Raw genomic sequence first — 109,172 nt, forward strand, 5'->3', positions numbered from 1 at the left:
ACCAATCCACTTCCCGTAATATTTTTGTAGGAGGAAACAGGAGAACCTGGAAGAAACCCGCACAAACACAAGGAGAACATGTGAAGGTTTACACCTGGGCGATGGTGTATTTTCTATCATATAACGATGTCTGTGGAAGTAGGAGGCATTTTGTGGGGGCTGTAGTTTGCTGATTAGTGATGAGTGAGGGGGAAAAAATAAACAGATAATATAATTAATTTAGTTTACATTGCATTTATTGATGATCTGAGAAAATAAATAGATTTGTATTAGAGATAAATACAAATAAAGTAAAATAAATTAAAACATGTCTAATATTAAAAATGTCTTCTAATATCTTGAACTTTTTGTTCGATATTTCTAATGTTCTGTAAAGCTGCTTTGAGACAATGTCCACTGGTAAAAGTGCTATACAAATAAAATTGAATTGAAATGAATTGAATTCACTGTGGTCTCAGTGTCAGTGATGCCAGCAGGAGTAATAAACTCACTCGCCAAAGCCACTGAACAAACTGCTCTCCACCGTGGACAATCCATCCCACTTCCTATCTATCTATCAAAGGTCTATTTACCTCATGTGGCTCATAATGTTCGTTAAATACAGTGAGTGTCTATTAAAGCTTATACGTAATCCCAGTGAAATGAGAAGTGAGGTTTTGTCGGTAAAGGTTAAAATACAACCAAAACACAAGGAGTCAGATCTTTTCTGTGGCTTAATCTATGCTTGGGGTTAAATGGTGGATTTTACAAGGATCTCAGGTAAGAAATGTACATGTCATCTGTGGTGAAATAAACATACATCCAAAACATTAAACATGTACCAGTACACTGCTGGTCCATTCCAATGGTGTAATAGAAATCAACTTATTGGACCTTTTCAATCAGTAAAAACAAATTAATTCTTTTAGTGCCACAAGTCATACATATAGTCAGTGATATAAAATGAGTCAGGTCTTGTGTTTTTCTCTCTGTTGGATAACCTTACACAGAATTTTAGTGTTTGAAGATAACGCCTTCAGCTTTTAGATCATCATGAACAAGTACTTGGGGCATCTCAGAGAGTGGAAATGGGTTTGATATCACCATTTACTTTGAAGATAGAAACATTTTGGTGAAAAAAATATATATATTTTAGGGGTTTTTGGAACTTGTCTATGAATATATTGCCCCTAATAGGCTAGGAAAAAACAGAAATACTTATAAAACACTACAAATTCAGCCTGTCAGTGCTCAGACCGTACGCCACACACTGCATCAAATTGGTCTGCATGGCTGTCGTCCCAGAAGGAAGCCTCTACTAAAGATGATGCACAAGAAAGCCCGCATACAGTTTGCTGAAGACAAGCAGACTAAGGACATGGATTACTGGAACCATGTCCTGTGGTCCAATGAGACCAAGATAAACTTACTTGGTTCAGATGGTGTCAAACGTGTGTGGCTGCAACCAGGTGAGGAGTACAAAGACAAGCGTGTCATGATGGTGGGTGTGTCATGGTCTGGGCCTGCATGAGTGCTGCCGGCACTGGGGAGCTACAGTTCATTGAGGGAACCATGAATGCCAACATGTACTGTGACATACTGAAGCAGAGCATGATCTCCTCCCTTCGGAGACTGGGCCGCAGGGCAGTATTCCAACATGATAACAACCCCAAACACACCTCCAAGACGACCACTGCCTTGCTAAAGAAGCTGAGGGTAAAGGTGATGGACTAGCCAAGCATGTCTCCAGACCTAAACCCCTGAGCATCTGTGGGGCATCCTCAAACGGAAGGTGGGGGAGCGCAAGGTCTCTAACATCCACCAGCTCTGTGATGTCATCATGGAGGTGTGGAAGAGGACTCCAGTGGCAACCTGTGAAGCTCTGGTGAGCTCCATGCCCAAGAGGGTTAAGGCAGTGCTGGAAAATAATGGTGGCCACACAAAATATTGACACTGTGGGCCCAATTTGGACATTTCCACTTAGGGGTGTATTCACTTTTGTTGCCAACTGTTTAGACATTAATGGCTGTGTGTTGAGTTATTTTGAGGGGACGGCAAATTTACACTGTTATACAGGCTGTACACTCACATTACATTGTAGCAGTGTCATTTCTTCAGTGTTGTCACATGAAAAGATATAATAAAATATTTACAAAAATTTGAGGGGGGTACTCACTTTTGTGAGATACTGTATGTATCAGAATAACTTTATTGCAAGTTGCTGTGGCTGAACTCAATAAAAAGAGAAGAAAAACTAGGTTTCAACAAAATATTTTCTATTCCTGGAAGTAATATACTTTGACATCTGTACTTTTAAAAAAGATACACAGATTTCACCAAAACGACGTGGAAATATTATTATTCAGGAATCCCAGCAGTTTGTGAAATATTCAAACCAGCCCTTCTGGCTCCAACAACTCAGTGAGATCCCATTTTTTTCATGATTTTGATGTTTTTATGTGAACATGAAGTCTGTATCTTGACCTGCATCTGCATGAGTTCATGCAGTTCTGCTTCCACATAACTGGATAATTGGAAAATTATATGAATGACCAGGTCTACAGGTATTCCTAATAAAGTTGGCGGTGAGTGTATTACAGTTTAGTAAAGTCTATAATTTTCACATCTATCTATCTATCTATCTATCTATCTATCTATCTATCTATCTATCTATCTATCTATCTATCTATCTATCTATCTATCTAAAAAAATTTTAAAAGGATTTTCCCATGCTGCCACATATTTGTCTACAAGCAGTTCACATTAATGGGATGATTTATAAATATCATCAGCGCTGCCTTCAAATCATTACAGATTAGATTATTACAAATACGCTCGCTGTGATGCTACATCAAACATATTCATTATTAGCTCTTTATTTTGTTAAGAGTTTCTGCTGGTCTCATATTTAACTGACTGTATTGCAGCCTTGCAGTCAAGTGGAGATCTTGAGCACATTACACCCCTTACTGAAGCACTCACTTTACTCTGAGTCAATAAACAAGGCGCACTGCTGACCCTCAAACAGCCAGTTTGGGGAAAGGGAGAGACGTCACAGGCGCACATGGCGCGATCTGCTATAAAGGCCTCAAAGGCACGGCACCACTGGCTCAGTCACACCAGCTGAAAACATGGGAGTCGTGTTTGTTTTCACTCGACAGGAGAGGAAGAGGGAGAGGTCAGCGCTCTAGTTCACTGCCACGCAACACACCAGATGTTTGCACTTCTAGCTCCAAGTTCTGGAACTGCATCGACGGGACCCTCCACTAATAGGTCGCTAATAGCCAAACTGTTTAGGGGAACACATCACAGCATATGCTGATAAAGCACAGTTAGATCATTCTGCACTTCCTGTTTGCACGTGCTCAGACAGAGAACACGCTCGGCTTGGCTCGTGATTACGACGAGCCCTTCTTTCATGTCTCTTTTTATTTCGCTGGCTTTTTGATCTGCAGATGAGGAATGACTGGCTTGTCTTCTTTCTTTCTCCCCATTTGCGTGCATGTAATTGCTTTAATTCATAGACCATCTGATCATCCTTTCGTGAGATGCACTCTCGAACGTGATAGGAGAAGAAAAAAAATAAGAGGGATTTTTTTCTTTTGCCTGAAGTTATTAGAAAACACATGGTGTGAACGGGACAGAAAAGTTTTCCGACAACAAGCCGTTCTCTCACTTTATTCACGTCACTGATGCAAATTATGCTCTTTTGTTCCCCAGCCGTTCTAACAAATAATCTATCAGTCAATCAAACCATCAATAAACTTCCCGTAAAAAATGTCTGGCTGTGTTTATTTAGCCACAATATGCTGTATTTCCTGCATCCCCAAGCACCAAAATAACATAATTATCTTGCAGACAGCAAGTTTTTAAATGAATGGATGCTTAATTCGCACACGCTGGTGCACAGCCAAGCCTGGAGTTTCATTGAGCACTCTGTAAACGTAAGAAAACCACCAGAAACAATCCATAACCATTCATGGTGGCTGGTCAACATCACACTGTTCAATTAGCCCGTCAGTACAAGTGGAAAACACGCTCGCTCTCGACAGCCAGAGCTCGGCAGACAGCTGCGGCTTCGAGCTGAAGGTTGAGAGCAATGAGGCCATCTTGCGTGTCTCCACCTCGAGTGTGAATACGGGCGGAGACGTGGCTCCTGTGTTTTGCGTGTGTTCCGCTAAGACGGATGTTCTAACCTCTGTTTCGCCTCAGTGTTAAGCAGCTCGCCTACTCGAGGAGCGTGTAATTGCTATAATTCCTTCCCTCACCGAGATGCAGGACCGATTTAGCCATAACGTGCAACGCTTGGGCTAGATGTTGCGCTCGGTTCCAAGCATCAGGAACAGATCGCAGTGTGACTTCGCAAAAAAAAGCGTCATCTTTGGAAAAAAAAAAAAAGCTTGCATGAGAACAGCTGGGAAGGGCAGGCCTACCTTCTCAGCGGCCGTGCACACGTAAACATTTACATATTTTTTCTGTACGAAAACACAGCTAGGAAAATAAACAGCACAATTGCACTTCACAGAGCATTGCGTCTGGGCTCCAGTGCAGATTCATCCCAGTTGCCCGGGTGGTAAAAACAGGGGAAAGGGAGGGCAGTCTGTCTGGGTCTGCTCCTGCAAGGCGTTCACCGCCCCGACCACCAAACAGCAGGTGTCTAAACACACAATTGTCTGTGTAATCAAACTTAACATGTTGTCCTGGCACTGAAACGACGTCTCAACCGAACTATCCAATAAAGCGTTGAATTTCAAATCTGAAAATTTCTAAAACAACATTCCTGAAAATTTAACAAAGCGGTTCTCAAGCTTTGTGGCTTCCAGCTTCAAAGTGTCACTTAAACATCGCGAAAGGAAACAAAGAACACAAGGTGCGTGAGAGAAACAGTAAACTATGCCGTCTGAAACAATTAGAGCCTCGTGCCTGTAATCAAACCACAAATGCAAATGATAACATTACTGGGTGTGTTTCTGAAGCAAATCATTTCTGCATTACAGGCACCAGCGTCATTTCTCTAATGCTTTTCTCAAACGCCGGCCTCCACCTTGCATGCTTTAATTCTTCCACTAGGCCGTGAGTGCTGCCTCCTACACCCAACATCTGTATAACACATGACAATGCAAAGTATTTCAGCACCTCCGATATCACCACGTCTTTTAGGAGGCAAGAGAAAACACGCTCTGAAAAATCTGTTCTGGAGGAAGAATGTCTGGACCTGAACTTTGTGCTGTTTTGCATCAGACTGCGTGCAGCATATTTAGCAAGACTGAAAAGGTTACCAAGTCTGCCGATGTCAAATTTTTTTCAACTCACACCAGGATATTTAGTGTGATATAAGTACACCATGCCAGGTGCTGGAAAAAAATAAATGTTTGGTCGGGTTTGTTTCATCTCAAAAAAAAAAAAAGATGAGCTTTGATTCTCATCTCGTCTCCATAAAGCAAAGAGAGAGTTCTCGTTCTCTGATCTAAACTTAGCCCAAGAATGCCTAGCATGAAGGTGAGAGATGTTTGGCCCTTGGTGTGATGTGTGGTTATGTGCCATGGAGAAGAGAAGCCTGGATGAAATGAGGCCATCTCTACTGCTGTTGTGTTACTGAAACCCAGGGTTTAGTTTATTGGAAAATTTTATAATAAAGGCTTTAATCCAGCTATGTTCAGTGGCATGTAAGGAATAAAAATATGCTGTTATAGAATAAAATGGTGATAGGTGGTTGTCACGTGGCTTTGTGATACTTTTACGACCTAAAATTGTCTATTTTCCTATCCCAGCACATCCTTATGTGTCCCTTCAGAGCACAGCAATTTGCCAACAATTATATTTTGTAATAATTGAATAAGGACATGGCGTACTGTTTATCCGTTTATTGGTGCATTTAATCTTCTTGAAAGTCTGCACAAAAAAGTGCATTGCCAAGAAGTCAGAAAAATTTACATTTTTCGCAAGTTTTGGGAACACAGTGTGCTAAATTGGAAAATATTCGAATCCGTGCCTGTAACAACAGGCCCCATTCAGTTAAATTGCTTCTACTGAGATTATTATGCAATTACTATGAACTTTCTTAACTTATGTAACACTTTATAATAACATGCACTAATACCTGAATTAATATTCTTAAATATGAACTAATAATGAGTGTATTAGACATGTACTAATCACAGACTAATGAAGGTGTGAATTCATGTATGAATAACGACCACCTTAAGTAGATAACAGTACATGTTTATTGGTTAATATATTCATTAACATATGCCGTAGGTGTAAGCTATATCAAACATGCTCAATCTAACACTAAAACAACAGAAAATTATCTTACAGAACGCAGGATTTAAATGTTAATAGATAGCATCTGCTAAATGAGTAAATGTTACTGGGTTCAATGTGAGTAAAGTCCCAGATCTCTGGGTCCTAGTGCCTATAAATTTATCCACAGGACGTACTAGTACTACCATAAGGACTTTGTTTTGCTTTTAAATAACCAGTACATTCACAGACAGAATGGATATGGGTTACATTACAAGGATGCCAGGAGTCAGCATATACAGTGACACTGGTACATTAAACATCAGGTATTTAAACAGATTCCAAAAAAAATCTCTACACAGACTCAGAGAGAAGGTTACTACAGTGGGATTGGAAGAGAAATGGATGGAGAATTGATCCAAAACTGGTGTTTGTTATAAGTGTCATCTTTCTACATTCAATAAAGAGGATCGGGGTAAATTATGGAAGTAAGTGATCCAGCGCCCTCCAAACAATGATGCTTTTATACACACCTGCACATGGCAAATATTATAAACAAGTTGCATTTAATTCAGATTCTTTCTCAAAGTGCATGTTTGATTTAGTTTAACCCTACATGTTAATTAGGACATTAACTAATAACCATGTACTAACATGGGGGTCGTTATTCATGCATGAATTCATAAGACTCGTATCGTGGTTAAGGTTCTCTTATTATCTCTCTTCATTACTTTGTGATTAGTACATGCCTAATTAACTCATCATTAATTGATATTTAACTCAGATATTAATGCAGAATTATTCATTGACATTCTGTTACTGTAATGTGTTAACCCCAAACTTAAATTTTAATTTATTCATTCGTTCATATTCAGTAATCACTTTCATTACCTTTTAATTCCACAGGCAGATTTTTCAAATAAAAAATAAGTCATTTATACTTTGTAATATGGCTTATTTTTAGTATGTGCAACTTAAAAGATGGTTAAATTCTTTTCTGGTACTTGTTCATTAGACACAAATATTCAAGCACATGATTATAGGATATATATATATATATACAAGTAACAGCAGATTAAATAAAATAACAAAAATGAAATAATAGAAACAATATATATATATATATATATATATATATATATATATATATATATATATATATATATATATATATATATATATATAATTTGGAATTATTTTTTGATATATGGTTTTCTTTGATGTTACTGCAACTAGAATTTCCCCTACAGCACATTAATAAAAGTAAATCTCATCTAATCTCATCTCATCTGAACCTGGATATCCCTTTCACCTGAACATTCTAACCTTATGATTACATTTAATGTGCTTTGGCTCCATCCTGCTTCATCCACAGCATTAGTAAATCCCTCAGTTATATACAATAATATTCCCCCAAAATACATAGCTTAATGAGAACCAGGTTGAATGTTGGGTTTTTTTGTTTTGTTTTGTTTTTTTGTTTTTTAATAAAATGAGCAAATTGTGTTGCTGAAGATGCACAAAGCTTGGACACAAAAATGAGTGGTAAGACGTTATCCTGTTACCCACTTAGTAACGTCAATTTCCTGTACATTAAGAGGAAATGAATGTGCACTAAAATAGTAAGGTTTGGTTTCGGGTTCTTTTAATCAAATGCAGAATCGAGTGAGTCCTTGTATATACACGCTAAGGAGGTATGGAAAAGAGGAAAGACGCTTATGTGCGAGAAGGAAGGAGCCGTGTGGGAGATGTTAAACCCGGAAGCAGAATCGTAGCGGTCTTCAGAAACAGGGTTTATGTTTAGATAGCTCTGCAGACATTAATCATGATGTTCAAGCCTGGAGGGACTTTGAAACACTTGGTGAAGAATAGCTGAAGTCATTTGTATGCACAGGGCCTGTGTGTTCTGTTAGCTCTCCAGCAGTTACTAAGGTCTTTTTTTTCCCTGGGTGAGAAGGAGACATTTATTGAACTGGATGTGAGAAGCAAACAAAGCATGTCTGGCTCAACTGTGATGGCCTGCTCTTTTCTGCCTTGCTGATGCGTTGCTTAGATTCGTTGAAGGAAAAAAAAAGAAAAGAGCTGGAGCTCTGCTCTGAGCAACAAACACACACTCAGTCACTCATTCTCTGTCTGCTTTGAATACTGGATTAGGCCAAACTTAACACCAATTTACCCAAAGTTGAGACGTTAATCTAGGAGATGACACATTGGGCCTTATGTAGGCCGCCTTAAGACCTGAACATTTTGAAGAATGTTTTTTTTCCTTTTCGACGTGCTGAAATTCTCAGCCTCACCATAACACAACTGTCCTGAAACAATATGCTCACTGCCAACTGCTGACAGTTACTTTGCGTGACCTAGTGTTGAATTTCAGGCTATAGAATACAGTGGAAGCAGCTCTTCTTCTTCTTTAGGGATATTAATCACTACTTTCTAATGAATCACAGCTGAGTTAACCCTTCACGCTCATGCTAGCATACAGGAAAGTAGCCCCTGTGTTAACTGTTAGTTATTACTAATAAAAACAATATTGTATTGAATTATAAACCTTTTAGTGAAAATAAATTAACACATTCTGACTGCTCAGAACTAAGAATTCAACAGCACCATGGCAGGAGTATTATGTTTTGGAGTTTCTTATTTTTGTTGTTGTTGTACATGAATAATCCTGTACTAATACCTGAATTAACACAAGCTTAAATTTGAACTAATAATGAGTTAATTAAGCCTTATACTAATCACAAAAGACCTAACCTTATTTACAACATGAGTCTTAGAATTCATGCATGAATAATGAACACCTTAAGTAGATGATATTACCGAGATGCTCCTAGATAATGTATTAATTAAGACGTAGGGATTAATTACATTAAACATGCTCTGACTAAGACTAAAACACCTGAAAATAATCTTATAGAACATGTTTAATGTTTGTATAACCCCTACAGGTTAATGAATACATTTAGTAAAAAACATTTACACATCAACTCATACATTTACACATCAACTCATAAGACTCATGGCATAGTCAAGGTTAGCTTTTCATTGGTTGGTGATTAGTACATGCTTTAATTAATTCATCATTAGATCAAATTTAAGTAAGGATTAATTCAGATATTAGTGCAGGGTTAATCTAGTGTTATTAAAAAAATATGATTGACCTTTAGGCTATGTAAATACAGGAATATTGCAGTATTGCTCTGTAGACATTATGAAAAGCTGAGAGAGGACATGCAACCTGAAGAAGAGTAGATGTCTGTGTAGAAGATGTATACAGTAGATGTCTGGGCTACCGTTTGGCTCAGAACTCAAAATATTGTCAAGCTTTGGACTAGGCTTTCGATACAAACATCACCGATAGTACAAATGTAAATACAGGCATTAAAAAACTTTAACCCATGTCATCTCTAAGCCCTTCACTGTAACAGACTTCTCAAGCTCCATGCTGCTTTTTATATACAGGAAATGTTTCCTGTCTTGGAGCTTCACACACTTGCATTTCAAGCCAAAGTCTAATTTCGGCTGCTTCACACTGTCAAGAGACCTCCGTGCTCTCGTTTGTCTTCTCAACCATGTGAGACTGCTTAACTTTTAACCACACAGACATATAGCTGCTTCTGGAAATCCTAGCATGTGACCGTCACAAGACGTAATGCCCAATTGATTTTACGTCTTACTGTAATTTACTTCTACATTTAGCCTCTAAATAGTAAATGAGTTAATCTTGAAATTCTTACGAATCCTGAAATTCTTTCTTTTAAAACCTTTATCATTTGCTTTGAGGTTATATAGGGACAGTCTAGAGCAGAATGCAGAAAAAAACAGAAATCTGAAGCTCTTATTTTATGTATTTTGAATATGACTGTTTTTTTATGCCAGCTTACTGCTGATGAACAGCTTGTGCTTTACATAGACTATACATGTACAGTGGTTTTCTATGGGCAGACTTTTTTCTTTTAAACTAAGCATTTGATTCATTTCTAGGGTCATAGATTATCCTCACCTTCTCTAATAACATGGTCATCATCGTTAAGGCTTAACTCCGCCTGCTCTGTACATTTTCTAGCTGTGTAATTCCCAACGCATTAACTCACAGCATGGAGTTAAATAAACTTTTTAAATGAGTGTTTTCAGGTTTTCCTCAAGCGATACAATAAATCTGAGTGCTTACTGCTGTTTGCCATTGGACCAGCCCAAGACAACTTTACAGCATTACATGGTTGCCAGGTTTGCTTAATAAATCCTCCCCCAATTGTCAATAAAAAGTCATATTCTGACCCTCATATCCATGCAGTTCTATTGCCAAGGTCCTTTATTCATAATAGATCGGTGAGAATGAGTGCACAACGAGCCAGAAGGTCTGTACAGTAAAAGGATGCAGTGGGGTTCAAATATCTGATAATCTGGGATTTTTTTTTAATGGAAATTTTAGATTTAGATTAAAAAGAAACACACACACACACGCACACAAATGTGCAAAATCTTGGTTATTCAATGTTAAACAATTTCTAGCTCAATATTTACACTTAAGCAAATTACAATATGTCAGTAGGAATTTCAAATTTTCCCTTCCATCAAAGCAATCATTTGACATGCTGATGGATGAGACATGACATTTAGACCTTAGTGACCTAATGACATAAGGCCTTGAACTAAGTCCTTATAGTTTTATTGTCATTTCAACCATATATAGCTCACACAGTACATAGTGAGATGAAACGACGTCTCTCTAGGACCCTGGTGCTACATAGAACAACACAGGGCTAAGGACTGAAAGTAAGTTGTCCTTACCAACATAAAGTGCATCGTGTGCAACCTAACGCAAACAGTGCAAGACAAAAACACAGTAGAAACAGACAATACAAAACAGTAAAGTACAGGACAGATACATTCTGTATATTATGTTATACGGTATAATACACAAAAATAAGAGAATAGTAAACAAAGAGCGTTCTTGTAAACATATACACTTCTGTAAACACTTATGAATCATCCTTTGTCAAAATATGAGCTTTCCACACTTAATGGAAGGCCGTACAGTACGCCGCCGCTGGTGTTGCTCTGTTCTGCTCTCTCGGCGTATGGCTAAGGTGTGAGTCGCACATGGAGCTTAGTGTTACAGAGGTCACTGGCTCCGAGAGCTGCTTTTCGCTCTGTGACTCGGCCACGTTGAACCACTCAGACTCTTTAATGCATGCCTATCGCAAATGTCTCGGCTAACTGCTGCATGCCTGTAATATCCCTCCTACACCAGGAACCGCATGGATTTTTTATAGTATTTCGTGGCTGTCTCCAAACACACCGCTTATTGAAGAGCCTATCTACAAAAGTGTGGGAACCATGCTGTGGAGGTCATCCAAATAAAATAGACAAATAGAAGAGAAGAGCGAGCTTTATACTGTAATTTGAAAAAAAAAATGAGGATTTTTTTATGTAATAGAAAAAAAGCAATACAGAATGTATGAGGATACTGTAACCATAGTAACGCTCTTCCAGTCTTATTATATGTACATTTGCATAGATGGTATTTGGCATTTGGTTATTTCATCATCCAGAGCGATTACTGGTTCAGTAGGTCATGGACTAAGAATACCATCGTTCTAAAAACTCTGTGGGGAGGAAATATAGCATGAAAAAAGTTTTTCTTTGCTAGTTCTTAGCATTTCAGGAAGAGGAAGGTCTTTAGACGTCGTTTAAAGTCGGTGCTGACATCTAATCTAGGAGAACTTCATTCATCCATCCAGGTGCCAGACCAAAGAACAGAGAAGAGTCTTATCTAGTATCGAATAACTAACTAGCCTTACTATAACTAGATTTTTATGAACAAGGAGCTGTTTGTCTTTTGCTGTGAATTTGCAGGAAGAAAATCTAATTAATTTGAGCTGTTTATGTGAATTGATTGTTTGCAGCACCAGTTGAAGTGGGACACATCCCGTATTGATAAAAAGTTAGCCGCAATGTTGTTGTTGTTGTTTTTTTCACCATGCATTATTACCAATGATTCAGCACATCATAAATCTCCTCATAGTTACTCTTTAACAATATCCATTTTCATGGCAGCATAGTCTCCCGTGTTTGTTCTCCTCGCTCGCCTCCCACTTTCCGATCTGATTAGTCAGGAAGTAAAAAATAAGTGTTTTTTTTTAATTTTTTTTATAACGTTAAAGGAAAAAAAGGTGGCAGGACATTTAAAAACATCCGCCTTCCACCCCACCTTGCAGCCGCCTCCCATAGAATCACATGTAAAACGTGCACCGGTGGTTGGGACAATAAACGGCAAGTGTGAAAGCAGCCTTATGAGGTGAAATATACAACCAAAAGTATTTATTACCCAGAAAAGGGGAACAAACATGGGCTGGCGGGTAAACATCTCTGTTTGTTATGTTCATTCTCCATGTGCTGTGGCACAGTATTAAAAAGCCAGCATTGCCAAGCTGAGCCTAACCACTACTATTCACATTAAATGGCAAGTGTCATAAATGCCATAAGCTATGCAGGTCCAGACTTTTGGTTTTGGTTCATTCAAAGCCTTTCTCTTACCCTGGAAAAGCCCTGCATATGCATTCTCATTCACTTCTCCAGAGGCGGTTTACAGCAGCCAATTCACCAAATAGCTCATTTCTTGGAGGTCGGAAGAAAGCGTAAAACCTGGAGGAAGTCTGTAAGGTCACAGTAATCTGAGCTCAGGAGGAACCGGGAGCTGTGACGCCACATCACTTCCTGCTAGTTTGGTAGTAATCAAATAATAATAGTAAGCAATAGCCAAATTGTTTTGATAGCTAGGCTAAAAGAGAAAATGCTAGCGAAGAAACTGCTAGAGCCAATTGTTTTGCGAGTCTCTGACTTACAAACTGACAGAATATATATTTTTTCAACAGCAGTTAAGTAACTTGTTATTTTAATAACCTACAGCAGGTTTCCTCGAATCTTGCCCTGGAGGGCCAATCCACTGCAGAGTTTAGCTCCAACCCTGATCACACTCCTCTACCTGTGATTTATGATCCTGAAGACACTGATTAGCGTGTTCAGGTGTGTTTGATTAAGGTTCGAGCTAAACTCTGCTGGAAGGTGGATCTCATGGGCTAGATTTGAGGATCCCTGACCTACAGGATAATAGTCAATATTAGGTACATTATTTATTTAATAGTCTAATAGTACTATTTCTAATCATGATACTTACTGTAAATGGCTATTTATACTGGACAAACTAATAAATGTTTATATTGATGCTAGAATATAAAAATGACCAGAAAGAAATATAAATAAACAAAGACAACAGAAAATATATATGTTGGTTTCTTTCTTTCCTTCTTGTTTTATATTACTTATTAATTGATTTATTTCTGTCTACTTCCTCTCCAGTCTTTAAAGTCACCAGTTAGTTTCATTTTCCATTTAAATGCATATACAAAATACATTTCCTTTATCTCGTTGCACGTGCTGTATGTCTGTGTCGATATTATTATCCTGCGGATGATCTTTTTGTGTTATAGTTACCTTTCCCAGGTGAAATACACCATTTTTAACAAAAAGACAATTCACATGCTTGAGAATGCGTCATGATTCATAGTTTGAAAGGACAATGAAAGATACACAAGCTGGTTAACAAGGAAAATGCTAGCAGAAAGAAAAAAAAATAAACAAAACAACGGTGTCAAAAGTAAATTAGCATCGAGTCTGCTGTTATTTGTAGAAAAAAGAAAAAAAAAAGTTTTTTCAAAACCTGAAAAAGCCAACATAATCACCATAACCATGTTAGTGCGCTATAAAAAAAATATGATGAAATTATCCAGTTAAATCATCCATGTGCTTCACGAATGAGATTATTTTGACTCAACCATCCAGAAGGTTTTTATTTCAACATGGATTGATACAAACCCCACAGTGCCATTTCACTGTTTTCATTCCCAGGATGCATGCAGCTTTAATAGCCTCATTAACAATGTTAATCTATTGTTGAACATTTGCAGCTCGGTATCAAGGCATTACTTTGAAGCAACCGGTAGGGCATTCTGGCTCGGTCGCAGGGGTTTCCAGTATCTGCAAATACAGGACAACTCTGAGCTATAAAATGCAGTTGATGTAATAAAATTGATTAATTACTGAGCTATTCACAATTTTACAAGAGAACATTGGGTACTTTTATTGGATTCTTACCTGTTTTATTTAAGGCCAAAAATACCACATTTGGAAAGTGAACAGTTTATATTTTCATGGCGAAAAAAAAACAACAACCCTTTTTGCATGTGGCTGAGAAACAAAGCTGGGTTATTCTTAGTTTGTTTTTTTAATGCAAATGATCACAGTGATTACAGGGAGAACGTTACCATTAAATACTTCCACAGATTTGAGCAAATTAGGAACTTTTTGGGTACTACAAGTTTAAAAGTTGTAGCAATATCCACACTGGGAAAGTTGCACGTCTTCAGAGTCTGGTTATGCAAGTGATTAAGACACAAATCACTAGCATGTGGTTCATCCTACAAGAGCTTTGATCCGAGACGATGTTTTTCATTCAGGGATAGAAAATGCTGACTGAAAGACTATAAAAAAAAAACATATTGTAAAGATTTGTAAAGATGTTCCCACAATTTAAAGGAAATGATGAGCAGGTTCGCGTTTGCTCCACTTACAGTTCACTTGAAATTAACTTAAACTCAATTAATACTTATCCTTAATACTTGATTAACACATAAATTGAAATGATCACCGTCTCCTCTGATGTCCTCCATATTAGGGAAAAAATCCACACTTTACCAGGGCAACACAATTAATTGACTAAAATTGTCATATTCGTGTTTTGATATTAACCTTTGCGTGGTGCTAGGATCAAATTGATCCGTTTTATAATTTTAATAAAAGTGTTTTTTTATTTGTTGTGAATCATTTTGAGAGCTGTATCTCACACAAATTCAATAATCTTTTGTTTCTTGTGTTTCTGCTGTAGTTCATCACCTGTAATTGAGAAATCAGTTCAAAATAATAAGCATTGAAACATTGTTCCAGTTCAATTTTTTCCTAGATTTATGCCACGAAGGTTTTTACGACAGTATATTTATTACACAATTGATAACTTTATCACAAAAACAAATGACACTTTGATTGTGAAAAGTGATCTAATGTGTAAGACATTAATCACAAATGTTATTTTGTTTGGGATAAGATGAAGACAAGGACTTTTGTGTATTGTATTTCTTTTATTATTTCTGTAGTAATCCACAATAATGTCCTCTGTCAATTTAACCCGAACAGTACCAAAGGGTCCAAAGAGTGAACATAACACAAGGGTTAATACGGGATTGAAATGGTTATTGAAATATGGTGGTTAGGCCAAACAGTAGAACTGCTCAAAAAAAGAGCACTAGAAAAAAATGTTTTTGTTACGCCTAAGGTCTGAATACTGATCTGCACAATTTCAACATTAAACATGATGTACTCTGTGCTCATGAGGTTGAAGAGACCTTTAAAGAAATTCAGAGAGCACCTTCATTGAGTCGATGCCATTCTCTACAAACAGAGCCACATTCCAGTGCAGCAGTGGTGAGATAGAGTCAGGATTTATTACCCACAAGCCCTTTTATTCCAACCCTCACTTGATATACTCAGTGTTACGAAGTTCAGTCAAGGGTGGAATCATTTTGGTTGCTTTGGCAAGTTTGCTTTAAGTTGCCGGGGATAAATTTTTCCATTTCATACCGAATTTGTGCTAGCATTATTATTTGATTGTACACTGGATAAAATGTGAACCACCTGCCACAGAAGCCCTTGGGGAGAAGAGAAAGCAGGTCTCAAAGCGAGTGCAGATTGATGCCCATCCTCTCCTCCTTTTCCTAAGCCTTCCTCTCTAGCACTGTTCCTGCTAATCATCTGGAATCCATACTAATAAATACCTTATGTTTTCCACTGCCTTTTCCAGGGCATGGAGTTCACTGTGTTTGTGGCCCAATACCATCACAATGATATCCCCAATCAGATAGAAAAAAAATCTGTAGGTATCAATTTGCAGAAGACACTTGCCTACATTTTCCGTTCAGAAATAAAATAGCTGATTTTCTTCACCTGTGTGGACTTTAAAGTATGACAGATGACCAGTGGAAAATACTGGCCTGTCCAGATGACCACTATGTCACATCCACATCCACCACTTGTTCTTGAAGCTTCAGGGTAAAGCTGAATCTGTGAATGACTAATATTGGCATTGGATGTGAAAATCTCTGGAAGCAATTTGTTTTAATTGTACATGAGCTTACACTATTGCCAATAGATTCCAGGCCGTCTTTTTTTCGCAGTATCAATGGTTTGTAGCTTCAGAATGAACTGTGATGGTTTTAGAATGTAAGAGACGTTACATTTATCATGTTTTGCATTTTGATTATTTCATTTTTAAACATTCAGTGATATTTTCCTGTAGCAAGTGGTAAGAATCTTTACATTGCCAAAAGAAAGGAGCAGCAAAAAAGGCAGATGTTTACTTTTAGTGTTCTCACTTTGTCGGTTTGAACATCTCTGAGATTAGATAAAGGTAAGACGTACTTTTTTAACTGATGCTGATTGATTTAATATTAAAAACAAGCTGATTATCAGCTGTTTTTTGTTTTAATGTCCTTTTCAGATCAGGTATGTCACTTTTTTCTATTAAAACATTATTAAACAAGTGTAAAAGTAAAACAGATCATTCTACAGGGAAATGCAGTGTCAATCAATATGTGACTTTAAGATAAGATTCGTAACACCTTTTATAATAAAGAAGTGTAATAAATACAGGAGTGAGTAGTGATCATCAGGGTCCAAGCACTACTACAGGTCTGTCTCTGCAATCCTTTCCCTCTTGGGTCAATTATCTTTGTTTTAATTCTTATATGATGTATTAAAGGAGTGTATTAGTTTTGTACCCGATTGCAAAAAAATTAAGCCTCACTCCATTTATATTAAGCTCAATACTTATCTTTGTACAAATACTATTATTTACATTATAGTATCAGTTCTTTTTTTAAAGCATTGTGCACTGTATTAGCCAAATAATTCTAAATTCCCAAATCCAAAACACTGATTACTATTGAAATGCATTCATTACACTAAACGAGTGACTTTTTAATTCAATTAATCTCTTTTTAATTTTTTTGTAATTTTGCGCCCCCAGTGGACAATCGCTGTAACTACTAGAGTATTCTTGAAATTCTTGCGCAACAGTTACTTTTTCTTGTTGTCCTTCGGCTGTTCAGGTTTGCCACAGCAGACCATCCAATCCGCATAATTGATTTTGGCACTGGGTTTTATGCCCTTCCTGATGCAACCCTCCCATTTTATCCGGGTTTGGGACCAGCAATGAGATTTAACCCCTCAGTGGCTGGATTAGTTCTCTGCCCAAGAGCGCTGGATCTTTAGGCGCTGGACCAACAGGGAACTCTACAACACTTTTTGTCTATGATATTCTTTAAGCAATGTAAACATAGTAGTCAAAATGTGTCATAGTGGGAGAATATACAGTACAAGAACAGTCTGATATCAGTATTATCTATCTGTCAGTCGGAGTCCAGTGTAAATGTAAATGATGGTCAATGATTATGTAGATTTGTGTTAATTTGTCAAATAATATTTACTAGTAAATGACAAGTCATGTATTTTATTTCTTGGTTTGTTTGTTTTTTTCGTAGAAAATTTGATTGATTCAATTACTATCTGTGGCTGGGGGTCAGGAGAGCAAAACTGGCCATGCTGTCTGGCTGGGAGGGAGGGATGGAATTCTCTCTCTCTCTTTCTCTCTCTCTGTCTCTCTTTCTCTCTTTGGACATCTGTAAAGAAACAGCAGATATCACTCATGCATATTCACAGTCACATTCATTTTGATCACTCACACCTGTTCATGATCATTGTGTACTCACAGTCGTTCCCTGTACACGAAGTACACACTCAGTTCTGTTCTAGTTTGGGACGTAACCAAGCCATTTATATGTTTATGCCAACCCTGATTCTATGGTCATCGTCTTTTGCTTTACTTTGTACCACTCGTTTTGCCAGTCAAGTTATGACTAAGTTTTGCCTAAGATTTTTGATCTGCCTGCTTTGTTAATAAACTACTTACCTGTATCATATCTGCATCCTCGCAGCCTGACTTCATCTGCCAGTAAATCTGTTGTCTGCTGAAGCATCAGCCTCAGGTCAATTTGGATGTCTCGGGGGAAGCACGTGTTTATCTTCACCCATCCTGATTGGTAGCTGTCGTATGATAAAGGAGAGCTTGCTGGAATTGGACCAAATTGGGAGAAAATGAGGGAACACACTAACTAGCACACACAAGTTTAACTCCATTAGACAAACAATTTCTGAAAAATGTTACTTAAATAAAGTGTGACATGCTCATCATGCTCAGAAAATGTGGCTCTGCATTAACAAAAATGGAGCTCTTTTATTGCTCAATATTGGTTCATCAGGATGGAATTAAATGTTGTCTTTATATCATTCTACAGATAACTGAGAAGAAAGAGAAGGTACGCAAACATATTTTACTCGAATGTCTGTGAGGTATCCATTAAGACTTGAATCAAGCATAATGAATCTTTTCAGTGAGTAGCGATAATAGGGGTCCAAGTACTAGTACGCATTTTGTTGTTGTCCTTTGGCTGCTCCCTGTACAGAGTCACCACAGCATCCGAATAATTGATTTGGCACAGGTTTTATACCAATGCCCTTACACCGGACGCCACCCTCCCATTTTTTCCGGGCTTGGGACCGGCACTGAGAGTTAACCCCTCAGTGGCTGGGTCGGATACCTGCCTGGGAATCTAACCCCCAGTGTGGTGGTGAGAGTGCAAGATCCTGCCACTGGGCCACCATGAGCACTAGTGTGTTACCAGCTTAGCTTAATTGTAAGTTGCTTTGGATCAAACTTTCTGCCAAATGAATAAATGTAAACTGCAAATAAGTTCAAAAAAGAAAGCTGGGATCTACTTTCACAAGACTGTGTCAGGATGTAAATAAATGGCATTCGTTGGCCTACAAGCCAAACATCAATGACTCTGTGACTCTATGACTCTTAGCTGTGTGTCCACTGTGTTTTAGCGCTGAACCAGATTAACAAGATGAATCCTGAAGACAGGCTTCCAGTCGTAAATGTAACAAAAACAAAACCTTCTGTTCTCATAGAAATAGAAGCATTTAATCAAGTCGGGATATGAATTCTTAAGCTGATTCCAAATCAGAGTAAACTCCATACATACATCTACTCCTCTTTAGTAATCATCTCTATTCCTGAGGCGAAGCTTTCCAAAAACAACTGCCAAGGTAAGCTATGGTGTTATTGCCAGCTATTGGGGAAAAGCAGAGATGCTTGGCGAGACTACACAGACCACGTCGTCAGTTTTTTTTCTGTAAAAGTAACTGGATATTGTGCTTCGCAAATTTACAAGAGATGAATAGACCATCCCTGAAACTTTTCCACAAGTCTCTAGCCTCCTGATCTGAACCATAACTGTGTTGCTTCTTGTGTGCTGATCATGGATTCTTCAGCATTGTTTCTTTCTGTTTTTGATGATATTCTTTTTTTTTTCTCCTGGCACAAACTCACACATTGCCTGACTGCTTTGTGTATCAACTCCAAGATCTTGAAGCGCTTTTGAAGATATGCAATAACTGACATTTCAGATTATGTGATTTATTGGTCTCAGATCTAGGTCAGGTCGCACACAATGTCACTTGAAACAGCTTTGGTCACAGCCACATGCACATGTGCTGGAGTGTGACATATCCAACGTAGATATGAATTCTGTACTTTTATTTCTCAGTAATCATTGAGATATTAATGTATTGCTGTGATTCGTTTCATTTTACATGGTGTTGATTCAGTCCTTGACTCCACTCTTCCTCGTCTACTTCTTCTGCACTTGTTTTACCAAAAATATCCAACCATCTATTATCTATCACTGAAAGTGGAACATAAAACATAAAGCAAGCTGCACTTTTATGGTCACAAATGATTAGCCAATCCTTGGACGCCCCAAAATAGAAATGACTTAATACTCTCCCTGAAAAGTTATCATTGAAGCAGACTCTTCAAGAATCTACTTTATTCGCTGTATGAAAAGCTTCCATTAATGTGTCAGGGTGATGAGTGTGTATAATGCAATTATGTCTTCTGAGAAACTTTGCCTCGTACCAAGATTTTAAAGTCCAAAGCTACACAGTGGAAGGTGAAAAACATTGAATGAAATGGTCTCGAAAAACATTTTAATATCTTTATCTTAACTTGAGTAACACAATCCATATGGCAAAACATTAATATACAAATTGGAAACTTCCCATCATCACAAATAGCCTAATATAATTCATCAACTTAGTGATCTTGATATTTAGCTCAGTGTAAAACAGCTAGCATGGAGAAATTTTACATTTACATTTCTGGCATTTGGCGATTGCCCTTATCCAGAGTGATTTACTTGTACTACAGCAGAACAGACTGGAGGATTTGAACCCACAACCTTCCACAAGCTACCACATCCAGTGAGCAATTCCTGTTAAAATAGAACTACAAATAGCTTTGCTCCTCTAAAACATTAGCTATGTTAGCAAGTCTAAATAACTAAGGTCCATTCGCTCGCTCCACAAATATGAGCTTGGATTTCTCATGGGTAGAAAAAAAGCATCAATCTCATTCTGCATTGTCATAAACATGAGTGTATGTAGCTTGCTACATTTAGCTGCAATGAGAAATTAGCCTTAGCTTAATTACCTAGCTGAAAGGGCAGTTAAATTCCTTTCAATTTTAAATATACAGCATGATTAACAATAGTTATTAATTAAACTTGTCAAATTACACAAAATAAAATATGACAGGAATGTGAGAGTATTGTTTTTGCTTTGAATTATAAGGTTTATTCTTTTCTCTTTGCCATTTAGCATGATTGGTATTTGAAGGAAACATGGTATGAATAAACATTAGGAACACTTACAAACCACATACATACAATATCTTTATATATACAATGTCTTTAAATTTGTCCTTATTATACCAATATATGAGACTGTGAATATTTTGAAAAAATTTTACATGAATTAATAATTAAAAAGTATCTTTAACAGGTATTTATTTCCCTTTCCCAGGTAAAGGCATGCATCAGTTCTGTCCCAAACATTAACAGATGTGCTTATTTCAATATTTTGTCTCCATTAGCTGTTTACTATGTTGTTGTAGACGTCACTAAGCAGTGCGTCAGTTTTCCAGACTGCTCAGCTGAAATGGAGCTGAAAGTATTCAAGTTGCTTATATGTATTCGCTAATGGAGTAAAACAAAAACAATCCACGTCAAGGCAGTGACAAATGTGTTAAACTGTCTGCTTCCATTACATGAGCGCAGCTACCTGGGTATGTCACGGCCACCGAGGACGCTCATGTGGAAGTGTCCAGAACGTTCACATGTGCTTGTGTGAGATCAGAGTGAGTTCCATGTGAATGCTCCTTTGTCAACATGACACACTGAACCATCTGTGCCAGTACAGGCCACCCTGGTTCACCAGAGAGGGCAAACTATGGGTTTATGCCCCCCAACCCACTCCCTGAGCTTTTCCTCCCCTTTTATCTATGCTCCACAGAAGCTTTAGTCCAAACTGCACAACGCTGGCTTTCTAGAGAACGGCCAAAACAGCGGCACAAAGCCACGAAGCCCGGAGTTGCTCTCATGCATGTTGAGGACCCAGAGGAGAGCTGGTGCATTTCTTCACTAGTCAAGGCCTGAGCTTAGCAACAGCTTTGTCCCTTGTAAAAAATTATACTTTTTTTTTAAATGAATTAAACATGCGGAACAGAAGGTGCTGGAAATGTCCTTGCATTTTATACGGATGTTGAATTATATAACACCGGACAAAAGAGCTCTCTAATGAAGTTGGCCAAACGGATGCTGTACAAACAGGGGGACAAACTCACAAGTCCCACTGTGGGGGATAAATGGATGGGTGGATGGATAGATGGGTGGTGATCACTTTAAATCACTTAAAGTGATTAGATTAAAATCACTTTAATCTAACAGGAAAACCAACATGGATTACAGTATAGCAAATAAAAACTCTTTGGGGTTTTTTGGGGATTCATGTGGAGGTTTAATTCATTAAAGAACATTATGTATTGTTGCCTTTAAATACTGAATAGAAGATATATTTGGACAGTTAATAATAACCAAAGTCTTAGATTATGCTAATTATGGATAGAATAAACAACAGCTACTTTTATTTATTTATTTATTTATTTATTTATTTATTGATTGATTGATTGATTGATTGCACTCATTGCAACAAAACCCATAAATTATTTAATAAAAAGAAATAAAAAGCACCCATTACTTATTTTATCATAAGGTCTGGACAAATATATACACTGTAGCCTTATTGTTTAGTTGGCCGTTAAAAAAGTAAGGAGCTTGACCATGAGTCACCAGAACAGCTTTGATAAACCATTGCATTAGGGATTCAAGTCTCTGGATCTGAATTAAACAAAGCATGTCCTTCTTTCCAAAGCCCCATGTCTCTGACTCTCAGTATAAACTCCAAGCAGGACGGACAACGATACTGTAATACAGTCTGGAGGCCACAGGCAGATGTTGACAGCTGCTTTGGTTGATAGCATATCAGCAGGTGCATGGGGTTCAGGGAATAAATAAAAAGTGCCTCTCTAAGCAGCTTCAAGCAAGATCTCAGTAGCAAATGATGAAACAAGCTTTCTGGTTTTTGTTACACAACATGATCAACACACATCCTCAGACTTCATTCTCAGAGACACACGGACGTCCAGTGTAGCACTATGCTGTGTATTTATTGTAGCATGGCTATACATGATGACAGAGAAGGTATGAATCTGCTTTTCTCCTCACACATGGAAAATCATACCGATGTCCTAGAATTCACACAGTTTGAGTCAGGTTGGATGTGTGGAAGTCACAAAGAGTTTGTGAGGATTTTTTGTAGTGGCTGAAAACTGCCATCAGCCACTACGATAAAAAAAATTGCTGAAGAAGGACATCTGCTGGAAGCTTCCCATTCATGTGATTAAATATCAAACGTTCAATAAGAACTTGGTATGTTAGTCATTTTTACCTGCATCAGGGTTTTTGGGGTTTTTTTGCAGCCATTCAGCTGCACAGCTGAACAATGGCCATGTCTGAGATGGACGCTGAGGCTGGGGTGAAAACCTCCAGGCTGGTTCTGAAGTAGTTCCTCTCTTCAAAACTTTTGCCTGGAAACTTACATCTGTATCACTACTTAAATGAAAACTTCATTTCATCATTCATTTCTGTGCTGAAATTTTCATGTGGTCTTTTTTATTACCACTTAATGACCACAAACTTCATATGCATCCTTAAACAAACAGCATGTCAATAAATCCATCATAAAAACTGACTCGCACACACACACACACACACACACACACACACACACACGTGACTGAGAAACACAAAAAGGGTGAACCAGTAAATCTTTACTGAAACACTTGATCTTTCAAAGCCCTTAATAGCCTTCAGCCTTACAACCAGCAAAAAAAGAAAAATTAAAGTAATAATAATAATAATAATAATAATTATTATTATTATTATTAAATTAAATCAGATTCAGAAATCTCATGCCAATTTATTTTGCAATCACTTCATTAAACCTGTTTTTTTTCTAGTTTTATGAGCATTTAAAAAGTAATTTTAACCATAACTCAGTAAAGTTAGTACAATATACAGTTTGGGATTTAGCCTCATGTAGTAATAATGTTTCAAATAATTCTACAAATTTCATTTTTGTGTGTGTAAAAATCACAGATTTGGTTTTGTCATATTTACCAAACCACTTTTCAGCGTATTTTTAGTAGATTTTCACTGTTGTCCGTTCTTACATTTCTGATTTGTGCACAAATCCAGCAACGTCTATTATGACTGACCTCAGATACGCAAAATCATGTCTTTTTTTTTTCTTTTCACAGATTTTGTTGTGAAATCAAAGCCTTGCCCTGACACAAACATTGGACGGCAAATCTGTTATTGAACTGACTTCAAGTGGATTTGCAGCAACAGCTTAGTTCAATTTAGTGGGATATTATATAATGTAATTAAAGCCACGTTGCTCTTATTTTGATATATAAATATGTTCATAATATTCTTGGTTAAAAACATGTTTTGACTGTTTTTCATCTCAGTTGTCCCTCCTCTTTTTCTCCTTTTCTTAAGATGAAGAAGAAATGAAGATGCAGCTTTGATCGAGCCCTGTGAAGGAAATAGGAGGTGACGATTATGAACATCTTTTGGATGAACATGCTGCAAACTCTAACAATTCCACAGATATATGCCCCTTTTTACCAGTATAGTAGTGTTCCAGTCTGCCGGCAGAATGGAAATCGATTTATCGGACATTTTCGATCAGTATAAACAAATGAATTTTGTCATCATAAGTCTGATCTAAAGTGAGTCAGGACTCTGTTGGCTTTCAGTGTGAGACGTGTGATTTTTCCTCTGGTGGACAACCTTACACAGAATGTTAGTAGTTGAACACCTTTAAATCTTAGATGATTACGAATATCTCAGAGACCAGAAATGGGTTTGATATCACCATTTAATTTGAAGATAGAAAGATTTGTGTGGGAAAAAAAATACCCTTTATTTTTCTATAAATTTACTGAAAACAGAAATTCTTAAACCTTGAGCGTCTACTTTCATATGAGCCATTAAACATCACTGTGGAGTGGGACATGAACAGTGAAATACCACGGTAGAACTTTTCAGTACAAAGTCTGATATTTCCATATCTGAAAAAGTGACAAAGTGACATATTATTTTTCATTTATTGGATTAAACCTGTTCAATTCAAGTGACCAGTTACACAGAACAACCTAACAACTGTAAGAATGTAATAACGAATACATTACATCTGATAATAGTGAGCTGTGAGTTCCAACACTGAAGCTACATAAGAAAAATGAGCTCTGGATGGGCCCTTGCTGTTTTCTACCACCTTCTTTATAATACTGTAACGTTCTCATACTATTTTTTGCAGTTGTTTTCTCTGTCTTCCCACACGAGCTATTCAAGATGAGGCAAAGTTGAGAGTTTAGCTCATGTGATTCAGACATGATGAAATGATGCATGATCGATTGTTGATTTATTGATTGATTGATTAATTGATCCACCTAATGAGTAAGCAGTGGTTCATCATTTGCTTAAGAAAGAAAGAAAGAAAGAAAGAAAGAAAGAAAGAAAGAAAGAAAGAAAGAAACAGACTCTAGGTAGCACCTGTACAGACCCCACTGTTTTCTAGAACCTTCTTCACAGCACTGTAATGTTCTCATACCATTTTTTTTGCACTTGTTTTCTCTGACCTCCCACACAAGCTCCTTAGCTACCATCAGCATTAATGTGTGTGTTTGTGTGTGTGTTTGTGTGTGCGTGTGTGTGTGTGTGTACGTCTGTGCAAGAGACAGCAAAGACCAGTGAGATACTCGATTCTGAGACTGTATTTAAGAAGAATTACAGTCATTACAATCTTAGAGGACTATCCAGATTGCCAAATAGACAACATCATGCTCTGCGAAAGTATACCTTTGTGGATAGGTAAACAAGAGACGAGCAAAACATCAATTTCCAGCGCAGGCCTGTATTCATCTCTCACTGTGAAACCTGAAATTTAGCTCATCTCCATGCAACCGTGTGTGGGCTTTTGCCACCGTTGAAAATTACAAGTCAAATAGATTTTGTGCTTTAACCTCGCCGCTACTGCGTAATTAACATTCCCTGGTTTGTTTACTGTCAATTATTGAACTCAGCAGTTTTCCTAGGGAGCTGGTTATTATACTGTAGCTTAGCTACTAATAAAGAAATCCCTCTAAGCCATTGGATAGACAGGTATTCTCTCTCTCTCTATCTCTCACACACACCTAGATGTTCACACACAATGCCTTCACTAACCATAGATGATACCGATAGACGATAAGCTGTGCACCAAGAGCAATACATGCTTAACTCATTATGATATGCAACAGGATTTGTAAAATTGTTGATACGATTTAGCATAATCTCTAGCATGTGATATGTAGGCATTAGAACAGGAAGTACTTCGACGTCAGTTTTCATGTGATTAAATTGAGAGGTATCACATGCATCCAAACAGCAATGACTAAAAAGCTTTCACTGCTCACAACTTACTTTTTTTTAAAAAATCCACTGTTCTTTCGCTGTAGCACAGGCCACTTGTAAACCAGTATAAATTCTCCCACAGTCTCGCCACATGAATACACAGACCCGCTCACCAGTGTTTACAGAGTTAAAGGCCGTTCTGCGTATGTGCTGGTTGTTATAAAACAAGCAAACCACTTTTCCTACCACACACAAGGTTAAACAGCTTTTCAGTGCCACTTTTGCTAGAAACATGCACTTACTCATAGTTTTTCAGATCGCTGCGCTTCCACACTTACGCATTTCTCTCCGTGCTCGAGAAACGTTCCAAACGTGGCTTAAATGTGGTCAGAGACACACGAGAATATATATGTGAGAATGTAGGAAAGATTAACACTCTACTGAGGGCATTATGGCTGCCATAAACAAGTGCATTGCAGCATGATGCTTTAACCTCGGAGACTTATCATTATTATCTTTTATATTCATGGAAAGACTTCGGAAAACTCACAAAAGGACATTTATCCAAAGAGAGAGAGAGAGAGAGATGTTTTTGTTAATGTTACATGTACAGTTTATGTATTAACAAGAAAATCTGTATATATTATGTAAATACATGCATTATATGTATGATGGTTGAAGCAGAAGCTAAGGGTTTGCTGATAAGCGTCTCTAAACCTTGAAACTGATAACATGCTATCATATTAGCAGGTGCCGTGCTGAAGGAGAGACAAGCTCGAGGACAAATTATGAAAAGCTCTCTGTCACTGTATCTTTCAGGAAACAAAGAGGCAACTGACGAAAACTACAGCAAGCAAAAACTGGGCCGATGTAAAATGAACAAAATGCCTATTGTTATTATTTTGAGGATATGGGCATGTGTAATTATGAAAATCCTCACACCAGAGGGACGAGTCTTAGGGTTTCAGAGAGGCATAAGCTTTAAACCAGCAAACCATAAACTGAAGACTTTTAGAGCAAGAAGTGGGATTTAGTATAAGATCAGAATAATCGAGAGCAGATGTTTATAGAAGAGCTCAATCCTGTCTTTTAGTCGCAATATTTTGTATTGTATTGTATTCATGCGCATTATATTGCCACAATACAAAGAGGTTTATATTTGTTGTGGGTTTTTTTTTTTTTTTTTACATATGCCTGCATCATTTATCTCACAAGAAGTATATTTATGTATAATATTGAGTGAAAGTCTTAGATGTTAGATTAAGATTAAACTCTTAATAATATACTTGAAGGGTTAAAGAGAACATTAATATATTTAAGGAATAACTGATAAATTATTAGAAAAATAATGCGCAGCTTTGACTGTATAACTGAAAAATAATGCACAGCTAAGGTTATAATGACAGTTTTTATAATAACTCAAGTGAATTATTCTGGTTGTTTCAGATGTCAGGTTTTTGTCTTATGTGTAGAACTAATTTTTTTATTCTAATCTCATTTAGAATCTCATCAATCTCAAGCCTCTGGTGCTAATTCCAGAAGGTATAAAATATATTAATATATAACTTTCAGTGATATGAGGAAGAAACCTTGAGAGGAACCAGGCTTAGAAGGGATCCTCAGCCTCATTTGGTTGACACTGAAGAGTAAATAATGTAACTGTTGATAATTCCCTTTCTAAAACAGCAACCAAGAGCATTTGAGGAACTAATAGGCCAGTGTAGTTTCTGAGCTCATTATAGACGTAGTGCTAATTCCTTCATGCCGAAAAACTGACTGATGCAACGACAGTTCAGAGACAGCGTGATAGTCTCCAAGCGGTTCTATCCACAGCAATGCCCTGGGTCACAGGCTGTCCATGCAGATCTATCCACAGCATCATCTATGAACACATGCTTATTAGACTAAAGGCTGCATTTGCTGTAGGTCAAATAGCATTTGCTCATTAGTACATGCAAACTCCATGCAGGAGGCAGGAATCGAACCTCCCAGAAAAACATGCCTCATTGAACATCAAAACAGTTCCACATCACATTCCCAGAGTCATGATAAAATTGAACTTGTCTTTCTTTTTGCTTGTTGATTTTTTCGTCATTATAGCCACGAGGCTGTGGAATAGCTTATCCTTTTACGAGATCAGATCTCGCCTTTCTATTGACACTTTTAAACCCTGCCCTCAGTCTCGTTTTATTCTACATTACGCCTGGAAGTGTATAAATACACGTCTTCTGCGGTGCATTGTCTTTTTTACTCGTTTATTTTATTCCAGTACAGTCTTTTATTGTGCTTCGGGTTGTGTTTTTGTGCTTTTATAGCGTCCCATCTTTTATTGTAAGTGGTGCTTTTGAAGTATTTCATTTGGGGTTCAGTGTCCTTTTCTGTCCTTTCAATTTTCAGTCGCTTAAATTAATTCAAACTCATTGTAGAACTGCCTGCTCTTTTTATAAAACACCATTATAAATAAACTTGACTAATTTTGTCACACGTGTAATTACGGTAATTAGCGTAATCTCATCATGTAGTTACTGGTTAAATAAATTACCAGGTTATACGGACGGAAATGATGTGGCGTCGTAGTATTACAAGAACGGCCTCGACTTTAGCTGTATATAAATAATTTGTTTTTCATAAACGGGTATTCATTGTAATGGTGTTGAGTGTGATATTTTAAGGCCCACTACAGAGGTTAAGCATGATCAGATATTACAGTGACTCTCACAACATCGTGTGTTGAATGAATATGACTAGAGAGGTTTTATTTAAGGAAAAGGGTTTCTTTTGATGCTGCTTTACAACACTCACCCCTCTCAGATGTATGGCTCTGGTGTGTAAAATTGTGTGGACAGTTTTATATCCTGATGCTCAACAGTGGCTGAGTTTCCTCCTCTAAAGCTGGAGGTCACCCAAGTGGATGTGAGCACCTAAAACAGGATTTTATTGGAGAAAGCAGAACACCCTTAGGGAGTTGGATGTCAGAAAAACGTTTTAAAAACGGCTTGCTATAGAGCATAAATCCACAATGTGGCAACAGTTTCAAGTGTTTGCTGCTACTTTACACTTTCCTACTGAACAGTCAAATCAAGTCAATATATTCCTGTCCCTCCAGGATGTTGAGATTTTGCGATCGAGGTAATTAACCCAAGGTCAAGTAAGCTCGGCGATATATGGAGGAGATCGAAATATTTTTGAAGGCTTTTCCCCAAGATTTTGTTAGACATCATCACAACGTGCATTAAGACTCTTTGATTCTTGTGCGTCGAACATGAGTACAGCTCTCATAGAAAGTCATTATATGTGTTCTTCAGTGGTAGGACTTTAAAAAAGGATCGATCCTGTGTGTGTAGTTTTCTGCAATTCAATTCATTTTCCAAGAAATGCAATTGCAAAAAAAAACTCTGAAAGTTTTCCACATTTTAAAAATCCCGAAGGAACTGTTTTTATATTTCACATACTAATATTTGAAATATATTAATTGCCGTGTAATTCCATGGTTCTAAACTAATCATAAGTTTTCCATCTTCTTCCTCTTGCTATCCATGTGAGCTGGAAGTGAGCTTGATATGTTAGAATCCGTGAAATTATGTGAAAGTCTGAGTCTCTTCTTCTCTGAGCACGCCAGGGCATGCAGCTCTGAGTGACTGGTGGATTAAAGGTATAATGGCAGCTATGAGGAGCAATTAAGGGGGCCAAGCACCATGTGACCACCGTAATGTTTGACATTTCAACCCAAGATAAAAAGAGTATGTAGAACGTCGTGTTATTCTGCAAATACTCATAAAGAGGAGTGGCTTTCATACACAGATAAAAAGAAAGAAAGAAAGAAAGAAAGAAAGAAAGAAAGAAAGAAAGAAAGAAAGAAAGAAAGAAAGAAAGAAAGAAAGAAAGAAAGAGTTTAGCTTATTATACAATCAGCTGACACACTGGAGGTGTGTTGCATATCGATTTATGCAAACTGCATAATACATACACTTCTAAACAGTTTCATGCAGAAACGTCTAAACCTTTTAAGTTTCAGAAGAAGTCTGGAAGCTTCATTACAGCAACCTGCACAAATACTTAATGCCATGCTCAGCGCACACGGCTCTGGGTTTGCGGTCTGCCAGAGACGTTTTCAGGGTTATAGCCTTTACTCATGTTGGCCGTTCCTGTGTATTTACAACCCTTGTGTTTATGGCTAAGTGCTGAATTTGCATCAAGACACAACGGGAGTCTTAAACCTGGCATCACCGAATGCCTGCTTCTGAATCCTCTCTTTGTACTGCATCTTTGAATGGAGCAGAGATGCATATTACTTCCCTATAACCGCAATGAGAACCACCTGGCAAAGGTAAAGCCTTGTAACTCTGTTCTCCACTTCTTCTAATGTGCGTGTGTTTGTGTGTGTGTCTTCATCCTTCCAAAAACGTTTATTTTTGCATGGAATTTTTATCGGCAGAAAGGCATGTGGCAAAAAAAAAAAACACCTTATTTTTCTTCTTCTTGCCCACATTTCTATTACACTGGAGTCATGTAACAGGGTTAAGCAGCATGTCCCTGTGGCCAAGTGACACCGCGAAATATTTTCTAAGCCATAAAACACAAGGAAAAAAAAAACAGATCCAAGAGCACATTAACATATATTCCCAGGTGGTGCTGAAAGCCTGGCTGCATTATTTCTTTATTTACTTTTATTATACTTGGCATGCTGGGATACAGGCCTTACTATGGACCGAAGCAAAGTACAAGCAGGCTGATTTGCCTCTTTGCTTAGTCGCTGAAGGGAAGAAATGTGTGAGAAATATGCAAGCTGCAGAGGGGAATTTTCAGAAGTATTGATCATAAACACGCCGCAGCATTTCGCTCATCTGAAAAACGACACGGTTCCATGTGAAAATTACACTGCGATGCTGGGATATGCTTTAACATGGCATCAGAGAACCAGAGCAGGTGTTAGGAGATACAGTATCTCGGGAATGAAAGCAGCATTTTGAAGCCTAGTGTCATCGGGAACAAAACACAGCTTCGGCGTCACATGGTGGGAGAGATCCCCTGTTGGATGGACTTGCTAATAACGTTAATACAAACCAGATGCTCACCTGTATCGCTGTCTATCTCAGTTCTGCTAACAAATTGCATTTTTGATAGAAACCGTAAAGCCTTAATAGGATAGATCCTATTAAAGAAGAACTCTCTATGCTCATTAGCAAACTGCAATAACTACCAACACTTAAACTAGCAAGCCAAGTTGTGCGCAAGCGCCGAGCACCTGAAAGCAATTTGGGACTCGTGTTTATATTATAACCATTATTTGTTGCATGTTTACAGGTTTACAGATTCGAATTTGATATAAAGCTCTTTGGCTGCAATATAAACAACTTTTTTTCTTTTTTTTTAACGAGGCCCAGTGTTGATTCAGTAACTTCCTGATTCAACATTTTGCCACATAGATTAACTAAGCCATGGTAACCGTTGCTGGGGAAAAAGTACAGTGTGAAAGCAATCCTAACATGGCTGCACTCTTAAAGCTGACTCAAACGTGTACCTAATCTCTTCTGGGTGACGCGGGATTATGAATCATTTGGTGGAAAGGACAAATGGTAGTAAGTGTATTGAAAGAATGTTGTGAACAGTCCAGGTATGTGCACCGGAGAGTCTTTATGATTATAGCAGCAGGTAAAAATCTAGTTTCCTAATCAGAATAAACACTAAAGCAAAGGAGAGACTTTGTTACATTTGAAATATTCAGAAGAAGCCTTTTCAGTAATTTTCTTTGCATATCCCAGTTTTGGAGGTTAGGGTCAGGGCACAGGGGTAGCTATGATGAAGTGCCCCAGGAGCAGAGATGGAAAAGGGCCTTGTTTAGAGGCCCAACCATGGCAGCTTGGCAGTGATGGGGCTTGAACTCAAACCTTCCAGTCAACAATCCAGAGCCTTAACCAGTTAAAAGACTGGGAGAGGGCTAACAATTGTATTTCTGGCCAAACCTTTCCTTTATATCTTGTAAGATCTTGAAGAAAATTGCCTTTGAACAGTATTTTCCTTTGTGTATAATCAATACAATTGATAACATCCCTCTATCTATCCACCATCCATCCATTTATTTTCTGTACTGCTGATCCTACATTGTGAATTGTGGACTTTAAGACAGAAAGCAGGAGATACCCTGACACACACACACACACACACACACACACCAGACAATTTAGAGATGCCAGTCAGCCTACAATGCATGTCCTTGGACTGCTGAGTAAACTAGAGTACCTGGAAGAAACCCCTGAACCATGGGGAGAACACTCCGCACACAGGGTGGAATCGAACCCCCAACCCTGGAGGTGTGAAACAAACCCACTAACCACTAAGCCCTCTACAGCTGACATAAGATTGACCATATTTTCATGAGCCTTCAATGAGTAAAGAGTAAAATATTTAGGATTCTGCAATTTTAGAAAAACAATCAATTACAATTATAAGCCTTTATTTGTCACATATATATAACAGCACAGTGAAATTCTTTCCTTCACACATCCCAGCCTGGTAAGAAGTTTTAGTCAAAGCACAGGATCAGCCATAATACAGCATCCCTGTAGCAGAGAGGTTTGAGGACCTTGCTCAAGGGCCCCACAGTGGAAGCTTGGCAGTTCTAGGGCTGGAATCCCTGACCTTCTGATCAATAAAGTTAGTTCCTGTTATCACTCAGAGCTATAAACACTTGTTCTCGTTTTTCGTTCTTTCTCCTGAAGTTAATAAGTCAAATAAACACAGCTTGTCATGTCAATAAAAACCAGAAGCTTTTGTCCAATCAGAATTAAGATTTTTTTAAAAATGAACTATTAAGCAAATCTGAGTAGCATTACTTCGTGTTCAACCCTAATAAACGAACAGCCACGAGTTTATTCATTTCTTATGTATTTATTTGAGCAAAAAGAAAAGAACGACCCCATTGCCCTGACCTTATCCTTATGCCTCAACATCCTCAGGATCCTCGTTCACATGGCAACTCGGTTTTCTCAGGCTCTAGGCTCTTTAACGTGAGCGTAAATGTGCACACACATCTTTTATGGTTTTTGGCTTGTGTGTTGTCTCTAGTTGTTTCCAAGTCTCACCGAGAAGAAGGAGAAGAAGTGGATTTATGCTTTCTGAGAAAAAAGAAGAAGAAGAAGAATTTCCTCAAACTAGAGGAAACAAACACATTTGAATATTTGTGTCTAAATGTGACAGGGTTATAGCTCCTTCTTTGGATTGAACAGTTTTTATTTATTTTATTTTTATTTTTTATTAATATAGAAATGTTCATACATTCAGATTCATTCAGGTCTCTTCATTTGAAATTAATAATAATAATAATAATAATAATAATAATAATAATAATAATAATAATAATAATAATAATAATAATAATACACAGTAATATATTTTAGTTTTTGTTTCCAGTCTTGGTATTTGAATTTTAGGATTAATCAAATAATGAGAGAGAACAACAACACTAAAATGAGTGTCCAAGTTCTGCATCCAATGGAAAATATTGATTCATTCCAGCCTTTTTTTTTTTTTTCACAGAAAGTGAGTATGCAGCTCTGAAACCAATACCTAAACACACTGGGGCTTTTCCAAGAAGTGGGCATTATTAAAGAATGTTACAATAAAAGCTTTATTGCTTCAAAGATACAAAGATCAGTCTACAGTGTGAGTTATTTTACACATATTAGTGAATTAGCGTAGTCCACATTCTGTTTGCGTGCATGGAAACATTTTTCTAACCACTGGACCATACTGAGTTGTTTGAGTTTTGGAGTTGTTTGAGTTTTTCATATTTCTTCAGTTCACTCAGTGATAAGCAGGTAAATATATTCTCTCTTTTTTTTTTCACTGGAAATGGATAGAGGAAGTAACAGGGAATTGTTTACAGAAGCACTGAGAGGAATCAGGGGTTTGAAGTGTTTGAAGCAGGAGTCAGCATTTCCGGTGCCAGATGGTCAGCATAGTTTAGTGAGTTTCCCTCACAAAGACTTCGACCCGAATCAGCTCACTAGTAAATGGGCAGGTTTGATTTATAATGTGAATAATATTAGTGAACACTTGAACCTGATGACCCCTGCTTTATAACCACTAAATGTTACCTCAAATAAACCCTTTTTTTATACCACAGGGCTGTTGAATTCTTCATTTTGTTTGGTCAGTCAGCAAGGCAGTGATTGAGTGAATGAGGCAGGGAGTAAAGGAGAGTGAGGACTGAGAGCATGAGAGTGAGTTAAACAGCATCAGTGATTCAGTGAGTGAGTGACTCTTTGAGTAAAGAAGAGTGAGTGAGTGAGTCAGTCAGTGAGTGAGTGCGTGAGTCTGTGAGTGAGTGAGTCAGTCAGTGAGTGAGTCAGTCAGTGAGTGAGTGAGTGAGTCTGTGAGTGAGTGAGTGAGTCTGTGAGTGAGTGAGTGAGTGAGTGAGTGAGTCAGTCAGTGTGTGAGTGAGTGACTCTTTGAGTAAAGAAGAGTGAGTGAGTGAGTGAGTGAGTCAGTCAGTGAGTGAGTGAGTGAGTGAGTGATTCTGTGAGTGAGTGAGTGAGTGAGTGAGTGAGTGACTCTGAGTAAAGAAGAGTGAGTGAGTGAGTGAGTCTGTGAGTGAGTGAGTGAGTGAGTGAGTGAGTGAGTCAGTCAGTGTGTGAGTGAGTGAGTCTGTGAGTGAGTGAGTGAGTGAGTGAGTGAGTGAGTGAGTCAGTCAGTGTGTGAGTGAGTGAGTCTGTGAGTGAGTGAATCAGCAAGTCAGTAATTCAGGGAGAGTCAGTGACTCGTTGATTAAACTCAAGTGATAGAGTGAATGGATGAGTGTTTCAGTGAGTGAGCCAGTGATGAATAAGTGAGTGAGTGAGTGAGTGAGTGAGTGAGTGAGTGAGTGAGTGAGTCAGTCAGTGAGTGAATCAACAACTCACTGATTCAGTGAGTGAGTGACTGACTAAATAAGAATGAATGAGTGAATGACAGTGAGTGAGTGAGTGACTGAGTAAGTAAGTGAGTCAGTGAATCAGCAAGTCAGTGATTCAGGGAGTGAGTCGTTGAGTAGACTCAAGTGATAGAGTGATAGAGTGAGTGAGTGAGTGAGTGAGTGAGTGAATGAGTGAGTGAATGGGTGAGCAAGTGAGAGAATTATTAAGTCATTGAGTCAGTGAGTAAGTAAAAGCATCAGTAGATGAGTGTATCAGCAAGTCATTGAGTAAGTGAGTGAGTGAGTGAGTCAGTCAGTGAATCAACAACTCACTGATTTGGTGAGTGACTCACTGACTCAATAAGAATGAATGAGTGAGTTAGTGGGTAAATGATAGTGAGTGAATGACAGTGAGTGAGTGAGTGAGACGGTAAAATTCAGAAAAATCAGTGAGTCAGTAAGAAACTGATTCACTTAGTCCGATAAAAAATGCTTTGCAGAATCACTTGCACTTTTCAGCAACAAAGGGCCTTTCAGTTAATTGTTAGAAAGTAAATCTTTTTCTCATCCACTGTCTTAGAGAATAGCTTTAAAAAGTCAAGTGAAGAAAAACACCTTTCTTTTTACCTGGAAATCCCCCTCTCCCATCCTAATTCACTACAATCTGCACATCCATAATCTCTCTCTGCCTGAGAATCTAAGAACATCCTAATTATAGCCATTTATAAAGGACTGGGTGACATCTTTTGATGTAATATTACCGTCTGTCCTGATTAGCTGTGCACTTGTCAACCTTGTTTTCCTCACACACATTTAAACGGTACAGACATGCATAGTGGCTAATGGCCTCACAGTGCTCTTCTTTAAGCTTTGTTAAATTGAGTTAAGCTTTATTAAATTAGGTAAATAGTGAGTTCTCTCTGGACATGCGGATACCACTTTCTCGGAAGGGGTTAGTCAGAACAAAATATCTTTCTGGGTTTTCTTTTCTTTCTTTCTTTCTGTCTTTTTTTAAGAGTGGACTCTTTTAGGACCAGGGTGACAAACTCCTGAGAGAGAGATTTGTGTGTTTCTTTCTCCTAACACAGCAAAGGCCGTTCAGGAAGGCCTTGATGACGAAGGTGGCTTTCACACTTTTTTTGGTCAGTAAAAGTGTTGTACAGTGTGCCTTTGTGCTCATGTGAAAAAACAGGTTCATGCAATACAGATGCTGTAACCATAACAGTCCTAGCTCATATTAATTAACTAGCCTTGTTATCCAAATTAGATGTATTATTATCAGTCATAATGATGAGAGAGAGAGAGAGAGAGAGAGAGACATAAAGACAGAAGAGGAAATGAGTTGACCTGACTGTATGTTTTCAATATTTCAGTTCTGTTATGAATATTTTCACTTGCACATTTCCCTCCATGTATTTTTTTTTATCTTGCTTGACCCCCAGCTGGGCAAACTGATTAGATGAGAGCAAACCTCAGGAAGCTTTTTTAATTTTTGTTTGAGTTCTTTTCAATTGCAGACACTTCCCATAAGGTTACATGGCAAAGATAAACTGGCTGTTTAAAATAAAGTGGTCAGTGCCATGGCAAGCAGCACTGCTACCTCCCAAAAACATACCGCTAGGTGAAATGCCTTCATGATTTTGTGCATGGTGTCCAGAAAAGGACTGGACTTGGTCTATTTTAACCATCTATTGCTCCACCAGGATAAAGCACTTCCTGGAGATGAATGAATGAGTGACTTAAAGTAAAATAAATGCTCTGCATTTAACCAATGGACTAGTTCAGAAATTCATTAAAAGTTATCTGTGTGGCATAAATATATAAAGGCAAAGGTACATGGCAACTCTGATGTATCCGCATGGCAATAAGTCTACAAACCTTAGAATTGACATGTTTTGCATTTAAAGTAAAGGTAAATCTTTGCTGTTTTCAAAGTAACAATTTAAGTGAATGTACTCAAATTAAAGGTACAGAAATAGCAGATAAGAAGTAGTTGTAAGACATGACCATTCAGATTCAAACAAGTTCATAAACTGATGAGAACTCAGAATGTTTATTATCCGATGCTGCCCTCTAGTGTTCATTTCATCTAATGACGTTTTCTCTAAGCTAGACGGCGCTGTTACAGGAATTTTTGTCTCTCCAAAATATGGGTGTAAATGCAGAATTTTTACTCCATTCACGTAGGGCCCACACCTGTGTCCACCTGTTTAGTCAGTTCAGTAGACTCAGGTGTAGCTTCTGCTCAGCTAAATGAAAACCTTCACTCATACAGATAAGACTGGACATCCTTAATGTAAAGTTATAAACATAGCCCTTCTCTCAGTTAAACATACCAGCAAGTCCAAACATCCGTGGATAAAATGTGACACAACTTGCAGCATGAATCAATTCATACATTCCTCTTCACTAACCACTGAAGCCTGGTCCGGGTCCTGAGCTCAGGATTAAACTAGAATCCATCAGTGTGAGATAGCAGAACTTCCTGGTGAGTTACTATCCTGCCTTCTGATGCTTTATAATACAGTTATATGGGTAATTTGCTGATTATTTTAAGTGCCACTGTGGCTTCACACCTTGGGGTTGGAGGTAAAATTTTTGCCTCTGAGCTGGAATTTGTGGGATTTGAGTTCTCCTCTGCTTCAGGGGTTTCATTCTGGTACTCTGGTTTCCTCCATCAGTACTTGTAGGCTGACTGGCATCTCTAAATTGTTCGTAGTGTGTGAGTGTGTGTGTGTGTGCGCCCTCCATCCACTCTGGCACTCCATCCAGGGTGTCCCCTACCTTGTGCCCTGAGTTCCCTGGGATATCCTCAGGCTCCTTGTGATCCTGTGTAGGTAAAGATGGACAGATAGATGATTATGATAACATCTTTCCCCTTCAAAGCTAATTGAGATACACATATTAAAAGTTACTGAAACATAAGAAGTTTCTGGATCATATATTCTGGCCTATATACTGCACTGGTCTGAGCTTAAGCATAGAGAATGAGCATTTTTCTGAACATCAGAATAAATTAGGCCACCGGTACTCATAGGTCATGTTACAGAGACTGGAAACAAGTATACAGGTCATGTTACTGAGACTGAGACAATACAAGAATGGCCAAAAAAAAACCAGAATGTTTAATATAATCTTATTTCAAGTGATGAAAAGATTTCAAATTCTAACAGTAAACAGAGTTGAGTACTACTGTAAGGTTAACCCTGCATGGTATAAATGTTTGGAAATGATTTTGTTGAAAATATCCATTAGTAACTTCAAGTAATCAAAAAGTAATCAAATGTAATCAGTTACTTTACTTTTATAAAGTAATTGAAAAGTTACACTACTTATTACATTTTAAACAGGGTAACTTGTAATCTGTAACCTATTACATTTCCGAAGTAACCTACCCAACACTGCTCCTGCATCATCACATCATTAACAAAACAGTCAAATGTGCACTATATTGCCAAAGGTTTTGGGACACGCCTCCAAATTATTGAATTCAGGTGTTGTTTTTCAGGGGTTGGGCTTGACTCCTTAGTTCCAGTGAAAGGAACTCTTAATGCTTCACCTTCACACCAAGACATTTTGGACAATTTCATGCTCCCAACTTTGTGGGAACAGTTTGGAGATGACCCCTTCCTGTTCCAACATGACTGCACACCAGTGTACAAAGCAAGGTCCATAAAGACATGGATGAGTGAGTTTGGTGTGGAGGAACCTGACTAGCCCGCACAGAGTCCTGACCTCAACCCAACAGAACACCTTTGGGATGAATTAGAGCGGAGACCTCAAGCCAGGCCTTCTCGTCCAACATCAGTGCCTGACCTCACAAATGGGCTTCTAGAGGAATGGTCAAAAATTCTTTTAAACACACCCCTAAACCTTGTGGAAAGCCTTCCCAGAAGAGTTGAAGCTGTTATAGCTGCAAAGGGTGAGCCAACTCCATATTACATTCATGTGCATGTAAACGCTCACATAATAGCTCACAGTCTCCTCTCTAATTCATCCCAAAGGTGTACTATCGGTTTTGAGGTCAGAACTTTGTTCCTCCACATGAAACTCACTCATCCATGTCTTTATTGACCTTGCTTTGTGCACTGGTGTGCAGTCATGTTGGAACAGGAAGGGGTCATCCCCAAACTGTTCCCACAAAGTTGGGAGCATGAAATTGTCCAAAATGTCTTGGTATGAAGCTGAAGCATTAAGAGTTCCTTTCACTGGAACTAAGGGGCTGAGTCCAACCCCTGAAAAACAACACCAGGATTCAATGATTTGGAGGGGTGTCCCAAAACTTTTGGTAATATAGTGTATGTAATCTGTCCAGACGAAGGTGGACCAACTTTTAAAATGATTATTAAGAGATTTATAACAAAAACATTTAGCAGGCGCAAGACAAATATGAAAGACGATTTTTTTCACCGCTGATGTTAGCATGAACAGAGAATGGTCCAGTAAAGAGATGAGCATTTGGCTGATGTGAGACTGATGTGGATGAAAGTGAGACTCGTTTTCTATTGCAGACTTTTTTCTTTTTTTTTATCCATAAGTCGTAATGCAGAGGTAGTCTCTTTCAGCTGAAATGAAATCTTTCATCCTTTTACAAATACTTGAACCTTCCCTTTGATTGTGATACAAAAGGTGGACTGTAGTTTTCATAAATAAATAAATAAATAAATAAATAAATAAATAAATAGTCAACATTCAGCTGGACCCCCATTCACAAACTGCAAATCTTTAAACCATGTAAAAATTTACAACAGAGAAGAAAAGAGGAAATGCCTGACTTACTTTATTTTATTAAATATTTAATTTTATGACCTCATTTTCCTAAATGATTTGTTGTAAAGCTGCTCGATCACCCGACACCATCGTCGAGTCCAGACTCTGTTGCACAACGTACACGTGTGGACGCCACGCACCGCGTGACGTCACTCCGCGAATAGCCAATCACGTCGCCTCTAAACGTGAACAGGAAGTGGTGTCAACGTGTGCGTCGTTATTTTCACTGCTGCTTGTGTTTTTGTCCTTTAAAAAAAAAAACCCTGCTAAGAAAACACGGGAGATTGTTTTTTATCTTTCTTTTTATTTCTGTTTAGGGAACAAAATGAAACACAACTCAAACGTTCCTGCTTTCCTCACCAAGCTGTGGACTCTGGTGGAAGATTCCGACACTAATGAGTTCATTTGCTGGAGTCAGGTTCGATTAAAAAAAGCTCACAACTTTACCCGTTAGCTGCCGTGATGCTAGCTAAAGAGCAACGCGACACGTTTACCTAACTAACCTCGGTTATTTACAGATCGATAATCGAATGCATGCTGCGCGATTTCCTTTCCCGTTAGCTCGTTCAGCGAGGAACGACTGTTTATATGATGATTGTTTTGCATTGCGCTAGCTAACACAGGCTAGCTAGCTAACGATATACACTGAATATCCTAATGATTCCTTTTCTTGTTTTTTTTATTTATTTGTTTGTTTTTGTTTTTCATTTGTGGCAGATATATAGCTAACCACATCATGCAAGGAAAATGAATTGCTTATTAATCGATCTTAGCTAACAAACTGGTTACTTAAACTAATCTGCATATTCATCGACTCATTTGCATATCAGACCGTGTTCCATGAATACACGTGGAATTAAATATTTTTTGTTAATTATTATTTATTGTTTTTTTTATCGATAAGTATTTTATATTTAAAAGAAATAGAAAATGTTAGAAAATAGAAAATTAACTAACTGGTTACTCAAGGAGCTAATTTGCTTATTCATAGATTCATTTGCATATCGGACCGTGTTTCATCAGTACTTGTGGAATTAAATATATATATATATAATTGATTTTTTTTTTAAATTTATCAACACGTATTTCCGATTGAAAAGAAATAGAAAATGTTAGAAAAAAAGTAAGTTAACTAACTAGTTACTCGAGGAGTTAATTTGCATGTTCATAGTTATTTGCATATCCGACCGTGTTTCATGAGTAAACGCGGAAAGGATTTTTTTATTATTATTATTATTATTGATTGGTTTTTTTTTTTATAGATAAGTAGAAAATAGAAATAGAAAATGTTGGAAAAATAGAAAGTTTGAGCATGAAACCGCGTTTAAAAATAAATAAATAAATACTACAGATATGAATGAAACTGGAAGTACAATCGATCCTAAATATTAGTAATGGTTTGTTTATCAATATTTTCTATTATCCTGATATAGCAACCAAGAGAAATGTGACACTTTGTCCACTTTGTGATTTCGACATTGCTATTATAAGTAACTTAGTATCTTTCCTAGTCCTCTTTGTTTATTGATGAGTAACACAACCTTAATTACTCATTACTGCCTTTTCACTTTGTTGTTCCGATATAATGGCTTCCTAAAACATTAAGATCATCGTTCTTCCTCTTTTGTCTGGAAGCCAGTTCGGATGCGGACAAAAAATTTTTCGTCATGGAAGAATTCCGTGGTCAGGGGTTGAGATTAGTAGTGTTATGTTGCGATTTTATTGCTGCAAGCCTCTTATTACTGCGACAAATAGCCTTATATTTGCATGAAGTTAATCTTTTATCAACCAGTTGCAGCACTGGACACACCCACATCTGGCCACCACTGGGTCGCTGTCACTCATGTTGCTGAAAGTCACCAGCTATCATTGATTATTAATGGTCCACTGCAAGTTGCTATATGTGTAAATAAACCTTGTTGTTCACCAGTGGGTGATTTATTGCCCCTGCTCTCAAAGATGGCAAAGTTTAGGCAGGTGAAGATATTTTTGGTAATACTGCAGTGTGTGAGTGTTGATAAAACACTCAAAAAAAATCCTCCAATAGGTGTATGGCATAGGCTGATGCAAACAATCCTGGGAGAGCTACAAATACAATAGTGATAATGATTAAATGTTTTTAAAAAGTGTTAAAGGACTAGAATCGTTTCTATTTATGAGAGTCTACCTGAACAGATCTCAGAGTCTTGTGTCTTTTTGCCCCAGAAGATTGAGACAAAGCTTGTATTTAAGTTACTAATAAAATCAGTAGGAATTAAGCATGTGTGAGTTTCAAGTGTGACTGAAGTGATGACCAGGTCATGTTGAGTTGATTTGGCGACTAACAGATGTGATCTTCCTTTCTTACAGGAGGGGAACAGTTTCCTTGTCCTGGATGAGCAACGCTTCGCAAAAGAAATCCTGCCAAAGTTTTTTAAACACAACAACATGGCCAGTTTTGTCCGACAGCTGAACATGTGTAAGGGAATTCTCTTAGTGTGTGTCATAAGGACATCTTTCATTTGTGTTGTCTGTCGTTCACAGACAGGTTAAGAAAAAAAGTTTGTTTTGTTTTCACAGATGGCTTTCGCAAGGTGATGCACATTGACACCGGCATAGTGAAGCAGGAGCGAGACGGACCAGTTGAATTCCAGCATCCTTACTTTCAGAATGGCCGAGACGATTTACTGGAGAACATAAAGAGAAAGGTCAGTTGAGAGGGTTGAGCTGGAATGCTTGAACACTTTTACATGCACTGACACTGGAGACTCCTTCCATAAACAACATTATTTGCTAAGCAAATTTTTCTCAGTTCTAGCTTCTCATTCCCCAGTCTGTAGTTGTACTGTTCTCTCTTTTTTTTTCATTAATAAAAAGACTGAATTGTGGTAACCAAAAATCTATGCAATTTTTAATCATTGGTTTATTGTTATGCTCCTGAAATGAGGACAAAGGTGAGGACAATGTAGCATAATGTAGGTTTTACTCTGCACTCAATTTGCATTCAAATGTTTCATCGTATTTTAGGTATCCAGTACTAGACCGGAAGACAGTAAACTGAGGCAAGAGGATCTGTCCAGAATTCTGACCAGTGTTCAAACTGTGCACGACAAACAGGAAGACATGGACGCCAGGCTGGCCACTTTGAAACGGTAAATGCTCTCCACGCAATGCTGTGTATTATGGCACATGCTTTCCATTTTGAAATAATAATAATGACATGACATTTCTTTCTCATGGTTTTGTTCAGTGAGAATGAGGCTCTGTGGAGGGAGATGTCAGATCTCAGGCAGAAGCATGTGCAGCAGCAACGTGCTATAAAAGAGGTATCATCATATACAATCGAACTTGCCGGAGATTGTTCAATTTGATGAAGTACATGATGTTCAGACTGTCATGTTTTTTTTTTTCTCCCCCTTTTCTTTCACGTTAGCTTGTGCAGTTCATCCTCACCCTGGTCCAGAATAACCGTGTGCTGAACCTGAAACGCAAGAGGTAACTCTAGTTTTTATATCCTTTTAGTTTTGTATCCTTTTATAGCTTAAGAAAGTTATACTCCCTTTCCATGACTCTTTTTTTTTTTTTTTATCCTTTCTTTTTCTCACAACCAGGCCTCTGCTACTAAGCAGCAATGGAAAGAAGTCAAAATTCATTTCCAAAATCTATGAGGAAGCAGTGGACCACAGCAACGTATGTATCCTTCCACCAAACTGTCCTACACTCTGTTCACGTTATGCAGTTAAAGTGAGATGAGCTTCGATAATGGTTTTTCCACTGAATCATAAGGACCAGAGACTTTTTAAGGATGGTGAAAGAAAGAATTGGCTCAGCAAATGCAAAATAACAATTCATTATACAGCGCTGAATAGAATCTGATTGTACTCGTTCAGAGTTCATGAGAGACATTGATATTTTCCACACTGGAAAGTATTTCATGTGTATATTAACATAGCTGTATGCATTTGTTTCTCTCTCTCTCTCTCTCTCTCTCTCTCTCAGTCTGCAGTCAGTGGTCTGAAGAACACTGACAATGCCGATGATGTCATCATCTGTGATATCACGAACGAGGACGCAGAAGTCACAGTGGACACGACGACAGCGGTAGATGAAGGGTAAGCTGTGTGTGTGTTGAGTTTATTCCAAATCACACTGCAGATCTTTATCTTTTTACATTTACTGCATTTAGCAGTCACCTTTAACTAAACTTACAGAAGAAGTCTCCATCAAGATGAAGGGAAAATAACTAAGTAAAAAAAAAAAAAAAGTAAGTCTTCGTTTACACTAGAGAGCTTCATGCCTTGGATGTCGCTCTTGGTGGTGATGTAGATGTGTTACCTTGTTTAGAATGGGAGGTTAGATATAATGCTACTGCTCAATGTCATACCCACATAAATAATCAGAAATTTCGGAAGTTACGTATTGGTTTGTCACATTGTCTCCTGCAAACTTGAACATATAGTAATTTAGTTAATTATATAATTCAGTCATACATTATTTTTTTCTAGCATTTTATGAATGAGCTCATCCGCATCTGTTTCTATATATCTTTGCTAGGGATGCAACAATACAGTTAACCCACGGTTCAATACGTACTGCAGTTTTTAACCACGGTTTTCGGTTCGGATGGCTTGGCAAATTAAAGTTTTTTTCCATTATTCTTTGCTTAGGTGACAGGAACAGTATGTTAAGAAGAAAAAAAACTGGTTTTAGTTGCAATTCTCTTTATTTTACTTAAATGCAAAAATCAACTTGTACATATTCATAGTGTACTGAAAATAGTGAGATATGAATTAGCGCTTGTATGACTTTATTACAGGGGACGGGTTTGTATGTATTTTTTCCCAATCCGCTCTGTAATGAACAGTCATGGTGAGATAACTCTGTTCCCTGTGAGGTCCAACTATCTGTTATTAGAGCAAGGCTTTGAGCTTTAGCCGACTCGGTTTCAATTTTTTTGTGAGTTTTTTCATAGAGGAAAAAAGGCCATGTCGGTGGTGTGTAATGTGGTTCGAGCACTTTTAGTTGCCCGAAAGCCCACATCACCGATCACAGAAAACGGCTGCAAATCTTTAGCAATTATTATATTAGAATTATTTTTTGTGTCTCTTGGAACCAGTTGTGTCTGAATGCTGGAAGGAATCAGTTAGGGACTGTTGATTTTGGGTTCCTGTGTTACCTGCTCTGCCATCCTGCTTCCACACAGTGATATCCCTGGGTGATGGAGCTGCAGATGTGCGGTCATACTGGAAGTATTTCCATCTGAGTAGCTAACTCGTGTGGAACAGTGCTTAAACACAGTCAGTCATTATTTTTGTTTAATCGGCATCATAGTCAACAACAAATCCGAAATGTCCCCACACCACAGATCTGAATCACAGCACGGCTTCCTCGTATTTCTGTCTCGCTTCAACGCTCTCCAGGGTTAGAGTGAAATCTGACACCAGTATCACAAGCATGGTTACCGCCCCTAACTTTAGCGCTCACTGATTGGATATTTACTCGCGGGGAGGCGTGTCTGTCTCAGCGCGTAGACATACAGTACAGGCAAACACAAACAGGTGGATCAGAGAGTAATAAAACGCATGGTTTTATTGTTTTAAGGAAAAAACCGAAAAACCGTGGTTCATATATGCGTATTGAACCGTGGAGGTCGTACCGAACCTATATTGAATCTTATATTGAGTATTGTGGCATCCCTAATCTTTGCTGCAGGGACGTAGAAATCGTCGAGGTAGATTGCGACAACAGCGAGACCACAGAAAACAGGAGCATGAGCAGACAGTTATCAACAGACACCACACTTCGAGCTGAAGGAGAATCATCATTCGACATTATCCAGCCAACGTGCAGCGCGTTGCAGCTAAACCATAGTTCAGCCCTGAGCCAGGAAGACCCTGTGAAGATGATGGACTCCATCCTCAATGAGAGCGGCACCATTTCTCAGAACATTAACCTCCTGGGAAAGTAAGTTGGGAATGGATTTCATTTATTAGAGACAGCTTTATACAGTTATACTTCACTTGAGCGGGACATAGGACTTGTTCAGAAAACTAGTAAACCTTTTTAACGGTATGATTCTCAAACATTTTAGAGAGCCAAACCATTACACAGGAGAGACAGTGGGATTTATTAAGCTAGATACGAGAAAATTTAAAAGTAAATCAAAAGTACATGGATTTATGTTTTTAAAAAAACCCTGTGAATTCTGAAAACCATTTGCCCCCCTGATTGTGTGAAAATTTATCTATAAGAAGACTAACTAATGTACATTCACTTGATCAGCGGCAACATTTTGTAAACAGCAGTCATTTAATGCTATTGGAATTAATTAAGGAATAAGACTGATTATCTCCTCATCATAGCACCTGTTAGTGGGTGGGATATATTAGGCAGCAAGAGAACATTTGTCCTCAAAGTTGATGTGAAAGTTGATGCAGGAAAAATGGGCAAGCGTAAGGATTTGAGTGAGTTTGACAGGAGACAATTTGGGATGGCTAGACGACTGGATCACAGCTTCTCCGAAACTGCATCTCTTGTGGGGTGTTCCCCGTCTGCAGTGGTCAGTATCTATCAAAAGTGGTCCAAGGAAGGAAAAGAGTTGAACCGGCGACAGGGTCATGGACGGCCAAGGCTCAGTGATGCACGAGGGGAGCGAAGGCTGGCCCGTGTGATCCGATCCAACGGACGAGCTACTGTTGCTGAAATTGCTGAAGAAGTTAATGCTGGTTCTGATAGAAAGGTGTCAGAATACACAGTGCAGGACGGGTCAGAGCGGTTTTAGCAGCAAAAGGGGACCAACACAACATTAAGCAGGTGGTTATAATGTTATGCCTGGTCGTTGTATAAATCTATAAAGGAGCCAGTCAGCTTGCTGGTTAAGACATTAGGAGAAAACACCTGACTTTGTAGATCAGACCTGGGCATTTTACAGCCCGCGGGCCACATCCGGCCCTTTGGACGTCCCTGTCCAGTCCCCTTTAAGTCAGTCATAAACATAAATGAACAAGTGTTTATGCATTGCACGCAGTACAACTGTGTTGCTTTTATTTTGAAAAGCCTGGAGTTTTATTATTTCCGTATGGACGTGTGTGCGTGTCTGAACGGTAACAGGTGATGCTGGCACGTTAATGCTGGTCAGCCACTCCTAAAAAAATGTCAGCTCCCATTAAAAAAAGAAAAGTTGATTCCGAATCCCGAGTTTTCAACAAGACATGGACTGCAAAATATTTATTTACAGAAATCAAAGGTAAAGCCGTGTGCTTAGTTTGTGGTACACAGGTCTCTGTGTTCAAAGATTACAATCTGAATCGCCACTACGTGACCAAACACGAGGGGAAATACAAGAACTTGTCTGATGAAGAGCGTGCAAAGGAGTCGGAGGCTGTGCTAGCCACGCTGCAAACCCGACAAGGCCTTTTTACAAAACCTCCCACACCCAGAGATGCAGCTGTCAAGACAAGTTATGTCATATCTCACAAAATCACTAGAAAAAGTACACCGTTTTTTGATGGAGAGTTTATTAAGGAGTGTATGGTGGACTCTGCTGCCCTGATATGCCCAGAGAAAAAGGGAGCATTCGAGAACGTGCCCCTCTCCCGACGCACTGTAACGACGAGGGTTGAGGACATCGCGGGAAATCTGGAGCTTCAGCTGAGGAACAGAGCGGTCAATTTTTCACTGGCTCTGGATGAGAGCTGCGATTTACATGGCACAGCCCAGCTACTCATCTTCTTACGTGGGATTACTGCAGACTTCAAAATCACGGAAGAGCTGGCAGCCATGCAGTCAATGAAAGGAACAACAACAGGTAGTGATCTCTTCACGGAGGTAAATGCATGTTTGGACAAGTTGGGACTGAAATGGGACAAGCTGGCAACTGATGGTTGTCCAAATCTGACAGGGAAAAATGTTGGACTTTTAAAGAGAATGCAGGATAAAGTGACAGAAATTAACCCTGAGTACTTAACAAGTAAAATGAACTGAAAACAAGCACTTGTTGCTATTTGAATGAAGTTGAGCAGTTGCTTATCTTTAACATAATGCAAAACATCTTTTCAGTATTTGTGAAGATTAACAAGTTAAAAATCAAATGAAACAGTGATGCAGTGATTGTTTTTGTTTTAAACTGTTTATTACTTCTTCTATAGGATTATTTTCCTCTTTGACCTACACAACAATTCATAAAAAATTTACATAAATATTTACATAATATCCTTATTCTTCTGATTACCAGTAGCAGCTTGCAAGTTCAAGTTATCGATGGTTCGGCCCTCCAACACAGTTCATATTTATTATGTGGCCCCCTGTAGAAATTAATTGCCCAGCCCTGTACTAGATTCTTACACTGACACAGGTTAAGGTGCTTTTCTCTCCCAGATGCCCTAGGTATGGGATAGTTTATAAAACAATGTAATCTCTTCAACAGAGTTGAGCTGATGGACTACTTGGACAGTATTGACTGCAGCTTGGAAGACTTTCAGGCCATGCTGTATGGAAAACAGTTCTCCATTGACTCCAACATTCTAGAGGTTTGTGTCTATGATCTGATATCTGCCCTATCATCTCTTCTGTTTCCCGTCCGTCAGAGGCACCTCTCTGTTCATTTTCATGCCATTTTCTTACTGTCACAGTTTTATATTGTGTGCAGATCTCATGATTTCTTCACCTGCACTGATACAGTAAGTTAAGACCATTAGGCTTTTCATCTAAACGAAATCCAGCATGGAACAAAACAGAAACTTGAGTGATGAATGACAAATCACCGTGTGCTTCTGATATTTTAACTCAACCCATTCACCCTTGTCATCTACTTCTAATGTTTGCTACAGGGAACCGGCTCAAACTCAAAAGGTGAAGGCATTTCTGCAAAGGGTGAGACTGCAAATTACGCTACAGGTAACTGTTAACAAATTCTTAGTCTCAGCCTCAAAAGTCAGGCCAGTGCTTGAACTTCTGATGCATATGGCACACAAAATGGTCTCACATAGCCAGATCTTCAGATTGACTAGAGAAGGTCTGGACTCCATAGCAGCTTTTATTGACCAAAGACCACCCCAGAGGCATCTGATCGACATGTAAAGCAACCAATCACAGCTCGTTTTGTTCAGCATCATGCTCGGTGTCATGTCATAACCACAGATTGTTCATTTAAGAAAAATCTGTGCAAATAATTGAGTCTATACCACAAACGTTTCATCATTTGTAAACTCCAGTGTTTAGCTGATTTTTATAAGCGCTCACTCTCACAGTTGTAAACACTAAGGCTTCCTTCTACCATGAGGGAAGTAGAATGCCAAGAAGGCTTTGTTTCCAGGAGGACCATTACAAATGCCACATACACGTCTTACAGAAATCCTGTAGAATCTAACCAATTGGGTGTTTCCGGTTTTGTGTGCATCAGACATTCAGCCAGCCGTTTCCGGGGCGTGACGTCTGAGGATGAGACTAACAAATTCTTCTAAACATCTCTATATTTTAAAGAAAATACAAACATTTTACTTTGGGTTAAAGTGTCACTTCAAGGGCCAAAAGTGATCTTTAGGCAATCCTGGAATTTTAACTCATAAACTTCTGATCAGCGTAGAAACTTAAATTCGGTATTCGGTCCTGTTTCAGATAAACAACTGATTCAGTACACCAGCTATCCCTTGCTGGCCTTCCTTGATGGTTGCAGTCCTCTCCCCTCAGTTGCCGAACCACAGCCTGAAGATGTGAAGCCGAACCCAGAAGACACTGTGGACCTCCTGCAGTCATCTCTGCAGACAGAAGAACCTCCACGCAGCTCAATGATCCGCCTGGAGCCCCTCACTGAAGCAGAGGCCAGCGAAGCCACACTCTTCTACCTGTGTGAACTGAACTCAGACCTGCCTCCTGCCGATCTGCACCAACTCGACGTTTAAAGATGAACGAGACCTTTCTTTTTTTGTACATAGTCATCAAAATGATCTATTTATTTAATGCAATTTTTTGGTACTTTTCTTCTCACATTGAAATGACATTCCATTAGATCACATCTGCTTTTTGATCTTGTTCACCGTTGTCCTGGATAAACAAGGGTTATAGTGCAGCAAGTTTATGAGATCGTAGATTTTATTTTGTTTTCTTCTGTTATGTCTTTTTTTTTTTTTATACTGAATTCTGTGATTGCGACTTTGGTTTGGATTTTGTTATGTGACATGGTATAGAAGTGCCTGCGCTCAGATCTCTGTACATAACAGTACTCTTACTAGTTCAATAATGTCCGGAAAGTATAGTGATTTCGCCGTTCTCTTTATGCTTTGTCAATATCCCAAGCTTGATATTAAAGAAGTTGCAAGGGATTCAAGCCTCTTGTCGTTGATGTGCACTTTATAGTCAGAATCAGAAAATTGTAATTCACAGGTCTAAAATACCTCTCATTAGTGTCAGTTTGTATGATTTGCTGGCTGTAGCCATCTTGGACAGGGTAGATGAACATAATGCTGTCTCGGGCATTTTAAGCTTGTATGATTAACTGAAAGAAGAAGTAAATGACCCAGGGTGGGGTTTCACTAGTGACCTACACTGGTTTTGTGTCCAAGTGGAAATGTCCTTTAAACATATTTAGGGGAAGAAAAAAAAAAAAAAAATCACAGAGCTGATAGGGGCTTTAAACCTTTAATGATTGACAAGATAAATTACAATGCACATGTCAAAAGGACAAAAAGAATACACTAAGGCATCACACGTCAGCGCCTGTAATGTTACATAACAGCAGCTACTAGAATATTAGCTCCAGCAGGCTGGTAACACACACATCTACATGGCATAGAAGCAAATTCCACATGTGAAATTATATCATCTTAACATGAGTTTGTAAAGCAATGAATCAGTGCAAAAAATTTCAAAACACAATAAAACTTCAAAACTCCACTAACCTGTGCAAGTTGCAAAAGGATTAGCACTGTAGTGTTTTACAGTCCTAACTAAAAGCCTGGAAATTCATTAACATGCACCAACACTGGTGTTAATAAAACAGTATTTCACATGACCTATGTTTTGGAAAGGATATCCTAAATGATGCAAAAAATGTGTTAGGAATGGAAAAAAGCAGCGAATCTAAACTTCTACTTAGCAATGATATTTGTTAAATTTGTAATACTGAACTCTTATGCCCACGCTACAGGAAATTTGTTTTATAAGATGACGCATCTTGCTCCTACAGCTTCATGAATAAATTATGGTAAAGATGTCAAGCCCAAGCTACTTAAATCAAAATTTTACAATGATTCCTTTTTTATCTTTCTTTAGGATGTACACATATTCCTGTGCTTCTTTACAAAACTCAAGCCTGGCTAATTTTTTGACTGCTTACAACAACGTACAGCACAAATAAATATCACTACATAACATGCAACAGTTACACCAAAACTGAGGATTAACCACAGGGGAATGCACCAGCTTCAGCTTATTTACAATTATGAGCCGACCTGCCCTGCTTTTACAGGCGGATATTCACAATGATGAAGGGCAAGGTTAGAGTAAAGCCTTCTCTCTTCCGCGCGGTCAGTCGAAGTCGCGGTTGGTAAGGACGAGCGGAGCCACCAGGGTCCAGACATACAGAGAGATACAGATCCAGCTGGACGAGATCTTCACCCATACCGAAGGCCACTTGCTGGTCATCGCCTCGTAGTTGGAGTCAGGGCTAAAAATAGTGCAGATCGAATTTAAACCAAAGTTTACAGGAAGTTTAACTGATATATTGATGTCAATGGAAAATGGAAATATACAGAGGGAGTGAACAATATTAGACACTGAGGCATGGTTGCATTAAAAATCTGTTTTTTTTTATAATCTACTGGTACCACACTTTAAAAAAAAAAATCAGGATAAGGAAAGACCTAAATCAGGACTGTAGGATTTGTTTCGGTTCTAGCTCTGGTCATACCTGTACCAGTTGGTCAAAGTCATCATGATGTAAAGAGAGGCCAGGAAGAGCATGAAGTGGAAGAAAGAGTAGCTGTACGTGACGCCATCCTTCTCGTTGTCCACGGCCCGGTTTGACCCGTCTCCCTCGTCGAAATTCTCCGGCGCTGGACCGTCCTCGATCAGAGCGGACTCGTCGCTAGTCAGCGTCAACTTGTTGACTTGAGCGTTGTTAGAATTGCGGATGCTGAAAAGGCATAGACTCTGATAAACATAACGGTTTAAGCGAACATGAACTATTGCGTCTGAGGCTAGAAACAAAACGGCAACTTACCTGGAATACAAAACACACATCAGGAACAGGATCAATCCCACAATGCCCTGGGCATCCCACCACTGGACCACGTGACCTGGGGCAGCTGGGGTGGTGCTGTTCAGCCCAATAATGCCCAGCAGACTAGGGTTGCATTTGCGGTCTAAAAATAAAGCAAGACTTATTTATACAGTATGGTGTTTTTCTTTTAAACAAGTAGCAAATGGTTTTTCTTTCAAATATCTCAGGAACAATTACTTACCAGGCTCATTGGTCATAGCAGACCAGGTCAGATACATAGTGTACAGGGTGACGACGGAGGACTGCAGGAGACCAGACCTGGGCTGTGATTCCTAAATTAAAAGAAAAGAGACACAATTAAATTGTGCTCTTTGTTAAAAAAGATTAACAGTCCTTCTATCTTTCTCCCAACTGTTCCCACCACATCAGCTGAAACAATGCCTAATGTCCTCGAACTAACGTCCTTCAGCCTGTGACCCGGCAAAAAAAGTCCACCATCCTTAAAGACGCAAAATCTTTTTCAAGCGACTCTTCACTGAAATTTTTTTCTCTCTCTCTGATTCATTTCCTTGTGTGATTTGAAGGAGGAGCTAAACAGAAAGGAAAAGGAAATAGGGAAACAAAATTTAAAACAAAAAGGAGAAACGCTGCTGTGAAGTGTCTTTTAGGGGAAAAGTGGTAAGAGTTATCGACTACAAACAAATCCAAATGTAGAAAAAGATTTCCAAATGTAAACATCACTAAATTACTACTTCCTCAATGAACATTGCGGTTCTCAGTCTACCTTGCAAGTAGGTGGTCAATAAAACTACTGCACCAACTGAACACAGTCAGTTACCTGAATTTTGGGCAAAATGGACATGATGGAGGCTCCCACACACAGCAGCATGTTGACGCTGATGAAGGCCTTGTTCTCAGTGCAGCCTTCAGTGTGGGTGTAGTACACGTAGAACATCACCACACACACCAAGGACAGAGCGTAGTTCAAGGCTGTGGCAGTAAGAAGAGCTAGAGGGCACAGAAGCAGAAATAATTATGAGCACTAGTTGTAACTACCATTAGCCATAACAGCTCTCTGCAACACTATTAATGTTTTACACAGTAATAAATCTTTACAGCAAAATCTTGTGTTTCTAAAGTTATAAAGACTTGCGTTTGATTTCATTCTGCTTTTAATTATCTAAAGCCCTGCTGTTTTCATTTCCTCTTTGACCATTACATACCAGTCCCTGTTATTCGGAGACACTGTGAAACAGGAAGTGTTTTCTGTGCTTTCACCTAAAGCTCAGCTCATTGTTTTCAAGTGGGCCAGAAATCTTTTGTCCACACCCAGATTCAAATACAAAATCGTCCAAAAGCCCACAATATACCTATGCATACATGTGTTCCTTTTCACGCTTACCTGCGTACCAGCAGCGAGAGTTCCCCTCCTCCATCTTCTCCACCCAGGACTCATTCCAGGAGTGAGCAAAGTCGATAAGAAGCACCAGCTGAATCAGAATGAAACAGAAAGCGCCAGCCATGCCAATGTAGAACCACACTAAAGAATGAGTGAAAGAGATAATGTTAGTTTCCTGGTATACTTGAGGGGAAAAAAGGCTGTTTTATTATGGTGTTCAGTCTAATGATTACTGAAATGCTCATTACCGGTTGTAAAAGGACCCTCTGGAATGAAGAACGCTCCGACAGTGATAGCAGTAGCAGCAGCGAACTTGAAGAACCAAAACCTGCAAAGGAATTGGAAAGAAAATGATCAGATAGGTGTTTATTATTTCCAAATGTTAGATATGTTCAGTCAGGTCCATAAATACCTTAATATTTAAACACTATATTGTAGTTGAAGTTAAAACATGAACATGAGCTTGTCCAAAAGTTCCCATACCCGTTGTGTACAGAAGCTCGTGGATCTTGGCTGCTCTTAACCTTGATCATGAGGAGAGAGAAGAGGAGGAAGAACATGGCCATGCCAAAGCACACACGGTACACAGCCTTGTAGCCCACCAGCACATCACAGTTCACGTGTCCCTTCACACCTGGGATGGAGGTTCCAATTCCTCCCTCACAAAAGCCTGGAATCTGCAAACACAGAACTTTTTCAATATTAAACATTCACTAATGAGCTCTTTTTCCTCTGAGGACAATACTGTTAGATCAGATGCAAATTATTATTATTTTATATAAATATGGAATAGGAAAAAAAAATACCTTCTTGAGCTGCCCCTCCATGCCGGGCATCAGCATGATGCAGGCGATGCCCACCCCCAGAAGCAGGAAGAAGGAGTAGATGAGGCGAGTGACCGTGGAGTTGTTTCCACTGGGGCAGCATCTGCACAGGAGGCAAGGAGCACTGCCACAAAGGCAGGGGATCTACAGAGAAAACATTTGGATTTCAGAGTTGATTTTCATTGGTAGTATGATGAGATAAGTAGTCTATTAGGGTAGCAGCATAATTGCAGGAGATGCAAAGCACTACAGTAGGCTGCTCAGAAACACAAACTCCATCACCAAGAAGGCAGATGGTAGCAAAACTGGAGCTCATTATCATGAACACTTCTACCTTCACATGGTGCTTTTTTTCTGAGAGCTTTGGTGTGTGTGGTTCACCGGGACACAACTCCAGTTTTTCAGAATGAGTGAATAACTGGTTCATATTTATTCAAATCCATACACATTACAATACAATGCCTACACAGAATCAACACTGCTTGTGGTGGTTAATGTCTGCTGCTGTTATTCTGAAACTTGTTGTAGTTTTGCACCTATTCTGTTAATCTGATGCTGCCCTTCTTCACCTTGACCCTCTGTGCACTAAACCAAAATCGTTAAAATAAACTCACCGTGGATGACCAACCTTTGGGAAATGATTGAAATTGATAATGTGGACACGGAGCGTTTTATCCAGATTAGTGTACACGTAGCTTTTATTTAATATGTATAGAATTGTCTGAACCACGTTCCTTAAATACTTGGCTAATAAATGACTGGTGAGTATTATAATGTTTTAATAACTTTGTATATCAATGTCCTTTGCTGCTATAGCACCAAAATATCCCCTGAGGGATAAACAAAGTACATCTGTCTATCTAGTTTCATACATCTGTTCACTACCTAGCTATCTAATATTACAATAACACTGTAACTTACTTGTAATCACATTTTTGTGTGTTTGTTCTATAAGAAAACTCTAAATGGAATCAAGTTTTTTAATGTTAATTGTATTACTGTATAAAATAAAATGGTATAATATTCATTTAAGAATTCTGGTAACAAAAATAAGCAGGTAGACGGACATTTAGGGAAATAATTTTCAGACAGCATTATAAAAAATAAAAGTCACTAATGAGGTAACGCTGGGATTAATTGTGAAAGTGTGACGTCATAACAATGAGAAAGTAGCATAAGGCGAGACGTTATATCCGGTTTAAAGCTGATATCGATCCAGAGCTCTAAGCCTGGTTGGTATATTACTGGTACTCATCACATTAGTGCATCATGATACATGTTGGGGATCCAGGTTGTCTAGCAAAGTAGTGTGGAAATAAAACTGTGCTCTCCATCATGTCTGACATTATTCACCTAAACCAAAGCTGGACATTGTGATCATATTGTGAGATCACATCACACTTATCCAGTCATAAATATTACACTGCAAGCAGGCGTTTCTTTTAATCTGGTAATTCATATAAATCAGTTTAGATATCTAATTCTAGCTAAAAACAAGAACATCACATTAAAACGCCACTAATCACATGAATGACATCATGCCCCAAACACCGGAAACGCCGCCTAATAAACTGGATTAAACAGACTCAAAAAAATTCACAAACGTGAAACTAAAAACAAGCTAATCTTGTTCTGTTCACTTGTAAACGATCTATTTGTGGATATATTAATGTCCTGACACATGATCTTTGTTTTGCCTGTGCTGTGGCGCAACCATTTCGGAGAAAAATAATCCGACATTAGCAAAACACGCTAAAATAAGCTAGGCTAGGCTAGGCTAAGAGTGGCGTAATCACAATAACAACACGGGCTAGTTCGGGTTAGCTGCGATTCCATTGCCTGATTATACGATTAAATAGTGTATTTTTAAATAAAATAAAAAAGTGAAGAAAATATTCGATATAGTTCAAATGTTAGCTTTCGGTTTGTATTAAACTATGATAGTTAAAAAGGTTGAAAACATTAGCTAACTAGTTAGTTAACAATGCTGATAACGTCCCCAGGCCACAGGAAACCACCCAGTAAACATATAAAGCTGACACGAAAGGAGACTGACAGCCGACTGTTTGAGATAATGGATCAAAAAATATATACAAACTGAAAATAATACATTAATTTAACAATATTTTTAAATCGCCCATATACAAAAGCAGGCTATAAAAGTAGTTTAAATGCAAGTCACGATGAACGAGTCACCATTTCATACCGCAGCTGCCGCAAGATGTTTTCAGATTCAATTTAAAGACCATTTGTTTTCCTGTAATCAGGATGATTTAATATTATACAGACTTATTTATACTGGATGTTATTAATATCGATTAAAATGTTAAAACGTACCCAACTCGCCATAGAACAAAGCCCAAGAACACCCCCCATGTTTTCACTGCGGAGTCTGACTGCAAAATACTGAAGATGGCTGCGGTGTGTTTACAGAGACACACACGGCGCAGTGTCTTCATTTCACTGTAAAAGTCAACATGTTGACGTCTGCGATGTGTATTTTAGTGGGGCACAAAAAAAAATAGATTTATTAGAACATTCTTGTCTTTTTCAAAGCAAAAATAAATAAATTAATAAACAAACAAATAACTGAAAAATAAATTTCTACTTATTTTGTTGGTGCTAGTCAGGGAAAGTTGGTGTAAATCGGCTAACATGGCTAATCAAGTCTCTGAAGTGTTTCATAAAGATAAACAAAAAAATTAAAAAAAATAGAAAATTTCTTTTCTTTTTTTGACATCCACACCAGATTATTTGCTGCTCACAAATGTTTTGAAGTGGATTATATTGGATTTAAGTGCATAATCATCACCAATGGTCGTAAAAAAAATCAAGTACAGCTCAACATCTGCATCGAAATCACCATCAAGTCTAGTCTTCCTAATTTTTTCAATAATTTTTATTCTTAATATTTAATTCAATATCTTTAAAATATTTTTCAAACAGTAAGGAACCAGTTGAAGGAAAACTATTTCAGATATCCAACCTTGCTCTGACCTTGACCCAATTTGGATCATTTCTAAAATCTAGTGTGTTTCTGTCCTAAAGGCTCAGTTTGATACTCATTGGGTTTCCATTTTCACAATTGTATCTTGTGAGGTTTAATGTAAAAAAATATTTAACAATTCTTAACCGAGAAGAGAAAAGCTCATTCTTTGCAGACTTGAACTGACATTTTGCTAAGTTAGCTACTCAAACTGTTTGTTTGTTTGTAATTTTGTTTGTTCAAATCCATCAAATCAGCAGGTAAAAAATTGAGTTTAGAGTTTTCGATCTCTCTTTCTAGAAGTGTAGCAGCTAAAGTTCTATGAGATAGACTGGATATTTTTCTGTTCAATTATTCAGATCTCAGGATTGCCAGACAGACAGTTGCATTCGAACTGATAAAAATGTGTAAGTATATACAAATGAAGATCTAGCCTGTGAAAAGGTAATATATCAGGCCAAATCTAAATAAACCCTGAGGAAATATGACTACTGTTCTGTTAATGTTGTATTATACAATGTCTCTTATGCATGTCTCTTTGCTGTGGACCCTTATTGGTAGGAAGGTTAAGTGAATTTTTTAGACACTACTGGTTTGAAGGGTTTGGGACGTCAGTAAGTGGTTGGTCTTGGTACAAGAGGGAGAGGGGGTTACCTTGTTTCTTGACAAGTAGCCAGAGGAATCTTGGTCATTTGTCAAGATTCCAACAGGAAGAAATCTGATGGCCAGGAGGCAGACAATGAAGTGGGCCTGTGGGCTTCATGCTAGGTCATAGCCAATTCAAAAGGCATAAACAAGAAGAACCAAGACTGAGCCTTATTACCACAGTTCTCTGAAGTGTCATTTGAGTGTGAGGTCAACTCTCTGCATAATGGCCTTCTTCTAGAAAGAATGCAGTGTGCATGGCTATTTGAGTTTCCCTGACAGAAGAGCAATTGAGAAAAGTGGTTTGTTCGGCCACTCACATGCCATCAGTCCTTTCAAAGAGGTTGATAAACACTTACAGATCATCGTCATGGTCATTCAGCACATGTTTCCACTTTGGTTGATGTTTCACTTGTGCTCTCGAGAGGTCTTCTAATGGTTTCTGTATTTATTTTTTCTTTTAAAATCTTTCTTAAAGCACATTAAATGCAAAGGTAAGCTTTTCATGACCACTGACCGATGATTGTTTGCTTCTGGCACTTGTTGAGTCCTTGGGACCAATTGTACAAAAAGCAGTTAAGTGTGTTTATCGTGAAATATTAAGCTGCCACCAAAAACCTAGGGCAGAAAAAATTACTAAAAAAACCTTTACATTTTTCTCAAACTCAAAATTACAGCTGTCAGATTTTCCACTCTCTGACTCATTGTACCATCATCTCAAGCTGAAGCCCTGAAGCCCTCTCTGCCCAACACACAAACACCATTTAAAGGAAAAACATTCATCCCTACTAGGTGCTCTTCATCATCCATTAAGCTTCCTGCTTTCCCAGTTTTCTCTGTCATTTTCAGTGCTCATACCTCACCCCTCTGCTTGCCATGGTTTCTCTGTGTGTAATAGACAAAAATAAGTCTACTGACAATTTGAGAACAACTAAAAGCCTTCATCAGAGGACACAAAATGGCTCTAAAAGCGTACCTGTCAGTGCAAAAAATATCTCAAAGAGAAAATAGAACTCCAACATATGTAAAACATGTTCTCTTCTGCAATTAGAAAAGGAACACAGCAGAACCTTATCCACAGGCAAACAGAAGCTGAAAAATACCTGTTGAGACAGCTTTATTATAAACTGGGAGCCAAAAACAGGTTTTAAAATAGCATGCCTCGGTTCTAGTTTATGTATGCCAAGAGATGAATAACTGTTCCAGAGAATTTTCTAAGCAAGTGTATACATCTTAGAGTGAAAATCTGAAACCATACTTAAACCGTGGGAATAAAAGGTAGTTGTGTAAGAAATAAGGCACATCTGGGTGTGGTGTTCCAAGGAAATAATCAGCTTTGTTATTATTCCCATCACAAATTATATTATATTCCTATATCAGTGATCCCTAAAATGTATTTATTTATTGTAAAACATTTATTCATTTAGCAGACTTTATCTAAAGTGATTTATAATTGAGAAGCAAATTATGATAACATTTTTAGATAGATAGATAGATAGATAGATAGATAGATAGATAGATAGATAGATAGATAGATAGATAGATAGATAGATAACAAAACATAAAATATTACAAAATATAGCAGAATATAACAATATAAGAAAATATATAAGAAAAATACTAAATACAGAGATTTAGGAATAAATATGGAGAATTAGATGAAAAACAGTAATGTGCAAGACAAGTGTTTAAGGTTACAGACCGATTCGATGTGCAAAAACTGTTATGTGCTTAATAAGTAATAAATAGTAAGGTACGCACGGAGCTGCTGGAAAGGCTGCCACTTGCTGCGGCGCCGGAAGTAGGACAGTAGTAGCTCAGGAGTTCAGTCTATGGGTTACAGATCAGGAGGTTGGAGTTCAAGCCTCAAGACTGTCATTCTGCCACTACTGGTCCCTTGATCAAGCAAAGGTAGATAAGGGCCTTACTCAAGGGCCCAACAGTAGCAGCTTGAACCCCTGACCTTCTGATCAGTAACCTAGAATCATAACTGTTTCAAACTTATCCTTAAATTTAATATTAAATAAATTGAAAGCATAAAGTCCATCATTAGAGGGAGGCAGAGAGCCAGAAACATTGGCAGACCATCTCCTGCTACCAGACGGAGCCAAAGAGCATGGTCTTAATTAAATAATAAGGGCCATCAGCCCCACCTGTGTCTGGGTCTATTTATGAAGAGCTCTCCAGTCACTGAGACATGCCTGCTTTGTGCATATTGTTGTCCGAATCTTCTTGGGTCTGTGTTTTCTGGCTCTTTACATCTGAAATAGTTTTACTTCAACTTTTTAGCTCCTTACAGTCTGGGTGGGGGTGTGTGTATTGAGACCTCACATTATGCTAGGCCAGGGGTCCCCAAACTATTTTAGCATTAGGAGGCATAATAAAATCATAAAATCTCCACAATAATACTAGTAGTCACTCCAACCCACGTAATTTTCTGGTACAGCCCCCATTAAAGAAAGGAAAAATGATGTGGCCCTCACAGGATAAAGGTTTAGGGACCCCTGTGCTAGTATGAATGGTGTGAATGAGTATCACACTGAAAATTCTAATAAGAAGTAGTGCACTTGAAGTATCCAGATGATGCGCTTATGAGGTGTGGGATGTTGGACACTTAATACACTCAATGGTCTCAGCTTTGCTTAGGAAGCAGAAAAGGGGCGGGGCTACCACTTCTGTCACTGGATGAGAAAATTTTTTTTAACAAATCTTACAAATGCCTTTTAAATGAACCCATGTTGTGTGATTTATTTTACAACATTTAAAAAATTCTACTAAAGTTATGGTCATTTGCCATCCTCTGGGCATAAACGTCTGGTTATTAAGATACTGTTTTGCGATGATACTTACCCATATAAAATTTATACACTATTGCGGATGCCTACATAGTGCATAGTGTAGGTACATAGTGTGTAGTGTGTGATTTGGGACACAACTAATAGCCTAATACTACTGGTCAGGTATACAGTGAGTGTCGCTGTAACTTGGACAGTGTTAGGTGACAACTGACCCCAGTCTCCTCTAGCGGTATCGGTATCGGGATGCTAGACCGTGTATCGCTGGGTATCGGATCGGGGGGGGAAAAATCAGTGTTTCCTGGTTACGGTTTCTAATGAAAAGCGAACGCGTGACGTCGCAGCAGCGCCTCAGATGCACGCGGACTGGAATTAACGATAACTGTCCGAGCGCGCGAGAGCTCGAGAGACAATCCCGAGCAGGAAGGATGCTCTGAGTATATACAAGGACTTTTCTCTCTGGTGATGGAAAAAACGTTTCGTATAGCCTGCTCGGTAAGTTCTCTCAGACATTTCTCTCAGCTGCGGCTTTGTGTTTAAAGTTCCTCGTTTAGCGACGGTTATTGTTGCCGTAAACACTATAGAATGTAGACAGGAGTGGGGGATAAAACAAGATAACGGACCACGATGACCATGCAGATAAATGGAAAAATGCAAAAGACACGTTTAACATTTCTCCCAAGTTTACCAGTGTTCCGGATTTCACGTGCAATATTAGCGGCATTGTTCCGTTTCGTTGCGCGCGCATTGCCCGTTCATTTCGGGTGCAGACCGACAGCACGTCACGTGCGTTACACAGACAGGGAAGAAGAGCATTGTTTTAATCAACATTTAAGTGAAAGGTTATTCGACACTGATGTTTTGTTATGGACAGGGATGACAAAAATAAAAATCACAAAATATATAGACGAGCAAAGAATAAAATGGGGAGGGGGAAACGGTGTAGATTTGATCCTAGAATAAATCCAGCTTTATTTTGTCAGTACAAAAAGCCAAGCTTGACCTCATCTATAAATAGACATAATGTGCTTAATGGATGCAACCTAGATTCTATTTGTGGCAGGGAGAAAAAAAACCCATAGTGCATCCTAATTGACCTTGGGCTGTTGTGCATTGTAAACATATTGTTTCAGACATATTTGATGTGGATAGTACCATTCATTTAATAACGCACCATAGCACTGGCCGCAATACTGTGAACGAGCCTTTGTAACAAATCAATGCATAAATCAGATTAGTTCAAATTAGTGTTTGCATATTAAATCAATCCGGGGGGGCGGGAGTCTGTGTTATTGCATGGATTCGTGCTCACCTTCTATGCACGTGCATTTTGCAGGTATGTAGTTACTGACTAGTCTATCTGTTGCTATGCATAATTACTCAGCCTCATGGTGCAAAGTGGACATGTCTGTGCTGTGCATGATTACATCTGGTGTCATGTATTTATTTTATCTTTGCCCATCAAAATGCACATAGTCAAAATGAACACGGTGAACATCAGATGTATATATGTCGACAAATATCACTACAGCAATGTATGGTGTACTGAGGAATTCTACTGAAAAAGGATTTATAAGCTTATCACGCTTATATTTAATAAATTAGCCTTGCCGATAGCTTGTGCTGTGAAAATATTTTAAAATAACAGCTCATGATAGGTTGTGAAGTGAGAACACTGATGTATTGTGTTGAAATAACAACATCGGAACTTTAAATAACACACTATTCATTTTACATAAGGAAATATTATGTAGTTCAGAGTTGTGTACTAGGTGCATTGCAGTCATACAGTGTGTACTAAATATACTGCAATATGACATTTACCACAAAACTTCCTTATTCTTGATGACAAATGACTTATACCTGAGATCACAATTCTCACTTCTCACCAGTGTTGTAAGGAACATCATGTACTGTATACACTCTATGGCCTATATGTTCACTGTAAGTTTGTAAGACACCTGACCATCACACCCCTGCATGTCAAGAATGTCTTTATATGCTGTAGAATTACAATTTCCCTCCACTGGAACTAATGGGTAGATAGTGCTTAAATGATTATTGAGAAAAGAAAACGTTTCCTTTGTCAGTCCACATTTTCTATCCCTGATTTCTTTAGGGATTAAAGGCAAGTGCTTGTATTTCTTTAAGGCGGTGATCTATATACTTTCGAAAAGTATATAGACGTTTCTGTGACACACCTAGATAATCGATTTAAGCATGCACATAACCTGATTCCTGTTGTTCATAACTTTTCCTGTGTAACTTTTAGACTTATTTCCTCAATGTGTCACAGGCCAGTGTTGAGTGAGATGTGAGTACAGCTATGACTCACTGTCCCCATTCATTCATTTCATCGTGTTTAATCATCATTTTGTGTAGTAACTGTGAATTTATCATTCAGTATATAATATTAAATATTTGTTTAGGACAAAGATTAGGGCATATTAAAATTCACTTTCAGCTCACACACTCTTGACAAGATTTGTGGCATGGGGCAGGTCATGTGATACACAGTGTATTACTGTTTATTATTGGCCACAGCAATGAAAGGAGATCAGGATCTTTATATCTTGCGGTTCTACTTTGAATAACAGGTGATGAGTGCTGTGTCACTGTATCACCTTATACTATTGTAGTTCAATGTAATGTTTTAATGTTATTATGTAAAATTATGTCAGGTTTTCATGCACACAGTGTGTTAAACATTGCACTTTGATGGTGGTAATTTTGATTCATCCCACTGACTCGAATCTTTTGATTCTGATTCATCCCACTGACTCAAATCTTTTGATTCTGATTCATCCCACTGACTCAAATCTTTTGATTCTGATTCATCCCACTGCCTCAAATCGTTTGATTCTGATTTATCCCACTGACTTGAATCTTTTGTTTCTGATTCATCCCAGTGAATCAAATCTTTCTGATTCTGATTCATCCCAGTGACTGGAATCTTTTGATTCATTCAGATTCATTCACTGATTTGTTCAGTAAGTCTTGTTGCTATAAAATATCCTTTGTACAGAGACTAGAAAATGGTGTATAATAACTATTTTCACTTCAAATGCCCCATAGCTATTATATTTATACTGCTGAGAAGAAAAAAAAATAGAAAAGGCTAGATATAAAACCTCTCCAGTGCTCAAGTGCTCCACTCTCCCTTTATAACATGACTCCACCCCTTCTCCTCTTGTTGAATCAGTAACCACATATCCCAGTTTGTCTAAAATGAGCTCTCATTCAGACTCAACACCAAATCTCTCTCAGTAAGACGCATATTCATTTAAAATGTCCAAAGAAATATTGGATGTTATATAGTGTAATAACCATAAAACTAACATCATTGTTTTTTTTTAGTGTAATGGTATATATAAGGGGCCTCCAACCTTTTTTTCCTTTGAGAGCTGCTTTAATAAAAATGAAGGTGGCCAAGAGCTGCTTGTGTTCTATTATTAGTAACATTTATTTACATAGCTTATTGCCATAAACCAAACCAGACGAATAAGCTATTTTTGTGTGAACCTTTTAAAATAATCAATTATTATTGTCAGATTTTGTTCATTCACATGGATTCTGTTATTTATCAGCTAATTGTTACTGACAGTCCCCTGGCACATACCCTGATGACCTCAGCAAGACTGAAAAAGACTCTTTTCATAAAAAAGGGAACATCTTTAATATTGAGGGTGATAATAATTTTGAAAATTGTATTGGAGTTTATGTGATTAAGTAATAGTATTTTTATGGCATTCATATGCATGTGCAATTTATGTAAAACAGTGTTGAGCTGCACTAATAAGAAATGTCTACAGCTCACTCATCCTGTATCGTCCTGCAGCAGGATAGATTCATTCAACAGTTTTGCTCTGGCAGCATCATGTTTCTATTCCTAACGCTGTCGAATCTCCAGCAGCTTCCAAATTGAATGGATCTGCCATGTGTTTTCTATATCCTTTATCCGAACTACTTCAATTCCTGCTCATAGATTTAAGTTTATATAACGCGTCCATGTACGCTAGCTTGGTGCTAGCTGTGTGTGAAATTGATTGATGAACAGGTGATGGGCATGTTGGAGACCCCGATATAGATTTTAAATGAAAGAAAAACATGAAGCAGTACATAGAAGTGAACAAGAACAATTTGTTCACTTAAAACACAGATTTGTTCACTAAAACACTACTGTTGCACTTCTTCACTAGAACGCCATGTGAGGATTGTTCTGCATGACTGTATCTAATCAGAGCCATAAGCACTGTAGAAATGGCTGTACACACTTCTGGAAACAGCACTTGAGATGGTAATATAAACAGAAAATGAGCACAGGTGTATTAACAGCAGTTTTCTCTGGGATGCTTTTACACAAATACCTTCCTTGCCCTGGCCTTTCTCAGGAAAGTGTTTTTTTTTTTTTTTTGGTACTGCATTATAGAGATACCACTGACTTCTGGCCATTATTAACAATTTGTCACCAGCGTTAGAATACTTCAGGGAGAATTTGGGATGTGAAGTGAAGAGGCATTTTAAAATGTCCTTTAATTTTACTGCAATAATGGATGGTCCAGAAAAGGTTTGAACGAGACATGAAATTAGCCTTTATCCTTGTGAATAAAAGGCAGAAAAATCACAATAGAAAACGGTTTTTGTATATTGACACACGCTGAAGAAAACTGGCTTTTTGCCTCTCTTAAAACAGCAGTATATTTTCAGAAGGTTTTTTATAAGGAGTTTTGATGTATTTTGTGGAATCTCACAGGCAGAAAAATATTGTTTATTTTTAATAGAAGATGATACTGATATGTAACTATTCTTAAATTTGATTTAAATTGGATTTCAATATTGAGGACACAAATATTAATATTATTGTATTGTATAATAACTAGCTAATATAATTGTTTGTTTTTTTTTTTACTATAATGGTATAGACTTCCTATTTTTGATTCTGAAATCTGAAAATCAACTTACTGGACATATTCAATCTGTATAAACAAGTGAATTATTAAATCATCACAAATCTGATATAAAATGAGTCAGGACTCTGTTGGCTTTCAATGTGAGACGCGTGTTTTTCCTTTTGTTGAATTTTAGTGGTTGAAAATAACGGCTTCAAATTGTATATGCTGAAGAACAAGCACGTTTTTGTGTTTTTGGGACTTTTCTATGAATATATTGCCCCTAGTAGGCTAAGGAAAAACAGAAATCCTTATGAATATCTACAAATTCTTAAAGCCCTGAGTGTCTACTTTCATAGGAGCCATTAAGCACCACTATGAAGTGTGCAATATGACAAAAATATCATCTAATGTTTCTTGAAGGCATTTCTGTAGTACGCACAATGCATCACAATAAAAAGGGAGAAAAATTCCCTTAATTAAAAAACGTGAAACACGTCATATTTTAAGATTTAAAAAAAGAAAAGAAAAGAAAAAAAAAGATATCAGCAATATCTCAGAAAAGTTATAAATTGTCACACAATTTATGATAATACTGATATTATATTATCGTATTGCCCAGCCCTATTAATAAAACAGATACCTTGAGAATGGTAGCCACTGGTTTGTATTTGCAGTGCAACTTCTGCTGCTTCCAGTGGAAGTCAGCTTTTAATTGGCCTTGTTGATTATCACAGAAACCGTGTGCACCTGCTAGAAAGTGTAATTATACCCAAGGGGCTAAACTGTAGCAAAAGGCCCAATTTACTTCCCCAATTCCTACATTCACGCATAATCCACATACTCATTAGTGCTGTGCAATATTTCTCTGCACAGTTGGTGTCCAAGCTCATTATATTCCAAAAATCTCCTTTTGTTTTTTTTTTACGTAACACATTATCGTGTACCCGATGCCATCAACGGCTTATGATGTTCCATTTACGGTCCTGGTTAAAATGTTTTAACAAGCAGAAGTGCAAAGTTCGCTTCAGCTACTCCAACGGTGATCTTTACACAGTATTATTATACGCACTGTGGATGGTTAATGAGGCTTTCCTGCCATATAGGTCACTTTTTCTTGGTTCAGAGTTACTGCCCGGAGCACGTGTTTCTATGCACAGTTTTCCAGCCCTACTGTATCCCGTACATCAGTGACGTGACTAAAATGGCAGCGTGTATGATGCTAGTACAAGGTTCACCACGTTTGCTTTTTTTTTTTTTACACTTACTGCACTTTATTAGACACCTTGTTAGTCCACCTTGTAGGAGTGTTCTGTGGAAATATCTTCCTTTAGCCTTCATTAGTGAGCGTATGGCCAATGTTGGCTGGATATGTTGACCTGGAAGAATGTTACTCCTCAGAAAAAACAAAATAAAAAGGGGCTATTTGGGTGGATAGATATAAAGATCATGTATGGAGATATATCTGGCTGTAACTGATAACTGATGGCGATTCTGGTTACACGATTGTATTCGACTGTATAGTGTAAAGTTATAGAAAGGAAATTATTGACAATCACACTTTATGGGGTCACCCAGATGAGGATGGGTTCCTTTCAAAGCTGCTTCCTTGTCTTCTCAGGTAGTTTTTCCTTTTCGCTGTTTCCTCTGGCTTGCTCATTAGGAATAAATCTAAATTGACTTTATCAATTTTATTCTGAATTTTATTCCTTTTAAGCTGCTTTGCGACAGTATCCATTGCATGAATTGAACTGAATAACTTTGCTTTCAAACTAATCATGTAAATTGTAGCTTTCTTTATAGATCTCTAACGAATATCCATCTTTTTTAGAGTTCAGTTATACCAAAGCACAGTATTTTTCAACTTCTTAAATCTGATTGATGTTGATTAAGCATCTCTGACAGTAGTTCCAGCCACCAGACAAACTACATTAATATGTTGTGTATTAATACACTTGTTTTAATATGCTCATTTCTCTATTTGTGAACTTTCCTTGTACACAGTGTCTTAAACATTGCACTTTGGCAGTTTTGATTCATACCACTGACTCGAATCTTTTGATTCTGATTCATCCCACTGACTCAAATCTTTGGATTCTGATTCATCCCACTGACTCGAATCTTTTGATTCTGATGTATCCCACTGACTTGAATCTTTTGATTCTGACTCATCCAACTGAATTGAATCTTTTGATTCTGATTCATCCTACTGACTCAAATCTTTTGATTCTGATTCATCCCAGTGGCTCAAATCTTTTGATTCTGTTAAGCAAAAAGATTCATTCAGATTCGTTCACTGATTTGTTCTGTGAGTCTTGTTGTTATAAAATGTCCTTGTCTACAAATGTACAGAGACTTTGGTGTAATGGTGTATAATAACTATTTTCACCTCAAATGCACCATAGTAGAGCTATTATATTTTCCTAAATACTGCTGATAAGAAACAAATATATATAAAAAGCACAACATTTGCAGTATTCAACTTTCAGTCTGTCATTTTTTGTTGTATTAGGTCATCATCAGTCAGTACATATTCATAAACTGAGATTATTGTCCAGTGCTCAAGTTGTCCATTCTCTTTATAGCATGGCTCCGCCCCTTCTCCTCTTGTTGAACCAGTAACCACATATCGCAGTTTGTACAAAATGAGCTCTCATTCAGACTCTAACATCTCAAAATCTGATGATGTGGTACTGAATGTTTCACGAGTTCTGTGCTGGTATTTCCAGAAATGCATCTCATCTCTCCTATTCAGCCTTTATCTGATCTAGCAGAATGGTTCTTTCATACTATTGTGCAACTCACACTGCTCATACTGCATGCCGAACTTGACAGAGGCACAGAGACAAATGGCAAAAGAAACCCCAACAAGACATCATGCATATCCACTGTAATCTGTACTGTATGTGTCTAAATCTACCCTTATCTGTCTATGAGGTCTTATCACGTGTAGTTTTATTGTTTACACCACCTGGACCTACCAGCTGGCAGCTGCTTTTTTGCAGAGGTGTATGCTGATAAATATACATTGCTTTTTATAGTTCTCAACGTTTGGTACAGTTCTGCTGTCTTTCTGGGCATGTAGATGTGTTAAAGACCACACAGTACAAGAAAAAATTTAACCAGATCATATGCTACCATATCACGGCTTGTTTAAGGTCGAAGTCTCAGAGATGACAGCACCAAGCGACCTGCCGTGCCGTCATAAATCTCTGGATCCGACAGAGCCCTCACTGAAGCTAAAAATAAACCTGATTCTGTCAATAAGACATTTTGTACAAGGACTGACCCATGACATAGCATGCCATCATTTATTGTCTGTGTCCACATCCACACAGACCTTGAGTAAACAAAATGGTACATCTCTCACTTTTTTGTTCAATAATACCTCTGTTTACGTTGGTAACTGTCGTTGGACAGGATGGACGGAGCAGTAAACATATAGGTGCAGCACTGGCAGAAAGCTCACTATTGATCTGATCCTGGAGTTCTCTCTGGCTAAAGGAGTGAATAATTTATTAAGGCCTCTGGGGGAAATTGAGGTAGGAGGTATCCCACAGACGCTTTGTAAATGTAGATCACCTAGACTTTATTTTCAGATGGTGTTGTAGTAGTGACGAGAAAAGGATCGATACCAGTCAGAGGAATTACAATGTGCAGTAAAGTGGGAAGTATGCTTATGAGGAAAGTGGGAAGTAGATGTGTAGGTGAGATATTAATGTTTTAGATTTATTGACCTATATATAGGGGAGAATGTGAAAGGAAATGCATTTATGTCGTTATTGCTTTATATATATACTGCTCTGGAAAAAAAATAAGAGACCCCTGCAAAATAATCAGTTTCTTATGTTTTTTTTCTTACAGGTGCAAGAAAATATAACTATTGTTATTTAGAGTGTATATTTAAAGGAAATGACAACACATCAAAATAACCCAAGATCATGCAGTATTTGCAGAGCTTTAATAACTCAAATAAAACAAAATGCAAATCATTTGTAAACAAATTGTGTTAATGCTTTGGCTAAATAACATTAAGAAATCAGTATTTGGTGGAATAACCCCGATCTGCATGTGTTTTGGCTCCATGCTCTCCACCAGTTTTTCACATTGCTGTTGGGGAACTTTATACCACTCTATATGCAAAAAAGCAAACAGCTCAGCTTTGCTTGATGGTTTGTGACCATCCATCTTCCTCTTGATGACATTCCAGAGGTTTTCAATATGGTTTAAATCTGGAGATTGGGCAGTGGTCTCTTATTTTTTTCCAGAGCTGTATATTACACCAAGCAGGCATAACATTGTGACCACCTGCTTAATATTGTGTTGGGTGTGGCTGGAACTAAGGGGCCAAGCACGAGCCCTGAAAAACAACCAGTCAATCTAGTGTATGTAGACAGAGAGAGAGAAATATATATATGTATATATATATATATATATATATATATATATATATATATATATATATAGATCCAAAATATCTTGCATATGACTCTTTATTACGAGCATGATCTTCAGATTCAGTATATTGTAATGAACTTAAGAGTGAAATTTTTTATAGAAATCCCTGGTTTAGGTTACATTTAGCATTTATTCCTGTATGCTACTTTATCCACAATGCCTACCAGCTGATATTTGTACAGTGGGATTTATGCTGGGTTTCTGGTGTGTTGTGAGTTGTAATTTGCAAGTTTTAATAATAAAAATGTCATTGAACACCTCAGCACATTTGACTTGCGAAGATTAAAAAAACAACTTCTGGACAGCAAAATTTATCCCTGACCCTGAGGTTTTTAATTATTAAACTCCACTATCACGAAGCTAGCAATGCCCCCCCAGCTAGCTATTAATTTCTCGTAGGAATAATGAAAAAACTGTAACAGCCAACAAAATGGTGCAGGAATTCCTGAGCACATCAAAAAATATTACTGTATAAACTTATTTAACGTGAAGGTGGAGTTTTTCTTAAGGTCGTGTGAACCTATTTTACGTCTAACTTCTCATGCATACAGCTCCAGATGCTGGATGAGGCTTTCGATGTTCATATAAAATAAATCACAAATAAAAAAAAAAAAGTATGCAATCATTGCTTCAGATACTTGAATACTTCATGTCCTAATAGTTTTTTGAGAAGTTTCCATTAGCATGCTGACGATACACCGTCAAAGGCAGAGCCATTCACATGTTAGATCGTAGCTCAACCAAGACAGCAGTGGATGATGGTAATAACAAGCACATTTGTGTAGATTTGAAGAGACCTGTATATCGATTTCACAGACAAAACTTCACACGATCCATTAGGTTTACTTTTTTTGAAATGGTTCCTTTTTTTCCCCTAAAAAAATGTCTTACACTCACATTCATTAAGATGCATCTCACGTTCAGAGTACTGCACTATTTCATCCAGAAGATGTGCATTCAATTACCAGTCCAGTGAGAATCCCCCAGGGGCTTTTTTCCCACTAAGGTTTTAAAACGAGATGTTATCAGCTGTGGGTTCTTCTAAAAAAGCTCCTCTTACAGCTTGGTGTCTTGGTGTCTTCTCTTAAACTTGAACTTGATGTCTGATGACTATACGTGTTGAGCTTGCTCTTCAATCTTCTTCAGTGTCCTACTAGTGTGTAGATTCTAGTTCATATGTAGTATAGTGATATGCATAAGTGCACTTTTCTCAGTCATTAACACTACAGATCTCCTGTCTCAATATCGTTGCTGTGGATACTAGTCAGGTGCATCATGAAGTCATTGTCGGCGTCGGTCTATAATGTATAATGGAACGTATGCTGCGGTTTCCCCAATTGTTATGAGGTTGATGAAGGCAGTAAGCATCTTGAGAGGGATGATTTCTTGTAGTCTTGGTGAATCGCTTTTGTCAGCTTGGCTTGATTTGGAGTTTGATCAGTGCAGAAACAAAAAGATACTTCACTATGTTTGATTTTAATCCTTTTTTCCTGTCTTGGTGACAACACAGAAAGTGTAGAACTCAGCTCAGATGGTCTACTGTTTCTAGTCAAACTCTACTACAGTCTGATTCTAGCAAGAGAGAGAGAGATTTAATTCTGATTCGAACCAAATGTGAACCAACATGCAGTGGATTTTGGATTGTGGGTCACATTTTTTCTGTAGATGCAAGAATCTGGACATTTGGACAGATGAACAGAAAAAAAATACTGCATGTGACACACAAATTATTTTAAACTAGCTATTTTCTATTTTATTTTTATCGTTACTAGCTGCATATTCTCAGTGCTCAGGTGATTTTTTTGTTGTCTCTGTACATACTTCTCACACTGCATTTAATCCTGGCTTATCGTTGTTCTAAACCAGGGGTGTCCAATGTTATCCAGAAAGGGCCGGTGTGGGTGCAGGTTTTCATTCCAACCAAGCAGAAGCTACACCTGATTCCAACCGGCTAATCAAGTGATCTTGGCTTTCAGTAGAATCAGGTGTGGCTTCTGCTCAGGTGGAATTAAAACCTGCACCCACACCGGCCCTTTGCAGATATGATTGGACACCCCTGTTCTAAACCTTGCTTTTATCCCCAGGTAGAGGAACATTTCACACTTGTAATTTAATTTTTTTACCTTTCATGCTGAGAAGCAGAGTTAGCACTGCTTTTGTGGTTTTATCCCTGCACTGCGATTCCAAACGTATACAGGGTGAAACGAAAAACCAACAATAATATAAAACCAAACCTAACAGCAAACAAACCAAAAGTTTGCGCCAATTCAGACTCTGCAAACAGCCATATATGTACAAATATTTCTGTAAACCATGATGTGATAGCTTAGTAGTTAAGGTCTTAGCCTACTAAGTGGAAGGTTGTGAGTTTAAATCCCAGGTCCACCAAGCTGCCACTGTTGGGCCCTTGAGCAAGGCCCTCAACACTCATTTGCATAAAACGAGTTATTCTGGATAAGGATGTCTGAAAAATGTATCATTTTATGTTATTGACCTTGATATCATGGAAATGAAAAATATAACGGAATGATAATGTGTGCCTTCCTGTTCCACTTTGAATGGTTCCATCTTACATAATACAAGCACTAAAAACACTCCACAGCAAATGATATGTAATCTGTGCATTGTGTACTTAACCTGCAGGTACAGTATGTACCATTGCTTCTAAGCCATTAGCAACCGCAGTAAATGTAGTTCAACTTAATTTCCCACTCTCTTGGTAAGTTTGTGCTTCTCCTTTCCTGTGTGTACACTGAATGTCCAGTTTTTTTAAAGTGCTGATTCCGTGAATCACTTATCACCTAATTATGGAGATAATTATGGTCTAAGCCGTATCTAAATGCTAGACTAATTGGTCCTGTTTGCTTACATAAATACAGATTTGCACAAGTGTACTTTAAAAAAAAGTTACCGAAAGAGTGACTATGCAGAACATTTTGTAAATATACAAAAATATGGGAAAATGCTAAAATAGAGATAGTCAGCCCCAGCCTTAACTGACTGAAATTTCATATCACACCTTTTACAGTAGTAATGTATGAAATCTATGGTTTTCAGAAGAAAAACATGCCTGTAGTGTAAGAAAAAGCTTGGGGATTATTGAAAATGTGGGTGGTATCATGGGTATCACTGCTGCTTGAAAAATCCTCCACTCAATCCTGTCCTCATGGTTTTCCTCCTTGTGGTTCTCTAGTTCCTCACAAAAAAAGAGAAAATGTTAGTTAATTGCCCCTAGGTATGAATAAATGTGTGAATAGACTGGTACTTGCCTGGTGCGCCATACAAAGTGTAATCCTGCCTCATTGTTCCCAGTGTTCCCAGTATTAGGCTCTGGATCAACTTGATCACAATAAACCAGTTGACTGAGTGGGTGTGAAGTCAACTTTTTAATGGAGTATTTGGAATATTGTAACTTTTTTTGATCACATACATAAAACATATCAAATAAAAATGAAAAGATTGAGAGCTTTCAGCAGTAATTAAACAAATCCAGCACTGATGCAAGCGATTGCCCAGGCAGAGAGTTCAATTCTGTTAATTCTGAACAAATTTTACACACAGCAAACGTTGAGTTTGTCAAGGCAAGGGGTTTCTACTTTTGGATCTCCTGTTAGTATCACTAATCACCTCAATGAGCTTAATCTCAGCTTTCCTCACTCGTCACCTTGCAAGAAAACACTCATCATTTTGTAACACTTAATCCAATTACCCTTTCTCTTTCTGGGCAACACTACTGACTTCCTCTTTGTTGGTTTAAGTAATCTCTTTGTTATGTAGTCATCATATAATCATTCCAGTGCTTACAATGTTTTTGTACATCCTAAGATATAAATAGTCCAGTACACTCATACCACTTTTTGGAAAAATTCCTCTGTCCTCTGAATAAGAACCACTGTACAAATGCGACCATGACCGATACAGAGAAGAATTAAATGTTGGTCAGTCATCTTACAGTAAGGCAGTAGTGAGCGCCAAACCCTCATCGACATTATTGTTAACTTTCTTAAGCAATCTATTAAATTCGATTTTAAATCTGTGAATCAATTTCAAGCTTGTTTTAGTTTCTTCAATTCGTGTCAAGATTTTTTACCCAACATTTCTCCTCTGTCCTCTCAGTCTCCTGTTTTCCTTGAATCTTTCTGCACTCTTGACCCACATTGTACCCAGTGGATCATACCCTGTACTTATTTTTAAATCTAATTCCTCCACCTGCCAGATGGGTCCTGCCCCAACCTTCCTCATCAAGGTCGATTCATCTGTTATCTCACGCCTCATCTCCTACTTCATCACCGTCCCCTTATTTTTCGATTATGTTTCCAGACTCCTTAAAACTCCTCTCCTCGAACCATTTCTTAAAAAACTCGGGTTTTATATTTATATTCTTGATTTCTGTAATAGGAGGTCGTTCTTTGTTCATATTTCTATTTAAACTACCAGCATGAGTGCTTACCATGCAGAATGACCTTTCTGTCAACTTTCCTTTTCGAATCTTTCTACACAGCACTGAGATTTAAAAGGGTTACTAATTATTCCTTTCTGTTTGACTCTGGTGCCCAGTATTTTTAGTCTGTTGGACCAAATTGCAGTGTGAAGCTCGACTCTTCTTCCTTCTCTCTCTGATAGACTCCAGTTCATTGGATCTGTTGATAAATATAGATGTGCTACCATAGATATCACAAAAGTCATCCCTCAAGGCTTATTAACTGGTCCATTTCTTGTTTTTGTTATGTTCTCCCTGGTTTCCTCGGGGTATACTGGTTTCCTCCTTCAGTACAAAAACATTTGTTGGAAGCTGATTGACATCTTTAAATTGTCTGTAGTGTATATATGGATGTGTGAGTGTGTGTGTATGTGGTTGTGCCATGTGATGGATTGGCACCCTGCCCTTGGTGTCCCCTTCCTTGTGCCCCAAGTCCCCTGGGATAGAGGGTTTTTTTCTTCTCATGCAGCATCCTAGCTAATCAGACTCTGAGAGACTAATTACTTTCATATTAATTTCACCTCACAAGCACATACAGTGTCATTTTAATTAACAGGAATTCCAAGGCAAGGTTTGCTCTCCTGGACCACTGACCCATGATGTCTCTGGCACTGTTGGTATTTGAACTGAGATCCTGATGATATGGAGAATGCTTTATTCTCACTCCACCCTGGAGCTCCAATGCTGAGCCCTTAGTCACACAAAGTTCTTGGCATAAATGACATCATTCAGTCAGCTACACTGGGTTAAGTCCTGCTTAAACTTATAGCACTACATAATCTGTCTTCTTGTATCTTGCGGTGCTTTTGGACACTTGCACCCCAGATTTCACTTTATAGTCCTGCAGTATGGGTCCTAGAACCAGCTTGAGAGCTGTGGGAGATGGACTGTTCACTGCCATGACTGTTAGACTTACAAGCTTCTTGACATTTATAACTGCAAGTGACCCATATGTGTTTATAATCTCAATGCACAGGTTCCTTGAAACTCCTTGTGAATTCTGTATACACTGATTTCTTGGGCAACTGTTTTGAACTTTACTTGGTTTCAATAGGTTCCAGTTTTCCATAGATGGATTCCTACAAATATCAAGTAAATCAACAATATCACTGAAGTTACCATTGTTGTTGGCCTCCATTTTTGTGTTGCCACTCTTCTGGCTTACGGGATTCTGGATGCTGCCAACCACAGAGATATGTTCCGATCTGATGGTTCTCATTCATGTCTTATATCCCACATATCAATCGATCAGTGTCATCTGGTAATGTGAATGTAGCCTTGAAGAAGAAAAACACAATAATTGACACTTTATGTTTGTTTGAAGAGTGTTGTGTGATTGTCATGTAGTTATTATTGGGGTGGCCATGGTCTTTTTTGTAGGTTTCACAGGAAGAATACACTCTACGCTTAATAGCCATAAAATGATTTCATAGTGTCATGATAACTGAGTGAAGTTGTGCTCATTACAGTGTACAAACGTAATACAAAAGTAGGGCTGTTTTTTTGTTTTTTTTTTAGCTGAGCAGAAGTATATAGACAAAATAGGTCGAAAGCTAAGAATAAGTCTTGAAAATCATGAGAAGATTGTTTATTAAATTGTTGTGTTGGCAGAGAAAGGATATTCACAATGAAAAATTGCTTGTAGATGATGGTTTTAGTCAGAGGCGTGCAAATGGCATGCTGAGGAAACAAACAGAGAGTGAGTCAGCAGAGAAGAACAAGATTCCCGTGGGGGACCAGAAAGGACAAGGCAGAACAGTGTTGTGGTCAGGAAATTGTGAGAGGACAGGATGATCTTAAGTCAAGAGTCATAAACCAGAGCTCTAGAGATGCTCTGGAGAATATTTTGACAAAAAAGCTTTTCACAGAAGAAGAAGAAGAAGCAGAAGAAGAAGAAGAAGAAGAAGCATTTATTTGTGAATCCTTTCCTTGTTAGGAAATTGGGGTCAGAGCATAAGGTCATTATCACCCCTGGAGCAAAAAGGGTTAAAAGCCTTGCCTTAAGGGCCCAAAAGTGGCAGCTTAGTGATGCTAGGTCTTGAACTGAGTCTATATGAAGAGGACGCTGGGAGAGGATCTTAAGCACTCAGCCGACTATAAATCATGGTGGGTGTGGGATTATGAGTCTAGTGGTGCTTCACAACCAAAAGTCTTTGACAGTCTTTGACAGAAATGGATGTTAAGTATGATTATATTGACTTACTGGTACACTTTGATGGTCCTAACTGCCCACCTTCTGCCACCTATTGAGGGCATTGTTTAAGGAGGAGGAAACTGAAGTTTGAAAAAGGATGACCATCCACGGTCTAGATTAGGTCATGCCTAAAAACCAAGCAAGAAGAATTTTCATCAGAACGATTGATAAATATGGTAACTTTAAAGAAGCTGTGGGTCTAAATGGGCAAAGCCTTATCAAATGCAACAACATTCATCGCCAGGTTCTGCACAAATCTGGCCTGGTGTGACGGCTTCTAAAAAAATAAAAGCCACATCAGCAAAACAGCCAAAAAGATTAAAAGCCATTCCTGCTATCTTTCTGTTTCAGTCTCTTCATTTCCCCAGAGATGTTAATTTTCATCTGGGAACTAGGATATAAGAGAAGATGGATGGTGCAAAATACAGAAAAAAATAATACGACAGTGACACCAAGCATACTACCAATTACAGTGGCTGTAATTCAAATAAAAGGTGCTTCCACCAGTTATTACCTCATGAATTTGGTGCCTTATCTTACCCAGTCTTCTGCAGTGTTTTGCGCTTCTATTCTATTCTCACGTCAGGTCAAGAGGCCTTTATTGTCATTTCAACCATATACAGCTGATGAAATAAAACAGCGTTCCTCCAGGAATATGATGCTACATAAAACAGAGCTACAGGAGACAACACAGAACTAAGTACACTACACAGTAGTACAGAAAAGTACGTGAGCAACAAGTGCAAGACAGTACAGCACAATAGTTGACAAGCAGCACTGACCAGTACACAGTTTTGTTATAAATAAGGTGCAATGGTAAAATGCTGCAGATGTAAACATAAAAGACAGTTAACTGCAAAGTAAAAAGATGTACACTACCATTCAAATCACTTGGAAATGTCCTTGTTTTCCAGTTGTGTACCGTGGTCTCCCACTCCCTTTTCTGTTCTGGTTAGATCCAGTTTGTGTTGAAGGAAGTAGTTCGCAGCCTGGTAAGATAAGTTCTTACCAGGAAAAGAAAGAAAGATCGTCCTGGCCATTTTGAACCTGTAAACAAACCCACAACCGCCAATGCTCCAGATACTAAACTAACCTAAAGAAGGCCACTTTTATTGCTTTCTTAATCAGTATAAAATATTTCAGCTGTGCTAGAACAATTGCAAAATGTTTTCTAATAATCAATTAGCCTGATAAAATGATTAACTTGGAAATCGGAAACATAACATGAGACTGAAGAAGATGACTGATGGTTGCTCATAATGGGCCTTTGGGTGACAATGTAGATCAGGAGTGTCCAATCTTATCTGCAAAGGGCTGGTGTGAGTGCTGTTCAAAACTTGTTTGCATCAGTGGAAAGCCAAGCGAATTATGTTTACGAATTTTACAAATTTTTTTTCAGTCAGTGAAAGCTGTTTCGAAAGAGTCAATCCACGATACCAACGTTGCCTTCGGCATGCGTTCAATAGCTAGGTGATTTTCCGCATGTTTTGTTGTTGACAGATTGGTGGCCTGGGTGGTCTGTTCTATTTTTAGCTCAAGCTTGGTGGCACAATTTCCTGTGAGGACCCTTGACATGGAATGCTTGGCTTGGGTCAGTTCTTTGTAAGTATTTTTGGGTGGAACAGATTATCTGCATTTACATTATTTCTTATGGGAAAATTAGTTTCGCAATACAAATTTTTGCCTTATGTACTTGCCTCCAGAACGAATTAAATTGCAGAGGTTCGACTGTATGTTTGCTAATATCATACAATGTGCAATAATAATGTCATGTGAAATATTTACTGTCATTGTTGTTGCCAGTGTATAATGCTGTATATATGTACCTATATTTATTTTTCTGTCTCTGGCAAAGAATTTTCTTAAAAGAAAGTTCTTATCTTACCTTATCTTTAAAATCCACCCCATGCTTCACAGCTTTGACTCATCCCATCTAGCAGATTCGGAAATACACCACTGGTCATTATTTCTGACTGTTAATTACAGCATGGACCACATGAAGACAGATTTGCATTGCATTCCTGATGGATTAAATCTGGACACCGAAGTCGTAGTACGTCAAAGTTTGACAGGATCTACAATTATCTTCCTCTTCAGAAGAAAAGTCCTCTGAACCAACTGCTTATTAGCAATAGCCAAGCTCACTTTGTGTTCAGATGAAGTCTGGGTTGCAAACTTTAATTACATCTTATATGGTAATGTGGAATAATTAGAGATAGGGGAGTTCTTTGTTTTTAGGTTTTGTTTGAAGATTTAGAAGAAGAAGAAGAAGAAGAAGAAGAAGAAGAAAAAGGATTTATTTCTCACATATACATTACAACACAGTGAAATTATTTCCTTAGCAGATCCCTAGATAGGAATTTGGGGTCAGAGCATAAAAGTTAAAAGAACTACATTTGTTCTGCCTTGTCTCAGCATGGGTTAACCTTTTCTATTACTGAATAGTGTCTGTTGAGTACATTTGGCATCTAGGGTGACTTACATTTTTATCATACAACTGAGCAATTGAGGGTTAAGGGCTTTGCTCAGGGAAGCAGCGGCAGCTTGGTGGACCTGGGACTCAAACTCACAACCTTCCGGTCAATAGACCAACACCATAACCTGTAAGCTACCACATTCCCCATGGGCACTAATAATCAAATACTAATAGCAGAATAATTAGGCATTAGCAATAACTAGAATTGGAAGCCTATGACCCTGTAAGCCTAGTGGAGTAAACTGTAAAAGAAATAAGTACAAGTACTTTATCTAATTCAGAAATATCAGATCTAGACAGACTGGATATACTTTGTAGAATATCTTCGTAGATATTTGTAGATTATGCTAAGGACTATAAGATATTAAGGACTGCTTTTATTAATGACTTTCTGGGCCATTAATCAAACAGACAAGAAGCAATGTCATGTCTGCCTCTGTGTGCCTCATGGTCTGCCCTCATGGGAGCAGTTATTTAAACAGCTCTGTTCTCAGGTTCTCGGTGTATGGGTGACATTTACACAGCATCACAGCTTAAACCTTCCTTTTGAACTTAAAACGAAATGAAATGAAAAGCAAGGAAAAAATAGACACCGCTCACGATACTATTTTGATGGCTAGTTATTTATAAGCAGCTTTATCATGCACCATTGAGAAGCTCTTAAAGAAAACCCAATGCTGTTCTCTGTAACTTCAAGGGCAGCGAAGTGTGAAAGAGGCATACCATGTGCAAGATTAGATTTGAAAGGGTGAGAGAGCTTCTGGAATGATTTCTTTGGTATTTATTGACTGAAAGAGATGACTAAGGTTCTTGTAGTTGGTCCTCAAGAGTGGAGATGATTCAACTGAGAACTCCTTCTTTTATCCTTGGCAATCTACACAAAAGCTCAAAGAGCACAAGGCTAATTTTCAGCTTAATAATAACAGATTGTTCCTTCTCTTTGCTACTTTGTTCCCATATAACGTGACATCATGATGTCAGCAAAATATCCACTTGATATACATTCATTGAGCACTCGTGGTCTTGAAGTGGTGCTTCGTTAAGAAAATTAGCATAAATATTGTTTTCTCAATCAGTGTTAAGTGCTGTTAAGCTATCTATTGGTTGAATATTAATAGATATTCAAGACACATTTTATCCACAGTCTTTCTATGTTATGTCTGTTGTATGGTCTTGGGTAAAGTTCTGTAGGATAAATGCACTTTTAACCAAAATCAGTTCAGAATTCGTGTCTGAGGTTTTATTATGGTTACTAAATGTGTTAAATGATGCTTGGGCAGGTTTCTCGTGTCAGCCGTGTTGTTTTTGACACATCCTCTGGTTACACTCACAGAGAGAGAGAGAGAGAGGGAGAGAGAGCAAGAGAGAGAGAGAGAGAGAGAGAGAACTTGCTGGACCTGCAGGTAATGAATGAGGATGAGGCAGCCAGGATGAGTCTCCCTGAAAAACAATGAAGAGTACCTTCAAGAAAAGCCTGTGCTGAGCCTTTAAAGAGCTCTCCTTTAGCACAGAGGAGCACAAGCGGCTGAGATATGTCAGGATTGATTAGTTTCAGGAGCTTTGTTACGTGATAGTGCTTCACGGCTTAGAGACACACCAGAAGACTTTGTTAAGTCATTCTCAATTAGGGTGCACGTTGATTCTAATGCCATGTGATCCATGCAGGGGCTCAGAGTTAAACCTGAGCGGTGTAATAATACCTGCACCATTAACTCATGCATTTATTGAAGGTCTTCCAGAAATAGATCCACCTCTCTCAAAATATCTCGGCTTCACTTATGGGCTTTGATTAAATTCCAGATTTCTCTTCTTCTTCTTCTTCTTCTTCTTCTTCTTCCAGGTGGTGATAATATGGTCGGGATGAAGAAGCATCAGTTGAATGATTAATAAAAATACAGATATTAATGTTAATGAAACATACACACCCATAGACAGAGGTGTTAGTACTGCTGTAGACAGATGTTAGGTAGATCTGCTTTATAATCTGGTGGTTTTGTAGTAAACTGTAGCAGAAAAATATTTAAATTTATTTAGTTGTTTTTTGCTGTTGTCTTGGTATGACCCATTTCAGGGCCTTTAGAGAAATCCAGTGCTTGAAAGACCAGTTCCATTTTCAAATCTAGATGATTATGAATAATAACACACATCAGCTCAGTATCTAGACATTTTATTCCACGTTATAATCACTCCTATTACTATTGATGCTATTACTACTACTACTGCTACTTTTACTACTACACTGTAAAACATTTCAAGATGGATAAGCTTAGAAACAAAAGTTCACCTGCTGCCTTGAAAGCATAACTAAGGTTGAAGATTGTTTCACCTCACAAGGAGTCAATACATCAGATTACTTTACGTTTTTAATTTTTTTGAAAACCTGTAATCTTAAGTTAAATGTGTAATACACATGTTTCGATGCACAGAATGTCATGAGTCTTATTTTCTTTGTAAATAAAGATACTTGATATTTTTCAAGCTCCTAACCAGTGTGCATACAGGAACCCCTAGTGGTAAAAGAGTGTAATAGTGTTTGCCCAGTACAGCTTTCTTTTAGCTCTATTCTAGTGCCACTTGTATGTTTCTTAGAGAAATTGGAGGTCTGGCACTTCCCCACCAAGTATAAGTTAAATAATGATTATAATAATACCCTACCTTTATTTAATTTATTGCATTTACAGAAACAGTGGCAGAAAACTGTAAAATAAATAAATACAAATAAATAAATAAATAAATAAGAATTTTAACATCATCCCATTGTTTCTAAATGTAAATGTTTTTTTAATTTCTTTTTCTTTTTATTTCTTTTTTTATTTATTTGACCAAACCACTTGTGTATGCTATTTTTAAATATTATTATTTTTTATAATGTTTTAAAATATTTTTAAAATTTGGCTCTACCATTATCCCTGCTTGACTGTCTGTGAAGCTCATCTAGAATGGTGTTTTTATATCTAACAATCTATATTCATACATATCACTGTATTCAGTCACTACCTTCTCAGTTTTTTTTATATATTTATTTTTCTACTGCAATTATTCTGCCATATTTCCCCTATATGTTCTATTTTGTTTTATTGTATCTGATTGTGTCTTGTTTTTATTCTTTTACCTTTATTTTTTATTATTTCATTTAGTGTTCATTTTAATTAGTTATTTTTATATCAAGGACAGTCGTAAAAAGCATTCCACTGCATGTCATACTGTGTATGATTGTGTATGTGACATAAAAATTTGGATTTGAATTGGAACCTTTGGCATGCTCCACTTTAACGATCAGTGCCATGAGCTGATTGCTTGGCTTTTAAAGAGAAGTTGTTTAACATACATGGGGCTTTTTTTATGCAAATGAGTGTGGCTGTGTACGAGCACATCTGTTTCGAATGTCTGGGACCGAAGTGTTATACTACTGTACATTATATGAAGAGATAGATCTTTTGGCCTTTTTTAATAGGAAAGGAGACACAGGGACACATTTAGGACACCCAAATAGTAAAATGACTGAGTAAATTCCTTATGAGCAGAAGCACATACTAGTTAGCTGGTGTGTAGATGTGTGTGTCTGTAAATATATATATATATATATATATATATATATATATATATATATATATATATATATATATATATATATATATATATATATATATATATATATATACACTACCAGTCAAAAGTTTGGACACACCTTTTAATTCAATGTTTTTTGTTTAGCGATTTATTTTCTACATTCTAGAACAATACTGGAGATTTCAAAACTATGAAATAACACACATGGACTTAAGTAATCCATATGTAATGACAACAAAAAACAGTCAGTTGTTATTTTAAGACACGAAGGTCAGGTGTTCTGGAATAGTTCTGTTGCAAGAACAGTATTGTCAAGTGCATTTGCAAAACCCATCAAGCACCATGATGAAACTGGCTCACATGAAGACCATCCCAGTAAAGCAAGACCAAAACTGACCTCTGCTGCAGAGGAGAAGTTCATTTGGAGTTACCAGCCTCAGAAATCACCAATTAACAGCACTTCAGATTAGAGCCGTTATGAAGGCTTTATAGAGCATCAGTAGCAGACATATCTCAATATCAACTGTTCAAAGGACATTATTGTGGATTTCGGCCGCCTTCAGCATTGTTTTACAATGTAGAAAGAAATAAACATCAGGAAAGACCATGGAATTAAAGGATGTTTCCTGGTTTTGACTGGTAGTGTATATGTAAGAAAATCACATTAAATCTTCTCATTGAGCAGACATAGGAAAAGAAATAGAGAGGTGCAGTCATGATGGTGTCTGGGGATAAATAGAGTCTGTATGAGCATTAGAGCAGGTTCAGTAGTTATTGATTGATGAAGAAAATTTGTGCAGTTTCTGCAGGGTGACAATAACTAGAGAATTTTGAAAAGCGGTGAAACCTGATCTGGTCCAGATCAGTTTTCCAGATCAGTTTTATTTTGTCCTTATTTTATCATAAAGCGTTGTTTACTTTGACTTGAGAGGCATATGGATAAAAAAATTGTGTGACATAAGCATATCAGTCAGCATATCAGTTGTAAGGCAGGATATGTGATGTGATAACTTCTTGAACAGAGAACAGAGTGGACCAGTAACTGACCCCTGGGAAATTCAGGTAGTGAGTAATGCACTCTGATGAAACTGAGCCGCCCTAAGCTAAATGATAGAGATACAGATATACCTTTGCAGAAGAATAATGATTTATAATCCCTCTCTCTGGTGACATCCAAAAGAAGATGAGTTCCCTTTGGTTTTGAAGTTTCCTTTGCTTTTCTTTTGGCTTGTTTATTGGGCATCTAAGTCTATATTGAAATTTCTGTAAAGCTGCTTTGTGATGGTGTCTTTAATTATTTAAAGAAAGTGAACTCAACTGAATACATGGTAAAAACAAAAAACAGTTGAGTGCTAAGCTCTCAGTGTCCGAATCAAGTGTCTAATGATTCACAGTACCAAAAGCAGCAGGTCAATCCATGTAAAGATAATATTTGTATATTGGTGCCTTAGTGTCTGGGAGTGGGGTTTGAAGATCACTTCCCTTCTATCCAAACAGGTAGAAATAGATGAAGGGAAACATTTACATTTATATTTACATTATAATTAGGCTGAGGTGTGACTTGGTGCACTCTTGAAGTGGAAATGGGGCAGAATGAAAATATACTGATAAACAAATTCATGTAAATCTAACTTTATTTGATTAGAATAATGCCTATATGAAATTTGGAAGACTGTGGAACTTTTTTCCCCACATCAGGTTTCCCCACACTAATGCATGACAAAAAAAAAACTGTTGATCCGTCCATGTATCTGTCTATCTCTGAAAATCACCTGCACTCAAATAGCCTTCATCTGACTCCTTGTCAAGTCCTTGCCAACCAACAGAGCTTTACCTTTCATCATGATATCAGAGAACATATTTCACAGTCATCTATCCATCCACTTGTAATGGGCTGTATGATAATAATAAAAAAACGGCATCTGGTCCTCAGCATGGTGGCACACTGGTCGCATTGCTGTCTCAGAGATTCAGGGACTTTGGTTTAGTTTAAATCCTGAGCTCACCTCACCCCCATCCTTAGGTTACCAACTCTGTGGCATTTTACATGTTCACAAAAACGTGATGTTGTGTAACAGACCTGTGTCCCATCCAGGAGATAATCTGGTGTTCGCATGATACACGGTGTCGCTGTATCACCTCTTGCTTGCTCAGTGGGGATCTAAAATAAAAAGCACTATACAAAATAACATAAATAGAGCTTTATAGTGTACTACAAGAGTGCAGTGAATTGTACATACATACATGCATACGTTTAATTTAAAAAAAAAAAGGATTCTTGCTGATGTACTTATGTGTATCTGGTTCATACATTACAACTTCATAAAACTTAAAAATGTAAAAATGAAAGATGTTTTATATACACATAATATTGCTTTAATAAGCTACATAATCATTATCTCTTGGAGAATATTGATACTCTGTTGGATAACAAAGCTAATGAAAAATATATTTATTTTCCAAAAGAATATTTCTTTAAAATATTATTTATATTATTATTATATTATAATATATTATATATATAATATTATTTATTTATATTATAACATTTATATTTGTGAGAGGAATTTGTTTTTAAATGTCTAGTTCTAATAGTAGTTAGATAGTAGTAGTATTAGTAGTAGGAGAACTGGCTTTGACACCTTAAGACTTCTGACTTGATCTCAGCTAGTTATGGTTTTTGACTTGTCTTGAAATTGAATATTTCATGACTACAGCGCTACAAATCTGACGTACCAACACTGATTAGAAAATCCTAGGAAGTAGAGAGACAATACAAAAATCCTAGCATATAGCGGTTATTTTTCTTTCTAGATTTGAGCCAGAAACATTAAGAAAACTTTGAGGCAAATATCCAGTGTCTCTGCTACTTAATAATCTTTATCCACCTAAGAGACCACACCCACTTTTTTCCCAACTGGCTAACAAGAGAGTGGCTCGTGAATTGACAGGTCGTAGTTGTGCTAGATAAGATAAATGCTAATGCGTCTTTACATGCCATGTCCTTTCACCGTCAGCAAGCTGTCTTTTCTGCCAGTCGAATATAATTCACATTGGTTCTGACCTCCACTTTAGCTGAGAAATCTGAACAGTGTAGATTTCAGATGTCTACTGTAGCAAAGAGTCCAAAATTATAAATGCTATAGATACTGGCACCTCTGACTAAATACTGAAGGAAAAATCTTTCCACGTAATGTATATTAATGCCAGATTCATATCTGAATTACTGAAAACCTGCCTTATATCTTGCAGATGATAATATGAAAAGCAAGAGCAGAGATGACTGATGTGGAGACTGTTGTCACCGACTTCGCTGCCACGGGAAGGACTGGCCGACGAAACGCCATGCCAGATATTTTAGGTTCCAACGCAGGAGCCGAAGCGGCTGACCTTCCTAACAAATTGGCTGATCTTGCTGTTGGAGGTACTGCACCACTGATGTCTTACCTATGTTTCTGAAAGTTAGAGATATTAGTACAATTTGTACAACATGGTTTAGTTTTTCAGTGTAGTTTTCTCTAATTAAGGGCCACAAAATAGTCAATTTTGGTCATTTTTGGCTATTTCCTAACAAACGTTCAATGATAGAAATATACATATGCAGTCCCTAGGATCTCCAAATTATAAATATCTCCATGAAGCCTTAATTCTCAATTTCGCAAGCTTTTGTCCTTCCTGAGATACTCTGTAACCGAAAACAGCAGATTGTTCTGATTTTTTAGCATTTCCTCTATAGTTTCTAGACCTAGAAGTTCCTGTCACACCCACTTCATCTAGGTGAACTTTGACCTGTGAAATCACAAACTTCACAAAACTTATGATCTAATATCTTTCAGGAAGTCGTGACTGTGTTCTCTTTGGTCAGTTAAAAAAAGGAGGATGTTGCTTAATATTAATTAAACACTACAGATTTATTTTAGTTTTACAGATTTGCTATTAATTAGAGTGTGTTCATTAGATTTCTATAAGAGCCACTCTCACAACAGTGCAGCTACTGTACAAATCAGAGATTTACACTAATGTGCTCAGTGTGATACTGTATCTTCTTGTTTCCAAAGTAACATACTTGATATATACAGTAATATACCAGTGCGATAGATATGCAGTTATAATCTAAGCCTAATGATAAAACATAATAATAAAAAGAAAATAATTGTTGTTTTTACAAAGAAAAGTATTCTTCATTGATATAGTAAAGGTTTCTATTAACAGGCAGAAGGTTCTACCATGGGAAAGTACATGATTTCTTTTTTTTGTCTTATTTGTTTGTCTTATTATCTTCCAGGCAGACAAAATAAAGCTGGAGAGGGTAGATTGTTTGTAGTTTGTATTTGGTCCTTCATCAAACTCGCTCTATCCTTACGCTTGTCCATTTCTCCTGCTTCTAACACATCAACTTTGAGGACAAAATGTTCACTTGCTGCCTAATATACCGCACCCACTAACAGGTGCCATGATGAGGAGATAATCAGTGTTATTCACTTCATCTGTCAGTGCTGAGAATGTTATGCCTGATCGGTGTATATGTTTCATTTAAAGCAGACAGACAAACAAATCCTAATCAACATGGTCTTGTGATCAACAAACAGACTAAACAGTCTGAATCCAGAAACAAATATCAAACTAGAATATGAAGCTCAGCAAACAAAAAGGCTTTGTGCATCAAAGTGATGATCACTGAGCGATGCTCCATGCTGTAGGAAGGTTTGAGATCTGATTGTGTAAACAGGGATGTTCAATCTTATTCACAAAGGGCTGGTGTGAGTGCAGGTTTTTAATTAGTCGATCTTAGTTTACTAGCACTGCTCGACTGCTCCCACCATCTCTCAGGAAAAGAAGTAGGTATACATCAAGACTCTGTTTTGACACCGAGGTGGTGGAATGAACTTCCCATAGATGTCAAATTAGCTGAGTCACTGGCTTTCTTCTAATGACAGGTGAAGACCTACCTCTTCCTGAAACACTTAAACCAGCACTGTGTGTTTTATGTATTTAAAAAAAGTGCTATAATTGCTCCCAACAGAGTTTCAGGCTGATGGTATCCTAAGCCTGAGACCTAGTGAACCAGTGTTAATGTATTAGTTGATAGAGACTTCAAAACCCTTTTGTATGTCGCTCTGGAGAAGGACATCTGCCAAATGTCGTAAATGTAAATGGTTTTAAAATACTTTGAAAACCTGGACCTACATCGACCCTTTCTGGATAAGATTGGAATCCTTTGGTATAGGATGTGTGTGTATGTGTGTGTGATTGTGTTTAGGTATAGGAAATCAGAAGTCAGGCAGTATTGAACGTAGAAGCGAATGTGCCTGTTGGGTGGCCATCTTTGTATGCTGGTGTGTGCTCTGGGAAATAGAGATAGTTGCTGATTCCGGCATTTCCATGACTGAAACTATAATTGGTGCTGTGTGTTAATAAATTATAAATATATATATATATATATATATATATATATATATATATAAATGGAACAAACATAAATAGGAGTGAAACAATTAAAGTATAAAGTCTTCAGTCCTTAAGAATTTAGTATGGTGGAAAACATACTGGCTGTTGACAGCTGCTACTGGAGATGTGAGTTCTAAACCAGACCAAGGCCTGCCATTGTTGGAAAGTAATCTATACCGGAGTGGTGTGTTTGATTTGTTTTAGAAATGTGTAAGGACATGTTGAAGTTTAGTTACAGTGTTTACACATCAATCCATGTATCTTTCACAGATGATGCTGAGCATGGAGGAGAAGGATCATCCTCGAGTGACCCAGCCAGTGACCCTGCAGGGGGAAAGGACCAGGCAGAAGGAACATAACCCAGTACAGCCTGAACCAAACTAAACAGCAAACACAACAAAGACAGCACCACAAACAATCTCTCCTATTCGCCCCATGACCAAACTACTGTTATGGTTGCAGCCTGTGCTATGCAAGTTCAGCTTCACTGGAGAATGTTACTCTGATGGAGGCTGGTGGAGGAGCATGCTCATCTTCTCCTCTTCAGTTTGACAGAATCGATAAAAAAAAAAATCCCCAACAGACTGATGTTCACGTGGCACAAAAATAAAAGCTGTCTTTATGTCTTAGAGAGAACCATAACATTATTTTCTTAGTTTAAAAAGGGACCATTTTGTCACTAAACGAAAAGAATGTCTCGTTTCTATTAAAAAAGCATTCCATTTGGTTATGTAAGTACAATTTAAACATTCAGAATGTGGTTCATCTATTTTGTGCGTTTTATTTTCTATGAATATATATCGTACACATTTTCTGAGTGCTTTTTCTTTTGTCAAAGTCAAAATGAGTAAATATGGATCTGTCGTTTATGTAGCTTGACTGTTTTGAATGTGATGCTCCATGTCATTGTATTACAAGTACTGTAGCCATCAATTTTCACTGATTTTGTGGTGTCATGACTTTTCTTTATATTTTCCTCTGTGCTCTCGAAAGACGTGCGATTTAATCTTTCGCTCTCGTTATTCTTTGCAGAATCAAGTGTATGATTTCGACCATACTGTTGTCTGTTGCACTAATGTACCAATTGCTGGTATTCTGTAAAATAAACTCTGTACTTAGTTTTAGTGCCTGTTTCTGTAGAAGCTTTTGCTTCATTCATCCTAGAGAATCATTATAGACATACCCATATTTTTTTAACCACACAATCATACAAACTAATCAGATATCTGGGTATCGTCTAACTGGTTGTAAAAATCTCCTCCCTCAAGATAATGTATAAATAATGGCACACAGCTGCACAGGTTAAACAGATAAAGCCTGATTCCCCGTTTTCTGTTGCCTTCAAAATAAAATAGCTTAATAAGATTAAATGGAGGCTTTCATTGGCACTTGGAAGTTGATCGAAAGTGAAGGCTTTAATAATTTCTTGAGAGAAACTGGTAAGTTTTCTTTACCCTGTTGTCACATATTCAGGTCATTTAAGTGTTTTTTTCTTATTTTTACAAATACTTTTCATGCACTGATGGTATACTGTCACAGGTGCTGGGGAGGAAGTGATTGCTGTTTTAAGTGCAATCAAACCAGTTGTCACAATTTCCCAAGAGGACGAGATTGTGAACCTTACAGTACAGAGCAGCACTGGTATTGAAGAAACGTCCTTCACACTGGGTAAAGAGTTCCATGTGGAGAAAAAGGATGGCAGACATTGCAAAGTAAGAACCTATAAATCAGTACGTTTTTGAAATTGTTATAGTTTAGTAGACCTAAGTTTCATCACAACCCTGACTATGATAAAGCTGTTAAAAGTAATGAATGTTAGAACAGTTTGTCTGTTTCACACTGTAGGGTGTGAAGTGTGTTTAGAAACCTCTAGGCCATAATCGCACCTGGTCTAACAAGTTTACATATTTACTGTAACAGCTTACATAGAGATTTGTACGAATCTCAATGTTTATTTAACATGTTTGTCCAGCAAATGTTTGTTATGTGTTAATGTTATGTGGCAATGTTTATTTAACATTTTTGGGAGGAGTCTCCAGTGTGAGCACTTTGTAAAAAGGATAAAAAGATTATTATTAATAATTGATAGAAATAACAATTGTATTGTAATATAAGACAAAAAATGTGATTTATATATAAATATAATCAACTTCAGGGTATTAAAAACCACATCACTGATCATTTTCTATAAGGTTTTGGTCTTTACTTGTCTCAATTAGATTATTTCGCTTAAAAAAATGTAAGATTGGTCTGAGACAATAAACAAACTTGTTTGCTAGGTTGTTGTAGATGTCACAGAAGACCAACTCATACAGGTGGAAAAGTGGGATAGTAAAGAAGCTATATCTGTCATCGAGGTCAAGGATGAGAAACTGATCAAGGTGAGAGTAGGCTGAATTCACTTTTTATTTTAAAGTTGTACCTGATCAGATATTTGAAAGATGATAATACATTTACATTAAATCTTACAGACAACAACATTTAAGGACGTCAAAGCAGTGCAAACCTTTCAGCGGGTGTAAAAGTTGGACGACCTTCCCATCAATTTTACTATTACTTGTTTTTCAATCACCTGCAGACTGGAATTGTTACTTAAAAAAAGGAAACACCATTGATATCTTTCACTACATGTCTCCAAAAGTCCATTGTAAACTGATGGAAACCACACTCAATAAAAAATAATGTGAAATATTTTTGGATTATGGTATTTATAGGTTGACAATGTTACAGAGTTACATTCACACACCAGTACACTGTGATGGAATTACGTTAATTCATCATAAATGAAAATCTAAAGACTACTGCTGATGTGTGTAAATAGTGCCTTTAAATGAACAGATCAACATCACCATTGAAATGATTTACAGTATATTTAGATTTGTTACATATTGAATCACAGTTTATACAGGATAAGTATAAAAGGTGAATGAATTTATTAATTTACAGAGCTCCAATAACTACACAAGCAGTTAAATACAAATGTAGCGTTAAATACCCTAATCATAAGCCTTATCCCAAAACCTAACCCCTACTCTAACCCCAAACCTAACCCTAAACTAACCCTATCCCTACACTAACCCTAACCTCATACCTAATCCTACACTAACCCTAACCCCAAACCTAACCCTACTCCAACCCTAACACCAAACCTAACATTACACTTACCCAACACTAAAGCTAACCATGCACTAACCCTAAACCCAAACCTAACACTTCACTAACCCTAACCTCAAACTTAATGCTACACTAACCCTAGCCCAAAGCCTGAACCCGAACCTAACCCTACACTAAACCTTACCTCAAACCTAACCCAACACTATTCCTAATTCCTTGTGTCATCTGTTTTTGTGAGTAAATCTAAATGGGAACCACCGTTACAGGCTGTTAGTGAGATGTTAATTCCAATACAACTGGAATGCTTGTGATTGTATGACTTTTGGTGAAAAATACAGCAGATATAATGCTTTGGGGCAATTTATTTGAAATAAAGATATTTTTCTTAAACCAGCCAACTGATAAATGCTCCAGTATTGCGTTCAAGGATGAGCAGCAATATATGTTGGAAGCTAAAAAAAAATAACTGACTAATACTAATCACTATAATTTACTTACACAACCTTTGCAGGAAGGAACACAGGTCAGGGTCCTAGAAACATTACAAGATTTAAAAATAACATGTTATTTTACTCACTCACATAATTACATTATCTTCCGGGTTCTTACTCGCCTCGGCTGCAATGTATTCATCTGTTGCCCAAGATCCATAAAGATCCTAAGGACACTTATAGTTTTGTGGATATGGTCTTTTCCACAAACTGCATTTTTATTCATGATTGATATCGAGAGTTTATGTACTAACATAAACATGGAAATTGGCTTACAGACAGTGAGAGGTTGTTTTGCAAGACATCTCAATTCTTATAAGCAGAGCTGTGATCTTTTTATGGAGAGTACAAACTGTTTAGCCCATGCATTAAAAGGAAAAATTCCCAGTTTTACAATCTTGATCCTAAACCTAACCCTACCCTACCCTAAAAACTAACCATCATCTAGTTCCTTTTAATCGTTGTACTTTATTATATACTTCTTTTCTGCTTGCTGTTTTTGAGTCAAGGTTGTTTCATGAATAACTGGATTTGAATAAATTATACCCACTGTGTACATTTCTGGCCTAGTATGTTGCAGTTTTTAAAAATAGAAACATTTTTGTTACGCTAAAATGTTGAAACAGGATTAAACAAATTTATGAATTAGCTGGCCAAGGGTCTGCTATTTCCCTCCTAGCAAAGTCCAAATCAGCTGTCATCCTTTTTACTGGGTGGCCTAAGCAAGCATACTGCCATATGTAGTCAGTGTGAGTACACATATTAAAGGGATACTTTATTATAGACTCCCAGTATTGTAGCACAGAAACGCAAAAGATTGACAAAGAACAAGGTACTTTTGGTTTGAGCCCATGCACTTTTCAAGTGATCAAGAAGATTAGACTTGACCACTGTTTCTTATTCCCCAGGTGTTCACTGTTAGATTATTAGTTCAAACAATTAATAGCTCTGAGTCCTGGGTTTCATCCATGAAGACTGCACTAATTGTTAAAAAGGATAAACCAATAATAAGACCTGAGAGATGCCTATGGAAGAAAAGCAAGCCATTTTGAAGAGGACAAATGATCATGATTCAAAGCATACAATCACATTGGTCGAGCAAGGTGGAGTATCATAGTTTGGGCTCACATGGCTACTTCTGGATCATGATCAATAATCTTTATTGGTGATGTAACTCATGATGGTTTCAGCAGAATGAATGAGGTCATTCTGTCTGACAACAGAGAAATGCATCCAAACTAATTAGCAGAAACTTTGGAGACTGAATAGAGATGTGGTCTGAATACTTTGTAAGAAACTACAGACTGCCTCAACCCAGATTCCACTCCACAGTACACATCTGAAAGAGCTCATTCCCAAAAAGGCTTACATATCATATAGAAATATCTTTAATTCAAACCAGTTTATCTATTTTGGTATTGTACATTGGCTTAAAGCAGCCTTACCAAACATTTAGAACACTTAATCCAATTAATTATTAGTCTGGGAGCGGCAGCAGGACATCAAGAACCGTCCTGGAACAAAGGGTGTGCGTGACAGTGATTAGCGCCCGACCATTTGGGTGATAACACCTAGAACAATACCTAGCCAAAGTGTACGTGAACGTGATTACCATTGAAAGACATCTGGCTAGATGACAGTATCATCCAGCCCTTTGGGAATACACAGTTCTTACACTAATTTACATTTAAAGTGAAACTCATTTAAATTACACACTAATAAAACACTGTATAAAAGGTTTGAGCAGGATTTGTCCTGCGTTCTTTTTGACTCTGATGAACCCAAAGTACTTTATGTACTGCAATAAACTTCTACATTAAGATCTTCGATGCCCTCATCAAGTTGTAAAGAAGAGCTACTATAGCACACATTGCTGAAAAGGTTAAGTCTGACTATGTCTGAACACTGGAATTGGATTGGAATTATGCTTACTAGACAAAGGGTTCAGTATTGACTTGGCTTCCAAATTCTGGCAGATCTCAACTGAGCATCTGTTGGACATGCTGGACAAGCAAGTTCGATCTGTGGAGGCTCCACCTCACAACTTACAGGATTTGATGATAACACCTTGGTGCCATCAGAGAGTCCATGCCTTGGGTTAGAGCTGTTTTAATGTTATGGCTGATTAGTGTGTGTGTGTGTGTGTATAAATGCACCGAGACATCTGGTTACATGAGGTGCAAGATTTTTTTAAAAGTTTGTTCTTCTTTTCAGAAGTAATTTTAATGTATAAGCACTTTTAACAATACACATAGCCTTTGTTTATTAAAACTGTTTAAGGTCCAACATTATTGGTCTAACAACTAACAACTATGCAGTGACTTAGTTTCAGTTTATTTGTATGATTTAATCATGGGTTTTTTAACTTTTCTTCCAGTACCACCCTGTTTTGTGGTTATAAATAGGTCACCAAGCCCACCCCTCTCATATAGATGATGTAAAGGTAATTTTTTCCATTGTAAAACTGTTGTTCTTCGTGTGATACAACAGCTGGTCATGTTTGACTGAATCAACCCCTAGGGGGTATGCAAAGATAGCCTAACGTGTGCCTGAGACTGGTAACACAACCCCAGTAGTCTTGCTGAGTAAGATCTAGTTTGGCAAGCAACAATTGCCTCCAAGTAAGTTTAGTTGGCCTTGATTCCAAGAGCATTTGGGTGCTATTAGTCACTGCCTGTGATACAGTGCCAGCTTGTATTAGCCTCAGCAGTAACAGATTAGAACAAGTGGGTAAGTATAGAAGATAAAAGCTTAGGCAAGTCACATTTCCATATGCCATGACTTCCAAATGACACTGAACAGGTATCACTGGCATCTAACGTTACAGTCTGACATAACATAATTAGCATAAAGAATTGTCATGGGTGATTAAAACCTCTGAGAGCTATCACTGATACTGTGGTCATGTACATCAAAAACACTTAATAGAGTGGTCTTAAGACAGCAAAGATTATAAAGGACAACACTCACCTCAGTCATGGACTCTTTTGACTCCTGCACTCTGGTAAAATATGCATAAGCTTCTGTTTATACAGACTAGCAAACAACTTCTTCCCCCAAGCTAGGAGTCTCCACCAGTCTTCTCCACACAAAGTCTCAATGCAATAGAACAGCTCATGAATCAGTTATTAGTGGTCTCTTGGCTCACTCATGGATAATAGGATTCATGACACTTGCACATTTGCAACTTCTAATCACTTTCTGCATATTAAAAGGAACCCCAAAATAAAACTCCACCTGGAAATATTAGTGATCTTCTTAATGAATTGGTGCCAATTTGTAGACTGTATAATTTCCCTTAGTGCCATGAGAAATTATGTCACATGGGGAGATAGCTATTAATCACTACTGCAACTACACAATAGAGACGTTTAAGCAATCTTAAAAATGTAAATATCTTAAAGCTTATTTTCTTCGTAAAACATTGGCTTTGACCCCCTCTATGACGTGTGTCACAACACACACGGAGACAGAGAGCAGGTCCAACACGGCTTTAATAACTAAGGCAGGGAATAAAAGGCAATATGACGAAAGGAAATATCCAACTCAAAAATACTGGAGCAGTAACTCGGTACTCTAGCTTGAACAGTTTTAATACTAGCCGCTGGGCTCTGTGGGTGAGGGCTTTAAGTAGGCGCTGTGTGACTGAGTGCAGGTGGTGTGATTAAAAGTCCGGTGATTGGGAGCGCGGGGGTGCGGCTGAGGTGTTCGTGCCTGTGACAGTACCCCCCCCCCCCCCGGGCATCTCCAGACATCCGAGAGTGACGACGGGGGCGGCTGCGGCCTCTGGGAGCGGGTTGGTCTGGGTGGTGCTGATGGAAGTCGGCGAGCAGTGCCGGATCGAGGATGTCATCCCGGTCCACCCATGATCATACCCCTCCCAGTCGACCAGATATTGCAGACGGCCGCGTCGTCGTCTGGAGTTCATTATCTCTCGGACTTGGTAGACCGTGTTGTCTGCGTCGATCTGGGGTGGCGACAAGATCTCAGGCTCTGTAGGAGCTTTCTACAGGGGAGTTTGAGGCAGATGTCATGGGTGGAAAGCCATACTTGGTTGCCTGGATGGTAGCACAGTGTTTCTTTGGTGCTTCTGCCGGCGAATAGCGCGGCACAGGTGGACATGTGCTGATCCCCAGACCCTCTCACTCTCTCGGAACCAGTGATCGACTGAAGGTATTTCAGCAGGTTCGCCTGACCACAGGAACAGAGGTGGCTGATAGCCGAGTATGCACTGAAAAGGGGTGAGTCTGGTGGTTTCTTGACGGAGTGAGTTTTGTGCATACTCGGCCCAGGGCAGGTATTGGCTCCAATCATGCTGGCGTTCGTGGCAGTATGCTCAGAGGTAGTGCCCAATTTCCTGGATTTTCCACTCCATTTGGCCATTAGATTGAGGGTGGTAACCAGAGGATAAGCTTACAGATGTACCCAGTTGTCCTAAGAAACCCCTCCATACCCTGGAGATGAACTGGGGCCCTCTGTCTGACACGGTATCTTCGGGAATGCAGAAGTGTCTGAACACTTGGTGGAAGAGGGCATTAGCTGTCTCCAGGGCAGTGGGTAGGCCCTTGAGGGGTATGAGTATACAAGCTTTAGAAAATCGATCTACCACGACGAGGATGGTGGTAAAGCCTTCCGACGCGGGCAGGTCGGTGATGAAGTCCACTCCCAGGTGGGACCATGGTCGGTGGGGAATAGGGAGTGGCATGAGTTTCCCTTCCGGTAAGCGGCGGGGTGTGGAAATCACAGCACAAACGGAACAACCTTTCACAAACTGGTTTACATCCTTACTCATATTTGGCCACCAATACCTGTTCTGGAGGAGTGAGAGGGTGCGTTGTCTACCCGGATGGCCAGAGCCCAGAGATGAGTGCACAGAGTCCAGGAGGTTAAGACGGAGGGACACTGGAACGTAGGTTTTGCCTACTGGGCTCCCCGGCAGAGCGGGTTCATTCGCTGAGGCGGCATGGATATCCTCGTCGATGGCCCAGAGGATGGGGCAGACGAACAGATCTGGAGGAAGTACCGGTTCACATGCATCGGATTGAGGGTCTGGTGAATACATTCTGGATAGTGCGTCGGCTTTTGTGTTCTTACAACTGGGACGATAGGAGACTGTGAATTGAAACCTCGTGAAGAAGAGCGCCCAGTGCGCTTGTCGTGGGTTTAAGCATTTGGCTTCTTTGAGGTATTGTAGATTCTTGTGATCAGTGATGACTTCAAAGGGATGGACAGCCCCCTCCAGCCAGAGCCGCCATTCCTCCGTGCCAACAGCTCACGGTTTCCGATGTCATAGTTACGCTCCGCCAGGGTTAGATTCCTTGAAAAGAAGGCGCATGGATGGAGTGCCAGGGGCTTACTTCCCCGTTGTGACAGCACCACTCCTACCCCTAGCACAGAGGCATGTACCTCGACTACGAAAGGCTGGCTAGGATCAGGATGCAATAATGTAGGAGCGGAACAAAAGGCGGCTTTTAGCTGCTAGGCTTCGACCGCTAACTTCGACCAGGTGAGGGTCTTAGGCTGTCCGCATAATAATGAAGTGAGGGGAGCAGTGATTTGGCTGTAGTTGTGGATGAAGCGGCGGTAGAAATTCGCAAACCCCAGAAACCGTTGCAGCTCCTTGACTGTCTCTGGCTGCAGCCAGTTCATCACTGCGTCTGCTTTTGCCTGGTCCATTTTAATACCCGCAGCGGAGATGATGTAACCCAGAAACTGCACGACAGTTTGGTGGAACTCGCACTTTTCAAGTTTGAGAAAAAGGTGGTGGCGGTGGAGGCGGTCGAGTACCTGACGGACATGGTGGATGTGCTCCGACCGGTTGGAAGAGTAGATTAGAATGTCATCAATGTATACGATGACGAACCGGTGGAGCATATCATGGAAGATTTCGTTCATGAAATTCTGGAATACCGCTGGAGCATTTGTGAGCCCATATGGCATGACCCAGTACTTGTAGTGCCCAGAAGGTGTGATGAACGCCGTCTTCCACTCATCTCCCTGACGAATGTGGATGAGGTTATATGCGCTTCTCAGGTCCAGCTTGGTGAAGATACGAGCTCCACGTAACTCCTCGAGGGCAGCTGGGACTAGCGGCAAGGGGTAGGCGAATTTCACCGTTTGGGCATTAAGATTCCGGTAATTGATACACGGTCGAAGCCTGCCATCCTTTTTTGCCACAAAGAAGAAGCTGGATGCCACCGGGGAGGTAGAAGGGCGTATGAACCCCTGGCGGCGTGCCTCTTTGATATATTCTTCCATGGCCTTATGCTCCGGGACAGACAGGGGATAGATGCGCCCTTTGGGCATCTTAGCGTTGAGCAGAAGGTCCACAGCACAATCCCAGGATCGATGTGGTGGGAGCTTTGTAACGGCGACTTTGCTAAACACCTCCGTGTAATCCTGATACTCTCCTGGGAGGTCCACCTCACGGCCAGTAGGGGGGCTCTCGATGTTCGTCGACCCCAGGAGAACAGATCTAGGTGGAGGGTGCGGGAGTGCGCGTAGGCAAGAGCTGAGGCAATGATCGCTCCACTGTTCAATGCATCCTGTACTCCACCGAATCGTGGGTTGATGTTGCGCCAGCCATGGGCTAGGACAAAGTCCACCCTGGCCTCCTCCAACACCAACAGTGAGAGCACCTTCTCATGCATACAGCCGATGCGCAGCGTCAATTCTGGCATCCGCCACTGCACCAGTCCTCGACCCAGCGGCTTTCCTTGGATGGTTGTGATACGATAGCACGTCGGGTTCCTTTGTTGTGGGTTATGGCATGCAGAGAGGATGTGGGTGGAAATAAAGTCGAAGAGCACGCTGACAGAATAAGAGTGAGAGTCAAAAATTAATGTGGCATCATGATACCGAGGATTAGAGAGTACTGAGCTGAGGTGGATAGTACTCACAGCTGGGTGTACAGGATGGACAGGACAGGTAGGAATGGAATGACCAGACTCTCTGCAGTAGAGGCAGAGCCCATGCTGAAGCCGGCGCTGTCGTTCGTCCGCGGATAGATGATACTCGTCCGTTTGCATCGGCTCTGGTGCGGAGAACTCCTCGCGGGGTGAAGCCTCGGAATGGTTGTTCCCTCCACCCGGAACCACAACGAGATGTTGGGCCACTGTCTGAGCCTTCAACAGGAAGGCCTCCAGGCTGCTGGAGTCTTCATATATAGCCATCTGCCGTCGGATCTCAGGCTGTAACCCGCACTGGTACGCCGCGAGTAGCGCCATCTCATTCCATCCGCTAGATTCCGCCAGCGTGCGGAAGTGCAGCGTATACTCGCGGACGGTGTTTCTACCTTGCCGCAGAGTGAACAGCTCATCATGTGTCGAGAGGGTGGAAGCGCCCGCACCGAAAACCGCCTTGAAGTGGGCCAGAAAATTCGTTAACGACACGAACACTGGGCTCTCAGATGTCCACAATACCTCTGCCCAGCGTCGGGCCTCACCGGACAGCAGCGACAGGATAAAGGCGATTTTAGTGCGGTCATCAGGGAACAACTGAGGAACAACCTCAAAATAGAGCTGGCATTGCATGATGAAACCGGCACATTTGGCTGCTCCGCCCGAGAATAATGCTGGTTTAGCTACCGGACAGGTCGGTTGTGTCATCACGGACAGTACCGCTTGCTGTAGTGAGGCCGCCAGAGCAGTGATAGGGTCCGGGGCGGCAGACGGGTCAGTTTGTGGCTGAGCTGCTGTAGGAGGTGTGCCGTTGTGCTGACCTTCCATCTTCCTGGTAGGATCTCGTACTTTGTTGTTTTTAGGGCTAGTATTCTGTCACAACACACACGGAGACAGAGAGCAGGTCCAACACGACTTTAATAACTAAGGCAAGGAAAAAAGGCAATACGACGAAAGGAAATATCCAACTCGAAAATACTGGAGCAGTAACTCGGTACTCTAGCTTCAACAGTTTTAATACTAGCCGCTGGGCTCTGTGGGTGAGGGCTTTAAGTAGGCGCTGTGTGATTGAGTGCAGGTGACGCGATTAAAAGTCCGGTGATTGGAAGTGCGGGGGTGCGGCTGAGGTGTTCGTGCCTGTGACAACGTGATCTAGGAGCTTATTCCACAAAGATGCTCAAAGAAGCACTAATGGAGATTGACTGATATCAAATTCCACAGCGTCTAACATTGCATCTCATTACAATGACACCTGTCAAGTGGTGGGATACAGGGGTCAACAAGTGAACAGTCATTTCTCAGATTTGATGAATTGCTGTGTATGGGACTGCTTAGCTGCAAAGCATTTAGAGCACAAATTTGCAAATGCTAATTTTAATATCACTCACTTAGTAGCCTCGGATTCCTGTTTTTGGGTGACAGGAGTGGATCCTGCTGTGGTCATGTAGCTCATCCTGCTCAACATTTGGCATGTTGTCTTTTCTGACATGCTTTTCTGCTCACCACAGATGTAAAGAGTGGTTAGTGGATGGCTCCCAGTCCTCCAAAAAGACAGCACACTCTTACTGTTCATTCTGAATAATGTCCTAATACCTAATTTGGTAAAATAATACCTAAAAATAATTTCAGTTTGTAGCCTGCTGCAGCTGAACTGCTCATTTCAATGTTGTATTTAAGTTAAGTAGCCTTTATTTTGTATCATAAACATTACAGCATATTGAAATTATTTCTTTGCATTTCCCATCCTTGGAGGGTTAGGGTCAGAGCGCAGGGTCAGCCATGATGCAGCACCCCAGGAGCAGGGTGGGTTGGGGCACTTGTTCAAGGACAGCTTGGCAGTGCTAGGGCTTAAACCCCGATCTTCCAAGCAACAACCCAGAACCTTAACCAGCTACCACCACACATTATAAGACATTGAAAGGGTAAATGCACCACATCCTGACAATCATGGGTCATTGGGTCATTTTTGGCACAAAATAGGATTTAAAATCATTTTATATATGTATATATATATATATATATATATATATATATATATATATATATATATATATATATATATATATATACACCATGTGAAATATGTAAACCTGGCAAAAATGACAAATCCAGGTGTCATTAAAGCACTTACAAATGGAATGCATGGTTTTGTGCTCGTCTGTGCATCAAATATTAGTATGTGAGATTAGATGAGGTGAGGTTTATGTTTTTCAACTACATGCTTTGATATGCTTCAGTGCAACACACAAGCCTGGGTCCTCTCTGTGAGAATTTTATTTTCTACCTTCACTAGGAGAAATTTGGTAAGAGAACAAATGGACCCAAAAAGTCATTTATAAAATAATATAAAAATAAAATAATAATATAAAATACAAGAGATACTCTAATTGTTATATTGCACACTCTTTTATTTCAGGTTTTCTGTTTGCCACTATGGTGCAATAATGCTGAGTAACCCCAGGCTTCCTTGTTACTTATGCAGAGTTTATTTCTGTTCCACATTTGCAACTGTGATAATTTCAAAAATCTTCAGAAGGATTTTCTTACATTCAAATAAAGCATGTTCTCAAAAACAACATTAAAGTTCACTAGACATGACTTCAGAGAAAATAGAAAAAACATTCCTCTGACTATTATGTTTTAAATTATTGTCTACAATCCAGTGAAGTTTGATCACAATACAAATATTAAAATAATTTTTAGTCCATTGCAGCAACTCACTGTTTAATCAACAAAGAGTCAATACAGCTTATATTGTTTTAATATGAGATATTCTGACAAATTATATTTTGGTTATTAAATCAGTTCCATCTAAACAAATGTTAGCCAGTTTTTCATTTTCAACTGAAAACAGTATGCATTAAGCATGAAACCTGAAACAAAAATACGTCCAAAATAAATAAATAAATTTTCTCTATTTGTGTCAAACAGAAACATTACCTTAACGTTTTGCAAACAGGAAATAAATTAATTTTAAGTTTTATAAATAGGACAAAAATCATAAAAGTGCAATTTGGGTAAATTTTTTGACTTTGTCACTATTTTCTTCTGTGGTTGGTTCAGATATTCTGCCATATTACATTTCATTCATCAAATCAATTCCATCTGTTTAATGTTTTTAATTAAAGGTTTTCCTGTTTAACAGGAAAAAGGAAGCAGGAAGCAGGAAACACTAAAAATACATTCATATGAGAGGGATAAAAAAAAGAAAATCTTCTTTTAAAGGAAATTTCACTCTTTGTGTCAAAAAACATTCCAGAAAAGTGCAATTTGGACTAAAATTTGTCCAAAAAATGATTAAATTTCAGTTGTCAGACACTATTTTCTTCCTCGATCACAGAGCCACCATTTGTCATGCTGAATGAAGAGATATTATTCAGAAAGTAGATCACATTGTTAAAGATGAAACTCCAGTACTCCAGTATTTAAAGCACTTAAAATGAACTAGCAGTTTTTATCTGAATAGTTACTTTATACAGTAATATTTTCAGTAACATCAACAACAATCCCTATAACCACCAATTGTGATTATGCAGCAGTTCTCTTGACATAATGTTACAATCAAATAAGGTTACTTCTTAGCAAATCTCCTCCCCTCACATAGCATATAAATATTCCTAGTCAACTCTCCAGATAAGAGGTAAGAAGAAGAAGAAGAAGAGGATCAGATACATCTTTGGCGACTGCTAAATAGAAATAAAAATAATGGAGAAATTCATTGGCGTTTGGAAGCTTGTTAATGCTGAAAACTTTGATGAGTACATGAAAGCATTCGGTAAGTTCTGCCAATTGGTGGTGCTTCTGCATATGACTCAAATGTATTTTTACTGACAATTGTTTATACCATCACAGGTATTTCTGATGAATGGAGAAACATTGGACATGTTCTTAAACCGAAAATGATTATTTCCCAAGATGATGACACGGTGGTCTTTGATGTAGAGAGCCTTGTTGCTAACCAAAAAATTTCTTTCAAACTGGGTGAGGAGTTCCAGTCGAAGACGATGGATGGCAAAGACTGCAAAGTAGGAACCTAGAATTCATTTCATAGAAGATTATAAATTAGCTAACCTAATGTGTGCGGTTTGTCCTGGTATGAAGAAAATGTTCAGCACACTTAGCTGCTGAATAATAACTTTATCCATAACTTTAATAACCATTTATCCAGCCATTTATCTAAGGAACATTCTCAGCATTATAAATTATCATGAGATAACCAGAAGCCTGTTTGCTAGGTGACTGTGAGCCTAGATGGAGACAGCCTCATTGAGGTGTCAAAGTGGGATGATTCTGAGTCTTGCAATGTCTACATGATCAAGGATGGGCAACTGATCAAGGTGAGAATCACTCTTATACGACTCTTTTAAAGTTGCACCCGGGTGTGATCAACTATTTAAAAGCATTTTCTAACAGGAATTTCTTTAAATATTGCAGTCAATGTCATACGAGGATATTGTGGCAGTGCGCACCTTTGAGAAGGTCTGAAAATCAGACAAGCTATCTTCTGTTTTCCTCTTCTTTCACTGAGCTGCAGTCTGAAAACGTCTTCATCTGAAGTCTTCAAAATGGATTAGAAGAACAATTATTATAATGTTTTTTTGTCTTTCTGGAGTAATACATGTGCAGACAAAAGACAAATAATAAAATAAAATTAAAAATAATAAATAAATAACATGCAATAACATGCTATCGTTATAATTAGATCATGGTATAATTAACTTTTTTAAAATAAAAAGTTTTTAAAATAAATTCAGGACTTCTTTGCTCATTCAAATTTGTCCAGACTTTGGAGTATCTACAGCACATTTTTCACATCCGTGCAAATCTAAATGGATGCAAAATCACATAGAAACAAATAAACGTATAAATACATAATATTAATAATAATACTTTACATACATAACACACACACACACACAATGTGAAGGTGGACTCATCGGAAAACAATACGTGTCACATAGTCCACATGATTTCCAACTCCAAACTGACATTCGGCATCAGCAAGAGTGACCAAACGTTTAACTATGACAGCCTGACCATGATTATTAACCCTGTGGAGCTCTTTATGAACAGTTTTTCTGGAATAAGGACAGTCAAGGTGCACAGTTTGATTCTGCAGGAAGTTAGTCAGCAGTTTTTTAATGTTTATTGGACACAATCTGGGGTAGTACAGAGACATCTTTTTTTAGACAGCTTCCTCTTGCGTCCTGTTGGATGTGATTCGTCCTTCTCAGTGGTATGCTGTCATTATCCAGGATAATGTGGCTTTCGATACACCATATAGACTTACTGTCCTGGTCGCAGATGCATCAGTGAGAATCACACCAACAGTTTGTTCTCTTTTTAACTCTGGTATATCTCCCACTATGTTGTGTAGATTACACCACTTTAATTTCTATTGCTCTGCTAATTTAACCTTCCCACACTGCTCTTACCTCCAACACGATATCGAGTGTTTCAGTTTCATTGTACATACACACTTACAAATGATTCCTAGTTTTGTGAACCACCTACCTGTGTCTTTTGTATCTTACTTCATCACCATCTATACAATACCTACCAAAAGCATGCAGGTAGGTGTACTCATGACTCTAAATTGCACTTAGATATATTCCCACCATCTGCAGAACCATCTTTATCCTGACCAGAATATTGCTGAAGAATAAATGAATGAACATAGAATTCATCTACAAGAGAAAACACTAAACTAAACTTTCTCAAGTGCTTTATCCTTTACAGTGTTCACAGTGGATCCAGAGCTCATTCTGGGCGAGGCAGGAATACATCATAAATTGGACTCTTATACAGGGGCGGACTTTGTGATTTGGGGGCCCTAAATGATTCCAGGTATGGGAATCTCCTGCATGTGCAGTACGATAGGAACGTTCCACTATTCATGAATCATGGGGGGGGGGCGCATTTGAAAAGATGTAATAATAATGTTAAAATCTTAATGATTATAGACAGACCATACAATATACGATAGAAAAGTAATAAGTACTATATGATTTATATAGGCTTCTTGGTATTAGTTGGGGCCCCTTAATTCCCTGGGGCCATAAGCGGCTGCTTACCTCGCTTATTGGTTAAGTCCGCCCCTGCTCTTATGGCCACCACACACACACACACACACACACAGATTCACACCTACAGGAAACTCATTTTAGTCAATCCACTTTGTAGCATGTTTTAGGACAGGAGTGTCTAATTTTATCCCCAAAGGGCTGGTGAGGGTGCGGGTTTCATTCCAACCGAGCAGAAGCCATACCTGAGACTACTGAAAGCTAGATTAAGATTACGATAAGATTAAGATAAGATAGATCAAGATTACTTAATTAAATAGATGGAATCAGGTGTAGCTTCTGCTTGCTTGTAATGAAAACCTGCACCCACACCGGCCCATTGCGGATAAGATTGGACACCCCTGTTTGAGATGTTTAGAAACAGGGATATCTTAGCAGACACGGGAAGAACCTGCGAAGGGTAATGTGACAGTAACGTGGTGTATCCTAGAACCCTGGAGCTGTGAAGTCACAACGCTACCCACTGCACCACCTGCATTGAATTTACCTGATCAAAATTTTTCTTAATTTTTTTTTTAAAACTAATACTGAAACTTGCAGCACCATGACCAAAACCTGTAAGCTGAAGCTCCTGCATCTCACTCATTGTGTAATTATAAACCACACTTTTATTGTAAAACGCTACACACAAATCTCTACATTTGGCCAAATCTCCATTGATAAATGTGTTTTCTAAACCCGAACCAGTTACACCATGAAATCCTCACATGAGCAAACATCATTTTAACTTAATGACAAAAGCTCAAGTCGTACAGTGTTGGGAATAAAACCTAATTAAATCATGAAATCGAATACAACATTAACATTAGGAGATTTCCTTTATAAGTTAATTTATTCCTGCTGTAAATCATTTGATACACAACTGTACTACAAAATAAATATCAAAATATGAAATCATACTCAGTTCCTTTAATCAGTTAAATGTTGCTTGACAATACAAATGTAATTCCTGCTGTTACTTTTTCAAAAATCAGCAAAGATTTCCAAATGTGTATCACATCAACATCCAGACTTTCTACATCCTGTAGTGCACAGGTAGTCCACTAGGGGGCAGAAAGGTTAAGGAGTAAATTGAATGTAATAGTTTTTTCAGGAAAGTATTGATGATGATGATGATGATGATAACGACATAAATGCCTAAGAAATTCATGTATGAAATATGATATGCTTGGTGTTATAGGGTAAATAAAGAAGTTAGGAAACTATAGCAATGTCTATAGCAATATATTTATCAGCGTGCTTAATAGCTAATCATGTCCCTGATCCAATCTTTGTGATAGTGAAGTAGATTATGGTAAAAATCCAGTTAACCAGGTTAGTATACGTAGCTGAATTCATGTTTAAATACCATTAATTACCATCAGTAATGAGTAGATGCTTCTATATAAGGACTGATAAACAAAGCGGTATACTACCTTTTTACTGAAAGTCACTTTAGTCTCTTTAGTCACCAGGGCCAAAATTAAATTAAAATTTGCTTACCAGGCATCTGTGTGGAAAAGTTAAAATATTAAGGCTTCAGGTGTACACTAGAGGTCCCTAGAGGACAGAAAATACAGAGTAGCATGTACAAGCTGTCTAGAATGACAACTCTGTAAGACACATAAGTAATAGTAAATATAATAAGAAATTAATGTGTAATTAAAATATAGATTGAAATAAGAATTATTTAAAGCATATTATGATTTTATTATAGACTAGACTAGCTCTAAGTGACTACTTCATACACATACACAAAAGATTGCACATTTTGTCCATTGCATTTTATTTATACTCATTGCATTCTCCAAAAAAAAGACTCCTATATTTAACTATATGTTTATTATATATGTCGGTAAAATTGTACTATATATATTTAATTATAATCCATTTCTTTCTGTTTTTTTCCCCTCTGTTGCTCAGTGTTTCACTGTGGGACGAGTAACTAAGAAAAAAAAAAACATTTCACAGCATTAGACCACATGTATGTAATAAAGAACCTTAAACCTTGAGTAATATAAGGTTTGAATTTAATATGGGCAGAGATATGATGCAATTTCCTGCTAAGGTCAATATTGGTTATGATGATCATTAGATGTACATAAAATGTCCTTAAATGTAATTATGTCTAAGATTGAAAACACAGACAAAATAATGTGCTTTATATGTAAAATAGAAATAAAAAGGAGAATTTCTTTTATTATGCAAGAACCCTATTCAACAATTAAAGGGCAAAGGTGGTTTCTGTCAGGAGTCAATGCCTCCACTGGTGCAGAATCCAGACCCAAATGCAGCGATAAGGGTGAAAAATGGGGATTTTATTGATAAATAACAAAAAATACAGAAACAGTGGGGAAAACAAGGCAACAAAGACCACAAAGAGCTGAAACCAGGAGGCAAAACTACGTAACAAAAGACAAGGACTCAGCAAACACAAACCCAAGACAGCAGGGATAAATAGCGAAGGTAATCATTGAAATATAAGGAACAGGTTTGCAGAGGCAGGGAAAGGGAGGAAGAATTAGGTGGGGCAAGCACATGTGCAAACAACATAAACAGAAGCACATGGGAATATAAAGAAACCCTGCCAGACCGCCCCCTAGTGTTCTGGCAGGAAACTGTCCAGCAGTCCATGACAGTTTCTTTTATATGATTTAATCTCTTCAGCCCGTAGCTCAAAGAAAGCTGGTGTGCAAAAGCTCAACTACTCAAAACAAACTGACAAAAGTCACTACTCACTAAGTCTCATGAGGTAGAATACAAATGCAAGCGCTTTTAATAACAAAAAGTCTCAAAAATAGGAACAAGGTAAAACTGTTGGAAGGCAAAACGTCAGGTAAACTTGTGTCAAAACTGGCAACAGGAATAAACAAATATCAAAGCTCGACAAACTACATAATCGCAGGAATGAACAAACAACTTATTGACATACCACAGCTAAGAAACAGAGCATAAACCTCACAACGAGGAGCTGAAGCTAAATATACATAATTGTACACAGGTGAAAAAATGGCCATATTTGTTGAAAAGTGATGTTACGCGACAACAAAACTGGACCAGTTCTTGAAGCAATCCCTTAAAAAGCTTCAAATTGTCATCTTATACATAAATAAAGGAAAACGACACAATCATAGATATGGTGCATCAACTATAAACGTGACTTCACAGCACAATATGCGGAAATTGTGAAAGGATGTGGATTAAAACCATATTAGTGCTAATCTGAATACATCAAATTCAATGTAAAATAATACTTACACTAAGGGTGTACTTACTGTATTATTATTAATAAAAAGTATGCACAAATGATTCAGTTCAATTCAGTTTTATTTGAATAGCACTTTTAACAATGGACAATGTCTCAAAGCAGCTTTACGGAACATAAGAAATATATTTCAAAAGCTCAAAAAGACAAAAAGTTAAAGATTAATATTAGACTTATATTTAAATTTATTTGCATTAATTCCTAATGAGCAAGCCTGAGGAAAAACTCTCTTAGATGGTAAGATGAAGAAACCTTGAGAGGAACCAGACTCAAACAGGAACCCATCCTCATTTGGGTGATGAGCTTACAGCACCTGGTATTCCCAGGTAGTCTCCCATCCAAGTACTAACCAGGCCCGACTACTTATCTTCCAAAATCAGATGAGATCGGGCGTTCTCAGTATGGTATGGCTGTAAGCATATTTGTGAAAAAGTCTTCAGACCCCACAAATTAGCAGCATTTTCAGCGACCGCTTTGAGATATCTTTATGAAGTAAGGATCAAGTCAGATAGAGCAGCTAGAAAGTGCCATGGATATTTGGTTTGCAAAACATTATATTGCAATGTTTGACTGTTATGCCAAGGCCATGAGCACCACACACACACAAAAAAATCCAGAGTCTGCTGTGTGGTGTCAAAATCCAGAAGGTACTTGCAAAAAGAATTATATAATACAGGCATAAAGCAGACTCTCCTTGTCCAAGTGGTCCATCAAACATCTCCATCCCAGTGCAAACCCATGCTAAATCATGCCAAAGCTTGCAACACTTTCATACTTCAGTATTTCAAAAGAGTCAGTAGTCATAAAATGTTGCTGACAATAAGATAACAGCAATGAAAAGTTCGGAGAGTCGATCATGAAACTATTTTTTTTTTATATCACTGCTTGACTGGTCTCACCATTTCTCAGGGTACAAGGAATCAAGTGATTTCAACACATTTGCTCGATCTGTGTCTGTTTTAAGTAAAAGAATATCATGATGCCATATTAGATCCATGTG

The 109,172-nt window shown here is 38.2% G+C and overlaps 5 protein-coding genes, 1 long non-coding RNA gene and 1 pseudogene across 10 annotated transcripts; 4 read left to right on the forward strand and 3 right to left on the reverse strand.

Annotated features, from left to right (window-relative positions):
- Positions 1-17,369: 17,369 nt before the first annotated feature.
- Positions 17,370-40,109, reverse strand: LOC131345651 (uncharacterized). The gene is made up of 4 exons (XR_009203509.1): positions 39,991-40,109; positions 37,996-38,040; positions 18,308-18,466; positions 17,370-18,017 (listed from the first exon to the last, which is right to left on the reverse strand). It is a non-coding gene; the product is annotated as an uncharacterized LOC131345651 (long non-coding RNA).
- A 54-nt stretch (positions 40,110-40,163) lies between these two features.
- hsf2 (heat shock transcription factor 2) lies at positions 40,164-50,283 on the forward strand. 5 transcript variants are annotated; one of them, XM_058378645.1, is made up of 12 exons: positions 40,165-40,399; positions 42,331-42,439; positions 42,541-42,668; positions 42,988-43,112; positions 43,211-43,286; positions 43,394-43,455; positions 43,572-43,650; positions 43,960-44,072; positions 45,673-45,924; positions 48,386-48,488; positions 48,789-48,855; positions 49,576-50,281. In XM_058378645.1, exons 1-12 carry the CDS (start codon positions 40,307-40,309, stop codon positions 49,857-49,859), a joined length of 1,491 nt encoding a protein of 496 aa, XP_058234628.1. In that variant the 5' UTR covers positions 40,165-40,306; the 3' UTR covers positions 49,860-50,281. The 5 variants fall into 5 exon arrangements, with proteins under 5 accessions (XP_058234630.1, XP_058234632.1, XP_058234628.1 ...); XM_058378646.1 differs by having other exon boundaries at positions 49,648-50,281; XM_058378647.1 differs by lacking the exon at positions 45,673-45,924 and having other exon boundaries at positions 40,164-40,399; positions 49,576-50,283.
- Positions 50,284-50,579: 296 nt separating this feature from the next.
- Positions 50,580-56,883, reverse strand: serinc1 (serine incorporator 1). Its single transcript, XM_058378651.1, has 10 exons — positions 56,738-56,883; positions 54,383-54,544; positions 54,060-54,253; positions 53,825-53,904; positions 53,580-53,717; positions 53,016-53,185; positions 52,419-52,509; positions 52,178-52,319; positions 51,866-52,090; positions 50,580-51,622 (listed from the first exon to the last, which is right to left on the reverse strand). The coding sequence occupies exons 1-10, from the start codon at positions 56,774-56,776 to the stop codon at positions 51,484-51,486; spliced, it is 1,380 nt and encodes a 459-aa protein (XP_058234634.1). The 5' UTR covers positions 56,777-56,883; the 3' UTR covers positions 50,580-51,483.
- A 4,153-nt stretch (positions 56,884-61,036) lies between these two features.
- Positions 61,037-89,476, forward strand: pkib (protein kinase (cAMP-dependent, catalytic) inhibitor beta). The gene is made up of 3 exons (XM_058378594.1): positions 61,037-61,321; positions 86,146-86,317; positions 88,612-89,476. Exons 2-3 carry the CDS (start codon positions 86,173-86,175, stop codon positions 88,698-88,700), a joined length of 234 nt encoding a protein of 77 aa, XP_058234577.1. The 5' UTR covers positions 61,037-61,321; positions 86,146-86,172; the 3' UTR covers positions 88,701-89,476.
- A 146-nt stretch (positions 89,477-89,622) lies between these two features.
- On the forward strand, positions 89,623-91,569 carry LOC131345629 (fatty acid-binding protein, brain-like). Its single transcript, XM_058378593.1, has 4 exons — positions 89,623-89,780; positions 89,881-90,053; positions 90,621-90,722; positions 90,813-91,569. The coding sequence occupies exons 1-4, from the start codon at positions 89,711-89,713 to the stop codon at positions 90,861-90,863; spliced, it is 396 nt and encodes a 131-aa protein (XP_058234576.1). The 5' UTR covers positions 89,623-89,710; the 3' UTR covers positions 90,864-91,569.
- A 10,908-nt stretch (positions 91,570-102,477) lies between these two features.
- Positions 102,478-103,532, forward strand: LOC131345657 (fatty acid-binding protein, brain-like). Its single transcript, XM_058378653.1, has 4 exons — positions 102,478-102,620; positions 102,698-102,870; positions 103,081-103,182; positions 103,280-103,532. Exons 1-4 carry the CDS (start codon positions 102,551-102,553, stop codon positions 103,328-103,330), a joined length of 396 nt encoding a protein of 131 aa, XP_058234636.1. The 5' UTR covers positions 102,478-102,550; the 3' UTR covers positions 103,331-103,532.
- Positions 103,533-108,473: 4,941 nt separating this feature from the next.
- Positions 108,474-108,590, reverse strand: LOC131346324 (5S ribosomal RNA; annotated as a pseudogene).
- Positions 108,591-109,172: the final 582 nt, after the last annotated feature.

The sequence above is a fragment of the Hemibagrus wyckioides genome, linkage group LG25, assembly GCF_019097595.1.
Source record: "Hemibagrus wyckioides isolate EC202008001 linkage group LG25, SWU_Hwy_1.0, whole genome shotgun sequence".
Lineage (NCBI taxonomy): Eukaryota > Metazoa > Chordata > Actinopteri > Siluriformes > Bagridae > Hemibagrus > Hemibagrus wyckioides.

Excerpts from the sequence above, each read along its gene's own strand:
- hsf2 (XM_058378645.1), top strand. The coding sequence starts at position 40,307 with ATGAAACACAACTCAAACGTTCCTGCTTTCCTCACCAAGCTGTGGACT. Across the intron at positions 42,669-42,987 it reads TGGAGAACATAAAGAGAAAG|GTATCCAGTACTAGACCGGA; the intron begins GTCAGTTGAGAG and ends ATCGTATTTTAG. Across the intron at positions 45,925-48,385 it reads AACATTAACCTCCTGGGAAA|AGTTGAGCTGATGGACTACT; the intron begins GTAAGTTGGGAA and ends TCTCTTCAACAG.
- serinc1 (XM_058378651.1), bottom strand. The coding sequence starts at position 56,776 with ATGGGGGGTGTTCTTGGGCTTTGTTCTATGGCGAGTTGG. Across the intron at positions 54,545-56,737 it reads TTTGTTCTATGGCGAGTTGG|ATCCCCTGCCTTTGTGGCAG; the intron begins GTACGTTTTAAC and ends TTTTCTCTGTAG. Across the intron at positions 53,718-53,824 it reads AGAGGGTCCTTTTACAACCG|TGTGGTTCTACATTGGCATG; the intron begins GTAATGAGCATT and ends CTCATTCTTTAG.
- pkib (XM_058378594.1), top strand. The coding sequence starts at position 86,173 with ATGACTGATGTGGAGACTGTTGTCACCGACTTCGCTGCCACGGGAAGG. Across the intron at positions 86,318-88,611 it reads GGCTGATCTTGCTGTTGGAG|ATGATGCTGAGCATGGAGGA; the intron begins GTACTGCACCAC and ends TATCTTTCACAG.
- LOC131345629 (XM_058378593.1), top strand. The coding sequence starts at position 89,711 with ATGGAGGCTTTCATTGGCACTTGGAAGTTGATCGAAAGTGAAGGCTTT. Across the intron at positions 89,781-89,880 it reads TAATTTCTTGAGAGAAACTG|GTGCTGGGGAGGAAGTGATT; the intron begins GTAAGTTTTCTT and ends ATACTGTCACAG. Across the intron at positions 90,723-90,812 it reads AGGATGAGAAACTGATCAAG|ACAACAACATTTAAGGACGT; the intron begins GTGAGAGTAGGC and ends TAAATCTTACAG.
- LOC131345657 (XM_058378653.1), top strand. The coding sequence starts at position 102,551 with ATGGAGAAATTCATTGGCGTTTGGAAGCTTGTTAATGCTGAAAACTTT. Across the intron at positions 102,871-103,080 it reads TGGATGGCAAAGACTGCAAA|GTGACTGTGAGCCTAGATGG; the intron begins GTAGGAACCTAG and ends CCTGTTTGCTAG. Across the intron at positions 103,183-103,279 it reads AGGATGGGCAACTGATCAAG|TCAATGTCATACGAGGATAT; the intron begins GTGAGAATCACT and ends TAAATATTGCAG.